Here is a 144179-nt window from a genome sequence, read left to right as displayed (position 1 = left end):
TGAGAAAAAAATTGCAGATGAGATGTCACCCATTGAATAACATTGGTCAGAGTGCAATACGATTTTTTTCTCGGATTGCACTCGTCTGTTTTTCTTGCAGATGAGTATGAGTCCTAAGTATGAAAGTAGCATATGTGCTTGGGGAGGGGGTGGGGCGCCATATTGAATTCTTACCCAGTGCGCTGGAAAAGCTAGATACACCTCTGAATGCCATCGTGTGGTACGGTCTGCTGATCTGTGCATCTGATCGTATCATTTGTAATACGGTCTGCTGAGCCGTGGATCCAATCCCATCAAGTGTGGTATGGTCCACTAGGCCGTGCATCTATCCCATCATGTGTGATACGGTCCGCTGAGTGTTTTATCGAATGTCATCCTGTGTGATAGTTTGTGCATCTAACTCCATTTTGTGTGATACACTCCACTGGCCTCTGTATCTAATCCCATCATGTGATACACTCCGCTGAGGCCTGTATCTAATCGCATCGTGTGTATCTAACCTATTCTGTGTGGTATCTAATCCTAGTGATACACTTTCCATATCTAGTCTCATCCTGTGTGATACACTCCGCTGACCGCGTATCTAATTCCATAATTTGATAGTCTGCTGATTCCTGTACCTAATCCCAGAATGTGGTAGACATTGCTGATGACTTGTATCAAATCCCATCATATGTGATACACTACTTTGAGCCCTTTATCTAATCTCCACTTGGGTGATACAGTCCGTGAATCTGATCCCATCTCGTGTACAGTCTACGTATCTAACCATATCGCATGATACAGTCTGTGTAATGCCATCACATGATATATTCCACATATCTAGCCTCATTGCGTGATGCATCCTGCGTATCTAATCCTAGCAAGTTATACAGTCTGCATCTATACACTCCGCTGAGGCCTGTATCTAATCCCATCGTGTGTATCTAACCTATTCTGTGTGGTATCTAATCCTAGTGATACACTTTTCATATCTAGTCTCAGTGAGTTATACCGTCTGCATCTATGCCAGCCTGTGATGCAGTCCATGTATCTAATCCCAGCGTGTGATACAGTGTGCATACCTGATCCCAGCGCATAATGTTCTCTGTGCCCCTAATCCCAGTGCGCAATATAGTCTGCATATCTAATCTCATCAGAATACAGTCCTCGTATCTAATCCCATTGCGTGATACAGTCCTCGTATCTAATCCCATTGTGTGATACAGTCCTCGTATCTAATCCCATCGAGATATAGTTTGTGTATCTAATCCTATTGCATGATATAGTCCTTGTATATAATCCCATCATATGAAACAGTCCACGTATCTCATCCTATTATGTGATGTGTTCTGTGTTATTTTTTTTATATTAGTTAACAACTACAGTGTTGTTGGTCAATCCAAATGATTAATAAATCTGAATATTTAAGTCAGTAAAAGTGATTTTTTTCTGTGTGCAGAATCATCTAACAACTAAATAAAGAATGTAGATTTTCCCATGTCAATTGTTAATTTTCATCTGTTAAATTGAAAATAATAACCAAACAACTCAAAATGTGCAAAAATAAATTTCTTACATAAAAAAAGATATCAGTGACCAATATAGCCACCCTTCTTTTCAATAACAGTCATAAGCCTTCCATCCATGGAGTCTGTCAATTTCTTCAAGGGAACCTGTCACCAGGTTTGGCCAATATAAGATACGGCCACCGCCTTTCAGGGCTTATCTACAGTATTCTATAATGCTAATAAAAATAATCTTTATTTTTATATAGCGCTAACATATTCAGCAGCGCTTTACAGTTTGCACACATTATCATCGCTGTCCCTGATGGGGCTCACAATCTAAATTCCCTATCAGTATGTCTTTGGAATGCTGAATATCTGCCCCCGATCCAACCTGTAAGACAAGAAAAACAAGTTTTGTTATACTCACTGGGGGGGCGGTCTGGTCTGAGGGCTCTCACTCTTCTTGGTCTGGTGAGTTGCCCGCCAGGGCCGTGGGGTACTCTGTACCGGGTCCAGTCGCGCTTAAAGGGGATGTCACGGTGGCTGCGACCCAGTCCGTGGCTCTGGGTGCCCAATTTAAGGGGAATGTCTTTTAGGGGTTTTATGAATAAAGTTTATTGTTCGTGACACCACCTGTGGTGTTCGGTCAGTGGGGACCGACGCTACTTAAAGGGGTCCTCTGGGGTGATGGTATGCAGCAAGATGGTGACGCTTCCCACAGGTGAAGCTGGGTCCCCAGGGCTTCCCGGGTTCCCATGGCAAAGAACGAGGACACCGGTTTGCAGTCTTTTCCTGGTTTACTGATGATAGCAGTCCTCAGTCCAGGGTACCAAGTGCAGGGTAGCTGTGGTCCGGCAATAGGGGATCCCTCTCCCAGGTGAGGTCCGTAAGCCTTTCCTACTTGCGCTACTTTAGTTGGCGATGTCCCTGCCGCGTGAAGCTTGGTTGCAAAGTCCCCTCTCTCCTGTCCTAAGACAGATGTCTGTACGATAGGCATTGTGAGCCGGTTTATAGGGTCTTTATCACGACCCAAGCTCTCAGGTTACTGCTTCACCTCAGAATTGATGCGGGCAATTGACAAACAGTCCTATGCCCTCCGGTTCTGTCGCGCGTCCTGGAGAATAACACAACCTCGGGCTCCCGGTACTCGATTTCTGCGCTCTGGCTCTTAGGGTGTCCTTCCGCTGTTCCCCTGCTGAGTCTCTTCCTCCTCTGTGCTCCTTTCCTCTAAGCTCCCTCCACTGCAATTCCAACCTTCAGGTTCTCTCTCCTTGCCAGAGGCTGCAGCTCAATCCTGGCTGCCAGCACCGCTGTCTGCTCTCTCAGACTTCCTTCTCTGTTCAATGTCTCTCGGCATGCAACTGCCTAACTCCTCCTCCAGGCCAGAACACATATAGCTGGGGGACGCTCCCCTGGATCCGGGTTCAGAGCTCCCCCTTCTGGCCTGGATTCCGAATGTGGTGCATGTGTGTGCTTACCTGGTAAAGAGAATCCTCTTTGCCTCCACGCATGATAACGCCCTCCCCGAAAGGAAGGCAACATCACAGTAACAACCGGTTACCTGGGGTGTTACACTGGCGTCTCCCATCTTCTTACTTCCCCGTCCTCCTGCTTGCTTCAAGTAGATGACGTGTCCCTTTGTCATCCACACCGGCTCCCTAGAATTGCGCTCCTGCACAGGCGTACTTATCTGTCGTGTTGAAGGCAGAGTAAAGTACTGCAGTGTGCAGGCGATGGGAAAGGTCAGAGAGGCCCAGCACCTGTGCACTGCAGTACTTTACGCTGCCCTCAACAGGACAGGCAAAGTACGTCTGCGCCAGAGCGCGATTCCAGGGAGCCGGTGTGGATGACAAGGGGACACGTCATCTACATGAAGCAAGCAGGAGGGCGGCATCGCAAGAAGATGGGAGGCGTCGGACCAAGAAAAGCGACACCCATCAGACAGGACCACCCCCAGGTGAGTATAATAAAACTTATTTTTCTTGTCTTACAGGTCGGATAGGGGGCTTATCTGCAGCATTATAGAATCCTGTATATAAGCCCTGAAAGGCGGTGGCCGTAACTCGTATCGGCCAAAACTGGTGACAGGTTCCCTTTAAAGAGTTTGTCCATTTAATGCCCCCACCAATTTAAACCTTGTAAAAATGTCTTTTTGTAAATACTGTATGTTACCATATGTGCCTGCGGGCGGAGCCATCACTGACCACTCACTGGGCATCACATGACCCCGGCTACATCAGCTGATGTCACGCCAAGTCTCAGAATCCCTTGCACCACCAAGGCATGACCCAGTCGCACGCACTCCTCTGATTGACTGTCCTCTGGTTGGTGTTTCACCGCACATCACAGCCCAGTATCCAGCGCCTGCTTGTGGCCGATGAAAGCTGAGGACAGAGGTAAAGAGAGCACTGGAAGCTTGGCTGTGACGTGCGGTGAAACACCGCCCAGAGGACAGTCAATCAGGAGGAGTGCGTGCTACTGGGTCTTGCCTTGGTGGTGCAAGGGATTCTGAGACTTGGCGTGATATCAGTGGATATCAGCAGCCGCTGCAGCCAGGGTCACGCGATGCCCAGTGATAGCACCGCTCACAGCCACAGATGGCAACGAGACATGTTTACAAGAATACTTCTTTACAAGGTTTAAATCTGTGGGGGCATTATACATTATGGTGGATGACCTCTTTAATCTGTTGATGATCAACTTTATAGGCAGCACCCACCACAGCCTCCTGGACACTGTGCAGAGGAGACTGTTTTCCTTCACCATAGACGTCCCATTCAAGGCTCGCTCACTTGAGCACATAACACGACCAAGTGCTGGCGGAAGTTTTATAGCACTCGGCCCAATGTTATACTATGGGGCAGTGCAGTTCTGTGTTCGCTAGAAAAAAAATTGCAGTGGCTCTGCAAATCGGATTACGTGCACTCAATGAAAGCTATGGGTACAAGTTAAATATCAGACTGCACTCAGATGTAATCCGAGTGCAGTCCGATTTACGCAAACACAATGGAGAAATGACATTCTCCGTCTGCTTCGCTCCCGTGATACGGTTCTCTCATGAGCACAGTGCACTGACACTGATCAAGGTTGGATCAGAGCTTGAGCCAAGTGTCATTAGCATAATCGTCCCGATTCTCTTGCAAGAGGTAATGAACGCTTGTGTGACACCTTAAAAAGGGCCACAGTCATCCCATCAGTCCGTACAACCTGTGAAAAATCTGTCCAGAGGTTTCTTGGCCCAGTCCTGACGTTTCACCTTCCGTGTCTTGTTCAGGGGTGGTCGGGTTTCAGCCTTCCTTACCTCGGCCGTGTCTCTGAGCATTAAATACAATGTACTTGTGGGCACAGTCATGTTCCCCCAAAAATCTGTTATAAGAAAAATTTTTTTTTAGGGGGGAGGGGGTTCGCCATATTTTGAGACACATCATTCTTTGTATTTCTTCATAGACAGTTGATTGAAGGTTTTGGGGGTATTTTTGGGGTACATATGGCTTTTTGCTATTTTTGTATTTTTTTTGTGAGGCTGGATTATCAGAGTGCAGCAATTTTGGTATTTGTTTTTTGGTCTTTTTTTCTGACAAGCATTCACCACGCGGAGTGAATAATGGGGCAGTTTTATAGTAAGGGTCATTACGGTGGTACCCAATCTATAGAATGGTTTTATGTTTTTACACTTTTGCACAAGAAAATCAATTTTATACAAAAATATATATTTTTTTATTTTGGCTCTTAATCTGAGAGCCATATCTTATTTTTGTTTTTTTGTTTGCAGAGCTGTGGGAAGGTGTGAGCCGACTATGGAGAGGCGTAAAATGTGCGGAGCTGTGACCCAAACCCAGTGAGGTACGTGGGTGCTGTGACCTAGGGACAGGTCGCTGAAGCTCCTCACAGAACACACGAGCCGGCCATAACCTCCCGAAATCGTACTGGGCATGCGCACTGCAGTCTGCCACACTAACTCGGCAATCTGCGCGGAAAGGAAAAGTGACGCATGCGTATTAATAGCCTCTCGTCACCGGATAGGTATTGTTGTTATGGAAACCGGTCTCCAAGCTTTGTCTCGCATTCAGTGGGTGCAACATGGCGCTGCCCGGGCCTGTCCGTCGGCAGTTAGACTCTATGACACGCAGCATTTTTCATGATGTGAGGCGAACGGTGCCAAACAAGAGCGAAGTGACTGGCAGCAGCGGTGAGCATGGGACGGGCGCGGGGCAGGGGGCACTATACGTGACATTAGGACTGCTGCCCAGTGTCGGTGCTGCCCACCCTGGCTCTGCACCCCCTGTATGGCCCTGTAGCTGCCTAGTATACATGTAGACCATGTGTCAGTCCTCTGCGTGGTCCTATAGGGATCGCTACGTCGCCATACACCCACTATATAGGCTGTGATTTCTCCCCCACTGTGTGTGCATGGCACCCTCTCCGAGACCGGCCTTTACATGTTCCTCTGTTACTACAAAAATCAGAGGCTGAAGTGCTTTCAGTATACAAAAGCACTTCCCAAGCCTCTGTCACTCCGGCTCTATTCCTCACCCAGCGCTGTCGCCTCCTCAGTGCAGTCTGATATTTTACTTGTACCCATAGATTTGAATGAGTGCATAATTCGATGGCGCCTTTCTGTGTGACTTCAAGTAAAGGAATTGTGGGCTGGGAATAGACCTTAGGAAGTGCTTCCACACCCCGAAAGCACTTCAGCCTCCTTTTTATATTGAATCAAATAGTGATTTCTCGTTTACCTAGCCAGTAGAAGATGTGGATGGACTTGTCTTTGCAGGAGCTACATGTGCGTATAATGAGCTTCGTTCTGAGTCTCAGACTTGACATTGAGAAATTTCAAAGAGCGACCTCCGCTTCTCACAGCCCGATCTTCCTATGGCAAGCGGCCATGCAAGGCACTGAGTTTGCGGACACCATCAGACTGCACTTACATGCCATCTCAGTGGAGTGTGATTTCCGGGCACTGACAGAATGGAGAAGATGGAGATTTCTTTTTTTTTTCCCATCTTCACGTCCGAGAGAATCGGAGTACACGGTTGATCAGACTGTCATTTGCTTAATCGGATGAGAGAATCTACGTCCGTCAGCACCTGCCCCTTGAATGGATTGGCGGTGCACATGCCAGACCTGTGCCCATTACTTCCCTATGGGGCTGCTGACCGCTGAGTAGGAGACCCATCATCTACGGTGGCTCAGCTTCCAAAACAGACTCAATTGTCTCATGGAATTACCATGGAAATCAGGTTTTACCCAACGTATTACTGAGACGTTAAACCCAATTAATAAAAATCGGCTTCAGTATCATTCTAAGGCGACACTTCATTAGTTATCACAGAGGCTTATGTCTTACCATAGACATTGCTGGCCTATCACTAGCATGGCATATGCCATCAACAGGCCAATTTTACTGTTAAAAGTCGCTCCTGGCGGCGTAGTTCCTAGTTTCCTTGCCTAGGTGGTCCTGAATCACTGGTAATACCACCCTACCCCCATTATCACCACCTGCATGCTACAACATGGACAATTCCCATTGTAGTTCATGAGAAGTAGATGCCGACCGGTTGTGTTGGGTGACGCCGGGAGAGATGATCTGTGCCAGTTTTTGCGATGCATATCATGTTACTGATTATTTTCCTCTCGTCTCTTTTAGAGGTCGACATTGTCTCTAGCTTGCCGCTCCAGATGTCGCTCTATTTCAACACATTTTATTTCCCCTTCTGGTGGATCTGCGATGTTTTAACACTTCAATTAAAGGTACTAATTAAAATGCATGTGTTGATGAAAATGCTAAATAGTGTCAATCTAGCCGATTAGTCAATTAGCCTCCTATGGTTATCATACGTTCCCTTTTCATTAGACATTCGTCATGAATAGCTTACATGTTTTATGAGATGCTTCTTGTCAGTGTCACAGATCATAGTAGGGAAATAATGGCATATGGTACCTTTCTACCATGTTGCTGGTGCAGCTGGCATCTCTGCTGAAAGATTAGATCATATAGACTTACTTTTCAGGCGAGCTGCGCCAAAGCATAATGATGAGAACAAGGCTTATGTTTTTCTGAAATCATAAAGAACTCAGTGCTGAGGATTACAGGGAGTCTTGGGTCTCCCTCTGAAAACCTAGAAACTTATTGTAAGATGCTGAAAAAGGCATATTGATGATCGAGGTTGTAACCCTATTAATATGAAAGGCATCAATCTGCGAGTCAGGCTCATTTCTTCTACTTCAAGAAGCGTTACATGCCCCCATTCGATGAATGACTAGCCACGTAATACTTAGGCCAAGTCAACTAGAGCCAAGGCTGCTCCTTTTTAGCTGCTGTCCCATCTGGACCCATTCAATACGGTAGCTATCAGGGTACAGTGAGTATCCATTGCTATTAAGTCGCACGCACTGTGTCAACCGCAGCTGCCGTGCGGTTAGGTGTCCCCACTACTTAAGGGAATGAATATTCAACCCTCTACACCTATGGGCTGAAAAACTCGGCTTATATTCGAGTATATACAGTATATTGTCAATTTTTTTTTCATTTTAAAAATTACAAAAAGGAAAATGGATCCATGCAAGAGTTTGGACACCCTTGTAGATTTTTTGCTCAGATAACTTTGACCAAGGTTTCAGACCTTAATTAGCCTGTTAGGGTTATGGCTTGTTCATCATTATTTTAAGAAAGGCCAGGTAATGCAAATTTCCCAGCTTTATAAAAAGTCTCCTCTAACCTTGTACCAAAAAGCAGCAGCAATGGTTTTTTTTAAGTAGCTGCCTAGCATTCTGAAAATTTATATGGTGGAGGTCCATAAAGCAGGAGAAGGCTGTAAGAAAATATCAGTGTTTTCAAATTGCCCTTTTCTCAGTTTGAAATGTAATTAAGAAATGGCAGTTAACAGTAACAGTGGAGGTCAAGATAAGGTCTAGAAGATCAAGCAATATTTTAGTGAGAGCTGCTTGTAGGATTGATATAGAGGCAAATCGGAACCCCCCCGCTTAACTGCAAACGTCTTCCAGAAAGATTTAGCAGACTCTGGAGTTGTAGTACACTGTTTTACTGTTCTGAGACGCCTGCTTAAATATGGCCTTCGTGGAAGAGTCATCAGAAGAAAACCTCTCCTGCGTCCTCACCATAAAATTCAGTGTCAGGGTATGTGTAGACAATCAGTAAACGCTGCAGGTTGGACCCTTTGTGTTTGTGCAGTGTCCATGTAAAAGATGACATTTTTTTTAACGCCTAAAATACATAGGAAATGTTTCATTTTTAACTTTAGGTCTTTTAGAGATCAAAAAATCAACATGTACAAAAATAGAGGGGCACCTCATGAACATTCCAACAACCAATCCCATATACGTTCATACAGGACAAGGAAGAGATCCCACAAAAAAAAAAAAATAAAATAAAACCAATAATTTTATTAATCAATATTTAAAAGACAAAATGTAAAAAAGCAGAAATGCTGTTATAAGGGACGCCGAGCATTAATCGAAACAAGGGGGCAGGAAAATAATAGCACCCCAAAGAAGAAAAATGTACTACTGGGGAACAAATCCAATGAAAACCTGCAATAGGTGTACAGACGTAGTGTAAATCAATGTACGAGAGATACAAACTACTAACAAATAAGACCCTCAGTGGAAATCAGTGATAACACAACAGGGTCAGTAAAAAAAAAAGCACCTGAATAGAGATCAGAAATAATGCGACGGGTCAGTTAGATATAAACAGGCTTAAAGGGCCACTGTCACCCCCTCCAGCCGTTATAAACTAAAAGAGCCACCTTGTGCAGCAGTAATGCTGCATTCTGACAAGGTGGCTCTTTTAGTTTTTGGTTCAAGTATTCCCAAAATAAAGCGTTTTGAAACTTATCCAAAATACCTGTCTTTATCCAGGGAGGCAGGTCCTCACTCCCCAGCTTCAACCGCTACTCTGCCGTCACTCAAATCTTCAGGGGCTTTCGGCGCCGCCCCCTCCGCGCTTTTTCGCTTCAAAACCGGCGCCTGCGCTGTGTTTAAGCTCTGGCCGTCTGACGTCCCAGCCAGGCTTGCAGACTGCGCCTGTGCGGGCATTGCGGCCACCCACCTTGGGAATCCCCGCCCCGCAGTGTGTTATGCATTATGCACAGTGCGTGGCTAGGATTCCTGGGCATGCGCACTGCGTGTGTCAGCCTGTCACCCAGGTCTCCCGCCTTACAGCGTCTGTATACTTTATTCAGCTGATCGTGCCTCCTCCTCCTAGCAAACGCCGGGAAAGAACCAACCTTGGAAGCTTTCCTGCTAGCTGGTGCGCATGCCCAGGAATCCTAGCCCCGCACTGTGCATAATGCATAACACACTGCGGGGCTGGGATTCCCAAGGTGGGTGGCCGCAATGCCCGCACAGGCGCAGTCTGCAGGCCAGAGCTTAAACACAGCGCAGGCGCCGGTTTTGAAGCGAAAAAAGCGCGGAGGGGGCGGCGCCGAAAGCCCCTGAAGATTTGAGTGACGGCAGAGTAGCGGTTGAAGCTGGGGAGTGAGGACCCACCTCCCTGGATAAAGACAGGTATTTTGGATAAGTTTCAAAACACTTTATTTTGGGAATACTTGAACCAAAAACTAAAAGAGCCACCTTGTTAGACTGCAGCATTACTGCTGCACAAGGTGGCTCTTTTAGTTTATAACGGCTGGAGGGGGGTGACAGTGGCCCTTTAAATACAACTGCCTAAGTTATGAGGATTAAAGCAATATTAGAGCAAAAATAAAGGTATTCTGCTTCTGAATATGGTAAGACGAGCTGGCCATATATAAAATAAGTAGTAACACAAACCCCTAAAAATCATGGTAGTTATGTCCATCTATAAGCAAGGCAGTTGCGATACATCCAATAAATTACCTATGATCAAGTGCTCCTGGCGTCCCCACACCCCAACGCACGTTTCATCTTTAACTTTAGGCCTTATAGAGATAATTTCATCTTCAACTTGCTTCTGTTCACAATAGCAGTAATTTTGACCAGGGGTGCCCAAACTTTTACATGCCAGTGTACACTGAACGTTAAAGATGAATATAATAGAAGCAGTGTCTTATAATGTTTATAGGTTACAATTCATAATTTCAGGTTGTTTTAACCCCTTAGTGACAGAGCCAATTTTGTACTTAATGACCAAGGCACATTTTACAATTCTTACCACTGTCACTTTATGAGATTATAGCTCTGGAACGCTTCAACGGATCCCACAATTTGCTGGAATCAATGGCGGGCGCTATGTCACGTTTTGAGACCCCCTGATGTACCTAAACAGTGGAATCCCCCCAATTCTAACTCCAACCCTAATCCCAACCCTAACCAAACCCGAACACCAAAACCCTAGCTCTAATCCCAACCCTAGTCCCAACCCTAACCCTATTGGAAAAGTGAAAATAAATACATTTATTTAATTTTATTATTTTTACCTAACTAAGGGGGTGATAAAGGGGGTTTGATTTACTATTTTTTTTTATTTTGTTCACTGTGACATAGTCTATCACAGTGATCAAAATGAACCAATATGTAAAATCTCCTATTGTTGCCGGGTGCTGGCCGGCAGATCTTGGCGGGTTCACTGTGCATGCGCCCAACATTTTCTTCCCGGAAAAGACGCCAAGGGCCGGGGGACAGAGCTGGAGGGAACGGGGGTTGCCGGAGGTACTGGGGAGGGGGCTCGGGGGACCCCATTTCTCTTTCCTGTGGTGTGCTAGATCATATCAGAGGAGAGAGAAATAAATGGGAAATCAACCTTTTTTTATTTGCAGTCACCGTTATTTGGTGAATAACGGCGATCGCAACACTGGGAACGGTAAAAACCGTCCCGAATCATGTTTTCCGAGGTCTCAGCTACCCCCGGTTGCCGAGACTCTGGAGATTTTCCGACACTGGGGGTGCTATACCCTTATTTCTCACACCGTTGAAAGGAGTATCGGCGGTCTTTAAGGGGTTAAGCTGTTTTTTGCATATCCGGTGAGTGAACTCTTAGAACTGCATGCTATAGGTGACCTGCTCCCATGTTTATGTCCATCAAGTCCTACTTCTGTCCTCTCCAGTAAGCTGAGGGAATTGTGTCCTCTATCTTCTCAGTGTGGCTGCTTTAGGGTAAGTTCACACAGGGCGTTTTTGCTGCGTTTTGTTTTTATGCTAATTTTCAGCTGCTTTTTACAGTACCAGCATATCCTATGAGATTTCAGAAATCTCATCACACACATTGGGTTTTTGTGTGATCAGTATTTGTGCTTTGCTGCGCTTTTTGGACATAGAGCATGTTACTTCTTTCAGCGTTTTTTTCAGCGTTTTCCACCCATTGACTTGAATGGATGGTGAAAAAACGCTGCGAATACGCAAGGTTGACTTTTCTTGCAGCGTATTTGCTGCAGAAAAGTCAAGAACAGCCGGCTGGGACGTCACACTCGGCTCTGCTACGTGTAGGTGGCAGGCTCCATGATGCGTCCATGCAGCCTTTCATCCAGCAGAGCGGACCAGATCCCCATTCACTTGAATGGGGGGTCCGACAATACAGTGTTTGACTCGCTGTCATCAGCATGACAGCGCGGCAAACACCGCTTCTGATCGGCGGGGAGATCATCCCCGGTGGTCAGAGCCGCGGTTCCCACGCTATCAGAAGACAGCGGGAGTGCTGAGCTGTGATTGGAGGTATAAACTTCACCTCCGATCACTGGTGTCAGCTGATGGGACTACTGATCCCATCATCCGACACCTACAGCCGCTAATTACCGTGACAGCAGGAGCGGCGGATGGGAGTTTTCATCTGCCTCTCCTGTGCTATTCTATAAATAATTTTAAAAAAACAACAACAAAAAAAGGCATGAGTTCCCCCCTATTTTCTATAACCAGCCAGACAAAACTCACAGCTGGGGGCAGCAACCCCCAGCTGTCAGCTTCAGCAAGGCTAGTTATCAAGAATAGAAGGGTCCTCACGCTTTTTTTTAAATTATTTAAATAAATAATGAAAACAATGGCGTGGGTTCCCCCCTATTTTTGACAGCCAGCCTTGCTAAAGCTCACATCTGGGGGCTGGTTTTCTCAGGCTGGTAAGGGGCCATGGATATAGGCCCCCCAACCTAAAAATAGCAGCCCCAGCTGCCCAGAAAAGGTGCATCTATTAGATGCGCCAATTCTGGCGCTTTGCCCGGTTCTTCCCACTTGCCCTGTAGCGCCAATAAGACACCTATCCATTACTAATCCTATAGCAGTTAAAGGGTTATACAGTTGTGGCCAAAAGTATTGACACCCCTGCAATTCTGTCAGATAATACTCAGTTTCTTCCCGAAAATGATTGCAAACACAAATTCTTTGGTATTATTATCTTCATTTAATTTGTCTTAAATGAAAAAACACAAAAAAATTGTCCTAAAGCCAAATTGGATATAATTCCACACCAAACATTAACAAGGGGGTGGACAAAAGTATTGGCACTGTTCGAAAAATCATGTGATGCTTCCCTAATTTGTGTAATTAACAGCACCTGTAACTTACCTGTGGCACCTAACAGGTGTTGGCAATAACTAAATCACACTTGCAGCCAGTTGACATGGATTAAAGTTGACTCAACCTCTGTCCTCTGTCCTTGTGTGTACCACATTGAGCATGGAGAAAAGAAAGAAGACCAAAGAACTGTCTGAGGACTTGAGAAACCAAATTGTGAGGAAGCATGAGCAATCTCAAGGCTACAAGTCCATCTCCAAAGACCTGAATGTTCCTGTGTCTACCGTGCGCAGTGTCATCAAGAAGTTTAAAGCCTATGGCACTGTGGCTAACCTCCCTAGATGTGGACGGAAAAGAAAAATTGACAAGAGATTTCAACGCAAGATTGTGTGGATGTTGGATAAAGAACCTCGACTAACATCCAAACAAGTTCAAGCTGCCCTGCAGTCCGAGGGTACAACAGTGTCAACCCGTACTATCCGTCGGCGTCTGAATGAAAAGGGACTGTATGGTAGGAGACCCAGGAAGACCCCACTTCTTACCCCGAGACATAAAAAAGCCAGGCTGGAGTTTGCCAAAACGTACCTGAAAAAGCCTTAAAAGTTTTGGAAGAATGTTCTCTGGTCAGATGAGACAAAAGTAGAGCTTTTTGGGCAAAGGCATCAACATAGAGTTTACAGGAGAAAAAAGAGGCATTCAAAGAAAAGAACACGGTCCCTACAGTCAAACATGGCGGAGGTTCCCTGATGTTTTGGGGTTAAATTGCTGCCTCTGGCACTGGACTGCTTGACCGTGTGCATGACATTATGAAATCTGAAGACAACCAACACATTTTGCAGCATAATGTAGGGCCCAGTGTGAGAAAGCTGGATCTCCCTCAAAGGTCATGGGTCTTCCAGCAGGACAATGACCCAAAACACACTTAAAGCACTAGAAAATGGTTTGAGAGAAAGCACTGGAGACTTCTAAGGTGGCCAACAATGAGTCCAGACCTGAATCCCATAGAACACCTGTGGAGAGATCTAAAAATGGCAGTTTGGAGAAGCACCCTTCAAATATCAGGGACCTGGAGCAGTTTACCAAAGAAGAATGGTCTAAAATTCCAGCAGAGCATTGTAAGAAACTCATTGATGGTTAGTGGAAGTGGTTGGTCGCAGTTATTTTGGCTAAAGGTTGTGCAATCAAGTGTTAGGCTGAGGGTGCCAATACTTTCGTCTTGCCCATTTTTGGAGTTTTGTGTGAAATGATCGATGTTTTGCTTTTTGCTTCATTCTCTTTTGTGTTTTTTCATTTAAGACAAATTAAATGAAGATAATAATACCAAAGAATTTTTGTTAGCAATCATTTTCAGGAATAAACTGAGTATTATCTGACAGAATTGCAGGGGTGTCAATACTTTTGGCTACAACTGTAAATAAACACATGCAGAAAAAAGTATTTTAATTAAATAAAACACCACAGAGTTTTGACCATCTTTTTATTGTTCTGCCATTCCAACGCGAAGCCCTCGATCTTCTGTAATAAAAATAAAATAAAAAAGCAAAAGTATACTTCCTGATCCATCATAGTCCAATATACCGAGTGTCCCACGCAGTATCTGGGGGAGATAAAGCTTACATCCGGGAGTGCTGCTAATGCGACCGCTCCCAGCTGTAAGTACTGGGGAATGAATGAGACGGAGCGGGCGCAGGCTCAGTAACGAGCGGTGACGTCACCAAGCCTGCGCTCCCTCACAGTCTGACTGGAGGTAACCTCTACACCGTGGGAAAATGCTGAGGAAGAGGTGTGTAATGTATCTATTCTATCTATTTTATCTATTCATTCTATCCTATCAATCTATGTATTCATTCTATCAATCTATTCATTCTATCAATCTATTCATTCTATCAATCTATTCATTCTATCAATCTATTCTATCAATCTATTCATTCTATCTATTCATTCTGTCTATCTACAGGAAGTAGTTTTTTTTCTCTGTGTGCACTCAACTTTATTGGCATGCACAAAGAGAAAAACAACGCACCTAAACCTGCGTTTTTGGCATAGCTTCTTTCCTGCCAAGATGATCAGGTTTTGCTGCAGAAAAAAATGCCCTGTGTGAACTTACCCTTATACTATTGTTGCAGACTTGTCATTGGTGACGGTGTTTTTGTATTTTTGTAGTACGTTCTCCTTCCCGATCACTACAAATTCATCCTAGTGACTCTTCTGATCCTGATGTCTGTGATTGAAGTAATTCGGCTATACCTTGGATACAGTGGAAACCTGCAAGAAAAGGTACCCTAAAGCATGGTAGAGCTGTGGGGCCGGGGATAGACATTTCTGGAACTGATCTGTTCAAAAAAGGTTTAAGGCTACTTTCAGACATAGCGCATTTTTGAGCGCTATTTTGCGGGCGCTTTTCAAAAATGCGCAATGTCATTTTCGTCTGCCGGCAAAGTGAATGAGAAATTCACTTTGCCGTTCAGACACACCGCAAAAAACGCGGCGCTTTTGTCTGCAAACACGCCGGCGTAAAAAGAATTGACATGTCAATTCTTTACGCAGCGGCGTGTCTGCGTATCCCCCTAGGGCCCCATATTACCTTCCACACACAGCGCCTTTGTCCTGGGTGTCGGCGTCTTTGTACGGAGGGGTTGACACCCAGGACCGGACGTGACGTCGGACAGGAAGAGGGGAAGCCCCCGCCCCCCAGTGAAGCAGCATGGAGTCCGTGTGTGTGTGTGTGTGTGTGTGTGTGTGTGTGTGTGTGTGTGTCCCCATGCGACGCTAGTGCCACCATTGTGCTAAGTCGCCGTATGGGACTACTACTCCCATCCGATATTAGGATGGGAGAGTTGTCCCTGTGTCCGGCGACTTAGCACAATTGTAAAGTTACACAAAACACCTACACACAGTACACATACATGACACACAGTACAGTACATACAACACATAACATAGAGTATATACTCACCAACAGCACACTTGTAGGCGAAGCCCTCGATCCTCCAGGAAAAAATCCAAAAATAATAAACCAAATCCATACTCCCTGTCCGCAGAATCCATAAAACGAGTGTCCCACGCCGATCGGCTGCTCTCCGGCGATACACTGCCAGGAGCGAAGCTCATAGCAGTGTATCGCGTACTGTCCCGGAGTTCAATGGCGCCGGCGTCTCGGTTAACAGCAGTACAGCTGCGTTGAACTTTCCCACGCAGCACTGCCGTTAAGCGAGAGTGCCGGGGTCAATGACCGCCGGTAAACTCGCTCGCGCATGCGCAGTGACACACCGACAGGAACTATGGCTCCTGTCAGTGTGTTGCTGCAGCCGTGGAGAGCAGACATATCTCTGGATGTGTCTGTTCTCCATGGAAAATCTTGATACGTGGCACTTAAATATGTGGCAATTAAATACGTGACACGTGGCACTTATACGTGATACGTGTCACTTAAATACGTGGCACTGAAATACGTGATACGTGGCACTGAAATACGTGGCACGTGTCACTTAAATACGTGGCACGTGGCACTTTGATACGTGGCACGTGGCACTTAGATACGTGGCACGTGGCACTGAAATATGTGGCACTTTGATACGTGGCACGTGGCACTTGATACGTGGCACTGAAATATGTGGCACGTGGCACTTTGATACGTGGCACGTGTCACTTAAATACATGGCACGTGGCACTGAAATATGTGGCACGTGGCACTTTGATACGTGGCACGTGTCACTTAGATACGTGGCACTGAAATATGTGACACGTGGCACTTTGATACGTGGCACGTGGCACTTTGATACGTGGCACGTGGCACTGAAATATGTGGCACGTGGCACTTTGATACGTGATACGTGGCACTGAAATACGTGGCACGTGGCACTGAAATACGTGATACGTGGCACTTAAACACGTGGCACTGAAATACGTGGCACGTGGCACTGAAATACGTGGCACTGAAATATGTGGCACTGAAATACGTGGCACTGAAATACGTGATACGTGGCAAAGAAATACGTGGCACTTAAATACGTGGCACTTAGGCTATGTTCACATTTGCGTTGTGCGCCGCATGCGTCCTTTTTTTGATTGATTTTGGACGCAGCAAAAATGCAACTTGCTGCGTCCTCTGCGGCCGGATGCGTGCGCTGCAGTGACGCATGCGGCGCAAAACGCAAGTGCGACGCATGTCCATGCGCCCCCATGTTAAATATAGGGGCACATGACGCATGCGGCGCCCGACGCTGCGGCGCAGACCGCAAATGTGAACGTAGACTTAAATAGCTGGATAGAGCTGGATCCGCGGGCTGTGATCTGGCCTACGCTCAGCACTCTGCGGAGCGCTGTCATTCAAAACACGTCCACTCATTTTGGTGTTTAGTCCCAAAATGGAGGATGGAAGAAGAAAAGGGTTGGACAAGGAAATGACATAATTTCTTTTTTTTTTTCCCCCACTGCAGTTAAAGCTTTATTTGTGTCAAACACAGACAATCTGCAGAGAAAACTGCATAAAAAAACGCACTAAAAACCGCATCAAAAACGCAAACGCACCTGCGTTTTCTGCCAAGAGCTGCAGTTTTTGTCCTGAAAAAAAGGATTGAAATCAGGATCGTGTGAACATACCCTTACCGTACAGGGTTACGAGGGGGGGCGTCTGACTGACGCCTGCCCTAGTAACCTGGGGTTAGTGACAGTGGGGTTAGTAAACCCCAGCTGATGTCTGTTCCGCTTGCTGAGGTGTCTTTGGCTCAAGGCCATTGCAGCTGGCAGAATCGACATGATGTTAACTCCAGTGTGTATTGTATTCCGAGTCATAAAGACAGGAAATGACCTCAATGACTCTTTTTTTTTCCCCCTTTTTTTTTTTTTCAAACAAACTTTATTTTCAGTACACAATGCTGAAAAAAACGCAGCTGCAAAAAACGCAGCAAAAAACGCAGCAAAAAACGCAGTGTGTGAAAGCAGCTGCGTTTTTTGCCTGCGTAAAAAAACGCAGGTAAAGCAGCAGCAAAATACGCGCGCGTAAAAATACGCAGCAAATATGCTGTGTGTGAAAGTAGCCTAACACTTATGCACATATGGGGAATTCTTGATCCAGTCTGATGGCCACTGTGTGATGAGGAAGTGTCACTTTCCTCTGAGGTTATGTGGACACCACATCTTTTACACTTTTTCTGAATGCTTTTTCATGTGTATTTCAGACGGAAGCCTCCTGAATAAGACATTGTGTTCACATACCCTTAGGACAGATTGACTCAATTTTCTTCCTGACCCATAAAGGTACCTTCACACGAAACGACATTATAACGATATCGCTAGCAATCCGTGACGTTGCAGCGTCCTCGCTAGCGATATCGTTTCGTTTGACACGCAGCAGCGATCAGGATCCTGCTGTGATGTCGCTGGTCGCTGAATAAAGTCCAGAACTTTATTTGGTCGTCCGATCGCTGTGTATCGTTGTGTTTGAAAGCAAAAGCAACGATACCAGCGATATTTTACACTGGTAACCAGGGTAAACATCGGGTTACTAAGCGCAGGGCCGCGCTTAGTTACCCGATGTTTACCCTGGTTACTAGCGTAAAATGTAAAAAAAACAAACAGCACATACTCACATTGCGTCCCCTGCAGTCTGCTTCCTCCTCTGACTCAGCGCCGCAAAGTGAAAGTGAAAGCAGCACAGCGGTGACGTCACCGCTCTGCTCTCACTGTACGGCGCTCAGTCAGTCAGGAAGTGGACGCAGGGGGACGTGAATGTAAGTATGTGCTGTTTGTTTTTTTTAGATTTTACGCTGGTAACCAGGGTAAACATCGGGTTACTAAGCGCGGCCCTGCGCTTAGTTACCCGATGTTTACCCTGGTTACCAGGGGACCTCGGCATAGTTGATCGCTGGAGAGCGGTCTGTGTGACAGCTCTCCAGCGACCAAACAGCGACGCTGCAGCGATCGACATCGTTGTCGCTATCGCTGCAGCGTCGCTTCGTGTGAAGGTACCTTAAGTGATATTTCCTAATTGCTTCTGACTCAAAAGTAGAGAAATTTGCTATTAATACCCACATTGCCACTAGGACAGTAATATTTTAAAATTTACCTGAAAAGATGCAAATTAATCTATTTTCTCATTTAGTAGGTCTGTTTACAAATAATATTGTTCAGGTCAAAAAAAGCAATGGTGGTACAATGCAATAGTAAAATAGTGGCACATTTATAAAAAAAAAAAATGATGTAGTCATTTGGGATGTGCTTGGATGTTGTTACTTTAGATGAACCTTAACCCCTTCATGATATATGATGCATATTTACGTCATATCGTGTCCCTGAATTTGATGCGGGATCCGGTGCTGACCCTGCAGCTTTCCTTCACATGACAGATGACTTTATCAGCTGTCATGTATCTTTTTACAGCTTCGGATGGATCGGAGCTCCACCTGTGGCTTTTAACCAGTTAAATCCCACTGTCAATTTCTGACAACGAGATTTAACATGACCCGACCAGAAGTTTGTCATTCCGGCCACCCATCGGCACCCCTTTCATGTGACCACAGGGTGCTGCTGGGTTGTCATGGCAGCCTGGGGTCTGCAGAAGATCCCTGTGCCTGTCATTACGATACTCCTGTGAACATAGGCTCATGGCCGACGTTCATAGGAAACCGTGATTTTTGCTGTGCATAGCAGAGCTGACAGCCTGCTATGTATAGCACAGATGATTGGGTGATCGCAGCTTCAAGAGTAATTGGACTATTGAAGTCAATAAAAAGTGGGAAAAAAAAGTTTTAAAAAACTGTTAAAAAACACATAGGTTCAAGTCACCCCCTTTTGCCCCATTGAAAATAAAACCATAACCACCATAACCACCCGCCACATATCTGGTATCGCTGCGTTTAGAAATGTCCGATCTTTTAAAAATATAAAATAAATTAATCCGACCGGTAAACTGTGTAACGAGAGAAGAAATCGAAACGCCAGAATTAATTTTTTTTTGGTTACCGCAACATTGCAATAAAAGGCAATCAAAACATCATATAAACCATTAAAATGTCAGCTCAGGGCGCAAAAAATAAGCTCTCAACCAGCCCCAGATCATGAAAAATGGAGGCTCTGCGGGGCTTGGAGAATGGCAACAAATGCAAAAACTTTTTTTTCATTCAAATTTCGGATTTTTTTTCACCACAGTAAAAAGAAAACGCAAAACTATACATATTTGGTATCTGCGTATTTGTACTGACCTGAAGAATCACATTACCCGGTCTGTTTTACCATATAGTGAACATGGTAAATAAAAAAACAAAAATATAATTGTGGAGTTGCACTTTTGTTTTGCAATTTCACCACACTTGGAATTTTTCCCGTTTTCCAGAACACTATATGGTAAAATCAATGGTGTTATTCAAAAGTACAACTCATTCGCAAAAATCAAGCCCCCTTGCGTCTATATTGACAGAAATATATAAAAGTTATGGCCTTTGGAAAAGAGGAGCAAAAAACAGAAAATGGCCGTGACGTGAAGGTGTAAAGGGGTTGTCCAGGATTAGAAAAAATGTCTGCTTTCTTTCAGAAATAGCGTTGCCTCAGACCATGGGTTGTGTGCGTTATTGTGGTTCAGCGCCACTTCACAGGGTTGCAGTACTAGACACAACCCACGGCCATGGATGGCGCTGTTTCTGAAAGAAACAACCCCTTTAAGCGACTAGTTAAGTAGCGTGTTTACCTTTTATGTTTGTTCAGTGCTGTTTTCTATTTTTCCCTAGGTTCCTGAACTAGCTGGATTTTGGCTGCTCAGCATCCTTTTACAGTTGCCACTGCTACTTTTTCTTTTATGTGATCCTGGCGTGGAACCATTGCCACTTGAACGAGCGTCACATGGAATACTCGCAGCATTTTTGGTCTTTCAGATACCTGTATCGTCACTTACTCTACGGAAGACTACCAGACGTCTTGCTGGGAGATTTCACCAGCTCGGAAACTTGGGAGAACTCGCATAAGTGGTTTTAATCACTGTGTAAGAGGTGGTCTCACACCGCAAACAGGACCAAAAGCAGGACCTGCAGCCGTACGTACTGCTACATGTAGTACAGAAGCAGTGGGACTTGGAAATTATTGGATTTTGTATTGTTAATTCAACATCCTTTAAAGATAAGTGCCCTTTATGGGCATCCTGTCACCTATGGAGCAGCCGGGAGCATCTGATGGTGTTTCATGTGCCATTCCCATCCATCTACCATAGTAGACCTGTTCCTAAATGCCAGCTATGGGACGATATACTTTTGATACCACTTTAGATGTCACTGCTGAGCTCCGTGACCTGTATAAATGGACTTGTGTTTTTTTGCACAGTCACAGACTTATGTGTTATATATAGAAATAAAAATATATATATATATATATATATATATCAGTACAGACCAAAAGTTTGGACACACCTTATCATTTAAATATTTCTCTGTATTTTCATGACTATGAAAATTGTAAATTCACACTGAAGGCATCGAAACTATGAATTAACACATGTGGAATTATATACTTAACAAAAAGTGTGAAACAACTGAAATTATGTCTTATATTCTAGGTTCTTCAAAGTAGCCACCTTTTGCTTTGATGACTGCTTTGCACACTCTTGGCATTCTCTTGATGAGCTTCAAGAGGTAGTCACCGGAAATGGTTTTAACTTCACAGGTGTGCCCTGTCAGGTTTAATATGTGGGATTTCTTGCCTTATAAATGGTGTTGGGACCATCGGTTGTGTTGTGCAGAAGTCTGGTGGATACACAGCTGATAGTCCTACTGAATAGACTGTTAGAATTTGTATTATGGCAAGAAAAAAGCAGCTAAGTAAAGAAAAACTAGTAGCCATCATTACTTTAAGAAATGAAGGTCAGTCAGTCTGAAAAATTGGGAAAACTTTGAAAGTGTCCCCAAGTGCAGTGGCAAAAACCATCAAGCGCTACAAAGAAACTAGCTCACATGAGGAGCGTCCCAGGAAAGGAAGACCAAGAGTCACCTCTGCTTCTGAGGATAAGTTTACCCGAGTCACTAGCCTCAGAAATTGCAGGTTAACAGCAGCTCAGATTAGAGACCAGGTCAATGCCATACAGAGTTCTAGCAGCAGATACATCTCTACAACAACTGTTAAGAGGAGACTTTGTGCAGCAGGCCTTCATGGTAAAATAGCTGCTAGGCAACCACTGCTAAGGACAGGCAACAAGCAGAAGAGACTTGTTTGGGCTCAAAAACACAAGGAATGGACATTAGACCAGTGGAAATCTGTGCTTTGGTCTGATGAGTCCAAATTTGAGATCTTTGGTTCCAACCACCGTGTCTTTGTGCGACGCACAAAAGGTGAACGGATGGACTCTACATGTGTTGTGATCCGCTTTTTGGGCTCCCCTAGTGGTGGCTGGTGGTACTGGAGACTTGTGTGTTCTTTTCTGCCTCAGCTCACCTGCTTCCATCAGTTTTGGGAGTTCCCTATTTAGCCTTGCTCTCCAGTCACTTCCTTGCCGGTCATCATTGTAACCTGAGTCTTTCAGTTGCATGTTCCTGCTACCAGTCTGCTGATCAGCTAAGTGGACTCTTGTCCTTTTTGTTTTGTATTTTTTGTCCAGTTTACAGTTTGTCATTTCCTGTTACTAGAAGCTCTTGTGGACTGAAATTGCCACTCCTGTGTCATGAGTTGACACAGGAGTCTTAAAGTAATTTCAGGATGGGTTTTTGAAAGGGTTTTTCAGCTGACCGTGAAGTCCTCTTTTGTATCCTTCCTCTATCTAGTAAGTGGACCTCGCTTTGCTAAATCTACCTTCATACTGTGTATGTCTTTTCCTCTGAACTCACCGTTAATATATGTGGGGGCTACTATCATCTTTCGGGAATTTCACTAGAGGTAAGCCAGGTCTGTTCCTTCCTCTTCCAGGCGTAGTTAGTTCTCCGGCTGGCGCATGGCATCTAGGCAGCCGTAGGAATGCTTCCTGGCTACTGTTAGTTGTGTGGTAGATTTAGGTCACGGTCAGCTTGAGTTTCCATCACCCGAGGGCTAGTCTGTTATTTTGTGTTTCTGATGTTCCCATGCCATTGGGGAATCATGACATACATGCCTGCCTGGTTCCCACCGTGAAGCATGGAGGAGGAGGTGTGATGGTGTAGGGGTGCTTTGCTGGTGACACTGTTGGGGATTTATTCAAAATTGAAGGCTTACTGAATCAGCATGGCTATCACAGCATCTTGCAGCGGCATGCTGTTCCATCCGTTTTGCATTTAGTTGGACCATCATTTATTTTTCAACAGGACAATGACCCCAAACCCACCTCCAGGCTGTGTAAGGGCTATTTGACCAAGAAGGAGAGTGATGGGTGCTACACCAGATGACCTGGCCTCCACAGTCACCAGACCTGAACCCAATAGAGATGGTTTGGGGTAAGCTGGACCGCAGAGTGTAGGCAAAAGGGCCAACAATTGCTAAGCATCTTTGTATTCAAATTGCCTCTTCTGAGAAAAAGAGGACTTAAACTCTATAGCGCAACCTGTTGGAAGTAGCGATCCTACAAGTCACAATCAACCCTTTAACGAGTCATGCAATATGGCAGGATAGCGGTGGAGCCACATATTCATTACTGTAATGAGCGGTACCATGTGACCGCTCACTACAGGAAGAAGCTGCCGGCGCCGGGGAAAAGACTTTCAGGGACCGCGCCAGGAGCAGGGGAGTATAACGCAGTGAGCTATATTCACCTGCTCCCTGTTCCACCGTCGGCGCCGCTGCGTCTTCCCCTTAGGTTAGATGATGGTGATCTTCTGCAGTGACGCTCAGGTCAGAGGGTGCGATGACACGATTAGTGCGCGCCGCCCCCTGCCTGAACGTCAGTGCAGAAGACGCGGAAGACACAGCGGTGGTCGGCAGTGGAACGGGGAGCAGGTGAATATAGCAAGTGCCAGGGGCCTGAGAGGTGAGTATGTGATTTTTTTTTTTATTTATTTTTTTTTTTTTTTTTAATCGCAGCATATGGGGCAAATATCTGTATGGAGCATCTTATGGGGTCATGTGCAGCACTATATGGGGCAATTATCTGTATGGAGCATCTTATGGGGCTATGTGCAGCTTTATATGGGGCAATTATCTGTATGGAGCATCTTATGGGGTCATGTGCAGCACTATATGGGGCAATTATCTGTATGGAGCATCTTATGGGGCTATGTGCAGCTTTATATGGGGCAATTATCTGTATGGAGCATCTTATGGGGTCATGTGCAGCACTATATGGGGCAATTATCTGTATGGAGCATCTTATGGGGCTATGTGCAGCTTTATATGGGGCAATTATCTGTATGGAGCATCTTATGGGGCCATGTGCAGCATTATAATCGGCAATTATCTGTATGGAGTATTTTATGGGGCTATGTGCAGCATTATATGGGGCAATTATCTGTATGGAGCATCTTATGGGGCCATGTGCAGCGTTATATGGGGCAATTATCTGTATGGAGCATCTTATGGGCCATGTGCAGCATTACATGGGGCAATTATCTGTATGGGGAATCTTATGGGGCCATGTGCAGCACTATATGGGGCAATTATCTGTATGGAGCATCTTATGGGGCCATGTGCAGCACTATATGGGGCAATTATCTGTATGGAGCATCTTATGGGGCCATGAGCAGCATTATATGGGGCAATAATCTGTATGGAGCATCTTATGGGCCATGTGCAGCATTACATGGGGCAATTATCTGTATGGAGCATCTTATGGGGCCATGTGCAGTATTATATGGACAATTATCTGTATGGAGCATCTTATGGGGCCATGTGCAGCGTTATATGGGGCAATTATCTGTATGGAGCATCTTATGGGGCCATGTGCAGTATTGTATGGGGCATTTATCTGTATGGAGCATCTTATGGGGCCATGTGCAGCATTATATGGGGCAATTATCTGTATGGAGCATCGTATGGGGCCATGTGCAGCACTATATGGGGCAATTATCTGTATGGAGCATCTTATGGGGCTATTTGCAGCTTTATATGGGGCAATTATCTGTATGGAGCATCTTATGGGGCCATGTGCAGCACTATATGGGGCAATTATCTGTATGGAGCATCTTATGGGGCTATGTGCAGCTTTATATGGGGCAATTATCTGTATGGAGCATCTTATGGGGCCATGTGCAGCATTATAATCGGCAATTATCTGTATGGAGTATTTTATGGGGCTATGTGCAGCATTACATGGGGCAAATATCTGTATGGAGCATCTTATGGGGCCATGTGCAGCATTACTGTATATGGGGCAATTATCTGTATGGAGCATCTTATGGGACTGTGCAGCATTGTATGGGGCAATTATCTGTATGGAGCATCTTATGGGGCCATGTGCAGCATTATATGGGGCAATTATCTGTATGGAGCATCTTATGGGGCCATGTGCAGCACTATATGGGGCAATTATCTGTATGGAGCATCTTATGGGGCTATGTGCAGCATTATATATGGGGCAATTATCTGTATGGAGCATCTTATGGGGCCATGTGCAGCAATATATGGGGCACTTATCTGTATGGAGCATCTTATGGGGCTATGCAGCATTACATGGGGCAAATATCTGTATGGGGCCATGTGCAGCATTATATGGGGCAAATATCTGTATGGAGCATCTTATGGGGCCATGTGCAGCACTATATGGGGCAATTATCTGTATGGAGCATCTTATGGGGCTATGTGCAGCATTATATATGGGGCAATTATCTGTATGGAGCATCTTATGGGGCCATGTGCAGCAATATATGGGGCACTTATCTGTATGGAGCATCTTATGGGGCTATATGCAGCATTATATGGGGCAAATATCTATGGGGCCATGTGCAGCATTATATGGGGCAAATATCTGTATGGGGCAAACAGGGCAAATGTGTCTATGGAGCATCTTATGGGGCCATAATCAGCATTTGTGCAGCATTATATGGGGCATATTTTAAAAATGGAGCATCTTATGGAGCCCATCATAAACTGTATGGAGCATTATATGGGGCGTATTTTGTATGGAGCATCTTATGGGGCCATCATGAACTGTATGGAGCAGTATATGGGGTGTATTTTGTATGGAGCATTATATGGGGCTCCTGATTCAATATGGATATTCAAAAACACTTAAACTACTGATGACTCAATTAATTTTACTTTTATTGGTATCTATTTTTATTTTTGAAATTTACCAGTAGCTGCTGCATTTTCCACCCTAGGCTTATACTTGAGTCATTAAGTTTTCCCAGTTTTTTGTGGCAAAATTAGGGGGGTCGGCTTATACTCGGGTCAGCTTATACTCGAGTATATACGGGTAAGACATATTTTCAGTTGTTTCACACTTTTTTCTTAAGTATATAATTCCACATGTGTTAATTCATAGTTTTGATGCCTTCGGTGTGAATTTATAATTTTCATAGTCATGAAAATACAGAAAAATCTTTGAATGAGAAGGTGTGTCCAAACTTTTGGTCTGTACTGCATTCAAATTCTGGACTATTTTATCCTTTGTGTGGTGGATTGTATATGGACCTTTCGTATTTTTGCCTAATAAAGGTCTTGGAGTTGCTCACTATTATATTGCTCTGTTGTGTGGTATCGGAGAAGGACCCTGTGACAACTGGTGGCAGCAGTGGGATCAACAGAGCGTAACCTAATGGAGAACCACCCACAGAGTGAGTACAGAAATTGGACCGTATCCAGTTTACAGGAGAGAGCCAGAGACCTGGGCCTGAACTACCAGGGACTGACTAAAGAGGCCTTAATTGATCTACTGGTTGGTGCTAGCCCGGCTACCTCCTCCCAGATGTCTGAAGGACAAACCCAGGAGATGAGGACCCCCACCCCAAAAAGCCAGTGGGTGGTGTGGTACGAAGAAGATATGGCGGTTCTGGGTCCAGGTGTATCTCAGGAGGAGGATTTAGAGACACGGGGGCATTCCTGACTATCGCTGACCCCTGTGTGGTTCGGCCCAAGGCAATTCACCAGGGCCTGGGAATTCCCATTGTCCTGGCAGGGGGTGTCCGCAAATATATACAGGGAGCTTTGGTACATTTGGATTATGGTTTTGGAGAAAAACTGTGTTGGATTGGAGTTATGGGAGGACTTCCTGCAGATATCCTCCTTGAAAATGACATTGGGGAGTTACAAAGTCATTTTATGGGAGCAGTCACCCGACTACAGGCTCTTCAAGCACCACGACATCCAGACCTCACCGGGGAGCAATCTGTTTGGCCAGAAGGTCCGTGGGCCTCTCACTCTTCTGAAAGAACAGTTGGAGGGACATATCGCAGATACCGAAACGCCCATCATTCCCTATGTTCTAGAGTTCAGAGACTGTGTCGCCCAGCTAGCTACCTTGGCTAATGAACATCAGCGAACGGCCCAGTCCAGTCAAAAAAACCTGGTTTGACCATAAACCAGGACCCGGGAATTTTTGGACAAGTGCTCATGATTATTGCAACCCCTGCCACTGTACAAGAAACTATAAACTACTGAGCGATGTGGACTAAAGTGAGCAGGCCTGAGGTCTGTGTAGACCTCATAGCGTGCTCACTTATTACGAGGGGGGAGAGATTGTGATGGTGTGATATGCTATGTGGGTATCATTTTGTGTATATTTCTATTTTACTGATTATCATGGTGTTCTCTTGTAGGATGAGATATTTGCTAATTGATGAATGGCTGTGGTTGCCATCTGATATCAGCCCCCACAGTGCTGTATTGTTGTCTTCTCACAGGGTCAGTGAATAATCCTGTTTGCTAATATGCTAATGACATTGACCTAGCTTGTTGAAACAATGAGCCCTGTGACCTCCCCCCTCCTGACTGTGAATGAGGAGGGGGACTTTTAAAGTATCAGTGAGGTGAGACACAGATCAGATCCTGTGTGGAACCATGATGTGAAGACAGCACGTCAGAGAGAAAGAAGAGTATATGGACTATGTTATCCTCTGTCTGCTGGATTGTTGGACTTTTATCTTCTTACTGAACTGCATTCGAATTCTGGACTATTTTATCCTTTGTGTGGTGGATTGTATATGGACCTTTCGTATTTTTGCCTAAATAAAGGTCTTTGAGTTGCTCATTATTCTCTTGCTCTGTTGATTGTGTGGTATCGGGGAAGGACCCCATGACAGAGATGTTAGGCCACGGTGACACTATCAGTATGTGGTCAGTATTTTACATCAGTATTTGTAAGCCAAAATCAGGAGGGGAACAATCAGAGGAAAGTATAATAGAAACACGTCACCACTTCTGTATTTATCACCCACTCCTGGTTTTGGCTTACAAAATACTGACCGAATCCTTAATGTGTGATCATGGCCTTACATTTCCAGCAGAACCAGTAGAAATTACCCTATTTTTCGGACTATAAGACGTACCCCGAGACGCACCCCGGTTTTAGAGGTGGAAAAAAATATTTGAAGCAAAAAATGTGGTAAAATGTTTAATAACATAAATAACATAGTATTATATGTGGTGTTATTATATATAACAGTATGTTATTATGTTGGAAGCAACAGGTAGAAGATGGTGCTGCTGGGCCAGCGTGGTGTCTGTAAAGTACTATATGAAGGGGGGGTGAGTATAAGATGGGGGCACAGGGCTTATATTTAAAGCACCACTCCAGCACTGAAAAATAACACTGGAGTGCTGCTTTAAGATCTCAAGGGAGAACTATAACTGCCAGCATGTCCTTCAGATCCTATGGCATGCTGGGGGTTATAGTTCACCACAGGAGTGTCAGAGTGCTTTTTTATGTGTAGGATTTACTAACCTTTTAATTAATTCTTACTTGTACAGGCTGTGCTCACATCAGTGCAGGTTCTGCGGCCAGCCAGCCACGCTAGAAAACCGAAAGTATCTATCTCTACAGCTTACAGGACCTGTGGTGAGGTAATGAAGGGCTGGAGCATCACATGACCGCACAGAGCCCTCCCTCTTGTTACCTCACCACAGGTCCTGAAAGAGGAAGCTGAATTGTTTCTAGTGCGGTGTCTGCATGTCCTGTTGTGACATAATGAAGAGGGAGGGCTCTGTACTGTCATGTGATGCTCCAGCCCGCCCTCTTCATTACCTCACACAGGTCCTATGTGGGAGCACTCAGTCAGCATCAGCACAGCTCGGGCTGTGCTGTCCGGTATGCAGCGATCTCTCCTCTGGCACCCTGCTCCTGCCGCCTCCTCCACGGGACACAGATCTCCCCAGCCACTGCAGTAATCCGGCACTGGGGAAACGGTGTGGGTCCGCTGTTTAAGTGAAGGAATATTTATTTGCTGCTCCCCGCCTGATAATGAATATTCCCTCACTTTAAGCATCGGGACCACGTGATTTCCCCAGCGCCGGATTCCTGCAACATTTTCCTGCCTCCTGGGAGTGCGATCCCACTCCGCTGCTGCCCCCTCCCCACATGTTACATTTGGACCATAAGACACACCCCACACTTTCCTCCCAAATTTGGAGGGAAAAAAGTGCATCTTATGGTCTGAAAAATACGGTACATACTTACATTCCAGTTGAAGTGGACATATTTCACGTGTCTTCAGAAACTATTACTGATACTAATTTTAAAATTTGATAAATATTTTTAATGTTTTTTTTTTTAAATAAAAATATCACTGTTCCCAATTTTTTATTTGATTATATTTAGAAACCTAATACCACTGTATATGGCATTGTCCACAAAAATGCAATGAAAGTGCAAGGTGTCAACACAGAGATAATGGTCAATGTCCGGTAAAAGTTAATATAATCCCAAGATTAAAATCCAAATTCAGAATAAAACATTTAAAAACCTTTGGACTTTTTGCATAAGCCCAAACCAGAGTTTTGCTTTATGGCTTTGTCAGGGGCATGATGCCAGATCCATAAAGAATAGGTTGGGTTAATTTGATATGGAAAAGCATGAATGGCTCACACAGAGCCCTTGCCTCAGTCCCATAGAACAGCTTTCAAATTAAGTAGAACTGTTATTGCAGGCCTTTCGTCCAACATCTGTCTGACCTCTTAAATGCTTTTCCGGATTAATGGGCAACAATTCCTACAATCACGCTCCAAAATCTTGTAGAAAGTCTTCCCAGCAGAGATGGAGCTGTTATAGCTGCAGAGGAGGGACTTACTCTACACTGATATTTGTGGATATAGAATGTCAGGTTAAATCTTCTGTAGCTGTAATGTGGAGGTTTCTGTCACAACTCTGTTGTGAGAATACCCAGGGCCTTCTTCCCTGTCCCTAACGCTAGGGTCACACAAGCTATCCCTGCTCCCTGGATTTCATCTGATGGTGAAGACGCCAGGGCCACTTGCCTTGCTGAACTCCTGAATCAGTCATATATCTGTCCCCTACCACCACCCAGGGAAGTGGGGAGTAATACTGTATGTATATACACAAACCAGACTAACAAGAGAGGATGTACAGGGATAAACGAAAATACCAAACATACAATTATGCACTCACAGACAGCAGAAAAAAGGAAGGAAAACCAAATAGGAAAGGATAATGAATTGCACACAGCTGAAACACCAAGCAACAGTCACAGATCAACACTCCAAACATCTTTACCAACAATCGACACCTCCACACTAGGCAGTACAAGACTAATACTGGCAATCCAGATTGCTAGAGGCTAGTATATATAGGAGAGAGAAGTGGCCAATACTGAACAGCTGAGAACATCCAAGCAGGGAGGCTTCAGAGATTAATTTGAAGGAGACGTGCTTCTAATCAGTGCAGGAGTACTTAAAATACTTGTCACGGTTTCCTAACACTGTGATCCATATAATTTATGAATATGCCTAATATAGTGCATATTAACACAGTGAAGGTATGTTGACATTGACTGACTTGGAAATTATTATTTTCATTAAAATTTGAATCTCAATAAAAGAGAATTGAGATAAACCAGATGATACTAGTTGGCATGTGATGACCGCAAATGTACAAATCACATACATGCGGTCAGATCATAAGCCACCCACATCGAGTGACTGCAGACTTTTCTTCCTGGATAGAAAAATTTCTTTAAATGTAATCATTATTAGTAGACCATTATTTTATTTTTGTATGCTTTTCTTTGGAGGTTTTTATCCCGACAATTAACATAAACCATGAATTTGAAGTGATTGCAATGCTTTTACCGAACACAAGAGGTCACCAGAACTTGCAGTTAATCAGAGTACTTTTTAACATTGCTATTATAAGTGAACAACGGCAGAAAGGCTAGCCGTATATGTTGGTCAGATAAATCCATTTAGTGACCTAACATCACTATTGCATAGTGTATAAATTATATCATCAAACAGACTAAGGCCACTGTAAAGGAAAAAAGAAAACCCCTCGTTTGTAAAACGATGGGATCAGTAAGGAGTGGTTGATCTTAATTTCATAAAAAACATAATGGCTGTGATGATTGACATAACCCTTTAATTACTTATCTGCCCTACTCATTGAACAATGTAAGGCATACATATATATACTGCTCAGAAAAATAAAAGCATTAAAATACCACATCCTAGATATCACTGAATGAAATATTCCAGACCAGTTACAAATCTTTATTCATTACAAAGTGGGATGTGTTGACAACAATAAAATGTAAAAATGACCAATATAAACCAAAATTAATATCCCACGGAGGTCTGGAATTGGAATGATAAACTCAAATTATAGCCTGATCCAACTTCAGCGGAAATGCCTCAAGACAAGGAAATGACGCTCAGTAGTGTGTGTGGCGTTTACCTACCTGTATAATCTCCCTACAATGCCTGGGCATGCTGCTGATGAGGCGGCGGATGTTCTCCTGCGGGATCTCCTCCCAGACCTCAATTAACCCCTTTACCCCCGAAGGTGGTTTACCCGTTAATAACCAGGCCAATTATTACAATTCTGACCACTGTCACTTCATGTGGTAATAACTGTGGAACGCTTCAATGGATCTTGGTGATTCTGAGACTGTTTTTCCGTGACATATTGTACTTTATAAAAATGGTAAAATTTCTTCAATATGACTTGCGTTTATCTGTGAAAAAAATGGAAATTTGGCCAAAATGTTGCAATTTTCCAACTTTGAATTTTCATGCCCTGTAATCACAGATATGTCACACAAAATACTTAATAAGTAACATTTCCCACATGTCTACTTTACATCAGCACAATTTTGGAACCAATTTTTTTTTTGTTAGGGCGTTATAAGGATTAAAAGTTGACCAGCGATTTCTCATTTTTCCAGCAAAGTTTACAAAACCATTTTTTTAGGGACCACCTCACATTTGAAGTCTATATGACAGAAAGTACCCAAAAGTGACACCATTCTAAAAGATGCACCCCTTGAGGTGCTTAAAACCACATTCAAGAAGTTTATCAACCTTTCAGGTGCTTCACAGGAATTTTTGGAATGTGGAAAAAAAAATGAACATTTAATTTTTTTTCACAAAAAATGTACTTCAGATCCACATTTTTTTTATTTTGACAAGGGTAACAGGAAAAGGGGGACCTCAAAATTTGTTGTGTAATTTCTCCTGAGCATGCCAATACCCTATATGAGGGAGAAAACCACTGTCTGGGCTCTCAGAAGGAAAGGAGCACCACTTAACTTTTTGAATGCAAAATTTGCTGCAACAATTAGCAGACGCCATGTCACATTTGGAGTTCCCCTCATGTGCCTAAACAGTGAAAATTCCCCACAGGTGACACCATTTTGGAAATTAGACCCCTCAGGAAACTGATCTAGATGAGTGGTGAGCACATTGAACCCTCAAGTGCTTCACAGAAGTTTATAACGTTGAGCCGTAAAAAAAAAAAAAAAATCAAATTTTCCCCAGAAATATGTGTTTAGCACAAAATATTGCATTTTCATAAGAGCAACACGAGAAATTGTACCATACAATTTGTTGTGAAATTTCTCCTGGGTACGCCAATACCCCATATGAAGGAGAAAACTACTGTTTGGGCACAGGGCTCAGAAGGGAAGGAGTGTCATTTGACTTTTTTCATGTAAAATTTCCTGGAATTATTGGCAGATGTCATGTCCCATTTGGAGAGCCCCTGATGTGCCCCTGATGTGCCTAAACAGTGGAAACCTTCCTGAAGGGACTCCATTTTGGAAACTATATCTCTCAAGGAATGCATTTATATGCTTTGTGAGCACCTTGAACCCCCAGGTGCTTCACAGAAGTTTATAACGTTAAGCCGTGAAAATAATAAAAATAACACTTTCCTCACAAAAATGTTCTTTTAGTCCTAAGTTCTGAATTTTTCTAAGTGCTAATAGGAAACTGTTTTTATAAAAAACTGAGATCCATTTTGTCCTGAGTGTGCCAATACCCTACATGTAATCAGGAAATATTTTTCAGGCACAGTGCAAAGCTCAGAAGGCAAGGAGCGCCAGAGTTTACTGTTATGGGTTACAGGTGCCATAACCCACTGGGAGAGCCCATGAGGTGCCAGAACAGCAGAACCCCCGATAAGTGACCCCATTTTACAAACTACACCTCAATTAAACTATCTAGGGATGCAGTGATCATATTGACACCACAAGTGTGTCACATAATTTTATATCATTGGGCAGTGAAGACAAAATAACTACATTTTTACCACCAAAATTTAGTTTTAGCCCCAGATTTTACATTTTTACACAAGAAGTGGGTAAAAATGGCACCAAAATTTGTTCCACAATTTCTACTGAACGTGGCAATACCTCATATGTTGCAGTACAGTGCTACTTAGCCAAGCGGAGAGACTCGGGAGGAACAGAGGGCTATTTGCCTCCTGGAGCGCAGATTTTACTAGAACAGTTTGCGGACTACATATACAGAGCCCCTAATTGCAAGAAGAGCAGCACCACCCCTCAAGTGACCCCATCTTGGAAATCATACCCCTTGGGGAATTTATCTCCAAGTGTAGTGACGATTTTGACTCCATGGGGGTTTTCCAGAAAAAAGCAGCAATTATTGTTTCCGAGTGAAGATTGCGACCTGCCGTTATAGTGACCAGTACGTTGTAGTCACCAGTGCTTTATGCCCAACCCATGCTTCTGGAGGTATGCACCCGTAAATTAGGCGGGCTCTCATTTCTTCAGAAATGCCAAACGTGGATGCAATATGTGGGTTAGGTACACTGTGGGGCTCAGAAGGCAGGGGGCATTTGGATTTGGGAGTGGAGAATTTGCTGAATTTCTTTTGGCGGGTGAGGAGCAATTTCGCTTTTCCAGAGCCTTTGTGTTATCAGTAACGTGGAAGCCCCCTATATTTCCGTTAACAGATGGCCGACCTGAGTGAGGACTTGCTTTTTTGTGGATTGAGTTGAAGCTTTTATTGGGAACATTTTACAGAATGTTTGGGATCACATTTATCCAGCGCTCTACGATGACCACTTACTTTGAGGTTTCCATCTAAATGTTTAAGTGACGTGATTCAGATGAAACCCCTGAGGGATCCATTCACTATAAAGAGGCAGCAGAGTAACTCTGGACTCCATCTGGCCTCTGTTCAGTGGTGTCTTTTTCAGAAGTGAACAAAACTGTGGCCGACGGCACTTTTATGCAATCCTTAAAAGATGGACACCACTGGAACACAGGTCCTAGGGTGCCCACAGTGTCTCCATCTGCCTCATTATAGGGAATCTTCCACCTGAGGTTCCATCTGAATCATGTATTTCAGAGATTTACATGGAAACCCCGGTGTAAGCGCTCAGCGCAGAACGCAGGATAAATGTGCGCCAAGCTTTACTGTGATCTTTTGGAGGCAGAATGAAAAAATCAACAGCATGTTAAGAATTGGTTTTATTTATTTTTTACGCCATTCCTCGTGCAGTATCAGTGATTAGGCGACTTTATTCTTCGGGTCGGTGCGATTACAGCGATACCAGATGTATATAGGGTTTTTATGTTTGGCTGCTGTCACACACTAAAAGACACTTTTTATTGCAAAAAAAGTTTTTTGTATCACCATATTTTGAGAGCTATAATTTTTACATTTTTTGGCCCACAGTGTCATGAGTAGGGTTGAGCGACCTTAACTTTTATAGGATCGGGTCGGGTTTCACGAAACCCGACTTTCTCAAAAGTCGGAGCTAGTGAAATCGGCCGATCCTATAAAAAAGTCGGGGTCGGCCGAAACACGAAACCCAATGCACTGCAATGGGATACTATGGTTCCCAGGGTCTGAAGGAGAGGAAACTCTCCTTCAGGCCCTGGGATCCATATTTAAGTGTAAAATAAAGAATTAAAATAAAAAATATTGATATACTCACCTGTCCGGCGGCCCCTGCAACTTACCGAGGGAACCGGCGGCCTGCTTTGGTTAAAATGAGCGCGTCCAGGGCCTTCCGTGACGTCACGGCTTTGTGATTGGTCGCGACGGCCCATGTGACCGCCACGCAACCAATCACAAGCCGCGGACATCATTCTCAGGTCCTAAATTCCTAGAATTCTAAATTCTAGGAATTTAGGACCTGAGAATGACGTCCGCGGCTTGTGACCGCCACGCGACCAATCACAAAGCCGTGACGTCATCTTAAGGTCCTTCACGCGCTGATTCTTAGGAAGGAAGGCTGCCGGAAAGAAGCAGGGTGCGTCCGAGGGTGAGTATATTCCTATTAGGTATATACTCACCCTCGGCTTCTTTCCGGCAGCCTTCCTTCCTAAGAATCAGCGCGTGAAGGACCTTAAGATGACGTCACGGCTTTGTGATTGGTCACGACGGCCCATGTGACCGCCACGCGACCAATCACAAGCCGTGACGTCACCGCAGGCCATTCACGCGCTGATTCTTAGGAAGGAAGGCTGCCGGTTAGTACCAGGGCGCGTCAGAGGGTGAGTATATCAATATTTTTTATTTTGATTCTTTATTTTACACTTAAATATGGATTCCGATACCGATTCCCGATATCGCAAACATATCGGAACTCGGTATCGGAATTCCGATCCCAGATTCAGAAGATCGCCGACCTCATGGCTGACCCCACACAGGGGTCGGGTCGGGTTTCATGAAACCCGACTTTGCCAAAAGTCGGCGACTTCTGAAAATGGCCGACCCATTTCGCTCAACCCTAGTCATGAGGTCTTGTTTTTTGCAGAAAGAGTTGACGTTTTTATTGGTAGCATTTTTGGGCACATGACATTTTTTGATTGCTTTCGATTCTGATTTTTGGAAGGCAGAATGAACAAAAACCAGCAATTCAGGATTTTCTTTTTCGTGGGGGGTATTCCTTCTCTGTGTGGTAAAATTGATAAAGATGTTTTATTCTTCGGGTCAGTACGATTACAGCGATACCTCATTTATATCTTTTTTTATATTTTGGCGCTTTTACTCAATAAAAACTATTTTATAGAAAAAAATATTTTTGCATCGCTTTTTTCTGAGAGCTATAACTTTTTATTTTTTTTCCGCTGATAGAGCTGTATTATTATTATTATTATTATTATTATTATTATTTATTTATATAGCACCATTAATTCCATGGTGCTGTACATGAGAAAGGGGTTACATACAGGGTTATAGATATCATTTACAGTAAACAGGTTTACAGTGACACACTGGTACAGAGGGGAGAGGACCCTGTCCTTGCAGACTTACATTCTATGGCGACTTGTTTTTTGCGGGACAAGATGACTTTCTCAGCGGTACCATGTGTATTTATATCTATCTTTTTGGTTGCGTTTTATTCCACTTTTTGTTCTTCGGTATGATGATAAAGCATTGTTTTTTTTGCTTTGTTTTTTATTTATTTTTTATGGTGTTCGCTAAATGGGTTAACTAGTGGGAATGTTTTATAGATCAGGTCGTTGTGGTCACGGCAATGCCAAATATGTGTACTTTTATTGTTTATATATTTTTTTTCAAACAAATATTTATTTATAGATACAATACAGTGCCTTGCAAAAGTATTTGGCTCCCTGGAACTTTTCAACCTTTTCCCACATATCATGCTTCAAACATAAAGATACCAAATGTAAATTTTTGGTGAAGAATCAACAACAAGTAGAACACAATTGTGAAGTTGAACGAAATTTATTGCTTATTTTAATTTTTTGTGGAAAATCAAAAACTGAAAAGTGGGATGCGCAATATTATTCGGCCCCTTTAACTTAATACTTTGTTGCACCATCTTTTGCTACGACTACAGCTTCAAGTTGCTTGGGGTATGTCTCTAGCAGTTTTGTACATCGAGAGACTGAAATTCTTGCCCATAATTCCTTGGCAAAACAGCTCGAGCTCAGTGAGGTTTGATGGAGGTCGTTTGTGAACAGCAGTTTTCAGCTCTTTCCACAGATTCTCGATTGGATTGAGGTCTGGACTTTGACTTGGCCATTCTAACACCTGGATACGTTTATTTGTGAACCATTCCATTGTACATTTTGCTTTATGTTTGGGATCATTGACTTGTGGGAAGACAAATCTCCGTCCCAGTCTCAGGTCTTTTGCAGACTCCAACAGGTTTTCTTCAAGAATGGTCCTGTATTTGGCTCCATCCATCTTCCCATCAATTTTAACCATCTTCCTTGTCCCTGCTGAAGAAATGCAGGCCCAAACCATGATGCTGCCACCACCATGTTTGACAGTGGGGATGGTGTGTTCAGGTTGATGAGCTGTGTTGCCTTTACTCCAAACATATCGTTTGGCATTATTGCCAAAAAGTTTGATTTTGGTTTCATCTGACCAGAGCACCTTCTTCCACATGTTTGGTGTGTCTCCCAGGTGGCTTGTTGCAAACTTTAAACTACACTTTTTATGGATATCTTTGAGAAATGGCTTTCTTCTTGCCACTCTTCCATAAAGGCCAGATTTGTGCAGTGTACGACTGATTGTTGTCCTATGGACAGACTGTCCCAACTCAGCTGTAGATCTCAGCAGTTCATCCAGAGTGATCATGGGCCTCTTGGCTGCATCTCTGATCAGTCTTCTCCTTGTTTGAGATGAAAGTTTAGAGGGACGGCCGGGTCTTGGTAGATTTGCGGTGGTATGATACTCCTTCCATTTCAATATGATCGCTTGCACAGTGCTCCTTGGGATGCTTCAAGTTTTGGAAATCATTTTGTTTCCAAATCCGGCTTTAAACTTCTCCACAACAGTATCACGGACCTGCCTGTTGTGTTCCTTGGTCTTCTTGATGCTCTCTGTGCTTCAAACAGAACCCTGAGACTATCACAGAGCAGGTGCATTTATATGGAGACTTGATTACACACAGGTGGATTATATTTATCATCATTAGGCATTTAGGACAACATTGGATCATTCAGAGATCCACAATGAACTTCTGGAGTGAGTTTGCTGCACTTAAAGGAAAAGGGGCGAATAATATTGCACGCCCCACTTTTCAGTTTTTGAATTTACACAAAAATTTAAAATAACCAATAAATTTAGTTCAACTTCACAATTGTGTTCCACTTCTTGTTGATTCTTCACCAAAAATGTACATTTGGTATCTTTATATTTGAAGCACGATATGTGGGAAAAGGTTTTTATATTATTATTATTATTATTATTATTATTATTATTATTATTATTATTATTTTTTTTTTACCTTGTTCCACTATGGGTCTGTCATGCAGCAGCATCCTGATGCTGTAGAAACAGTCAGCTCTACACTGACAGAGAAACTTGCTGATCATGCACTGTGCATGATCAGCAAGTTTCCTAGCTCTGGTGATCCGGATGTCGTCATCACGATATCGGGTCACCATGGCAACGATTGGGACCCGTTCACGCCGCGGGCCTCCGATCCAAAGGCAGAGGGGCTGTCAGCACTCTGTCTGCTCCCAGAATGTGGGGGGTTAAAGTGCTGGGATCGGTTTGTGCCAGTTGTCAGCTGTAAGAATTAGCTGACACCTGGCAGCAATGACGTAATAATCCATCCTTGATCAAATAGGCCCACGGCACATGATCAGATTATTACTAGTGATGAGTGAGTACTCGATGCTCATGTTTTCCTGAGCATGCTCGGGGGTCCTCCGAGTATTTGTGACTGCTCGGAGATTTAGTTTTCATCGCCACAGCTGAATGATTTACAGCTACTAGCCAACTTGACTACATGTGAGGATTCCCTATTAACCAGGCAACCCCCACATGTACGCAGGCTGGCTAGTAGCTGTAAATCATTCAGCTGCAGTGATGAAAACTAAATCTCCGAACACTAACAAATACTCGGAGACCACCCGAGCGTGCTCAGGAAAACCCGAGCAATGAGTACACTCGCTCATCACTAATTATTACAACTAATGTCAGAAAGGGGATAAATCATCAGTCAATTCCTGGACAGTCTCCACCACAGTCTGTGGTGCTACGTGGCATTGGTGAATGAAAGGAGACATGATGTCCCAGATGTGCTCGATTGGATTCAGGTCTTGGAAACGGGCGGGCCAGTCCATAGCATCAATGCCCTTCATCATGCAGGAACTGACCAAAAGTGACCAAAACAGCCAAAAAGGATGAGAACAGATAAATCATCTGTGGTTACCCCCTGCAGAACCACTCCTTTATAGGGGTTGTCTTGCTAATTGCCTATCATTTCTACCTGTTGTCTGTTCCATTTGCCCAACAGCAGGAGAAATTGATTCACAATCCGTGTTGCTTCATAACTGGACAGGTTGTTGACTTGGAATTACATTGTGATGTTTAAGTGTTCCCTCTATTTTTTTGAACAGTGTATAAGATATATATAAAATGCTCTACATTGCTCAATGAGTAGGGAAGATACGTGATTAAAGGCATATGTCACACATCACAGCCATTAAGTTTCTATTAAATATATGTCTGTAACTGATAAATCGTTTTCTATATAAAATAATGTCTGACACCTGCTATGGCTGAAAAATAATATTTTAAAGGAGTTTCCCTCTAAATCAGGGATGGGCAATTCATTTTCTTGATGGGCCACATGAGAGACTTTGACTGTTGTGGAGGCTGAGCCAATAGGCTTAAATTAATTTTGCTCAATATTACTATATTAATTATAATTATTTTATATTAATATTGTATCCCTTAATGTTGAGAAGAATTAAGTATGGTGACATCCCTCTATATGCCCACACACAGCCCCCTATATACCATAAGAGCCCATGCACAGCTCCCTATATATAGTATGAGCTCCCACTTGGCCTTCTATATACAGTATAAGGCCCCCACATAGCCTCTCTATATACAGTATAAGGTCCCCACATAGCCTCTGTATATACAATATGAGCCCCCACTTAGCCTTTCTATATACAGTACAATATGAGCCCCCACATAACCTTCTGTATACAGTATGAGCGACTATATACAGTATTAGCCCCTATATGCAGTATAAGCCCCCACATAGCCCTCTATATACAGTATAAGCCCCACATAGCCTCCTGTATACACTATGAGCCCTACATAGCCTTCAATATAAAGTGTGAGCCCGCACATAACCACCTGTGTACAGCATGAGCACCACATAGCCTCCTATGTGCAGTAGTATGAGCCTTACATAGCCTCCTATATACAGTATGAACCCCCACATAGCCTCCTATGTACAGCATGAGTGTAACAGGGACCAGGGCTGTAGTCGTGGCTTTCAGTGGTGGCTGTTCCAGCGCACCTTGGCCCTCTGTCACATACACACAATGTCCCAGCGGTAGCATACCTTTTTGTCCCATTCCTGGCCATCTGGATCCTCTCTGACTCACTGGGGGTTTCTTTCTTTGGATTTCACATAACCAGAGACAGAGTCAAGTTCCAACTTAAAATAAACGATTTTACTCAGTTCCTTTCTCAGCTCGTCCAGTTCATATTCAGATACAGCACAAAATACTTCACATGTAATTTTCTGTCCCTCTGCTGTCCCTCTCTTCTTTAGGAATACCTCCGGGTCGCCCCGTTGTCCCCAGTACCGCAGCATTTGGTCTGACCAGTCTGACTAACTGTAGGAGTTCCCGGTCCATTTCGCCCCAGACACACAGGCATCTTCCTAAGTAGCTGACCGCCATCATGACAAAGCTGCCCTGTATTTCTCTGCTTCTTGGCAATCGTTACTCCTAGGCCCTGGACGAGCTGGGCTCCTTTACTTGAAGAACTTTACGTTGCTCAACTGAATAAAGGCAGGAAGCTCCCTACACCTTACACAGCTGGCCCCTCCTAATTAACTAGTTCCTATCCTACTGATGTCTTATACTATTGTTCCCCCCTCTAGTGGGCCAATCTGAATACTGCACTGTCCCTAGACAATAACATAAATACATGGCATTAGCAATCATGCAGTGCACATAACATTTTACAGTCATATACAAGATAGTAGCATTATATAGTTCACAGCATAACATTTTGAATATACCAGCTTGTCAGGGACGTAAAAATACGGGCGAGGGTGAGTGGGCACAACTAGTCTTTGTACCCCCTTACATGAGCATCACTTAACCTCCTATATGCATGTAACTATATACCTCCTTGTTACATGTAAATATTCCATACCGATGAAAAATACAACACATACCTCGCTCCTGTTCACCCGGTGCTTTGCTTCGATCCCCGATCCATTGATTTTCTGTACATCACTTCTGCTGTGTGACACACTGGTGGAAGAAGGAGCATCCTCTACCAATGTATTAACTGCTGTCTGCATCCTGAAAATGCGGACAGCAGGCGGTGGTGGATGTACGGCAGGTGAGGGCTTGGTGCGACCCGTGGGACACTGTTTCAGCCCTTCGGCTGTCACTGTCCACGGGCTGGACTGGAACAGCCAGAGAGCCGGATGTCCCCATGGGCTGCAGTTTACAACCACTTTTAAAAAGCTGTTGTAAAGTTTCATCCTAGAGAGCATACCACTTCTCAGCCTCCCAAATTCATGTTTGCTGGGGGCAGTGCGTTCTGAATGTGGACAGTTCACACTAGTAGTATGGTTGCCCCTCAGCGTCCAAACTGTGCATTTTCTGATGTTGCAGCTCCAGCAATCTGTCCAGTTTTAGTTCAGTGTTTACAAGTTATATTAAAAAGAGCTTATAAGCACTAAGCTGCTTGGTCATACTTATATTCTGCTTCAGTGGTCGGTAACCTAGACAACAAGGATTAAACATTGAAATTAAAAATCCCTCTGTTCGTGAGAACAGAGTGATTTTTTAGTAAGATTAAAATAGACTTTGCAATTTTAGCCATTTTTTATGTTGAGACAACTCCTTTAAGCAGAACTGGGGTTGTCTAAAGGTTCTATAAGAAGAACCTATCATCAAGGTTTTCTCTATCAAAGCCTTTTTCATCCTGTTGTCCATACTTTTAAAGACGTTATCCAGGATTTCTTTTTTTTTATACACAACGGGCCTAAGAAGTAACAGGCAGGTAGTTGCTAGCTCCCTGCTTTCGTGCCTGGTCATTGATCTCTGCCGGCACAGAGTGGTCACAGACTGCTGCTGCCGGTGATCCAGCAGCCTCCACTGATGTCAGGTTGACAGAGAAGTGGCTTCTCTTCTGCTCTGCTATGTTGAGGTGACGTGATTGCCGATGTCATTCTGATTGACAGCCGGCTCCACGCTGCCTAACTACAGGGAGTTGGCTGTCAATCAGCATGATGTCGGCAATTACACCATCAACAGAGCAGCCTAGAAGAGAAAGAGCTGCTCCGTTGACATGTAGCAGCTGAATCCTTGCCAGGAGAGGTCGGTGATCACAGGTAATTGCCTCTGTTAGCAATTATCTGCCTGTTTAGTTTTTAGGCCCATAGTAAATAAAAAATAAAATAGTCCTAGATAACCCTTTTAATGTATCTAACAAGCTGTTATTAACCTGTCACGGGTGTAGTGCCAGGCTTGGCTTCTTTGTCCAAAGGCTGGCTCCCTCTGTGCTAGTCTGCGCCAGGTTTGCTGTGATACTCTGGAATACACCTATGACATTATCAAGCAAGGCCTTTTTAGGCTGACTTTGTAGCATCTGAATATTCCGAAAGTAGAGCAATCCTGCTTTTCCAGGAGTTTGCCTCATTTTTTATAAGTCTCTGCTCCAACCAGATGTCAAGATACCAGTTTGCCTATACACCTCTGCTATTCATATCTGTAACTGCACTTCTGCACAAAGATACCAGTTGGCTTCACATCTCTGCTGTTCTTGTACAGTCCAGACATCTGACTCTGCTGCATCAAGTGCTTCCAGCTCTGACTGGCTATCTGCTATCCAAGAAACCCAGCAAGAGTACAGTGTGTGTCACTGGCCTTCCAATAATTCTTTCCAATTATTATCTAAATTTTCAGCAGAGTAAGGAACTAGGTAAAATACAGTAGAACTTTTAATTAGTACCATAAAATTAAGGCCAACATACACTCACCGGCCACTTTATTAGGTACACCATGCTAGTAACGGGTTGGACCCCCTTTTGCCTTCAGAACTGCCTCAAATCTTCGTGGCATAGATTCAACAAGGTGCTGGAAGCATTCCTCAGAGATTTTGGTCCATATTGACATGATGGCATCACACAGTTGCCGCAGATTTGTCGGCTGCACATCCCAAAGATGCTCCATACAAGGCAGGATGGATCCATGCTTTCATGTTGTTTACGCCAAATTCTGACCCTACCATCCGAATGTCGCAGCAGAAATCGAGACTCATCAGACCAAGCAACGTTTTTCCAATCTTCTACTGTCCAATTTCGATGAGCTTGTACAAATTGTAGCCTCAGTTTCCTGTTCTTAGCTGAAAGGAGTGGTAAACGGTGTGGTCTTCTGCTGCTGTAGCCCATCTGCCTCAAAGTTCGACACACTGTGCGTTCAGAGATGCTCTTAGGCCTACCTTGGTTGTAACGGGTGGCGATTTGAGTCACTGTTGCCTTTCTATCAGCTCGAACCAGTCTGCCCATTCTCCTCTGACCTCTGGCATCAACAAGGCATTTCCGCCCACAGAACTGCCGCTCACTGGATTTTTTTTCTTTTTCGGACCATTCTCAGTAAACCCCAGAGATGGTTGTGCGTGAAAATCCCAGTAGATCAGCAGTTTCTGAAATACTCAGACCAGCCCTTCTGGCACCAACAACCATGCCACGTTCAAAGGCACTCAAATCACCTTTCTTCCCCATACTGATGCTCGGTTTGAACTGCAGGAGATTGTCTTGACCATGTCTACATGCCTAAATGCACTGAGTTGCCGCCATGTGATTGGCTGATTAGAAATTAAGTGTTAACAAGAAGTTGGACAGGTGTACCTAATAAAGTGGCCAGTGAGTGTATATACATATAACAATCCAGACAAGACATAGTGCTAGTGCTCATCATGATAACCAGTGCTCATATTAAAACATGTTTTGGTTTCACCAAAGTAGTTTTCCATGCTGGATGGACAAAACAGGACAGGAGGGAAACTGGTGGCAGGGGCAGATTAATTTACAGTTCTTTCTCTATAACGACATGTCTTGCCCCTAGAGTGCTCCCACCCTTTTAAGGGCAGTACCTAAGCATAACCCATTCACAAATTACCCATAGAATTTTGTATATCCTCCCTATTTATGAATGCTAATCTGTACAACACCATTCATATACATTTAGCCACTGTATAATGTACCATTCAAAATATAAATTGATAAGCCTCAACTGTGCCCCACTTTAAGTATAATTTAGCCACTTTACCCAGCTTAATAATTATTTAAATTAATTAGCAACTGTACATCTCTCCCCATTTCACCACTGGTCCCTGTCATGCGTCCTTTCTTCCTCTGTCCCATTCGTTAGTAGTCACTTTACTGTGTCCTCTTTCCCTCCCCCCTAATTAATTGCCAATCCCTGTCCTGTGTTCCTGTCTTCTTCTCTCCTCCAAATTCATTACCAGACCGGCCTGTGTCTCTGTATAATTCATTACTAGTCCCTGTCCTGTCTCCCCAATTTATTACAAGTCCCTGCCCTTTGTACTCCCCCCCCCCCCCAATTCATTACTAGTCCCTGTCTTGTATCCTTTCTCCCTTTTTACTCCAATTCATTACTAGTCCGTGTATTGTACCCTCTACTATTTCTTCACCCCTCTTAATTAGTTCCTTTCTTGTGCCTTCTCTTTCTTCACCCCAATTGATTACCAGTCCCTATCCTGTGTCCTCTCTCCCTCCCCTCAATTAATTACAAGTCCAGTTCCTGTGTCCTCTCTCCCTCCAATTAATTATGAGTCCCTATCCTGTGTCCTCTCTCTTTTCTCCCAATTCATTACTAGTCCCTGTCTTGTGCCCTCTCTTTCTTCACCCCAGTTCATTACCAGTCCCTATCCTGTGTCCTCTCTCCCTCCCCTCAATTAATTACAAGTCCAGGTCCTGTGTCCTCTCTCCCTCTAATTAATTATGAGTCCATGTCCTGTGTCCTCTGTTTTCTCCCAATTCATTACTAGTCCCTGTCTTGTGTCCTCTCTTTCTTCACCCCAATTCATTACCAGTCCCTATCCTGTGCCCTCTCTCCCTCCCCTCAATTAATTACAAGTCCAGGTCCTGTGTCCTCTCTCCCTCCAATTAATTATGAGTCCCTATCCTGTGTCCTCTCTTTTCTCCCAATTCATTACTAGTCCCTGTCTTGTGCTCTCTCTTTCTTCATCCCAATTAATTACAGTCTCTTTCCTGTGTCCTCTCTCCCTACCTGCGATTAATTACAAGTCCAGGGTCTGTGTCCTCTCTCTTTTCCCCCCATTCATTACTAATTCCTATCTTGCTGCACTCCCCCAATTAATAGCTAGTCCCTTTTCCTGTGTCCTCTCTCCACCTCAATGCATTACCAATCCCTGTCCTGTGTTCTCTCCTCCATCGTGTAAAAAAAGGAATCACTTACCTCTATAGATGACCCACAGCGGCAAAGCTTTCCACAGCGCTACAGTCCCCTTCTAGCTGGATTTCCGCTTGATTAAGCAGGCATCACGATTACATCATTGCACCACCTACGTCATACGCACTTATCCGCTAGTCTCTATTGCAGGCATCAGAGCTGCAGAAACGCTCACTGATAAGTGAAAGTGGTAAAATAGAATATAATGTAGCTGTAAATTGCATCTGGCAGTATTTTTTTTTTCAATTCTGAGTGAAAAAAATATTTAACTTTATTACCATATAACACCTAGATCAGAAATGGGCCACTTCTGGGACATAAAGCCCTACTGCAATAAGCTTGAGTACGTAGTGACTAACACTGGTTATGGGTTCCTACTGAGCGTCAGACCCCGGTTGGTAGGTGTTGGTAAGTTTAGATTGCCCCCGATATAATCTGTACCTGCTGCTCTTGTGGCAGAGTTGAGAGTTGCATGCCTGATCCCAGTAATTGGGCCCACCGGAGGAGAATTTGCATCAAATATTATGCTTTTGAAATCTCAAGTGTCTGTTTAATTGAGCAGAAATGTAGGAAATACTACAAGTAAGTTTGAAGGAACATCTAGGCTGTTACTATACATAACCTTATAACATAAACCAAAGAGATCTTTCTTGTCTGATGGGTCAGTGTTTACAATTTTAAAGAAATGTCAATGCATTGGCACTATGTAATAGATGCTGAATGCAGTCTTGCGGCTTCTTTAAGTACATGGTGCAAGCAGTCCTCGATTTCGAATGTGACCAGATTGCGAAGTTAATGCAGGAGATGTATACCATGCGCTCCTCTAATTATACCATATTATCACTTCTAATGACTCACATTTGCTGTCTGAACACAGAATGTTAGCTGTTCCTCTCTCATTTACGTTGTATTTCTTCATTTTTTGATATTGCCTTTGTCTTGGATTACTGTTCTGTTTTCTCCATTTATTTTAACTCTTCACAGGGTCTTCTGTCATTATCTCCCATCTTCTTGTTTGTCTCTCCCTACTCCCCACAATTCTGCAGAACCCTTTAAATCTGGCCTTGTTTTCCTGCTTGTTCCTCTTCCCCCGCTCCATCTCATCCTTCACACCATCTGTTGCTTGTTAGCAGAGAAAACGACTTTTCTGAGGCAGATTCTGCACCCCTTCCTGTGCCAAATTTTTACATCCTTCTCTAATTCTTACTCAATTTCTGTCACAAACTGTGTTTATAACCTCAGATGGGAACCATAGTGCCCCTGTCTAGCCTGTGTATGCTAGAGGTGGTGAACGTGCCAAGACATGGCTATCTGCACAGAATAAAAATCAGGGCATGTTTGACACAAAGACGTATTCCCGTATTGTCTTCATCTGGGGATCTAAAGATTATGCTATTAAATTCTTACTAAGACTTAAGATGATACTAGACCCGAGAACATACGAGGCACCACATATTAGTCAATGATGTTTAATGATCAAATGCAAATAAAATATGACCCTAAACCTCCATCTTATCAAAATAGAGTACCATTTATTTTTACCCTAAAGTACCTATATCATCAGACAAAACTTGAACTCGCGGATTTCAGCGACCACATCAGGTATATGCCCAATGGAGTTTAACAGGAGAAATGTTTAGATTTTTTTTTAACTTCTCAATGAAAAATATATTTACGGTAACCCTTTTTACCATATAACCTCTAGCTCAGAAATAGGCCACCTCAGGGACATGAAGATCTACTACAGTAAGCTTGTGTACGTAGTGACTAGCACTGCAAAAGGATTTCTAGAGGATCCCTCTAAGGTCACAATATGACTGCAACTGGTGATATTAAGGGTTATTCTCAAGCTCGAAAGTTATCCATGTACATGGGATAGGTTATAAACTCCCAATCGTTTGGGGTTCAACCACTGAGACCCCCACCGATCCCGCGTACCGGAGCTCCACACCACTTTACAGACTGAAACTGGAGTAGCTCGGGAGACCAAACAAACGCCTCATACATTTTGTCCTTGGTGGGATTTGAATCCAGGACCCCAGCTGCAAGGCTGCAGTGCTAACCACTGAGCCATTGTGCTGCCCATGCCCATATTCATGAGCTACTTATAACACCGCCGCCATCACTGATTGGCAGCTTTCTGCCTATGCACAGTATAAACAGAAACCTGCCAATCAGTGCTGTGGGTGAGGTTATGCAGAGCTCAGCATTTAGAGAACTGGTAGATCTGCAGCTGAGAAAACACTGATTTTATCAAAACTGCAGCGCCCAGTTAAGTTAAGTAAGTGATACATGGTTGCAATCAGAGTCTCTGCCCCTACATAATGCTGCACCAAGATGGGGTAGAAAGTACCTGGTTACAAATTCCCTTTACATATCAAAACCTTGACTCCTTAGTATCCGATCCTGCAGCTGCATCATCTCTCAGATGTCACACCACAGATTGCAGTGACTAAGAAGAAGCAACCTTGCAGTAGCAGGTAAAAGTGGAAAATTTATGAGATATTACAAACTAGATTGGTAAAACAGATAGATAAATTGGCATAAGATGTGGAAGGCATAAAATAAATAAATAAGAGGAACAATATAGATTAAGGCAGACCTGGGCAAACTATGTAACGAGGGCCACATCTAGACCTCTGTCTGTTCCAGTCCGGCCTCCTGACCAAGACAGCCAGAGGGCTGAAACAGCGGACCACGGGCGGAACCATGCCCTCATCCATCCGCCATTCATCTGCCGCCTCCAGTTGTCACTGCTATCTGCATCCTCAGAATGCAGACAGCGGTAAATGCATTGGTGAACGACGGGGCCGCCGATTCCATCTTCCACCAAACAGCATGTGAGACAGCAGACGTGATGATGTCATTTCATCGCACTGCTGCTGAGACTCAGTCTACACGAGCAGAGCGCCAGAGGAACAGGAGCCAGGTGTGTACATGTTGTTTTTTTTTTCTTATGTGTATGGGATATTTGTATGTAGTGAGGCTATGTGGGGGGCTAACGCTGTACATAGGGAGGCTATGTAGGGGCTCACGCTGTGTATAGGGAGGTTATGTGGGGCTTATACTGTGTATAGAAGGCTATGTGGAGCTTACAATGTATTTAGGAGGCAACGGGGGGCTCATACTATTTTTATAAGGAGCTCACGTTGCATATTGGAGTCTATGTGGGGGCTCATGCTGTATATATACTGACGAGTAAAAGGGTAAGAATGTTTGGAAATTTTGACTTTCAGGCTCCATATCTCACCATCCACTACTGCTTGTAACGTGAGACTACCATCATTTTATAGACAATTGTCAATCACACTCGCTTAGGCTACGTTCACATTTGTGTTGTGCGCCGCAGCGTCGGCGCCGCAGCGCACAACGCAAACAAAAACGCGGCAAAACGCACGCTAAAACGCTGCATTTTGCGCCACATGCGTCCTTTTTGGCCGAAAGTTGGACGCAAAAAAAATGCAACTTGAAGCGTTTCTTGCGTCCAACGCTTGCGGCCATGCGGCGCAAAACGCAGCACAACGCATGTCCATGCGCCCCCATGTTAAATATAGGGGCGCATGACGCATGCGGCGCCCGACGCTGCGGCGCTGACCGCAAATGTGAACGTAGCCTTAGCGGCCTGAGATCAGCGCATGTAAATACAGCAGAACTGCTTTGCAGGGAGACCAGGCAAGGATGATGACAGTTGTAGTTAGCACCCGACGCCTGGGAATAGCGCTAACTCTACTGCTTTTCCCAGCCGCCAAAGCATTTAATTCTGGTATGTGTAATGATTTTTAGGATTGATGTCAGCTGCGTAATGTCAGCTGCTATCAATCCCTGGTGTAAGTAATGGAGAGGTGTCTATCAGACACCCCCACTACTAGCCTAGACCTGGCGAGACCCAGCAACTCTGAAGAGCGGTGACGGTAGTAACAGTACTGCTCTTCACAGTTGCCGAGCTCAGCGCAAGACCCAGAATATCTGAAGAGCGGTGACGGTAGTAACAGTACTGCTCTTCACAGTCGCCGAGCTCAGCGCAAGACCCAGAATATCTGAAGAGCGGTGACGTTACTGATGTCACCGCTCTTCAGAGTCACCGGGTCTCGTGCTGCGCAGCGGAACCTAAAGTGGCTGTAGGCAAAGTTTATGGAGCATCAGAATGAGGTTCTATAGCCTTTGGTCATCTCAATCCCTTCATTATCTACGAGATCCAGTTATGTAGCTAAAGTAGAGGCTTTTCTTGGTACTGCAACTAAAAGCAATAAATAGGACCGAACTGTAATGCTGGATACAGCTATAATTATATGTTATATAGTCGTGTTACACTCCCCTCACTTCTTGTAACCTGCAAGTGTACAAAGATATTATACAGTCACCATGTGACAAGTGGGCTGTGTAACTTCAAATGCCAGGGCTTAATTTTAGTCCCAGTCCAGCCCTGCTGGCGTCATTAGGGGGTTGAGGCTAAAAAGAGTTTGGAGCACCAGCATTATACCCAGTTCACCTATGTAAGTCCTTTTATATTCTCTTGATGTACTGTACATGCTCGCTACTTAGCAGCACTTTACACTTCATGCACTTTTCCTGCATCTGACAAATCAAGTTCAATATATATATATATATTGTAGGGATCTGTACTCTCTCAGCTGCCATTGAGGTGGGCACAGGAAGTGGTATCCTTGCAATGTCCATGCTAGTTTATTCAAATGGCATAAACTGCTCTGATTAGAAAAACAAAATGAACAGCCTTTTCTGGCACAAAGTAACAAAAAAAAATACACAGTCCATGTAGTACAGTGGATCCGCCCGCACAGGTCAGTGTCTTTAGAACACACACAATGGAGGTCTCCACACCTCCAGCCACAGACACTGAACGAGGCAATTGGCCTCCATTTTATTCACCAAACCACGCCCCTGGGGTGGGGATGTGTGAGCGGTCATTCCCACCAATCTCTTATGACCACTCGTAAAACCCGGCCCTGGAGCGGCCCAAAAAATTTTCTCAGTACTATATCCTGGAAGATACTTCCGAGCTCACATCACCACAGCTAATAGCCACGATGACACACATCTCCCCTCAAGGACTTTTTCCAGCGGCCATCTTAAAAAATATAAAAATGTGTGTATATATATATATATATATATATTCAGTATATACAGTATATATATATACAGTGGGGCAAAAAAGTATTTAGTCATTCAGCAATAGTGCAAGTTCCACCACTTAAAAAGATGAGAGGCGTCTGTAATTTACATCATAGGTAGACCTCAACTATGGGAGACAAACTGAGACAAAAAAATCCAGAAAATCACATTGTCTGTTTTCTTATCATTTTATTTGCATATTATGGTGGAAAATAAGTATTTGGTCAGAAACAAAATTTCATCTCAATACTTTGTAATATATCCTTTGTTGGCAATGACAGAGGTCAAACGTTTTCTGTAAGTCTTCACAAGGTTGCCACACACTGTTGTTGGTATGTTGGCCCATTCCTCCATGCAGATCTCCTCTAGAGCAGTGATGCTTTTGGCTTTTCGCTTGGCAACACGGACTTTCAACTCCCTCCAAAGGTTTTCTATAGGGTTGAGATCTGGAGACTGGCTAGGCCACTCCAGGACCTTGAAATGCTTCTTACGAAGCCACTCCTTCGTTGCCCTGGCGGTGTGCTTTGGATCATTGTCATGTTGAAAGACCCAGCCACGTTTCATCTTCAATGCCCTTGCTGATGGAAGGAGGTTTGCACTCAAAATCTCACGATACATGGCCCCATTCATTCTTTCATGTACCCGGATCAGTCGTCCTGGCCCCTTTGCAGAGAAACAGCCCCAATGCATGATGTTTCCACCACCATGCTTTACAGTAGGTATGGTGTTTGATGGATGCAACTCAGTATTATTTTTCCTCCAAACACGACAAGTTGTGTTTCTACCAAACAGTTCCAGTTTGGTTTCATCAGACCATAGGACATTCTCCCAAAACTCCTCTGGATCATCCAAATGCTCTCTAGCAAACTTCAGACGGGCCCGGACATGTACTGGCTTAAGCAGTGGGACACGTCTGGCACTGCAGGATCTGAGTCCATGGTGGCGTAGTGTGTTACTTATGGTAGGCCTTGTTACATTGGTCCCAGCTCTCTGCAGTTCATTCACTAGGTCCCCCCGCGTGGTTCTGGGATTTTTGCTCACCGTTCTTGTAATCATTCTGACCCCACGGGGTGGGATTTTGCGTGGAGCCCCAGATCGAGGGAGATTATCAGTGGTCTTGAATGTCTTCCATTTTCTAATTATTGCTCCCACTGTTGATTTCTTCACTCCAAGCTGGTTGGCTATTGCAGATTCAGTCTTCCCAGCCTGGTGCAGGGCTACAATTTTGTTTCTGGTGTCCTTTGACAGCTCTTTGGTCTTCACCATAGTGGAGTTTGGAGTCAGACTGTTTGAGGGTGTGCACAGGTGTCTTTTTATACTGATAACAAGTTTAAACAGGTGCCATTACTACAGGTAATGAGTGGAGGAAAGAGGAGACTCTTAAAGAAGAAGTTACAGGTCTGTGAGAGCCAGAAATCTTGATTGTTTGTTTCTGACCAAATACTTATTTTCCACCATAATATGCAAATAAAATGATAAAAAAACAGACAATGTGATTTTCTGGATTTTTTTTTCTCAGTTTGTCTCCCATAGTTGAGGTCTACCTATGATGTAAATTACAGACGCCTCTCATCTTTTTAAGTGGTGGAACTTGCACTATTGCTGACTGACTAAATACTTTTTTGCCCCACTGTATGTATATATATATATATATATATATATATATATATATAATATTATTTTTTTTTTGTCTATTGGACATGTTGTAGGTTTTACCAAGGTATAATGTGTGGCATGGTCTCCTGTGACTAACACATGGCATTGCAGCCTCTGAAATTATCTATGCAAATTTTATACAGTTTTTACATAACATACTAAATAAAGATCTGATTTTTTTATGGCACATATACTCTGTTTCCTATTGTGAGTTTCTAAATATGTGCACCGAATAGCCTCTGATATACAGCATGTGTACCACATAGACTCTGATATACAGTATGTGCCCCACATAGCCTTTGATATACAGCATGTGCCCCACATAGTCTCTGATACACAGCGTGAGGCACCACCTAGCCTCCTATATGCAGCATGAGCCCCACATATACCCCTATATAGAGTGTGAGGCCCCACACTGACTCCTACATTCCGCTCACCGATGCTGATATCTAATGAGTGCTCAGGCACCGCAGCATCGCCCCACCCCCGATGCTGGCCTCCTGAAGCAGCGATCCTTCCTCCTGTGACCCCACTCCACTGCCTCCGACAGCCCAGTAAGCTACTTGTAAAACTGACTATAAGATGCACCACTTTTTTATTTAAGAAAAAATGTTTTTCCTATTTTCCACCCCAATTTGGGGTACGTCTTATATTCCGGTGCGTCTTATAGTACGCAAAATATAGTCATGTTAATATTGAGCAGAATTAATTTCAGCCTATTGGTTTGGTCCTTATCAACAGTCACGATCTTTTATGTGGTCCCTCAGGAAAATTAATTGCCCTCCCCGGGATTAAGGGAATGTATGTAGCATGAACATTTAGACATGAGTTGCAACAAATAAAAATGACAGCTACTTTGAGAATAATCTATAACTTCTTATTCAGTTTTTTTTAACACAACTTGCTTTGGGACTTTTTTCTCCCGTCATGTCAGTCTCTTTATCCTTCCAACCTTATTTGCTAAATTACTGCCATCATCTGTAGATCAACAAATACTTAATTCAATTTTGTGCTCATCCTTTTCCCACCCAACCTACAAAAATTTACGTGAAATATTAACTTAAACAAAAACCTAAATTTTGTGTGTTTTAATTAATATGGAAATGTTATGGAAAATTTGAGAACTTGACCAAAAGCATATTGACCTTGAAGCAAAACATGGAGATGTGCTCACATCTGTACTTAATTTCTACCGAACTTCAGAGCTAGAGGAGCACATGAGAATGATCACCACAAAGATGACCAGATAAGTTGTAGTAAAATAAACCATCACATACACTTAGATAAATATATATAATTTATTTGTCAGAAAGTGTTTACAGAAGATGAAGTAATGATCGTTGAGAGGATTCTCTTTACACAGGTCAAAGGTCTATTTCAATTTTCCCAATGAGCAAAGCCAACAGAAGCAAAAGGCTTAGACCACCTCTATCTCCTCCTGCATTCAACCTTTCGTCACCAATATTTTCTCCCTCTTCCTCTATCCTACCTTCCCATTGATTGATATTCTCACTTGGGCCGGCTTGACCTCTATAGAAAGAGGATGGTTTAGGTGGGAAGGATAATCCTGACAGATTTCCTGTTGGGATAGGGTTATGAGAGCTACAGAACCGTAGATCCCGCTCCTCAAGAGAGCGCAGGTCTCTTCCTCGAAAAGCTGGTGGGGATGAACAGGTCACTGGGGAGCTCGAGATTCCTGGGGAAGATCGAAACCAACCCCACAGTGATCGGCAGCTGCAGTCACAATGCCATGGGTTTCCATTCAAACGCAAAAACTGCAAAGAGGGTAGGGCGCGCAAACAATCTCCGGAGAGGGACGGCAGGCTGTTATTGAAGAGGAAGAGAATGGTGAGGCTGCTCAAGCCACTAAAAGCTGCAGGGGAGATAGTCACAAGACGGTTACTATGGAGCAACAGACGATCCAGGCTTGAGAGACCAAAAAAAGTACTGGCTGGGAGGGACTGCAACTGGTTTCCATACAAAAACAACTGGGTGAGGTTTGACAGGTCACGAAATAAGCCATCCTAAAGAGAGAGAAACAATGTGATGATTAGTATCTGGAAAGTCTTTCGAAGCTATGGTGGAAATTAATAAGCTCAACTGAAAAATAGAAAAGGAATAACAGGTGGTGGAAGGAGTATTGTAGGAGTATATCACACTGGTAAAGTAAGCAGTTTATATATAGTGTATGACAGCATCAGTGCCATACTTAAAGATATATGTGAATGTTTAATTGACAGTCTGCAGTACATATAGGATCTGTCTCCTGCGTTCACGGACTTGCAAAGCAGCTGGCAGTGTGATTACTCAAATGCAAGCACTTAAAGGAACACTTGAGGAAAATCGAAATCATGGAGAATGACTAAAGGAGTGATGCACGATACATCTGTAGTGCTCTTTATACCTGTGTAATACTCCCTCTCAATGATATGCCTGGTGCAGACCCTGCAGGGGTGGAGCATGACACAGATTCACAAAACAGTGCCCCTGTAGGTCCTTCACTAGGTAAATTACAGTTTATCAGTTTTTCCTGGCGTGTTCCTTTAAAACATCCCTAAAATAAACATTTTTGGGCTTTATTGTACAGAATATTACTCTTTAATGGAAATCGATGCCACAACAGTTCACAATATTTAATACAATATTAGAGCATATGTTAAAAGAGTAACTGTCATTTTAATTTTATAAATCAATAGTACGCATGAAAACAATCAATATTGCAATAAATCTTATCAGAGAAACTTCGTGGACTCATCCTGCAATATCAATTCATGGGTGAAATTTGTATTTACTGAAGACAGATTATCACATTACCGATATAGGAGCTGGTAGTTGGTGCTTTTAAAATTGTATGGGGAGGAGAAGGGAGGAGCTAGTGTTAGGCAGACGTCATAGAACTTTATGAGCACCAACTGTCATCTCCTATCTCAGTAATGGAAAGATCTTCATTCACTGAAAACAGATAGTACTTGTGAATTGAGAATTTTGAAAATCAATTATCAGTCCAGGAGGAGAAAGAAGCTGATTTTTCTCATAAGATTTATTGCAAAGTTTCTTAATTTAATGTGTTCTAGTGATATATGGAAAAAGAACATCAAAATAAAAGTTTACTCTTTAATTAACTCCGTGCAATGCTTTGCTTTTTATTTTATTAACAATGTATTCTCCTATTGTAAAACACAGCCTCAGTAAAACATTTAGAAGACCAGAATATACCGTACCGTACATGAAATAGTGCTACTTGTCAGAAAATCTGGCATCATAAACATCAAGTTCGTATTCAGTGCCCACTTTATGTCAAAGATAAATGTGCTCACACTACAGTGCAAATTAATTGCTGCCTACTTATTCTTTAGCAATGTAATTCTGGTAAAACAGTTCCAATCAAAAACGTTCCCAAAACAGAACCAGTTCAATCCAGCAGCCTGCAAGGCCCATAGCAAATACCATCTCCATAATGGTGCTTATATATCACTGTCCATACGGCTAAATTCACATGAATTTTTTCATCCAGAAAAAAACTATTTTCATCCATATTGCCATCTGCATGTCCTTTTTTATCATCCGTATGGCATCTGTGTGACATCTGCTTTAATACATTAATAACTAAAAAATTATACAAAGCCAAATACAGTTTCCTTTGTTAATAATTACATTTTATCTGTTAAAAGTGGATGCCATACGAATGTCGTCCATACAGTATCAGTTTCTTTTTGCTTTCCCAGTGAAAAATATAGGTAAGTTTCATCCAAAAATGGATCAGCAATTTCTTTTCACAGTCTGGGTATAAAATCGTTCATGTGAATGTAGCCATTCAACATTAGTCTGTGTGAGGTCTGTGTGCTGTCTGCATGAGGTCTGTGTGCTGTCTGTATGCGATCTGTGTGCTGTCTGTGTGCTGTGTGCATGAGGTCTGTGTGCTGTCTATGTGCTGTGTGCGGTCTGTGTGAGGTCTGTGTGCTGTCTGCATGAGGTCTGTGTGCTGTCCGTGTGCTGAATGTGTGCGGTCTGTGTGCTATCTGTGTGAGGTCTATGTGCTGTCTGTGTGCTGTCTCTATGCGATCTGTGTGCTGTCTGTGTGCTGTCTGCATGAGGTCTGTGTGCTGTCTATGTGCTGTGTGCGATCTGTGTGCTGTCTGCATGAGGTCTGTGTGCTGTCTATGTGCTGTGTGCGGTCTGTGTGCGGTCTGTGTGCGGTCTGTGTGCGGTCTGTGTGCTGTCTGTGTGCTGTCTCTATGCGATCTGTGTGCTGTCTGCATGAGGTCTGTGTGCTGTCTATGTGCTGTGTGCGGTCTGTGTGCGGTCTGTGTGCGGTCTGTGTGAGGTCTGTGTGAGGTGTATGTGCTGTCTGTGTGAGGTCTGTGTGCTGTCTGCATGAGGTCTGTGTGCTGTCTATGTGCTGTGTGCGGTCTGTGTGTGGTCTGTCTGAGGTCTGTGTGAGGTCTGTGCGGTCTGTGTGCGGTCTGTGTGAGGTCTGTATGAGGTGTATGTGCTGTCTGTGTGAGGTGTATGTGCTGTCTGCGTGAGGTCTGTGTGCTGTCTGCATGAGGTCTGTGTGCTGTCTGCATGAGGTCTGTGTGCTGTCTATGTGCTGTGTGCTGTCTGTGTGCTGTCTGCATGAGGTCTGTGTGCTGTCTGTGTGCTGTCTGCATGAGGTCTGTGTGCTGTCTGTGTGCTGTCTGCATGAGGTCTGTGTGCTGTCCTTGTGCCGAATGCGTGCGGTCTGTGTGCAATTTGTGTGCTGTCTATGTGCTGTCTGTGTGAGGTCTATGTGCTGTCTGTGTGCTGTGTGCTGTCTCTGCTGACTGTGTGCTGTCTGTGAGGTCTGTGTGCTGTCTGTATGCTGACTGTGTGAGGTCTGTGTGCTGACTGTGTGAGGTCTGTGTGCTGACTGTGTGAGGTATGTGTGAGGTCTGTGTGAGTTCTGTCTTTTGTACGGACAGCAGTCAGACTGAAAATACGTTCATGTGAACGTAACCTGTAAGTGACAAATAATATGCCTCCTCACCTGATATTAGGCTTCATTTTTCACATACGTGTTCAATACATGATTTTTACAGATAGAACACGTTTCTATTTGGTCTATGAAGCTGATCACATGCCCATGTTTTTGTGCATACAGTGTGCAAAAAATCACAGTGACTTACAGTACAGACCAAAAGTTTGGATACACCTTCTCATTTAAGATTTTTCTGTATTTTCATGACTATGAAAATTGTACATTCACACTGAAGGCATCAAAACTATGAATTAATACATGTGGAATTATATACTTAACAACTGAAAATATGTCTTATATTCTAGGTTCTTCAAAGTAGCCACCTTTTGCTTTGATGACTGCTTTGCACACTTGGCATTCTCTTGATGAGCTTCAAGATGTAGTCACCGGGAATGGTCTTCCAACAATCTTGAAGGAGTTCCCAGAGATGCTTAGCACTTGTTGGCCCTTTTGCCTTCACTCTGCAGTCCAGCTCACCCCAAACTATCTCGATTGGGTTCAGGTCTGGTGACTGTGGAGGCCAGGTCATCTGGCATAGCACCCAATCACTCTCCTTCTTTGTCAAATAGCCCTTACACAGCCTGGAGGTGTGTTTGAGGTCATTGTCCTATTGAAAAATAAATGATGGTCCAACTAAACGCAAACCGGATGGAATAGCATGCCACTGCAAGACGCTGTGGTAGCCATGCTGGTTCAGTATGCCTTCAATTTTGAATAAATCCCCAACAGTGTCACCACCAAAGCACCCCCACACCATCACAGCTCCTCCTCCATGCTTCACGGTGGGAACCAGGCATGTAGAGTCCATCCCTTCACCTTTTCTGCGTCGCACAAAGACACGATGGTTGGAACCAAAGATCTCAAATTTGGACTCATCAGACCAAAGCAGATTTCCACTGGTCTAATGTCCATTCCTTGTGTTCTTTAGCCCAAACAGGTCTCTTCTGCTTGTTGCCTGTCCTTAGCAGTGGTTTCCTTTCCTAGCAGCTATTTTACCATGAAGGCCTGCTGCACAAAGTCTCCTCTTAACAGTTGTTGTAGAGATGTGTCTGCTGCTAGACCTGGTCTCTAATCTGAGCTGCTGTTAACCTGCAATTTCTGAGGCTGGTGACTCGGATAAACTTATCCTCAGAAGCAGAGGTGACTCTTGCTCTTCCTTTCCTGGGGCGGTCCTCATGTGAGCCAGTTTCTTTGTAGCGCTTGATGGTTTTTGCCACTGCACTTGGGGACACTTTCAAAGTTTTCCAAATTTTTCAGACTGACTGACCTTCATTTCTTAAAGTAATGATGGCCACTTGTTTTTCTTTACTTAGCTGCTTTTTTCTTGCCATAATACAAATTCTAACAGTCTATTCAGTAGGACTCTCAGCTGTGTATCCACCAGACTTCTGCACAACCCAACTGATGGTCCCAACCCCATTTATAAGGCAAGAAATCCCACTTATTAAACCTGACAGGGCACACCTGTGAAGTGAAAACCATTCCCGGTGACTACCTCTTGAAGCTTATCAAGAGAATGCCAAGAGTGTGCAAAGCCGTCATCAAAACAAAAGGTGGTTACTTTGAAGTACCTAGAATACAAGACATAATTTCAGTTGTTTCACACTTTTTTGTTAAGTATATAATTCCACATGTGTTAATTTATAGTTTTGATGCCTTCAGTGTGAATGTACAATTTTCATAGTCATGAAAATACAGAAAAATCTTTAAATGAGAAGGTGTGTCCAAACTTTTGGTCTGTACTATATCTGTTTTTGTAGCTGCGTAAGTTACATCAATGGTACATCCGCCCCTGGGAATGGGTAACCACTAACCAGACTTGCACAGAGGATCTTCACTGACAGTGTCCACCCCCTCTTTAAAGGGAACTTGCCATGTCTTTTTTAGCATGAAAACTATCCCCAGTGCATTGTTAGTGTTGCAATGAGCATCACTAACACTTTTTTCAATATAAATGGCGCTGTAATCACGTGCAAAAAGCACTTTATATAATTATATCATACCTGCTCATTTAGTCATGGGGGTGTGCTTTATTGAATTCAGTCATGGTTGTCGCCGCTCACGTAATTTGAATGATGTTCCTGGGGTTGTGCCGATGTCACTCAAATCAGATTTGAAAATCCCACGCTTGCGCAGTGCCGATCTGGGAGCCGCGCATACGCAGTGTCGATCGGAAGCCTCGCATACGCTGTGTCGATCGGGGAGCCGCGCATATGCAGTGTCGATTGGGGAGCCGCGCATACGCAGTGTCGATCGGGGAGCTACGCATACACAGTGTTGATTGGGGAGCCATGCATGCGCAGTGAAGCTAGGTACTACACACAGCTTCAGTGCGCATGTGTGGGGAGCCGTTTGTTAAGGAGCATGTGTGGCTCCCCGATCGACACTGTGAAGGAAGATGGACCAGAATAGTAGTCTCTCTTGTGTGTCCAGGCCGGAACTGTAGGGACTGTCACCATTGCTGCCGGGGGAAGCACTTTCTGACCGGAATAGACCTTTGCACCTGACTGCTGGGGGCGGGTGTGATATAAAGGGGACTGTGCTCGTGGAAACAGGGATTTTCGCAGGGACCCAGCGTGTGCGACAGGAGAAGGTTTACTCCCTCGCTGCAGACCGACAGCAACTGACAGGCCCGCTTTGCAGCGTTCCATCCCCCGCGCATACAGACTGTGCAGTGCCAGAGAATAACTCCCGGTTAATCCCCAATCCTAACAGCACTAACCGGGCGGTGCATCGTACACCTGCTGACTCTTTTCGTAACACTGATCCGGCATCACATGCGGTTCGCAGCTTTGAGACCGCGGCCTTCACTCCAGGACTTTGTACTTCTTTGGTTGTGCAGTTCACCTTTCCCCGTTCTGCACCTTGTTCCAGGATCACAAGACCACATGTAAGAAGATCAGGATACTTCGCCACCTTACAGAGACAGTGCTTCACCCTTCTGCAGGATCGGCTCAAAGACGTCACTCGCCACCTACGGCGCCATCATGGGATTTTCCAGCCACCATCATCCAGGAACAAGAGACTTGATAAGTTAATCTGTTACTTCACTCGTTGTCGTTACCTAATTGCTATATCCACATTGTGGGGCTGTATGTTTACACCCCCTTACTCCCTTCGTGGAGTATTTACTGTTGAGACATATTGAGATATATTCCTATATAAAATCTGTTAACTCTTGCTCTGCCTCCTGCTCGTCACTGCATCCCGCGTTCCTGCTAGCACCTTACAACTGCGCAATCAGATTTGATTGAAGTCGGCGCAACCCCGGGAACATCATTCAAATTGCGTGGGCGGCGATAACCATGACTGAACTCAGTGAAGCACACCTCTATGACTAAATAAGCGGGTACATTGTAACTATATAAAGTGCTTTTTGCACATGATTGCAGCACTGTTTATAATGAAAAAAACGTGTTAGTGATGCACATTGCAGCTCTAACAACACACTGGGGACAGTTTACATGCTAGAAAGGACATGACAGGTTCCCTTTAACTCCAAGTTTATGTGGACTTCGGTGACATATTAAACAAGTGGCATGCTAAGACTATACATTCTTTAGGCTGTGCTTGGATCTTTTACCTGGTACCAGTCCCTCAAGGGTCAAGTGTATCTTTTTTTTCTCTACAAGAAAAAGATGCCATGGCACAATACATCAAAGAAAATTACTTCTTCCATTACTCCACTGAGTTCATTAACAACTTACCAAATTTTTTTAAGTCGCACGGTCGTATGGTTGGTTGTCAGACAGTTTTCCAAAATGTCAAATTTTATATGACCCTGCACGTGAACCAATTCATGACCAGTCAATTTTGCCTTTGTGCACATTTGTTTTTCCTCCCCTCTTCCAAGAGCCATAGCATTTTTTTTCTATTGACAGCCATATGACGAACATTTTTTTGCGAGATAAGTTATACTTTTGAATTACACCACTTATTTAACTATACAAGTAGTAGAAAAGTGGAGTGAAATGGTAAAAAAGTACTATTTTGCCACTTTTTTATGGCATTCATTGTGCAGTTAAAATGATTCTCTTATGCAGCAAAACCAAACATGTATCTAACCACAAGACTTGGAATAAAATAAATCCCAGAAAATGAGTGAAAAGCAAAATCCACAATTTAAAAAAATATATTTATTAAACTTAAATATAAAATACACAGACACATTAAAAGATATAAAGACGAATAGATGAGTGCCTTAAAAAATGGACCATGGGGAATGTCGATGAAGAATAGATACATTGACAAGTGTAGCGTTTCACCCACTATGTGTCTTGGGAGACACTCGCTTGGCAGCAGAATAATCATAGACAGGCACGGTTTTTCAGATAAACAGTCCATGTGGTTTATTATACTCTCAGCATAAACCACTGTAGGCCATGTTACGTATCACAGACCTCACATAGTCCTTCATCATATATGGCTTGACAAATCATTCATTATTCAAGCCTGTATCTCTCCAGTCACCGGGTGACTGCATAGTTCAGCAACTGTCCTATGTGCACACAGTTCTTTTCCCCATACCAGGGGTTACCTCTCAGGAGCTCCTGCTCCACAGGTTGACTCCACGTCAGTCCCAGGTCCTCAACACGGTCGACGGTCTCACAATGCTTCCAGGACGTCTCCACTCCCAGGAGCCTCCAACACTGACCATCCAGGTCCACGGTCTCTAGGTGCTTCCAGGACGTCTCCACTCCCAGGAGACTCCAACACTGACCATGCAGGACCTACAGCACACAGGCCACTCAGTGCCAAAGCCCAACCATGTGCTATTCAGGAATTCCCAGGATTTCCAACACAGGCTTCCAGGGCCTTGCACTTTGACCATTCAGATCCAAACACAGGAACCATGTGACCCACACCCTGGTCACATTACATACCCGTAACCACTCCCTTGGGTGGGAGTGTGGGTGTGTGTGGCTAGTTTGACCCTTCCATCTCTCATAACTAGCCCTGCTTGTCTCCCATTAGAACTAAACATTTACATGTGGGACAACAGGTCCCAGACCACAACACAACTTCAGACTGACAGCGCAGAGTGTCCTCCTCTGCGACACACGTACCGGCCATCTACAATTCTGCCGGACTTTGTATCAACACAATTAAGCCTCCAAGTGCATCTTGAAGTGCACACGCAGCGCCCCCTGGCTGTAACATTGGTCACTGCACCACACAAGCAAAAGAGTCAAAAGAGTAACAATGTTTAGAACTTTTGACTTTCAGGCTGCATAAATTGGACTTGCAAATATTAGCATATGATTAGTTATGCACATTCTTGTCATGTCACTGCGTTACCCTTTTGCTCCTAAAAATTAAATGTTTAATTTTATTGTTTTGTTAGTATTTTGTAAATCCATCCTTGACTTTCAGCAATGCCTGAATCTGGGCATGCTCTTGATCAGATTCAAGCATGTCTCGGACCGAAATCTGATCCCAGGTCTCTTCTACACATACCCAAAGTTGGTGCATACTGGTTGACTTTTTTCGTTAGGAAGTTCTAAAGGTTAAAAGTTGACCATCGATTTCTAATTTTTACAACAAAATTTGCAAAACTATTTTTTAGGGATGACCTCACATTTGAAGTGACTTTGAGAGGCCTATATGACAGAAAATACCAAAAAGTTACATCATTCTAAAAACTGCACCCCTCACGGTACTCAAAACCACATTCAAGAAGTTTATTAACCCTTCAGGTGCTGCACATGAATTTTTAGAGTGTCGAAGGAAAAAAATAATCATTTACTTTTCTTTCACAAAAATTTTCCTTTAATTTCTTTTACTTTCGCAAGGACAACAGGAGAAAATGGACCATACAATTTGTTGTGCAATTTATCCTGAGCATGCTGATATAGCTAGTAATTTTATATTTTACTCCAAAAAAAGGTAGGCAGTGTTTACAGAGGCATAAAAAGGTATTGTAAAGAAGACAAGTCTCGTATGTACAATACAATTACAAATAAAATGGGATTAAGGTTGAAAAACACTTTCATTTCATTATGTCATATCGTCTTATGGCTGACTGTGTGCTGTGGGGAAGGCCGAGCATATATCCAGATGCATCACCCCTGTATAGCAGCTAGACCCCAGACAAAGACACGTGAAGACTGCTGCTTCACTCAGTTATTTCCTAGCCTAAAACCCAGGCACTCCCCCTGTGGTGACCTCACTTAGAGGCTAAAACCTCCCCTCTACTTAGAGTTATGGTAAATATTTTTATGCCTAGCTCGCTGTATGAATCTCGTATATGAAAGATACAATGATCACGATGTGCCCCACATCAGGGGGATTATTTTAAGTGTAAACACGGTGTAATTACATGACCTGCTTACAGAGAAACCCACCCTTTGCACTCATTGGGTTTAGCTTTTAGCGATTTCAGGGAGTTATAGATCCCTCGATGGATATCCGGAATATATAATTCTTATATCTCTAGCCCTGGTCAGTGCCAATAGACATATACCCTTAAAAGAACAATAGAATCTCATGCTTTCTGTACCAGTTCTATCCAGTACCAGTTGGGAGGGGGGAATGAGGCATGTAGGGAGACCTGCTTGTAGCTCAAAGCCATAAAAATTCTTCAGCGGAGTTGGCAGCTAGTCTCACATTACCACCTTATAGCAGGGGAGAAGGGGAAAGAGTGGCTTAGAATTACACACACAGGCAGAGAAAAGAAAGGGAGGGTCGAATCTGCAGTGGGTGTCTGTCCTCTCCTCTTGGATGTAACAGAGCTCAGTGTGCGCGATAATATACAATCAAATACCTCATGTTCCTGACACCCTATATTTCCATTAACAGATGACCAACCTGAGTGGGGACTTGTTTTTTTGTGGATTAGGTTGAAGCTTTTATCGGGAACATTTTACATAACATTTATGATCACATTTTAAATGTGCCTCTCTACTCTTCCTCCAGACTTTGGGTCCGTGATCTCCAAATATAATGCAAACTTTTCTTTCATCTCTATATAATCTATGAGTTTCACTTTTTGTATTGAAGAACTGAAATAAATTAACTCTTTTGATGATATTCTAATTTAGTGAGAAGCACTTGTGTGTGTGTGTGTGTGTGTGTGTGTGTGTGTGTGTGTGTGTGTGTGTGTGTGTGTGTGTGTGTGTGTGTGTGTGTGTGTGTATGTATGTATGTATGTATGTATATATATATATATATATATATATATATATATATATATATACAGTATGCAATTTATATTGCGGTCTCATGCTGACTAAATGTACCTGGCTTCTCTCAATGCACTTTCATCGAGAGAAGTCGTGCACGTCTAGATGGCACATGACTGTAAGTATGTACATCACATGCAGCCACGTGAACCCCTGTTGCTCTGGAGAATCCTGACAGCTTGCACACCACATGTTGTCATTATTTTACAATCTACAATCTCATAGAATGATTGCAGATTTTTGTGTTAAGCCTGCGCCCGACGTCATTACATTATACTAAATATACAGGTGCTTCTCACTATAAATCAGAATATCATCAAAAAGTTAATTTATTTCAGTTCTTCAATACAAATAGTTAAACTCATATATTGTATAGAGTAATTACAAACAGAGTGATCTATTTAAAGTGTTTATTTATGTTAATGTTGATGATTATGGCTTACAGTAAATTAGAATACTTTATAACACCAGCTTGAAAAATGATTTTAAAATCCGAACTTTTGGCCTACTGAAATGTATGTTCAGTAAATGCACTCAATACTTAGTCGGGGCTCCTTTTGCATGAATTACTATATCAATGCGGCATGGCATGGAGGCAATCAGCCTGTGGCACTGTTGAGGTGTTATGGAAGCCCAGGTTGCTTTGATAGCAGCCTTCAGTTTGTGTGCATTGTTGGGTCTGGTGTCTCTCATCTTCCTCTTGACAAGAATCTATGGGGTAAAGGTCAGGTGAGTTTGCTGGCCAATCAAGCACAGTGATACTGTTGTTTTTAAACCAGGTATTGGTACATTTGGCAGTGTGGACAGGTGCCAAGTCCTGTTGGAGAATTAAATTTTAATCTTCAAAAAACTTGTCAGCAGAGGGAAGCATGAAGTGCTCTAAAATTTCTTGGTAGACGGCTGCACTGACTTTGGTTTTGATAAAACATAGTGAACCTACACCAGCAGATGACATGACTCCCCAAACCATCACTGACTGTAGAAACTTCACACTAGACCCCAGGCAGCTTGGACTGTGTGCCTCTCCACTCTTCCTCCAGACTCTGCGACCTTGATTTCCAGATGAAATGCAATATTTACTTTCATGTGAAAACAACACCTTGGACCATTGAGCAACAGTCTTTTCCTCCTTGGCTCCGGTAAGAAGCTTCTGGTGTTGTCTATTGGACATGAGTGGCTTGACACAAGAAATGCGACACTTGTAGCCCATGAACTGGATACATCTGTGAGTGGTGGCTCTTGAAGCAATGACTCAAGCAGCAGTCCACTCCTTGTAAATCTCCCCCAAGTTTTTGAATGGCCTTTTCTTAACAATCTTTTCAAGGCTGCGGTTACCTCGGTTGCTTGTGTTGCTTTTTCTACTACACTTTTTCCTTCCAGGAAGACTGCTGACTTAACAGATGTCCAGAAGGCAGTCATTAAAAAAGGAAAGATGCGCACTCTAGCGTGGGAGGTGCTGACTGAACGTGAAAATATTCCACTGACCGTAATCCAGAGGATAAACAGTCGCACTCAGAGTCTCATATAATTTGCAAAAGAAGGATTTATTTCAATCACCAGATAAAGAAAATTGCTTACCTTATGGAATAGTTTGCATTTCTCTACTGCGGTGAAGCAATTTTCTTTATCTGGTGATTGAAATAAATTGCTTCAAGAGACACCACACACAGACGTATCCAGGACATGGGCTACAAATGGTGCATTCCTTGTGTCAAGCCACTTATGACCAATAGACAATGCCAGAAACGTCTTACCTGGGCCAAGGAGAAAACTGGACTGTTGCTTAGTGGTCCAAGGTGTTGTTTTCAGATGAAAGTACATTTTGCATTTTCATTTGGAAATCAGGGTCCCAGAGTCTGGAGGAAGAGTGGAGAGGCACACAATCCAAGCTGCTTGAGGTCTAGTGTTAAGTTTCCATAGTCAGTGATGGTTTGCGTAGCCATGTCATCTGCTGGTGTAAAGGTACCTTCACACGAAGCGACGCTGCAGCGATAGCGACAACGATGCCGATCGCTGCAGCGTCGCTGTTTGGTCGCTGGAGAGCTGTCACACAGACAGCTCTCCAGCGACCAACGATGCCGAGGTCCCCGGGTAACCAGGGTAAACATCGGGTTACTAAGCGCAGGGCCGCGCTTAGTAACCCGATGTTTACCCTGGTTACCAGCGTAAAAGTAAAAAAAACAAACAGTACATGCTCACCTGCGCGTCCCCCGGCGTCCGCTTCCTGATACTGACTGAGCTCCGGCCCTAACAGCAGAGCGGTGACGTCACCGCTGTGCTTTCACTTTCACTTTAGGGCCGGCGCTCAGTAATGTCAGGAAGCAGACGGCAGGGGACGCGCAGGTGAGTATGTACTGTTTGTTTTTTTTACTTTTACGCTGGTAACCAGGGTAAACATCGGGTTACTAAGCGCGGCCCTGCGCTTAGTAACCCGATGTTTACCCTGGTTACCAGTGTAAAACATCTCTGGTATCGTTGCTTTTGCTGTCAAACACAACGATACACGGCGATCGGATGACCAAATAAAGTTCTGGACTTTATTCAGCGACCAGCGACATCACAGCAGGATCCTGATCGCTGCTGCGTGTCAAACTAAACGATATCGCTAGCCAGGACGCTGCAACATCACGGATCGCTAGCGATATCGTTACAAAGTCGTTTCGTGTGAAGGTACCTTAAGTCCACTGTGTTTTATCAAGACCAAAGTCAGCGCAGCCGCCTACCAGGAAATTTTAGAGCACTTCATGCTTCCCTCTGTCGACAAGCTTTTTGGAGAAGGAAATGTCATTCTCCAGCAGGACTTGGTACCGATCCACATTGCCAATAGTACCAATACCTGGTTTAAAAACAACAGTATCACTGTGCTTGATTGGCCAGCAAACTCGTCTGATCTTAACCCCATAGAGAATCCATGGGGTATTGTCAAGAGGAAGATGAAGGACACCAGACCCAACAATGCAGACAACCTGAAGGCTGCTATCAAAGCAACTTGGGCTTCCATAATACTTTTTGTATTGAAGAAGTGAAATAAATTAAATTTTTTATGATATTCTAATTTTGCGAGAAGCACCTGTATATATATAGTTGCATGTACGCCACTCAGTATATGAAGGCGATACAAAGGAAACATGAGTTCTTTTTGGAATCCTGGGGAAATTTTACTCAGGTGACCATTAATTATAATTCTTCACAGTAGAGGGGAGGTAACGGTTTACAGGCACACAACTATGACACAGTTTGAAGCTGAAGTTGATCACAGGGATTTTATTCAAGCTTCCTTTCGTCACACAGAATCACTTCTTTTCATACAATGCTTCACCAACACATAAGAAAGTCTGTTCACAGATAACTTCTCTTCACACGCACTGTCTCAACCTAAGCAGAACTGTACATTGCTCATGCAGTGAAGGGGAGGGGGCGGGTGAGTCTGGTGCTGTTGCTCTCTTAGGCTACTTTAACATTAGCGTCATTCGACACACGTCGCAATGCGTCGTTATGTAGAAAAAACGCATCCTGCAAAGTTGCCCGCAGGATGCGTTTTTTCTCCATAGACTTTCATTAGTGACGCATTGCGACAGAGTGCCACACGTCGCAACCGTCGTGCGACGGTTGCGTCGTGTTTTGGCGGACCGTCGGCACAAAAAAAGTTGCATGCAACATGCGCATGCGTGGCCGAAACTCCGCCCCCTCCTCCCTGGACATTACAATGGGGCAGCAGAAGCGTTGTAAAACTGCTTCCGCTGCCCACATCGGTCATTACTTTCACAACGCGCGTCGGCACGTCGGGCCGATGCTAGTGTGAAAGAAGCCTAACTTGTATCTTGAGGTAATAAAGATGCTCCCGGCTGTCCTGACTGCTTCTATGATTGCAGCAATTGCTTCTCAGGAAGAACTGGTCTATACAGCTTGTCTGATTTCAGTATGCCTGGAAACTCTCTAGCACACATCATACTCTTGGATGTCCCAGACACGGTACCAACTTTCCTAGTATCCCCTGGGGCTGAGCTGACCTCTCGCTGTCTGCTATAACCATTTTAACCCCTAGAGTTGCTGGATGATTCTAAATCAACAGTGAAGCTTCTATCTGTCACACTATATATATATATATATATATATATATATATATATATATATGTGTATATATACAGTTGAGGCCAGAAATTTACATACACTATATAAAAAGACTCATGCATGTTTTTCTCAATATCCGACATGAAATCAGAATAAACTTTTCCCATTTTAGGTCAATTAAGATTACCATAATTATTAATATTTGCCAAGTGCCAGAATAATGAGAGAGAGAGAATGTTTTAAGGCATTTTTATTGCTTACTGCAAAGTCAAAAGTTTACATACATTTCAGGTTAAGGGCTATTGCCCTTAAACGGAATTACTTGGGTTAAATATTTGGGATATCCTTCCACAAGCTTCTCACAATAGTTGGTCAGAATTTGGGCCCATTCCTCCTGACAAAAGTAGTGTAACTGATCCAGGTTTGTAGGTAGCCTTGCTCGCACCTACCTTTTCAGCTTTGCCCATAAATTTTCAATAGGATTGAGATCAGGGCTTTGTGATGGCCACTCCAAATCTTTGACTGTGTTATCCTTAAGCCACTTTGTTACCATTTTGGCAGTATGCTTCGGGTCATTGTCCATTTGGAAGACCCATTTCTGCTCAAGTTTTAACTTCCTGGCTGATGTCTTGAGATGCTGCTTCAGTATTGTCACATAATCTTGTTTTCTCATTATGCCATCTATTTTCTAAAGTGCAGTAGTCCCTCCTGCAGTAAAACAACTCCACAACATGATGCTGCCATCCCCGTGTTTCACAGTTGGGATGGTGTTCTTAGGCTTCCAAGCTTCTCCCTTTTCCCTCCAAACATAACGATGGTCATTATGCCCAAAAAGTTCAATTTTAGACATGGCTCCAAAAATTAAGGTCTTTGTTCCTGTGTACATTTGCAAAGATTAATCTGGTGTTCTTATGTTTCTTTTGGAGTAATAGCTTCTTCCTGGCAGAGTGGCCTTTCAACCCATGTTAATACAGTACTCATTTCACTCTGGATATTGACACAATCTTAACAGCTTCTGCCATCATCTTTACAATGTCTTTTTCTTTTGTCCTTGAGTTGATATTCACATGTTGGACCAAAGCACGTTCATCTCTGGGACACAGAAACCATCTCTTTCCTGAGCAGTATGATGTGCGACTACAACAGCTACAACAAATCAACATCCGCCTGCAAATAAGTCACATACAAAAAGAAACACATGTCCTTCAACTACAAGCAAAAAATGTAACCCATGATGAAAACACAATTCACGAACACAGCTGTCGTCTCATGAACCATGAACTCTGCAAAGCCTGCCCCGTCGTGACACTACCGCCCTCCCGATGCGATGTGCCTCCATCTGGTGTATATATATATATATATATATATATATATATATATATATATATATACACCGCTCAAAAAAATAAAGGGAACACTAAAATACCACATCCTAGATATCACTGAATGAAATGTTTCAGTTGCAAATCTTTATTCATTACATAGTGGAATGTGTTGAGAACAATAAAACATAAAAATTATCAATGTAAGTCAAAATGAATATCCCATGAAGGTCTGGATTTGGAATGATACTCAAAATCAAAGTGGAATATCAAATTACAGGCTGATCCAACTTCAGTGGAAATGCCTCAAGACAAGGAAATGATGCTCAGTAGTTTGTGTGGCCTCCACTTGCCTGTATGACCTCCCTACGATGCCTGTGCATGCTCCTGATGAGGCGGCGGATGGTCTCCTGAGGGATCTCCTCCCAGACCTGGACTAAAGCATCTGTCAACTCCTGGACAGTCTGTGGTGCAACGTGACATTGGTGGATGGTGCGAGACTGATGTCCCAGATGTGTTCAATCGGATTCAGGTCTGGGGAATGCGCAGGCCAGTCCATAGCTACAATGCCTTCATCTTGCAGGAACTGCTGACACACTCCAACCACATGAGGTCTGGCATTGTCCTGCATTAGGAGGAACCTAGGGCCAACCACACCAGCATATGGTCTTACAAGGGGTCTGAGGATCTCATCTTGGTACCTAATGGCAGTCAGGCTACCTCTGGCTAGCACATGGAGGGCTGTTCGGCCCTCCAAAGAAATGCCACCCCACACCATTACTGACCCACTGCCAAACCGGCCATGCTGAAGGATGTTGCAGGCAGCAGATTGCTCTTCACGGCATCTCCAAACTCTGTCACGTCTGTCACATGTGCTCAGTGTGAGCCTGCTTTCATCTGTGAAGAGCACAGGGCGCCAGTGGCGAATTTGCCAATTCTGGTGTTCTGTGAGAAATGCCAAACGTCCTGCACAGTGTTGGGCTGTGAGCACAACCCCCATCTGTGGCCGTTGGGCACTCAGACCACCCTCATGGAGTCGGTTTCTAACCGTTTGTGCAGACCCATGCACATTTGTGGCCTGCTGAAGGTAATTTTGCAAGGCTTTGGCAGTATTCTGCCTGTTCCTCCTTGCACAAAGGCTGAGGTAGCTGTCCTGCTGCTGGGTTGTTGCCCTTCTATGGCCCCCTCTAGTCTCCTGGTGTACTGGCCTGTCTTCTGGTTGTGCCTCCAGCCTCTGGACACTACGCTGACAGACCCAGCAAACCTTCTTGCCACAGCTCTAATTGATGTGCCATCCTGGATGAGCTGCACTACCTGAGCCACTTGTGTGGGTTATAGAGTCCATCTCATGCTACCATGAGAGTGTGATAGCACAACCAACATTCAAAAGTGACCAAAACATCAATCAGAAAGCATTGGTGCTGAGATGTGATCTGTGGTCCCCACCTGAAAAACCACTCCTTTATTGAGTGTGTCTTGATAGTTGGCAATAATTTCTATCTGTTGTCTATTCCATTTGCACAACAGCATGTGAATTTGATTGTCAAACAGTATTGCTTCCTAAGTGGCAGTTTGTTTTCACAAAAGTTTGATTTACTTGGGAGTTACCATATTTTTCGGACTATAAGACGCACTGGACCATAAGATGCACCCCAAATTTGGGGTGAAAATTGCAGAAAAAAAGATTTTTTATAAGATGGGGATCCGTCTTATTGTCCAAATTTACAGTATCTTACCTGAGGGCTGGTAGTGGCAGAGCAGGGTCACAGGAGGCATGGTGTCGGCAGAGGTGCGGTGATGCGGTGGGCGATATGGCGTGCACCTGAGCAGGGTCCCTTCCTGTTTAGGTGGGCGATGCCATGACCTGGTGTCCATGGGGGGTTGCAGCAGTGCTGTGGCGGCGGCAGAGGTGCAGGGATGATGAGGCGCAGTGAGTGATATGGCGTGAGCAGGGTCCCTTCCAAAGGTGAGGTGACGCAGCGGCCCGGTATCCAAGGTAAGCAGCAGAGCCGGGTAAAACATGGCTTTATCGGTGGCAGCAGCCATCTTCCTGAGGCCGCGCGTGTGCAGATGAAGTGCTTTGCTTCCCAGGGCTTCAGGAAAATGGCCGCTGGAGGCCGCGCGTGCGCAGATGGAGATCACCGCGGTCATTTTCATGAAACCAAGTTTGCAGATTTAGATCTCGGCTTCAGGAAAATGGCTGCCGCGATTTGCATCCTGAAATAGATAGACAGACAGATATGGCATAGAGAGAGAAACAGTTATATCAATAATAGTTCAAGAAATGGATAAATAGATATTGTGAGGCAGTGACTCGTGTCAAAGGTAGGGGTCACTGTGTGTTCTACCCAGATTGTGCATGGAAATGGATGAAGTACATAGGTGTGCATTGCAGTCACGGATTTCCGGTCCGGGTTTTCCATGTGGCTGTTAAAAACCCTGCAGTAAGGGGTATGGTGTCACGTGTCATGTGCAATGTCAGTGTCAGTCTGGTGTGTGCTGGTGTGCAGAGCAGAGGCCTGCAGAGCGCTGGCTGTGTGTATGAAGCAGCACAGGCCAGCGAAGCCAGCAGCTATGGCAGCTGAATAGCCTGGCACCCACAGCGTACACAGCAATGCAAGTCTTACATGGTAACTGGTCTCGGATGTGGACAGTCCTGTGCCCGGAGGTGAACTGGAGGTGGATGTCCTGTGCCCGAAAGAGTCAGATGTAGACAGTCCTGTGCCCAGAGGTGTCGGAGGTGGATGTCCTGTGCCCGAAAGAGTCGGATATGGACAGTCCTGTGCCCGGAGGTGGATGTCATGTGCCCGAAAGAAGACTGGCATGTGTAGCAATTGCAAACAGGTGGATATGGTGCCCGGCTGCTATCCGGAGGATATCCTGGGCTGTGTACGGCTGTGTGAGTAAAGAGACTGTGATACAGTGGCGCAGGACACCCACAGGAACTAGTCAGAGGAGGACTGGCATGTGTAGAGTCTGCAACATATGAAGCTGTGTTTGGAGACTGTAATATGATGTGTGATCTCTCAGGGAAACTGGACAAAGAGAAGTCCAGCCTGTTTAGGGACTTTAATCTAAAGCCGTATGATGTGTAGTGCTATGAAGTGGGCACTGAATTTGTAGTGCTATGAAATGGGCACTGAGACGAGATGCAACTGTGTGTATTTAACTTTGGTATCGTGTACTATAAAATGCTATGCACCTTTATGTGTGAAGTAACACATTAAAGAAATGTTTGTGTTTGAACTTTGTGGGTTACTGCCTCTTCACTGCATACGACATCTGGTGGAAAGAATGCGGGCAGTGTGAACTGACGCATAACCCAAAGTGTACTGCATAGCGTTAAATAAAAAAATTTTCAAGACAGCTTGCTGTGGCTCGGTGGGGCCACGAAGATTGAAGGCTTCTGGCTGTAACTCAGTGGGGTTACGAAGAGGTTCTGCAGAAGGAGCTGCAGTTGCAGCAAGAGGTTCTGCAGCAGCAGAGAATGTGCTTGTGTGCTGTGTCGGGCGTAGAACCCGAAAATGTTGAGATACCTGCCATAGGAGTCACCAGATTAGGGTCAGAGTGTAATCCCGATAGGCTCCCCCTAGTGGTATTGGCAGGAGAGACTGAAAATGTTGTTTTGGGCAGGGATGTCACAGGGTCATACTGATGCCCGGTCTTGCTCCCAAACGGGGTGACAATTGTTCAACCCCACAGGTATGAACAGGGGGGAGGATATGTGAGGCAGTGACTCATGTCACAGGTAGGGGTCGCTGTGAGTTCTCCCCATGGTGTGCATGGAGACGGATGAAGTCCATAGGTGTGCATGGCAGTCACGGATTTCCGGTCCTGGTTTTCCATGTGGCTGAAAGCCACAGGTTTATTTGTTAAAAAACTTGCAATAAGGGGTATGGGTGTGTCAGGTGTCATGTGCAATGTCAGTGTCAGTCTGGTGTGTGCTGGTGTGCAGATCAGAGGCCTGCAGAGCACTGGCTCTGTGTGTGAAGCAGCACAGGCCAGCGGAGCCAGCAGCTATGGCAGCTGAATACCCTGGCAGCATACACAGCGATGCAAGTCATCCATGGTAACTGGTCTCGGATGTGGACAGTCCTGTGCCCATAGGTGAACCGGAAGTGGATGTCCTGTGCTCAAAAGAGTCAGATGTGGACAGTCCTGTGTCCGGAGGTGGATGTCCTGTGCCCGAAAGAGGTGGATGTGGACATTCCTGTGTCCGGAGGTGTACCAGAGGTGGATGTCCTGTGCCCGAAAGAGGACTGGCATGTGTAACGATTGCAAACAAGTGGACATGGTGCCCGGCTGCTATCCGGAGGGTATCCTGGGCTGTGTACAGCTGTGTGAGTAAAGAGACTGTGATACAGTGGTGCAGGACACCCATGGGAACTAGTTAGAGGAGGACTGGCATGTGTAGTGTCTGCAACATATGAAGCTGTGTTTGGAGACTGTAATATGGCATGCGGTCGCCCAGGGAAACTGGACAGAGGGAAGTCTGGCCTGTTTAGGGATGGCAATCTAAAGCCGTATGATATGTAGTGCTATAAAACAGGCACTGAATGTGTAGTGCTATGAAACGGGCACTGAGACAAGATGCAACTGTGTGTATTGAACTTTGATATTGTGTACTATAAAGTGCTATGCACCTTTATGTGTGAAGTGACGCACAGTGCTACCGCAGTATTACAATATATATAGATAGATAAATAGTTGTAAGTAATGACAGATGAATTGATGCATAGATAGATATACCTGGCACTGTATGTGGGGGAAGATATATATCATGGAGACTGCTTTCTTCCGTGATCTAGAAAGAAACCCAAAAGTTTCTCTCCAGCATTCTATTTGCTGAAGGAATTAATCAGTCATGATAAGGGACGGGTTTGTAGGTGAGTAGATCAGAGTTGCGACGCCTACTCACCATATCTCCACCTCAAAGGTGTGGCTGGGATGTTAAATATACAGCCATTGTTTTTTTTTCTCTGTTGTGGTTTTGGAGAGGAAAGTCTCCAGATGTGGCTCCGGGGGAGCTGAGGACTTTTAGTATTCCCTGCGGGTGAAGCCTGTGGGGGGAGGACTCTATCTTTATTTTGGTTTCCCATTAGGCCAAAAAAGCCACGTTTACTTTGATCAACTCTGCTATGGCTTATGCTGTTATATCATAAACCAGCAGGTGATTTACCACATGAGGCGTTCCTTTGTTTACCTCATCAAGTAGCCGAGTGAGTCAACTCCTCACAATAGATAATAGACAGATAAATCTCCAGTCTTTGCTGAGAAAGAACGGTGGAGAAAGGAGCTTTCAGCATCTTGTTCCACATTCAATTTCTCTGTCCCTGCTAACAGCTAATTGAACTGGTTAGTCCAATCAGCTGAATCCTGCCACTGCTGGCTTACACTGTGTCCCTGCACATGGAGGCTAAAGCAGGAGGCAGGGGGGAGGGTATGTCAGGGACAAGGGGTGTGGTGTCTGGTGTGACATTATGTTCAGTCTCTGCCAGACAGGAAAACTCTAGACGGGGTTTGACCAGCTCCTCCAGAATCAGGAGAGAGCTGGTTACTTGACCAAGTGTGGTATCTAGGCAACAGTACAGAATGCTGACAGAGGTTATATTACAAACTCTCCATTCTGCAGCCTAGATACAGTTGTGCTCAAAAGTTTACATACCCCAGCAGAATTTTTGTTTTCTTGGCCTTTTTCAGAGAACATGAATGATAACACCAAAACTTTGTCTTCACTCATGATTACTGGTTGCGTGAAGCTATTTATTGTCAAACTACTGTGTTTTCTCTTTTTAAATCATAATGGCAACCCAAAACATCCAAATGACCCTGTTCAAAAGTTCACATACCCTGGTGATTTTGTCCTGATAACATGCACAGAAGTTGACACAAAATGGGTTTGAATGCTTACTAAAGGTAACATCCTCACCTGTGACCTGTTTGCTTGTAATCATTGTGTGTGCATAAAAGCTGAGTGAGTTTCTGGGATCCAGACAGACTCTTGCATCTTTTATCCAGCCACTGATGTTTCTGGATTATGAGTCATGGGGAACGCAAAAGAATTTTCAACGGATCTACAGGAAAAGGTAATTGAACTGTATAAAACAAGAAAGGGATACAAAAAGATATCCAAGAAATTGATAATGCCAGTCAGCAGCGTTCAAACTGTGATTAACAAATGGAAAATCGGGGGCTCTGTAAAAACAAAACCACGGTCAGGTAGACTAACAAAAATGCCATCCACAACTGCCAGGAAAATTGTTCAGGATGCAAAGAAAAACCCACAAATAACATCAGCTAAAATACAGGACTCTCTGAAAACTAGTGGTGTGGCTGTTTCAAGATGCACAATAAGGAGACACTTAAAGAAAAATGGGCTGCATGGTCGAGTCACCAGAAGAAATCCATTACTGCGCAAATGCCACAAAGTATCTCACCGACAATATGCAAAACAGCACAGAGACAAGCCTCCAAACTTCTGGAACAAGGTAATTTGGAGTGATGAGACCAAAATTGAATATTTTGGCCACAACCATAAACATTACATTTCGAGAGAGTTCAACAAGGCCTATGATGAAAGGAACACTATTCCTGCTGTAAAGCATGGAGTTGGATCTCTGATGTTTTGGGGATGTGTGAGCTACAAAGGCACAGGAAACTTGGTGAAAGTTGAAGGAAAGATGAATGCTGCACGTTATCAGCAAATACTGGAGGCAAATTTGCACTCATCAGCCCAGAAGCTGCGCATGGGACATACTTGGACGTTCCAACATGACAATGATCCAAAACACAAGGCCAAGTAGACCTGTCATCGGCTACAGCAGAACAAAGTGAAAGTTCTGGAGTGGCCATCTCAGTCTCCTGACCTCAATATCATTGAGCCACTCTGCAAGTGCACAGTTCATGCTAGACAGCCCAGGAATTTGCTAGAACTGGTGGCTTCTTGCCAAGAAGAGTGGGCATCTGAGCAAATAAAAAAACATCATCCACAACTACAACAAAAGACTTCAAGCTGTCATTGATGTTAAAGGGGGCAATACACGGTATTAAGAAATGGAGTATGTGAACTTTTGATCAAGGTCATTTGGATGTTTTGGGTTGCCATGATTTAAAAAGAGAAAACGCAGTAGTTTGACAGTAAATGACTTCACCCAACCACTAACCATGAGTGGAGAAAAAGTTATGATGTTATGATTCATATTCACTGAAAAAAGGCCAAGAAAGCAAAAATTCTGCCAGGGTATGTAAACTTTTGAGCACAACTTTGTATATTACGTCTAGGACACATGATATATAAAGAGATGTAATAAATATATACAGTGGCATGTAAAGGTTTGGCCACCCATAGTCAATATTACTGTTATTGTGAACAGGCAAGTTGAAGATGAAATTATCTCTTAAAGGCATAAAGTTAAAGATGGCACATTTCCTATATATTTTAGGCAAAAAAATATTTCTATTCTAATTTTTTACATTTTAAAAACTACAAAAAGGAAAATGGACCAATGTAAAAGGTTTCAAACCTTAATTAGCCTTTTAGGTTTATAGCTTGTTCACTATCATCGTTAGGAAAGGCCAGTTGATGCAAATTTCCCAGCTTTATAAAGAAAACCTAGCCACCTCTAACCTTGTGCCCAAAACAGCAACTATGTGTTCTTCTAAGCAGCTGCCGAGCACTCTGAAAATGAATATAGTGGAGGCCCACAAAGCAGGAAAAGGCTATAAGACGATAGCTAAGTATTTTCAAGTTACCCTTTCCTAAATTTGAAATATAATTAAGAAATAGCAGTTAACAGGAACAGTGGAGGTCAAGATAAGCGAGATTTCAGTGAGAACTGCTCGTAGGATTGCTAGAGAGGCAAATCTGAACTCTGCTTGACTGCAAAAGATCTTCAGAAACATTTAGCAGGCTCTGGAGTTGTGGTACATTGTTCTACTGATTGGAGACACCTGCACAAATATGGTCTTCATGGAAGAGTCATCAGAAAAAAATCTCTCCTGTGTCCTCACCATAAAATTCAGCGTCAGAAGTATGCAAAAGAACATCTAAACAAGCCTGATGCATTTTGGAAACAAGTCTTCTGGAACGATGATTAAAATATAACTCTTTGGTTAAATGATCAAAGGTATATGTGGAGAAAAAGGCCACAGAATTTCAGGAAAAGAACATCTCTCCAACCATTAAGCATGGGTATAGATCAATCATGCTTTGGAGTTGTGTTGCCGCCAATAGCATGTGGAACATTTCACGGTAGAGGAAAGAATGGATGCAATTAAATTTCAACAAATTCTTGATGCAAACATAACACCATCTGTAAAAATGCTAAAGTTGAAAAAAGGATGGCTTCTACAAATGGATAATGTAAATCCCTCAAACAAGAATTGAAAGACTCTTGGCTGGCTACAAAAAACATTTACAAGCTGGGATGCTTTCAAAAGGGGGTACTACTAGGTACAAACCGTGCAGGGTGCCCAAACTTTTTCATCAACGCATTTTCCTTTTTGTAATTTTTAAAATGTAAAAGATAAATATATATATATATATATATCTTTTTTTTTCCTAGAATACAAAGGAAATGTGTCATCTTTAACTTTAGGTTTTTTAGAGATCATTTCATCTTTAACTTGCTTAACTGTACACAATAATAGTAATTTTGACCAGGGGTGTTACATGCCACAGTACAGTATAAAAAATTATATATAGATTTGTATATATAATTTCACAATAGGTTTAGGGTATACTTCATGTAGCCGCACTCAAATTGTTATGATCACATAAGGATATTTCTCGCTCATTAAATCATTAAATATAAATCCGTGAAAGACTTTGTTTCTTACATGTACCTGAAACTGGAGCACTCTTTCCACTTAATTTATTTAATACATGTAACATTAGCCTTTTCAGTACTGGAACTAAACTGTCTGGATTGGGCTGGAATACAGAAGGGTTCTTCCTTTGTTCTTTGTACCGTGTCTTTTCCACAGAGGACATTATTATATGCTAATTGCATCTATTATATACTATATGTCAACAGGTATCTTTTGCTTTGTATATCGGGTGGTGCATGCATATCGTAGTACAGGCATTAAAGGGGTTTTACCACAGTAATAAATCCATTCTGAGTAAAAGATCATGGAAAAACAATAAAATGTTCAAATACAGTTACATTTCAAAATTGCAATATTTTAGTATTACAGCCAGCTTATGATATATCTCATCCTCCAGTGTGGTTCTCCTGCTCTAGTTGAGCATATAAAGATGTTTGTTCTGTAGTAAATGATTAAGTATGAGTAGAAATCCAATGTGAGCAGCTCTCATAATACTCAGCAGAGAGCAAATTGAAGAATAGAATTTATATGAGTGAGTGTCATGCACAGTGTGTGAAGACTAAGTGCAAGATGAAGGGATGAGGGGAAGGAAGTCCAAACACTAGAGAAAGGGTGAGTGGAGACCCCTAGGCAGATCTGATAACACCCTACCTGCCCTACCGTCCTGAAATTGGTTCCTCACCAAACACCGAGCAGGAACCTAAGCCCTGCATCTCCCTAGAGCTAGGCCTGGATTGAGAGGGGGAGGAGATGTTCACTGGTCAATCCCCACTGTAAACTAAAGATAAAAAGGTAGACAGACAAGGGGAATGAACTAACCTTGAGCAGACTCATAGAGGTAACACCAAACATCCTCAAACAGCTCCAGAGAGGAAGTTAGCCAACTGCTTTAGCTCCAAGCATTCACAAGTGAAATATATGAATATCACTAGCGACTCTCTGCAGTAGACTGGGGATTTATAAACTCCCAGATCCAGGTGTGTCAACTAGAGCCGGAGGGAGGTTGCCGCTGGGTCCAAGAGTCAGAAGGATCAAGGAGGCATCTGTAATGCGAAATGCAGAGACCTTCTGCAGCCAAATGCAGAGGGACAGTCTGTTGCATCTGACACACCCATGACAGTACCTCCCTTCCACGAGTGGCCTCCGGACACTCAGGACCAGGTTTCTCAGGATAAGATGTGTGGAATGAACGAACCAGCCTGGGGGAATTCACCTCTGATGCTGAAACCCACATCCTCTCCTCTGAACCACAACACTTCCAAAGCATCAAGAACTGTAGGGAACGACGTTGGAGATGAGAATCTACAATCCTCGAAATCTGAAAATCCAGATTACCATCAACCATTATTGAGGGTGACAGTAGGGGTGAGGATTCAAGAGATTTCAGATATTTCTTGAGCAGAGACCTGTGAAAGACATTGTGGATCTTAAGGGCTTGATATAACTTAAGACGAAACGCTGCTGGGTTAATGACAGCGGTTATTTAATAGGGACCAATAAATCTAGGTCCCAACTTCCAGGATGAACCTTCAACCTGATATTCCTGGTAGACAATCACACAAAATCATTCATATTCAGGTCTGGACCTGGCAAGCGCTCTCTGTCAGCCGTATTGTACCTGTCTCCCATAATCTTCAAATTACTCAGAATCCCCGCCACACTGAGGAAAGCGACAAAGCAAAACGTTCCTTTTCAGGAACTCCTGAAGTCCCCCCCACTATGTAACCGCATGCACCAAAAAACAGTGACCTGCTGGTAGACTCTTGACGATGATTATTTATAGCAAATTCTGCCAGCTGTTTGTAGGATGCCCAATCCTACTGATTTTCAGAGACAAAACACCTGAGGTAAATCTCCAAATTCTGATTAATGCGCTCAGTCTGTCCATTCAACTAGGGATGGAAGGCAGATTAAAAGGACAGCTGCACCCCCAGTCAAGAACAGAATGCCATCCAGAACTTGGAAACAAACTGGGTCTCCCAATCTGACACCACATCGGAGGGATCTCCAAGAAGCTTCACGATCTCATTTATAAACACCTGAGCAAGAGTCTTGGCATTCGGAAGTGAAGGTAATGCGACGAATTGAACCATTTTACTGAACCTATCTACATCCACCAAAACAACAGTCTTGCCTGCAGATACCAGTAGATCAGTAATAAAATCCATGGATAAGTGTGTCCATGGTCTGTTAGGAATAGGTAGTGGAAGAAGAGTACCTGACAGACGGGTATGTGATACTTTAGAACGCGTGTAAGGAGGAAGACCGGGCTGCGGGTACCTACATCATGCCAGGTCCGGAACTGTTGAGGCTGCATCCAGAGTTGCAAGGGGGAAAGAATGGGGGGCCGAACAGGTCCCATGACCCGGGTAGAGGGGGCATGGCTAAGCTGGGCAGTAAGCAGGAAGTGTGGGAAAGTGCTCTCAGTTTCATGCCGGCTGTGAGATCAGAGAGAGGTGTGTGGGGTGCTCCGAAGTTACAGAGGCAGTGCAGAGATGTGCCCCAGCAGAGCTTAGGTGAACGCTCCAGTGAGTCAGCGAGGGTTCTGAGCGCTATGCGCCTGGCCAAGCAGAGTGCAGTGTTTGTGCGGAATAGCAGGTGTCAGTAGCAGGACCCTGAGGTGCGTACCCCATTGCTGATATATGCGCAGTAGCGCACATGTGTAACAGACTACTGCAGTGCTGACTACTTTGGCTGCACAGATTTATGGACTAGGGGCTCAGTGGGCAAAACTGGTGACCTCCCATTGCCACCAGAACCTGGACCGTGATTTGTTGGGATTCTTCTGAGGACACCAGTACTCCAACTCCCATCAGACTGTATGTGGATGAGGATCAGAGAAGACTACGATAAGTGCTGTTTAACTATCAGACTGTTGCGTTAACTGTTTATTGCCCTTGATTCCTGTTTATTAACTAACTGCGAGGAGATCATTTTCAGCTTTTTGTTAAAAATTAAATAATATTGCTATACAGCATTGTTCTGCAATCTCTGCTTTACTGCATTTCCGAACCTGCTTTCACACGTGCAAATACTACAAGCGGATACGTGTTCAACCGCATCCTGATGCAACCTCGGTCACCAAAAGTGGTGACAAATGAGGTCCGCAATTGCCTTACCACTTGGATGACCAGCAGAGACAGAGTTTTGATGTTCTTTAATTACTTGCGACACAGATTGGATGGTACAAATAGCCTTCTTGAAGGGCAGGAGGCAGGGGAGTCCCCCTGGGCCTCCACCACCTCATCCTCCAGCTCAGGGTACAATGCCAAAATAACTACCCCCTTCTGCAAAACCGGGGCAGAGTTTTCATGGTCATCACCACTAGAGAAGGTCTGGGACAAAGCATCAGCTTTGACATTTTTGACCCCTGGTCAGAAAGTGACAACAAAATTGAACCTAGTAAAAAACAGAGACCATCTAGCTTGCGTAGGTTTGAGATGTTTAGCCGATTGAAGATATGAGAGGTTCTTATGGTCAGTGATAACAGTAATCGGATGGAAAGCCCCCTCCAACCAATGTTGCCATTCTTCAAATGCCAAATTAATCACCAAAAGCTCCCTATTACCCACGTCATAGTTTTTCAGCTGAAATTTAGAAAAGAAAGCGCATGGACGCCATTTACCAGGGTACGGACCCTGAGACAACACAGCCCCAACCCCCACCCCCGATGCATCATCCTCCACAACAAAGGGTTGGGAAACATCGAGTTGACTGAGTATAGGGGCCGTGGCGAAACAGCTCTTTATGTAGGAGAAAGCCTGAAGGGCGGCATCTGACCATTTGGAAAAGACAGACTCCTTCCTTGTCATGTCAGTAATAGGTTTCACAATTACTGAATAATTTTGAATACATTTCCAGTAAAAATTAGTAAAGCCCAGAAAACGTTGTAGAGCCTTCAGGTTCTCGGGACGATCCCAATCAGTGACAGCACAGACCTTCTCAGGATCCATCCGAAAACCCATAGATAACAACAGATACCCCAAAAACTGCATCTCCTGGATGGCAAAAACACATTTTTCCAGTTTGGCATATCCTTTAATATTTGCAACACCTGTTTAACATTCCCCCAACGTGTCTCAAAATCAGGTGAGTAAACCAAAATATCGTCCAGATAGACTACCACAAACCTGCCAACCAAATGATGGAAAATATTATTAATAAAATCTTGGAATACCACAGTTTCATTGGTTAGACGGAAAGGCATGACCAGACCCTCGAAAGGACCCTCAGGGGTATTGAACGCCATTTTCCATTCATCCCCTTCTCTGATTCTAACCAGGTTGTAGGCCCCCCTTAAATCCAACTTGGAGAACACCTTAACTTCCACAACCTGTCTGAACAGATCCGGAATCAGAGGACAAGGGTGTGGATCTCGGATGGTGATCTGATTTAATTCCCGGAAATCTAAACAGGGATGTAAACCACCATTTTTCTTCTTCACAAAGAAGAACCCCGTCGCCACGGGTGAAGATGAGGGTCAGATATGTCCCTTCTCCAGACTTTCCGCAATGAAATCCTTAAAAAGTTCTCATGGCAGTAATCTCGTCACTCAACAATCTCCCTGGCTTTCCAATCCACCAACGAATTATGTTTCAACAACCAGTGAAGACCCAATACAATTGGGGTGGGAAGACCGTCCAGGACATAGCAAGGGATTATCTCACAATGAATCGACCTCACCCTCAGTCTTACATTATGTACAACCTGAGTTAGAGCTTTCTGTGCAAGTGGCGCTTATTTGATGGCGAAGATGACAGCAGCCTCCAAGGACTCCAAGTGGTTTCATACACTGCCAAAGCATCCTTCAACCTTCTGTAAAAAATTGGCTTCTGAGAGCCAGGTCATTCCATTTAATATAAGTTGCCCATCTGTGGAATTCAGAGCAATACGTCTCCACTGACCGATTCTCTTGCAGAAGGCAACGCAACCTGGACACAGCCAAGGCGACTCATTCAGGGTCATCATAGATAAGATCTAACCATAGAAAACAAACGATCAAACACCCAACATCAATTAGATGCAAAAAAATACTTTATTGATAAAAAATACAAAATACAATATACATATTCAGGATATTTAGGGAAAAACCAGGGAGGGAAAAGATGAAAAACCTCAAGTCACTAGTGCAACAAGAAACGGCTAGGGGTGCAGGCATGTGGACCATGCAGTAGTGTAACTAATCATCAACTAGGTTCCACAAATGGATTCCTATAAAGTGCCATAGCAGGAAAGTAGAGTGAAAACAGTTTCTTTGAAAAATATATATGGAAGCTAAAATATAAATATACTATACAAAATGTACCACATTAAATAGCCACCATATAGGACAAAAGAACGTATATATTACCTGCAGAGGCACAAAAGTAATCACGGTCCACCGCGTGCACCCACCCCAACGCACGTTTCGGCGTATGAGCCTTTTTCAAGGGGTGATGGGTAAGGGGAAGTGGGGGCATTAAAATAGCAGACACCCTCCAATCCACGCTCAGAGCCTCAGCTGCATTTTATCATAACAATCAAGGAGATGCCGGAAAAAAAAAAAAAAAAAAAAAAAAAAAACTAGTGAGAGCACACATTAAGAACACAGTGACCACTCACAATTAACTGCGCCGCCATTCGCACATGCTAAAATCTCACCGCTGCAGTCTGATCACATCATCAACCAGGCTTAGATAGTACACGCCCACCCTCAATGACGCGGCCGTAGTCATGGAGATCATATACAACGTCGCATACTGTCAACGTGCTGCGTGCGAAGGAGGAAGCCTGAAGATCTACCAATCACTGTCAGTGTCCGCCCACCTTTGATGACGCGTACGTCACCGAGGCAACCGAGGACGCCGAACGGCGCCGGCGTCAACAAGCCGGGAGGGGAAACCTCCACAACAAACACGACGCCGGAGGCCGAACACCGGACAGGGTGCTGCAGCGCGCACGCGTCAAGGTGGCAGACAATGGAAACAAGGGTATAGCAGCGGCCGTGTGAAGCTACTATACAAGAGAAAATAAATCATAAATAGATAAATAACAGCACTATAGAATGTCATAACAATTCCATTGTGATAGCATATAAATAAGATGGTATGTTATAGATATTGCTGTCAGCATATACAAAACCAAACAACATAATGATAACACAATAAATACAAAAAATAATAGCGGATCAGTCCAGATAATCTTGTGGTCACATATGTTCAATCGACGTGATATCACATCCTTCCAGCATGAACTGGTATCTCCAGATATTTACAGCAGCATCTGTCAAAAAAACCGGGACACGGGTGCTTGCTAAATAAAAAAGTAAAATTACAAAGTTAAAACCAACGAAAACCGCCTAGATGTGCACATTACAGGGAAAGAAGGTATACATAATAGACACAGGCCCGGAGAGAGAGGACTACTTCATAAAAAAGAAACAAAACTGATGGTTTCATTTAACCCCTTGGGCTGGACTGTGTCCAAAGCCCAGATCCACCTTGTCTCACAGCGAGCCAATTTTTGGCTCAGATTACCTCCACGAATTCCAGGGATGATAGCATCAATGCCCCTAACTCTGAGCAGAGAGCTGTCACAGTTGTGGTGAAGTTTAAAATGGCGTGGTATTGTCCTGAGCGTGGCTATGTCATCATCATGGCCGGCCGCCTCCCGAATCCCCAACACATGCTCACGCACCCGCACCTTAAACTGACGGGTGGTCATACCGACATAAATGAGATTACAGGGGCACGTAGCAAAATAAACTACATATCGTGTAATACAAGATATGCGTTTCCTGATCTCATATGTCCTAGTGCCAGCAGAGTCAAAAAATACAAGAATACAACATAGATCACCTGATGGGAAAAAGGACAATAATCAGGTAATCAATCTTAGTTCCCATTTACTTACCAATACTGACTTGACTTTATTGGGTAGGGGTCTTACCTTCTCGCCAAAATCGAGATTTGATATGTTCACAGCGGTTAAGGACTTACATCTGTTCGCTAGAACATTAATATTCAAAAAACATTTTTTTGATCCTCAACTGCAATCTTTGTTTCCTACAGAGGAGGAACAAATAGCACTACAAGATCTTGAGGAATTGGCTTTGGAACATCAGACTGGGGAAGGAGGTAAGATCCCGTCATCCATTAGAGTCAAGTCTAAGAAATTTCCCCCTCTATCTACGTGCACAGCAATAGATCTATTTGTGCAGGTTGTTACTAGGGAATTTGAAAAAATTCCCAGGGGGATTGGCAGAGACAACCTTACTCGTACTGAACGTGAGAGATTGGAGGCCTTGCGGGAGCTTCCTGATATAGTGCTAAAGCCAGCTGATAAAGGTGGTAACATCGTTATTTGGCCTAAAGCCTCTTATGAAATGGAGGCTTTGCGTCAATTGGGTAATAAGACATGCTACAAGCGGTTGACATTCAACCCTTTGTCGTCCTTTTCAGAGCAGCTTAAGAAAATTCTTAAAACTGCGGTCAATAATGAGGTTATTACAAAGGAGCTGGCTTTGGCACTATTGGTGGATGAACCCATGATTTCCACCATGTATCTGTTACCAAAGATACACAAGAACTGTGAGGCTCCCCCAGGGCGTCCGATCATCTCAGGTTCAGGGAACTATCTTGAGAAGGTTAATTTATGGTTGGACTCCAAACTCCAACCTCTTGTTGGGAGTCTTCCCTCATTTCTATTAGATACTGGGGAGTTCCTTAAGAGGGTGGATGGTCTCCATATTGGACCAGAAACCTTACTTGTAACAGGTGATGTTGAATCCCTGTACACAAATATCAAGCATGATGATGGTCTGGCCGCAACTAAATTCTTTTTGGACATGTCCAACTTAAATATGGGGATCATCCACCTGGTTATGGAACTCCTCCAGTTTGCTCTTACTCATAATTTTTTCACTTTCAAGGGGTCCTTCTTCCTACAGGTCCAGGGCACTGCCATGGGTGCGGCTTTTGCCCCGGCATATGCCAATTTGTTCCTGGGCCTGTGGGAGAGGGACCTCCCCCTGTCAGATCAGGGGATGTGGATGGACCGTATCCCATTTTGGGTACGGTACATCGACGACATCTTCCTGATCTGGCAGGGCAATCAGATTCAATTATCTGAATTTATGGAGGCAATTAACCATAATGATAGGAATATCCATATTACCTATCATTGTAATGGTAATAGTGTGGATTTCCTTGATGTTAAGGTATGGAGGGATGTGGAAGACATCCTACAAACTACCATCTTTAGAAAGGAAACCTCATCAAATATGTTACTGCATGCCTCTTCTGCCCACCCGAAGCCTCTAATAAATTCCATACCGGTCGGACAATTCCTGCGTCTTCGCAGGATCTGTTCGGATGAGAGTGATTTTAAGTGCAAGGCCCACGAATTGAGCATGAGATTTCGTGAAAGGGGATATAGTGCACGCTCTATAAAAAGAGCATATAATAGAGCTTTACATTCGACTAGACAATCGTTGCTTTATAAGAAACAAACCCCTAAGTGTAACCAAAAAATCAGGTTCATCACGAATTATCATGCTCAGTTTGCGCGGATGCGAAATTGTCTCCAAAAGGCTTGGCCGATCTTGCAAACTGATCCAGTATTAAACCAACTATTGCCGCCTGTTCCTAGTATTACAGTGAGACGGTCACGTAACCTTAAAGATCACCTTGTTCACAGCCATTATCAGGGTGAGACTAAAACTACGTTTCTTGATGGTGGTCGTCCTGGGTGTGGCTGTGCCCCTTGTGGTCGCTGCGTTGCCTGCCCCAATGTCGAACGCACCCGCACCTTTTTTGACTCTGCTGGCACTAGGACATATGAGATCAGGAAACGCATATCTTGTATTACACGATATGTAGTTTATTTTGCTACGTGCCCCTGTAATCTCATTTATGTCGGTATGACCACCCGTCAGTTTAAGGTGCGGGTGCGTGAGCATGTGTTGGGGATTCGGGAGGCGGCCGGCCATGATGGTGACATAGCCACGCTCAGGACAATACCACGCCATTTTAAACTTCACCACAACTGTGACAGCTCTCTGCTCAGAGTTAGGGGCATTGATGCTATCATCCCTGGAATTCGTGGAGGTAATCTGAGCCAAAAATTGGCTCGCTGTGAGACAAGGTGGATCTGGGCTTTGGACACAGTCCAGCCCAAGGGGTTAAATGAAACCATCAGTTTTGTTTCTTTTTTATGAAGTAGTCCTCTCTCTCCGGGCCTGTGTCTATTATGTATACCTTCTTTCCCTGTAATGTGCACATCTAGGCGGTTTTCGTTGGTTTTAACTTTGTAATTTTACTTTTTTATTTAGCAAGCACCCGTGTCCCGGTTTTTTTGACAGATGCTGCTGTAAATATCTGGAGATACCAGTTCATGCTGGAAGGATGTGATATCACGTCGATTGAACATATGTGACCACAAGATTATCTGGACTGATCCGCTATTATTTTTTGTATTTATTGTGTTATCATTATGTTGTTTGGTTTTGTATATGCTGACAGCAATATCTATAACATACCATCTTATTTATATGCTATCACAATGGAATTGTTATGACATTCTATAGTGCTGTTATTTATCTATTTATGATTTATTTTCTCTTGTATAGTAGCTTCACACGGCCGCTGCTATACCCTTGTTTCCATTGTCTGCCACCTTGACGCGTGCGCGCTGCAGCACCCTGTCCGGTGTTCGGCCTCCGGCGTCTTGTTTGTTGTGGAGGTTTCCCCTCCCGGCTTGTTGACGCCGGCGCCGTTCGGCGTCCTCGGTTGCCTCGGTGACGTACGCGTCATCAAAGGTGGGCGGACACTGACAGTGATTGGTAGATCTTCAGGCTTCCTCCTTCGCACGCAGCACGTTGACAGTATGCGACGTTGTATATGATCTCCATGACTACGGCCGCGTCATTGAGGGTGGGCGTGTACTATCTAAGCCTGGTTGATGATGTGATCAGACTGCAGCGGTGAGATTTTAGCATGTGCGAATGGCGGCGCAGTTAATTGTGAGTGGTCACTGTGTTCTTAATGTGTGCTCTCACTAGTTTTTTTTTTTTTTTTTTTTTTTTTTTTTTTTTTTTCCGGCATCTCCTTGATTGTTATGATAAAATGCAGCTGAGGCTCTGAGCGTGGATTGGAGGGTGTCTGCTATTTTAATGCCCCCACTTCCCCTTACCCATCACCCCTTGAAAAAGGCTCATACGCCGAAACGTGCGTTGGGGTGGGTGCACGCGGTGGACCGTGATTACTTTTGTGCCTCTGCAGGTAATATATACGTTCTTTTGTCCTATATGGTGGCTATTTAATGTGGTACATTTTGTATAGTATATTTATATTTTAGCTTCCATATATATTTTTCAAAGAAACTGTTTTCACTCTACTTTCCTGCTATGGCACTTTATAGGAATCCATTTGTGGAACCTAGTTGATGATTAGTTACACTACTGCATGGTCCACATGCCTGCACCCCTAGCCGTTTCTTGTTGCACTAGTGACTTGAGGTTTTTCATCTTTTCCCTCCCTGGTTTTTCCCTAAATATCCTGAATATGTATATTGTATTTTGTATTTTTTATCAATAAAGTATTTTTTTGCATCTAATTGATGTTGGGTGTTTGATCGTTTGTTTTCTATGGTTAGATATTTTCGGTTAGCGATTATCCCATAGCATATCCATTATGGCCCATTATCTAATTTTGATTTAACTAATATTTATAATTATTGTTATATGGGCATGGTTCTCATGAAGTTGTGGTCTTTATATCATCATAGATAAGGGCTAGAGCCCCAAAAAATCCTTCCACACAGTGGAGACAAACCGAATCCTGCGGCAAAGAGAAAGCCCAGGATTGAGGATCTCCTTGTAGCAGACAGATCACAATACCAACTCATTGCTCCTCATTTACGGAGAAGTGAGGGCAAAGTTTAAAATAAAGTTTGCAAACTTCCTTGAAAACAAAAAACTTGTCTCTACCTCTGGAAAACCTGTCCGGGAGGGCAACCTTGGGTTCCAGCTGGACCGGCCACTGTTGCTGCTGCAGAACCTCATGGGGGAGGTAAGTCATCTCCAGAGACAGACAGGGTAGCTGCTCTGCCAGCCCTGCAACCGAATCCATAACCAAGGTAGAAAAAGAAAAAAAAAACACGTGCAAGGGAAAAAAACATACACAAATAAAGCCACGTGTCAGTTTTTTTCCAAAATGTGCACAGACACTAGAGAAAGGGTGAGTAGAGACCCCCAAGCACATCTGAGAACACCCTACCTTCCCTACCATCCCTAAATTGGTTCCTCACCAATCGCCGAGCAGGAAACTAAGCCCTGTATCTCCCTAGCGCTAGGCCCTGGATTGGGAGGGGAGGGGATAATCACTGGTCAATCAACACTGTAAACTATAGACAAAAAGGTAGACAGACGAGGGGAATGAACTTACCTTGAGCAGACTGAGAGCGGTAACACCAAACGTCCTCAAACAGCTCCAGAGAGGAAGGTACCTGACTGCTATGACTTCAAACCTTCACAAGGGAGAATGTGAATATCATCACAGACTGGGGATTTATAATCCCCCAGGTCCAGGTGTGTCAACTAGAGCTGGAGGTAGGTTACCTCTGGGTCCAAAAGTCAGAAGGATCAAGGAGGCGTCTGTAATGTCAAATGCAGAGACCTTCTGCAGCCAGATGCAGAGCGACAGTCTGTTGCATCTGACACACCCGTGACAGTGAGACAGTGAGTGTTGTTCTATGCTGCTGTCTGTCTCTACTATCACCGAGAACCCACAGGAAAAGCTTCTTCTTCTATGACAGACTGCTTACAAAAATGATTTATTATCATGATAAAACCCCTTTGTAGCATCACTGCTGGCATCCGTGCATGAGTCCCCATCCCCCACCATGCAGGGACACTGACTTGGCCTTGACAGTGAGTTCTCTGTCCTCTGCTTGCTGTGTGCTGTAACCTTTGTGTCCTCTGCTGGCTGTGCATACTTCCTGTCTGCATGCTTATGGCGGCCACGCCTGCATTTCCTGATTGTTAAAGAAAACAGTGCGCACATTCCTTATGTGTCCCCAGCCTATTGCTGAGAGGCACTTGCTACTTAAAGCCCCTCACCTGTTTTGAGGAGTCTGAGCAACATGCTATTTCAGTGTGTTTGCAACTGCTGAGTTGCCAGGACCTTTCTTGTTCCTGTTGCCATGGGGGCTGAATACCCAGGCCTGAACCCTAATCTGTACCTGTATCTGATATTTCCTGTGTCAGGCACCCTGGGGGCTGAATACCCAAGCCCGAACCCTGAACCTGTGTCTGTCCTTGTCTGAATTAGGACCTATCCCTGTACCTGTTTGTATCCAAGTATGGATCTTTTCCTAAACCTGCTGTTTTTGTACTTGCACCTATCCCTAAAACCTGCAGTCTCTAAATCTGTTCCTATATGCTCCTATCATTAAAAACCCTGCAGTGTCTGATCCTGTTCCTATCCTGAAAACCTGCAGTGTCTGAACCTGTTCCTATCCCTATAACCTGCAGCGTCTGAACCTGTACCTATGCCTAAAACCTTCAGTGTTTGAACGAATCAGTATATCTAATCTGTTGTTGCTGTGCACCATTAGTGTTTAGCGAGTACACTTGCTACTTCATTGTAAGTACCCTGTGTGAACTTGTCCCAGTCTGTCTTATCCATACCTATCCTTGTATACATCCTGTGTGGACCTAACCCTATCCACTCATTGTGGACACAGTCCTGTCTTGCCTGTTGGCGTCTGTGGTTCCTTGTCTGTCTGCACTTGTGGTCCAGTACCCCCATGCCAGAGACCCATTTCTCCCTGAAGCCGCCCTTCTGTCCTGTCTGAACTTTGTCCTATACCTGCCTGCCTGTATAGGAGTCATGTCCTCCAGCACATTTATATCTCATTGAGGGCTCAGCTGCCATGTGACCGTGGTCAGTCCTGGTGTAGCACCAGGTCACCCCTCCCCAGGCGCTCCTTTGATTGCAGCACCATCAGTTGCCGTGTATCCAGGGTTAGTCTTGGGGAGGCACTTAGTCACGCCCCTCCAAGGTCTCCTCGGTCCGTGGCACAATTTGACCACAATCCACACTCTCGCTAACCAGTCTGAGCGTGAGTGTTACACCCTTTATATTGTACAGTGTGCACAATTATTAGGTGTATTACGAGTATTTTGACGATATCATCTTTTTTGTTTAGATTTTCCAACTCCAAGCAGTATAAACATGAAGCAGATCAAGAGATCTGTATTAGTGTAATGAGGGAGGGTGAATTCTAAGGATAGAGCACCCTTTTATTAAGGTGCGCAGCATTATTATTCAGCTTGTTTTCCTTAGGAAAAAAGGGACAAAAATATATTTAATTGACTCTAAAAAGTCAGAAATTGTTACAAGTCTTACAGAGGGATAGAGCGCTCTTAATATTGAGGTGTGATCCCACAACCATCAAAAGTTTTGTTGCAAATTGTCAACAGGGTCGCAAAAAAGTGTTGAGAAAAAAAGCCTCACGTTAACTGCTAAAGATTTGAGAAGAATCAAATGTGGAGCAAAGAGGAAGCCATTATCCTCCAGTGCTTTCGTATTCCAGAACTATAACCTTCCTGGAGTACCCAGAAGTACAATATGTTCTGTGCTCAGAGACATGGGCAAGGTAGGGAGGCTGACACCCGACCACCACTGAACAAGACACAAAAGATGACACGTCAAACTGGGGTAAAAAAATATGCAAAGACAGATTTTTTTAAAGGTTTTATGAACTGATGAGATGAGAGTAACTCATGATGGAACTGATGGATGGGCCCATGGCTGAATTAATAATGGACATGTGACGCCCCAGGGTCCTGGCCGTCACAGTGGCATTGCTTTCCCCATGGGGAGAGTGATGTCACGCTTGGAGGCGATGAAGGATAACTTTCACCAGGTAAATCTCACATACAACACGTTCACACTCCAGGAAAGAAGGGGGAGCTCTGAAACCGGATTAAGGGGAGCTGCCCTTATATATTCTGGCTAGAGGGGAAGTTAGAAAGGAGTTGGTCCAGAGAGACCAAGGGAGCGGAGAGTGCCTGACAGCAGACTGGAGCACTCTGGGGATAGGAACGTGTTTTGAGCTGTGCAGCCGGAGGTGCTGCAGCTCAAGCATTGAAAGGATTAAGAAAGATGAACAGATTGTGGAAGAGATTGCAGGAGGAAGAAGCTCAGGAGAATAGAGCCAGTGGAACAGAGCTGAGAAGTGGCTACCTCCCTGGCTAGTGCAGATTCCTGTAGCCGGAAGAACGTGGCCGTGCTGAACTATATAGTGGCATAGCAGAAACTGGCAGGACAGCTGGATTGTAGATCACCTGTCTGCATTGATACCCAGGAGACAGTGATATTTATAGGGTCCGGGTCATGATAGAGACCCTGTAAAACAGCCCAGTTCACCTGTCATATGGGTTGTGTCCTAACCTTTATGGGGGACAGAGAAGAACTGTGAGGACCTTATTTGAAGCCTTAGGCAGTTAGGAACCACATCACTACCGCACTTTTAGGAAGGCTGTGATCTCCACCTGGTGAGAGGACCTGGAGTCGCCTCCAAGCCGGCTGGACTCTGCCTGTACCTGTTGTCCGGTGCCCTGGACTGCGGTTGCCTGAAGCTACAGTTAATCAGGTAAAGACATTGCAAACCTGTGTCCTCTTTCTTCATGACACCATTCACCATCTTCACCTATACACCGGGAGCCCTGGGGACCTACTTCGCCTGTGGGAAGGTACACCATCTAGCTGCCATGCCATCACCCCAGAGGACCCCTTTAAGCAGCATTGGTCCCTACTAACCGAGAACCACAGGTAGCGTCACGAACATAAACTTTAATCAATATCCCTTTTACATGGGCGCTTAGGGCCATGGACCGGGTCGCCGCCGTGATACGTTCCCTTAAGTACTGGACCCAGACCGAGTGCCCCACGGCCCTGGCAGGCTTTCCAGACACAGACCACCATTTCGATTCCCATACCAGCAAGGTGGAGGTGCATTAGTGCTATGGGCTGGTATTATTAAAGGTGAACTAATAAGACCTTTTCCGGTTGACAATGGACTTTAACTAAACTCCCAAACTTACTACCATATTTTAGAAGACACTTTCTTCAAGCAGTGGTACAGAAAAAAGCTTGCATCTTTCAAGAAAACGTTGATTTTTTATGTATGACCATGTTCCTCGCAGCATTGAAGTCTCCACTGCTTGGCTTCCAGTAAAGGCCTTTTCATCATCAGTGTTTCCTGAGTTTTTCTCAGATACCACAGAGATAGATGAAGGTTTCTCAAGCTTTTCCTAGCAAACAGTTAATAAAAAATGGACAGTTCTCAGATGCAGCTAGGATACCAAAGGTGTACAGTCTGCTTTTTTACTGACGTGTTGACTTGAAAGTTAAGTTTGATACACAAGTCAGATCAAAATCAGACTTATCTCCATTTATTTTTTCATACACTCAATCCACAAAAAGAAAAAACGGACATGTGAACACTCCCATAGGCTATGTCTGTGTGCTATTCATTTTTTCAAATGGATGTCTGGATGATAATTTATGTTAACATACCTTGGGAACTCTAAAACAAATGAGCATTTTATATATCCAGAAAATTATGTATTTGAATATACAGATATAAAATAATAGGATTTAAACTATTTCATAAGTAATCCAAAATTATTACAACACCACTTGTCCTGTAAAAACAAGACTTAATGGGTTGTCCACTAATTGACATTGCCTTTAAACATTGCTGGACAGACCATATGATGATGTCATGTGTTTGGAAGCTTCTGATAGATTTGTTGACAACATCTGAGTTAATTAGAGACACACCTGTGGATGTATTTTAATGCACACGTGAAACACACCGCTTCTTTGTGTAGCATCATGGGAAAGTCTTAAGAAATCAGCCAAGATATCAGGAAGAGAATTGTGGACTTGCACAAGTCTGGCTCATCCTTGGGCACAATTTCAAGATACCTTAAGGTGACTCTTTCATCTGTACAAACAATTATTCATAAAAAGAAAAAAGATGGGAATGTCCAGCCATTATACCGCTCAGGAAGGAGATGGACTATGTGTCCCAGAGATGAACATGCTTTGGTCCGACATGTGCATATCAACCCAAGGACAAAAGCAAAAGGCCTTGCAAAGATGATGGTGGAAGCTTGTAAAGATTGTATCAATATCCACCGTGAAACCAGTAGTGTATCAACATGGGCTGAAAGGCCACTGTGACAGGAAAAAGCTATTACTCCAAAAGAAACATAAAAAGGCCAGTTTAATTTTTGCAAATGTTCACAGGAACAAAGACCTTAATTTTTGGAGACATGTCCTGTGGTCTGATGAAACTAAAATTGTAGCTTACTGAAAATGTATGGGCAACGCTGAAAAGGTAGATGCGAGCAAGGTGACCTACAAACCTGAATCAGTTACACCAGTTTTGTCAGGAGGAATGGGCCCAAATTCTGACCAATTATTGTGAGAAGCTTGTGGAAGGAAATCCCAAACGTTTGACCCAAGTCATTCAGTTTAAGGGCAATGGTACCAAATACTATTGAAATGTACAGTATGTAAACTATTGACTTTGCAGTAAGTAATAAAAATGCCTTAAAACATTCTCTCTCTCTATCTCTCTGTCATTATTCTGGCATTTGGCAAATAATAATAATTATGGTAAACCTAATTGACCTAAAATGGGAAAGTAGAAAAAGTATATGCAGCAAAGCTATTTCCCAATCAAAATATATAGAAATGTATGTAAAAATGTATATATATGTATTCAATAAATTGTAATATAAATAAAATTAGTAAAGGAAAAAAGTAACTACTGCACAACAAAATGAATGGCAAACCATTGGAGACGCTAGCAAAACAAAAAACCAGAAATGGAAATCAAAGGAAAATATATACATATATCATATAAATAAAGAAATTAAGGCCAAAACATATAGATATATATATATATATATATATATATATATATATATATATATATACACACCGTATTTTCCGGCGTATAAGATGACTGGGCGTATAAGACGACCCCCCAACTTTACCAGTTAAAAAATAAAATCTTCTTAAAAGTCGGGGGTCTTCTTATACACCCTATGTCATCTTATAGGGCCGGTGAATATGTGCCTTTTGGGGGGGGGAGTGATCCTGATGACGACGAGGGGGCGTCTCACAGGAAAGTGAGTATCCCCCATTACCTTATCATAGCGCTGCAGCGTGGGGTCTCTGTGCTGGGAGCGGCGGCTGCTGTGCTGTGGTGCGGCGGCTCCTCTTCTGCAGTGTGGGGCCTCTGGTGCTGTGGGGCGGTGGCGGCGGCGTATCTTCATGCAGTCGGGGCTCCTCCGGCATCTCAAAGCCTGGAAGCCCCGCCGGCAACTCCATCGGTACAATGCGGTGGCCTCCGGGAAAATGGCCGCTGCTCAGATTCAGATCTCGTCCCGAGATCTCGGGAGACGAGATCTGAATCTGAGCAGCGGCCATTTTCCCGGAGGCAGCTCAATAGGTGCGATGCGGTGGCCCGGCCGCTGGGGGCTGCGCATGCTCAGATTCAGATCTCGTCCCGAAATCTCGGGACACGAGATCTGAATCTAAGCAGCGGCCATTTTCCCGGAGGCCACCGCATTGTACCGATGGAGTTGCCGGCGGGGCTTCCAGGCTTTGAGATGCCGGAGGAGCCCCGACTGCATGAAGATACGCCGCCGCCACCGCCCCACAGCACCAGAGGCCCCACACTGCAGAAGAGGAGCCGCCGCACCACAGCACAGCAGCCGCCGCTCCCAGCACAGAGACCCCACGCTGCAGCGCTATGATAAGGTAATGGGGGATACTCACTTTCCTGTGAGACGCCACCTCGTCGTCATCAGGACCACTCCCCCCCCCCCACCCACCATATACACCCGGCGTACAAGGCGATTCCCGGCGTACAAGACGACCCCCGACTTTTAAGAAGATTTTCAGGGGTTAAAAAGTCGTCTTGTACGCCGGAAAATACGGTATATATATATATGGCAAATGGCACTTCATAATGTGCCTGTACTTACAAAAATTCTTACATACATACAAAAATAAAATATATATACTGGACGGACCACAATAGAAATACATGTGAGACTTGGACCATGGTAAGCACAATACCCTCTTAAAGATATATCTACATGTATAAGTATATAGCCATGTGCAAAAAAGCAATGTCCAAAAGTGCAAAAAAGTATAAACATAAAAAAGATATGAGTCAATATAGACAATGTGCAATTGTAATGCTAAAAAAATAATTAATAAATGTAAAGTGAATAAATGCAAAAAAAAGAATATATGATCAAGCTGAGAGCTATCCAATTGAAGTAGAATAATGCAGATATATATGCAGTGCCCCAGAGTCCTGGTCGTTGCAGTACTGTTGCTCCGCCGCTAAGGGGGGCTATGGTACGTCTGATGGCACTGAAGGAGTTCATCTGACCAGGTATCACAGACACCAATACACTTCACAGTCTGGCCTCCAGGGGGAGCTAAGGGTTCTATGTATTAGGCCACTCCTCACAAGCTGGTAAAACTGGGGGTTAGGCAGGAAGTTGGAAGAGAAAGCTGACTGGGTTGGAACCAGGCAACACCTTGTGGCAGAGGGTGTTGTAGGGGAAGATTCGGAGGGGTCCCTGTCAGGGGTGGGATCCTGACAGAGGCCTAGCAACCAGAGAGAACGTTACGGGACCGCGCCTGCCCGATATAGCGGCGGTACCCCAAGAAAGGACAAGAAGCGAGGTTTATTGTGCTGAGTGAGAAACGAGATCAACGCAACAAGGAGAATACCAGTAGGAGTCGTGCTGTAAGACGAGGCAACATCCTACTGAGGCGCATAACCGGTGGCCGGAACGCCGAGGAAGTATAGAGCTCCAGGCCAAACTTCAAACCTACGGCAGGACAGTCAGTTATAGGCGGGCTGTCTCACCCAATTGACCTAGGAAGACACAGGGGGGTAACAACAGGAGTGGGGCGACGCTAGAGTCCCGGAAGAGCTCTGAGCCTCCCCGTCATACGGGTGCGTCCTAACCATAAGATCTGGGGGACGTGGAAGAACATCAGAATCGAGTTGTGAGGGAACACGAGAAACAGACACAACAGTTGTGAGGACTATCCCGTGGTGCTTAGCAGGGAAGGACTACAACACACAAGTGCTAGAAGGTAGGCACAGATTTCCACCTGCAAAGGGAGCTCTGGATGTGCCATCGGACCGGCCAGGCTTGCGCAGCCCGGTTAACCATATTCCGGATTGAGGATCCTGAAGCCTTCAGTAAAGAGGTAAAGAGACTGCAACCTGGTGTCCTCGTTATTTACCGCGACCGGCACTTCACCACACCATAACGACATCCCATACCAACACCTTCATTGTACGCCCCTCAGCAGGGTCACGGACCGGGTCTAGCCACCGTGACAATCCCAGAGCAGAGACTCAGAGGCCCGGTACCGGGTACCCCTCGGCCCTGCGGCAGTGGGGGCGCTACAACTTGGCGTCACGAACAGGATCTACTTAAGCCTGAAGAATCAGGTCATGTGTGCCTTGGAACTGTGATTTATTATACTTGGACTGTGATTTATTGCAAAGACTGTGGATTGCCATTTGCCGCCAAAAACCGCCGCCATTGCAGCGCTGAGGAGAGCGCAGGAGAAGAGGGGCGTGGAGTGGGCGTAGACAAGCTGGAGAGCGCGAAGGACAATGGCCGCCCAGTCTAAATATTTCTGCACCGTGAGGACGTGTCCGTCAGCGGCCGAGATCCGCCTCCTGATTCTCAATGGTGGGCGGAGACAGAGAAAACGAAACCGCCCACGAAGGAGAGAGCGGGAAAAGAACCAGGAAGCGACCCATGCGGAGGACGCCATGATGAGTCGCTCAGACCAGGAATGCGGGGTTGAAGCCGAAGACTTCCCCAGCCACCCGGACGAGCCCAGTGGCCAGCTCTCTGCGACTGGGACCGGCCTCCTGCAAATGGAGATGGAGGGCCTGATTGAACAACTCCTCCAGCTGCGGACGGAGACGCCAGCGGAGGATCTTCTAACATCGGACCCTGCGTTGCTGCCGGAACCTCAGCCGATGCTCCCATTGACCATACCGCTGGCGGAGCCGACCGAGGAGGAGGGACACGCGCCGACCGGTGAGTCCGCCGACCCTGCCCCGCTGGCTGAGGGTCTGTTGATAGGCCCCGTCGCGGCACCCCCTCTCCCTGGGACCCATAGACTCCAGCGCTTGTTACCGTGGGAGGAGACAACGGGCATGGAACACCTCTTGAAAGCCCCGATTCCACCAATTACCCCGCTGAGTGAGGTCCATGCGGAGCGTACAGTATGCTGCTTGGTGAACCTAGGACCCGACCTCATGGGGTTCCCCGGGGTGAAGACACAGAAGGGGGAGATGGTACAGGCCCTGAGCTGGGAGGAATACCAGGTCCAGCTGGAACAGCAGTGGGAGGAAGGAGAAAGGGCGTACCAGGTTGGGCTAGAGGCCTACCACCAAAAGGACTTGGCGGTCAAGGACCGGGCCCGCAAGGACCCCATCGCTCACCAGGCCCCGCGCAGGCAGGGCACCGTTGTCGCCTTCAAGCTCCGCGGAGGCTGGGGCTTTATCAAAGAGCCGGGCCTGTACACCGAAGTCTTTGTTAACCGACGGGATGTGGAGTCTCATCTCAGAGAGGGCCACCCAGACCGGGATCTCTACCCGGGGGACGAAGTTATCTACACCAGGCACTTTGGGGAAAAGGGGTGGTTCGTCCTGAATGTCCACAAGAAGCAGAGCCCCGTGACACCCCCGGCTAAGGTGCCAGTGAAGCTGACCCCCGAGGCAAAGGTGCCCCCTCGTGGTCAGTCCATGATCGTCACCAAGACCACCGAGGTAACTCCGACGTACACCGTCATTAAAACCACGACCTGCAACATTGTCACCTCAACCACTGTCGTGACCAAGGGGGCATCCTCCCAGGTGGTCGGTGCTCCAGCTGCCCCAGAACGGAAGACAGTGGGTACGCAGACCCCCAGATGGGACAGTACTCCCCCTTACGCAGTACCAGGCGGCGGGCAATATCCAAAGGGGTTGCCTCCACCGGTGCTGCCCCCTGATTGGTTCAAGTAAATGTCCTGATCTTCTGAATATGTATATAGTTAACTGTTTGTCCTTCTGATGTTTTGCTACAACCCATACGGGGTTAGTCAGTGAGTCCTCCTAGGAGCCATACAGAGATGGCTCAGTAATCCGAACTGAAAGATGGATGATAAGTTCTATTCCGTGTATAGTAGTGGAAAGGCAGTAGGCCCGGGCGGAAAGGGGCGGTCCTGTAACAGAAAGGAGAGGCAGTAGGCCTGGAGCAGTTAGGACAGGCGGTCCTGCAGATGTAAAGAAGGAGAATGCAGAAAAGTTGATTAGCCTTATAATGTTTTATAAGAAGGTCTTTAGTGGATTCAGCGAGTACATCCTTAAAGGCAATGTTAAATTATTGTTCAAAAATTTTGCACTTAGTAGAATACCCAGTTGGGTAAGAAAAGTATTTATAGTATGTAAAGTATTTAACCATGTTTGTAACGTTCAAGTGTCCTCACCTCCCATAAAGGGAAGCTCTGTTAAAAAGTTTACTTGTACTTGCATTTTCAAAATTGTATGTCTTTTTGCTGACATGTATTGTTGTTTTCTTCCCAGTCCAGGAGTACTGGATTTAACCGGGGGGGAGTGCAGCGCCCCAGAGTCCTGGTCGTTGCAGTCCTGTTGCTCCACCGCTAAGGGGGGCTATGGTACGTCTGATGGCACTGAAGGAGTTCATCTGACCAGGTATCACAGACACCAATACACTTCACAGTCTGGCCTCCAGGGGGAGCTATGGGTTCTATGTATTAGGCCACTCCTCACAAGCTGGTAAAACTGGGGGTTAGGCAGGAAGTTGGAAGAGAAAGCTGACTGGGTTGGAACCAGGCAACACCTTGTGGCAGAGGGTGTTGTAGGGGAAGATTCGGAGGGGTCCCTGTCAGGGGTGGGATTCTGACAGAGGCCTAGCAACCAGAGAGAACGTTACTGGACCGCGCCTGCCTGATATTGCGGCGGTACCCCAAGAAAGGACAAGAAGCGAGGTTTATTGTGCTGAGTGAGAAACAAGATCAACGCAACAAGGAGAATACCAGTAGGAGTCGTGCTGTAAGACGAGGCAACATCCTACTGAGGCGCATAACCGGTGGCCGGAACGCCGAGGAAGTATAGAGCTCCAGGCCAAACTTCAAACCTACGGCAGGACAGTCAGTTATAGGCGGGCTGTCTCACCCAATTGACCTAGGAAGACACAGGGGGTAACAACAGGAGTGGGGCGACGCTAGAGTCCCGGAAGAGCTCCGAGCCTCCCCGTCATACAGGTGCGTCCTAACCATAAGATCTGGGGGACGTGGAAGAACATCAGAATCGAGTTGTGAGGGAACACGAGAAACAGACACAACAGTTGTGAGGACTATCCCGTGGTGCTTAGCAGGGAAGGACTACAACACACAAGCGCTAGAAGGTAGGCACAGATTTCCACCTGCAAAGGGAGCTCTGGATGTGCCATCGGACCGGCCAGGCTTGCGCAGCCCGGTTAACCGTATTCCGGATTGAGGATCCTGAAGCCTTCAGTAAAGAGGTAAAGAGACTGCAACCTGGTGTCCTCGTTATTTACCGCGACCGGCACTTCACCACACCATAACGACATCCCATACCAACACCTTCATTGTACGCCCCTCAGCAGGGTCACGGACCGGGTCTAGCCACCGTGACAATCCCAGAGCAGAGACTCAGAGGCCCGGTACCGGGTACCCCTCGGCCCTGCGGCAGTGGGGGCGCTACATATATATCTACATGCTACATATAAAATGCGCCACGGAGCAAGATAAAAAAAAAAGTGATATGTACCTGCGCTGTACTTGGAGGTGGTGACACATAAGGTATATATTACCGTTTTTTCTAGATCTTGTTCTGTGGTGCATTTTATATGTAGGACACTGGCACATATTTATACTATTTTTACCCTAAATTGGATTTTACCCTCAATAGTATAAGGTACATATCACTGTTTTTTTTATCTTGCTCCGTGGCGCATTTTATATGTAGCATGTAGATATATATATCTACAGTATTCTACTTCAATTGGATAGCTCTCAGCTTGATCATATATATTTTTTTTGCATTTATTAACTTTACATTTATTATTAATTTTTTTAGCATTACAATTTCACATTGTCTATATTGACTCATATCTTTTGCATATTTACACTTTTTTGCACTTTTGCACGTTGCTTTTTTGCACATGGCTGTATACTTATACATGTAGATATATCTTTTAAGAGGGTATTGTGCTTATGCAGCACCCCAGAGTCCTGGTTGTTGCAGTACTGTGGCTCCGCCACTATGGGGAGCTATGGTACGTCTGATTGCACTAAAGGAGTTTCTCTGACCAGGTACACTCACACCACACTTCACACTCCGGCCACCAGGGGGGGTGGTCCTATCTAGTAGGCCACTCCTCACAACTCTGGTAAAACGGGGGGTTGGACAGGAAGACAAGGAGAAGTAGCTGGGAAGAGCTAGTGAGAGGACCTGTCAGGGATGGGATCCTGGCAGACTCCTCAGAGCAGAACAAACCAGTGAACAACGGGAATACAGTAAAGAGGAATTAGAACCAGAAGGAGTCGTGCTGTTAGACCGAGGCAACATCCTTCTGAGGCGCAAACAGTCGGTGGCCGGAACGCCGAGCAAGTAAGAGACTTTAAGTACTACTGCAAACCACGGCCGTACAGCTAATTACAGGTTGGCTGTCTCACTTAACACCTAAGCAGACAACGGAGGCAGCTGTGGGAGAGGGGCGACTCTAGGGTCCCGGAAGAACTCCAGGCCTACCCCGTCATACGGGTGCGTCCTACCATATCATCTCGGGGACGGAGAAAGCGAACATCAGAGACAGACAGAAACAGTTGTGAGGACTATCCCGGGAACTCAGCAGGGAAGAACTACAACACATAGCGCTAGAAGGTAGACACTGATTCCCACCTGTAAAGAGAACTCCTGATGTGCCTTTGGACCGGCCGGTCTCTGACAACCCAGTTAACAGCGCTCTGGACTGAGGTCTCCAAAACCTTCAGTAAAGAGGTAAAGAGACTGCAACCTGGTGTCCTCATTATTTACCACGACCTGCACCCCACAACTGCACCGTTACAACACCACTTATTGCACCGGACGTCCCCCACTGACAGACAGGGCCACGGACCGGGTCTAGCCACCGTGACAACCCCAGAACTGAGACTCAGAGGCCCGGCTCCGGGTACCCCTCGGCCCTGCGGCGGTGTGGGGGCGCTCCAACTTGGCGTCATGAACAGGATCTACTTAAGCCTGAAGAATCAGGTCATGTGTGCCTTGGAACTGTGATTTATTGCGCTTGAATTGTACTTTATTGAAAAGACTGTGTATTGCCATTTACCGCCAAAATTCGCCATTGCCGCGCACGGAGGGAGGAGCCTTAGCTACGTGGGCGGAATCAGCCAAAAGATGCGCGGAACGGAAAGCGCGGTAAGGCGCCAATCCCGGAAGAGGAACTCCGACCTCCAGCAGGTTCGTGGGAGGAAGGGACAGCCATGTCTGAGTCGGGAGGAGAGGAGGTGGCGGTCGCAGCCGCGGACGCAGGGGCAGCTCCGGTCCCCGCAGCGGACGGAGCCGCGGCCCTAATACCACCACCGGTAGCCGCAGAACCCGCTGTTCCTCCCAACCAGCCGGACGCTGCCGCTAACACAAAAGCCATAATGCCCTTCTCTATGCCGTACCTGCCCGGAGCGGCTTGGCTTCCGCGATACTCTGGGGAGTCGCATACGTTCACTGACTTTAAAGAGGGGCTCTGCAGCCTGCTCGAGTTCTATCCCCTAACCGAGCCTCAGAAGGTCCATATGATAACCGGCCAACTCTTTGGGGCGGCTCTGAGAGAATTGAAATCCTGGCCCGCTGAGGATAAAGAAACTGCACAACAGATTTTTGCCAAGCTTAAAGCCACCTTTGATACTCGCACTGCTACAGAAATTAAACTGACTTTTTATGGATGCAAACAAAGGCCACAGGATAGCTTACGGGACTATGCCCTTAATCTCCAGAAAGCGATGCGGGCCATTAAGCAGAGTGACCCCGGCAGCATGCAGGATGAGGATAAAATCCTGAAGGAGCGGTTCATTGAGGGGCTCCTGTGCAGTCACCAGCGGGGCCAATTGCACTTCCTGGCCATGCAAAATCCAGACTTGACTTTTGCGCAGTTTAAAGATAAAGCTATCCAGGCATTGCAGGAGCGACAGCCCAGCCGCGCAGTACCACCCAGGCGCCCCGCTCTCACATACCACCAGGAGGTGGCATCGGATACCCCAGTTGCCGCGGAGGCCGACGCCCAGAGCTTCGAGGACGACTCCCCTGCAGGACTCCGTCTTCAGATGCAGGAGCTGACCAAGAACGTTGCTGCCCTAGCCCGGACGGTGCAGTCCCTACAGGAGGCCCCCAAGAAAAAGATCCAGCTAGCCTCCGGACCAGAGGATGTTCCCTGGACGCGACATAAGAGGACCCCACCGACCAGAGGCCGGGACAGCGATCGTTTCCATCAGGACGGACGACCCATCTGCCGCCGATGTCACCAGGTGGGCCATCTTGCAAGGTACTGTCCTTTAAACGAGCAACCCCTGGGGCAAAGGGCCAACCCCCAGGAGTAGGATGGTCAGGCCCGCAGCATTGGAGAACCAAGTATATTGGAGGACGACCAGTTCTCCCTGTAGTGATTGATGGAATCCCCTTGAATGCTTTGCTGGACACCGGTTCTCAGGTGACGACTATACCTTACGTGCTCTACAAACGGTATTGGGAGGACGCTGATATTACTCGTGGCCCTGACGATGATTTCACCATAATCGCCAGTAATGGTCAGCCGTTGCCACAAGTGGGGTATAAGGAGGTCACCATCAAAGTGGGGCGGGTGGAATTGAAAGCCCAAGGGATTGTGATTGTAGATATTGATCGTCGAGAATGTAATCCCATGATGACTCTTGGTACTAATGTTATAGAAAATTGTCTTGCAGAAGTGATTGTTTTGTTGCAACAGGTGGCAGAAACCGCTGGCCACAGTGAGCAACGTGCCCTGCAGAAGGAAATCAGAGCTCTGATGCAGAGACAGCAGGTAGAGCTGACTGGTGGTGAGATTGGTCGTGTCACTGTGAGTGATTCAAACCCCATCGCGATACCCCCCAAGAGTGAAATGTTAATATGGTGTCGAGCAGCCATAGGCCTCAGGGGTAAGGACTACCAGGCCTTGGTAGAACCCGTATATTCAGACAATAGGCCTACTGTTCTGACAGCCCGGGGGGTGGTCGACGTCCGACAGGGGAGAGTGCCCGTACGTGTCCTCAATTGTGGAGAGGAAGAGGTCCACCTAACCAAGTATACCACGCTCGCCAAACTGTTCACTGTCAATAATAGTGTAATACAGACACCTGAACCCTTGGTCCCGTCAAACGTGGCGGAGAACAAAGGTTCTGCAGAGCACTCGAAAGACTGGTGTCGGGAATTGCATGTGGGCACTGACTCTACCCCATCTCATCAAATACAGGGGGCTTACAGGGTGGTACACGAGTACGAGCAGATATTCAGCAAACACCCCTCAGATTTTGGGCAGGTGAAAGGGATCCAACATCACATCCCCACGGGAGATCACCGACCCATAAAAGAGAGATATCGCCCTGTACCCCCAGCTCATTACCAGTGTGCCAAGGACATGTTGCGGGAAATGAAGGAGGCTGGGGTGGTGAGAGACAGCTGTAGCCCCTGGGCAGCTCCGTTAGTCCTTGTTAAAAAGAAAGATGGTACAATGAGGATGTGTGTTGATTACAGGCAGTTGAATCGCATTACACATAAGGACGCATACCCACTGCCTAGGATAGAGGAGTCTCTGGCTGCCTTAAAATCTGCTAACTACTTCTCTACCTTAGATCTCACCAGTGGGTACTGGCAGGTTCCTGTAGCAGAGGCGGACAAAGAGAAGACGGCCTTCACGACGCCAATGGGTCTCTGTGAGTTCAACTACATGCCCTTCGGATTGTGCAATGCTCCCGGAACGTTCCAGAGGATGATGGAGTGCTGCCTGGGACACCTGAACTTTGAAACCGTGCTGCTATATTTGGATGATGTCATTGTCTTCTCTAAGACCTACGAAGACCACCTGAAGCACCTGGCCGAGGTGTTTGAAGCCCTATCCAACTTTGGCTTAAAGGTGAAACCGTCCAAGTGTCATCTGCTGAAACCTAAAGTGCAGTACCTGGGCCATGTGGTGAGCGCTGAAGGAGTGGCCCCAGACCCCGACAAGGTCACAGTGATTAAGGACTGGCCAAAGCCCAGTGACCTCCACGAAGTCCGGCAGTTCCTCGGGCTGGTAGGCTATTACCGGAGGTTCATTAAGGACTTCACCAAGAAGGCCGCACCCTTGCAAAACCTGTTGGTGGGCCAACCAAAGAAGACCAAGGGGAGGAACACCCCCTTTGATTGGAACGAAGAGCTGGAGGAATCCTTCACCTGTTTGAAGTCGGCACTGACGGGAGAAGAGGTACTGGCTTACCCCGAATACGACCAACCGTTTGTGCTGTACACAGATGCCAGTAATGTGGGACTAGGAGCCGTGCTGTCTCAAGTCCAGAAAGGCAAGGAAAGAGTGATCGCTTACGCCAGCAGGAAACTCCGTCCCACGGAAAGGAACCCTGACAACTACAGTTCCTTCAAACTGGAATTCCTTGCCCTTGTCTGGGCAGTGACAGAGAGGTTTAAGCACTACCTGGCCTCCGCGAAATTCACCGTCTTCACGGACAACAATCCGCTAACGCATCTGGGTACTGCCAAACTCGGGGCTTTGGAACAGCGGTGGATGGCCCGGCTGTCCAACTATGATTTCACCATCAAATATCGGGCAGGACACCAGAATGCCAATGCCGATGCTCTGTCCCGAATGCCCAATTTACCAGAAGTGGGAGAAGACCCGGAGGCACTTGAAGAGGTGGAGCTGCCTGCCTTCCATCGCCCCAAAGCCACTCAGAACTCTCACCATGTGAAGAACAGGCACAAGAACCAACCGGATGCCACGCTGAATCCCCTGCCCCACCACGGATGGGCAGAAACCCAGGATAGTGACCCCGCGGTCCGTCAGGTGAAGGAACTCTTGACGCAGGCTGGGTTGCACCCTGGCCCAGATGATCCACAAGAAACCCAACAGCTGTGGAAGGGGAGAAGCAAGCTGTTTATCCATGATGGCAAGCTGTGCAGGAGGAGCATCGACCCACATACTCATGAATTGGTGTGGCAGATAGTGGTGCCAAGGCGAGATGCGCCCATGGTTCTGGGAGCCTACCATGATGGAGCCGGACACTTCGGATGGAGGAAGCTGGAGAAGCTACTCCGAGGGAGGTTCTATTGGATTGGCATGAAGAGAACCATTGAGAAGTGGTGTCGGGAGTGTGGTCCATGTAGTCTGCGCAGAAAGGACCGTGACAGTCAACGGGCCCCCCTGCGGCCTATCATCACCAAACGGCCGCTTGAACTGGTCGCGCTGGATCATGTGAAGCTGACACCTAGCCGGTCGGGCTATATCTACGCCCTTACCATCGTGGACCACTACTCCAGGTTTTTGGTGGTTGTGCCTGTTAAAGATCTAACGGCCAGGACTGCCGCCAGGGCCTTCCAGCAGCACTTTTGTAGGCCCCATGGCTACCCAGAGAAGGTACTGACCGACCAGGGACCTGCCTTTGAAGCAGAAGTGTTCCAGGAATTCTGCCAACTGTACGGGTGTAAGAAGATCAGAACCACACCATACCACCCTCAAACCAACGGGGTGCGAGAAGATGAACCAGGTGGTGATCGATTTATTGAAGACCCTACCTGTGGAGGAACGGAGCCTGTGGCCGATAAAGTTACCTGACTTGGTGGATATGTACAACCACATCCCAGTGAGCTCCACCAACTGTACTCCAGCGTACCTGATGCGAGGAAGATCTAGTCGGTTACCCGTTGATCTAGACATGGGGGTCCTAGTACCCGAAGATACCTCGCCGGAGGCAGATTGGGATACAGAGAGGCAGCGAAGATACCGCGAAGTACAGGAGTGTGTAGAGAGAAGTCTCGCCCAGGCTAGGCAGAAACAGGAAAGGGACTACAACCAACACGCTCCTGCGATCCCCTTGTCACCTGGTGAGCAAGTACTTAAACGAAAGAGAAGATTACACAAACTCGATGACCAATGGGAAGCGGAACCGTATACCATCCTGCCGTCCGACTTCGACAACACGAAGGTCTGTCTCATCAGCAAGGACCGAGGGGAGACCTCAACAGCGGTATCCAGGGATCACCTTAAGGTCTGCCCCGATAAGTTGAAAGAGAGAGAGACGGCCCCAGAGATCTCCCCGCCGGTAGAAAAGGAGAAGATGTTCCATACCGTCCTTGGTGACTTTCCCCAGTCCTGGACTCAGATAAATCAAGCCCTCGTGGTGCCTGTTCTAATGTTTCAGCAGCCAGACCCACCAGAAGCAATTGTGGTACCAGATCATCCGGTCCCGCTACCTCACCAAGCCTTACCTGAAGATGCCATGCCAACCGTTGAACCGACAAATCCTCCCTCTGCTGTCGGTGAATCTGCTGTACCCACTGTTGATAGCAGCAGCTTTGAGAGCCCTAACCTGCCAGTGCTACCCCGACTCACTAGAAGTGTAGCTAGAAGACAGTGCACTACACCAGCGGTAGCAAGCATAGCGGGCCCTGTTAGGCCAATAGCAACCCCTGTGCTGCGAAGGTCCACACGCAGCACTCAAAACCAAACTCCCCTCCGCTACAAACCTTGGAGGTATTAATAAGGGCTGCTCTTTAGTTAAGAATGTTTTTGTGTGTATTTTTGTTACAGGTTTTAAATGGACAATAGGGTAATGGACGGTGAATTGCTCAAAAACTTTCATAAGGGGGGACCCCTTTGTTTACCCGGGGTCCCCGCTGTTTCAACCACTGAACTGAGAGTCATAAACTGTGCATGACCTAACTTTTGCAACGTTCAAGAATCCTCACCTCCCGTAAAGGGAAGCATTGTTATGTTCAATTGTTATGCTATTTCAAAAATTTGTGTGTTTTCTGTTAACATGTATTATTGTTCTTGTTTTCCCAGTCCTGGAGTACTGGATTTAACCGGGGGGGAGTGCAGCACCCCAGAGTCCTGGTTGTTGCAGTACTGTGGCTCCGCCACTATGGGGAGCTATGGTACGTCTGATTGCACTAAAGGAGTTTCTCTGACCAGGTACACTCACACCACACTTCACACTCCGGCCACCAGGGGGGGTGGTCCTATCTAGTAGGCCACTCCTCACAACTCTGGTAAAACTGGGGGTTGGACAGGAAGACAAGGAGAAGTAGCTGGGAAGAGCTAGTGAGAGGACCTGTCAGGGATGGGATCCTGGCAGACTCCTCAGAGCAGAACAAACCAGTGAACAACGGGAATACAGTAAAGAGGAATTAGAACCAGAAGGAGTCGTGCTGTTAGACCGAGGCAACATCCTTCTGAGGCGCAAACAGTCGGTGGCCGGAACGCCGAGCAAGTAAGAGACTTTAAGTACTACTGCAAACCACGGCCGGACAGCTAATTACAGGTTGGCTGTCTCACTTAACACCTAAGCAGACAACGGAGGCAGCTGTGGGAGAGGGGCGACTCTAGGGTCCCGGAAGAACTCCAGGCCTACCCCGTCATACGGGTGCGTCCTACCATATCATCTGGGGGACGGAGAAAGCGAACATCAGAGACAGACAGAAACAGTTGTGAGGACTATCCCGGGAGCTCAGCAGGGAAGAACTACAACACATAGCGCTAGAAGGTAGACACTGATTCCCACCTGTAAAGAGAACTCCTGATGTGCCTTTGGACCGGCCGGTCTCTGACAACCCAGTTAACAGCGCTCTGGACTGAGGTCTCCAAAACCTTCAGTAAAGAGGTAAAGAGACTGCAACCTGGTGTCCTCATTATTTACCGCGACCTCCACCCCACAACTGCACCGTTACAACACCACTTATTGCACCGGACGTCCCCCACTGACAGACAGGGCCACGGACCGGGTCTAGCCACCCCAGAACTGAGACTCAGAGGCCCGGCTCCGGGTACCCCTCGGCCCTGCGGCGGTGTGGGGGCACTCCACTTACCATGGTCCAAGTCTCACACGTATTTTTATTGTGGTCCGTCCAGTATATATATTTTATTTTTGTATGTATGTAAGAATTTTTCCAAGTACAGGCACATTATGAAGTGCCATTTGCCAAAAAATAAATAAAGGCATTTTTTTTATATATATATCTATATGATTTGGCCTTAATGTCTTAATTTATATGATATCTACTATATAATTGTCTAAGGCAGTGATGGCGAACCTATGACACGCGTGTCAGTGCTGACACGCGTAGTCATTTTCAGTGACACGCCGGCCGCCGGCCGCGGCCCCATAGAAATTGCTTCTTTCCCAGGGTCTGAAGGAGAGGAAACTCTCCTTCAGGCCCTGGGAACCATATTAATGTGTAAAATAAAGAATTAAAATAAAAAATATTGCTATACTCACCTCTCCGACGCAGCCTGGACTTCAGCGAGGGAACTGGCAGCGTTGTTTGCTTAAAAATCACGGTTTTCCTTCCTTACTTGAAGTCCCGGCTTGTGATTGGTCGCGTGCCGCCCATGTGACCGCGACGCGACCAATCACAGCAAGCCGTGACGTAATTTTAGGTCCTTCAGGATTTTAAAATTACGTTCCGGCGTTGTGATTGGTTGCGTCGCCCATGTGACCGCGACGCAACCAATCACAACGCCGGAACGTAATTTTAAAATCCTGAAGGACCTAAAATTACGTCACGGCTTGCTGTGATTGGTCGCGTGCCGCCCATGTGACCGCGACGCGACCAATCACAAGCCGGGACTTCAAGTAAGGAAGGAAAACCACGATTTTTAAGCAAACAACGCTGCCGGTTCCCTCGCTGAAGTCCAGGCTGCGTCGGAGAGGTGAGTATAGCAATATTTTTTATTTTAATTCTTTATTTTACACATTAATGTTGTTTCGATACCGATACCCGATACCACAAAAGTATCGGATCTCGGTATCGGAATTCCGATACAGCAAATATCGGCCGATACCCGATACTTGCGGTATCGGAATGCTAAACAATGGCATCCGATCCGATTTTTTATCGGATCGGATGCCATGCAGGAGGTCTGTGGGTCCAAACAACAGAGCTCCGGTGCAGAGCGTCTAGGCCTGGGACTTCCGGTAGGCCAGGCGCAGCTCCCGGAAGTCCCAGGCCTCTGCGTCGGATCTGTGTTGTTTGGGTGACATTGCGCTGCTCCCTGCTGCGCCGACCAGAAGTCCCAGGCTGCACCAACCAGAAGTCCCAGGCTGCACTTCTGAGGCCTGAGGAGATAGCTGTCTGGAGGCCCTGTGATAGCTGTCTGGAGGCCCTGTGATAGCTGTCTGGAGGCCCTGTGATAGCTGTCTGGAGGCCCTGTGATTGCTGTCTGGAGGCCCTGTGATTGCTGTCTGGAGGCCCTGTGATTGCTGTCTGGAGGCCCTGTGATAGCTGTCTGGAGGCCCTGTGATAGCTGTCTGGAGGCCCTGTGATAGCTGTCTGGAGGCCCTGTGATAGCTGTCTGGAGGCCCTGTGATAGCTGTCTGGAGGCCCTGTGATTGCTGTCTGGAGGCCCTGTGACTACTACAGCAACCATCATCCAGTGAACTGTGGGGTGTCATTGGCCATTACTGAGATAAGTGAGAGGGAGTGATGGCGAACCTGTGGCAGTCCAGCTGTTGCAAAACTACAATTCCCATCATGGCTGGCCATTCAAAGCAAAGGCTTTGGCTGTGAAGACATGATGGGAATTGTAGTTTTGCAACAGCTGGAGTGCCACAGGTTCGCCATCACTGGAAGAATTCCCCCTCCCCCTCACTTATCTTAGTTCACGGCACCCCACACAAGTTAAATAATAGCAAGACCAACAAAAGAAACCAACTGACAGATGAACAAAGAAGTCACTAAGCAGGTAAGTTAATTCTAATTATACATATTTGTTATTTAAACTATACATGTCGCAAAATTATGGTTTTTTATCAAGGTGACACACCACCCAAGTTATGCTCGGTTTTTTGGCGAATTTTGACACACCGAGCTCAAAAGGTTGCCCATCACTGGTCTAAGGGGTACTTCCATCTTTCTGTCTGTCCTTCTGTCTGTCTGTAACAGAAATCCTGTGTCGCTGATTGGTCTCGCCAGCCGCCTGTCCTGGCTGCCGCGACCAATCAGCGACGGGCACAGTCATGCCGAGAATTAGTCCCTCCCTACTTCCGTCCAGTCAGTGCCCGGCGCCCGCTCCATACTCCCGTCCAGTCACCGCTCACACAGGGTTAATGTCAGCGTTAACGGACCGCATTATGCCACGGGTAACGCGCTCCGTTAATGCTGCTATTAACCTTGTGTGTCCCCAACTTTTTACTATTGACGCTGCCTATGCAGCATCAATAGTAAAAAGATCTAATGTTAAAAATAATAAAAAAACAAACCTGCTATTCTCACCGAGGTCTTGCGAGACCGCTAAGTCATCTGGGTAATTTCGCAATGCATCCTGGGAACGAAAGATGGCGTCAGCCGAGCGCGCATCGGCACAGCTTCGCTGGACCCTGGCGGGTGAGTATAGAACTATTTTTTATTTTAATTACACGGTGAGTGGCTGGGCCCGGGCGTAGTGATCTATGTGTACGGTGGCCCCAGCTGTGTGGAGTAGTCGTGTATCATATGAAGCTGTATGGGACTATTTACTTCTATGGCCAGTGTTAGATACTATGTGGGCTGTGCTATATATTACGTGGCCAGTGTTATATACTACGTGGCCTGGATGTACTGCGTGGCTGCTATATACTGCATGGACTGTGTTATATACTATGTGGGCAGTGTTATTTACTGCGTGGCCTGTATTAACGCATCGGGTATTCCACAATATGTATGTATCTATATAGCAGCCACATAGTATATAGCACAGGCCACGTAGTACTCCTATATACTACGTGGCCTGTGCTATATACTATATGGCTGCTGTATACATACATACATACATATTCTAGAATACCCGATGCATTAGAATCGGGCCACCATCTAGTATGTATACATTTTCCTTTGATCCCCATTTTTGTTTTTTTGTTTTGCTAAAATGGGAAAGGTTTATTATGATTTCATGTCAGATATTGAGAAAAACATACACATGTGTCTTTTTATATAGTGTATGCAAACTTCTGGTTTCAACTGCATATTTATATTTATACAGTGTATATATATATATATATATATATATATATATATATACTGCTCAAAAAAATAAAGGGAACACTTAAAAAAACAGAATATAACTCCAAGTAAATCAAACTTCTGTGAAATCAAACTGTCCACTTAGGAAGCAGCACTGTTTGACAATCAATTTCACATGCTGTTGTGCAAATGGAATAGACAACAGATGGAAATTATTGGCAATTGTCAAGACACACTCAATAAAGGAGTGGTTCTGCAGGTGGGAACCACAGACCACATCTCAGTACCAATGCTTTCTGGCTGATGTTTTGGTCACTTTTGAATGTTGGTTGTGCTTTCACACTCATGGTAGCATGAGACGGACTCTAGAACCCACACAAGTGGCTCAGGTAGTGCAGCTCATCCTGGATGGCACATCAATGCGAGCTGTGGCAAGAAGGTTTGCTGTGTCTGTCAGCGTAGTGTCCAGAGGCTGGAGGTGCTACTAGCAGACAGGTCAGTACACCAAGAGATGTGGAGGGGGCTGTAGGAGGGCAACAACCCAGCAGCGGGACTGCTACTTCAGCCTTTGTGCAAGGAGGAACAGGAGGAGCACTGCCAGAGACCTGCAAAATGACCTCCAGCAGGCCACAAATGTGCATGTGTTTGCACAAATGGTTAGAAACCGACTCCATGAGGATGGTCTGAGAGCCCGACGTCCACAGATGGGGTTTGTGCTCACAGCCCAACACCATGCAGGACACTTGGCATTTGCCACAGAACACCAGGATTGGCAAATTCACCACTGTCGCCCTGTGCTCTTCACAGATGTAAGCAGGTTCACACTGAGCACATGTGACAGATGTGACACGCTGTGGAGAGCAATCTGGTGCCTGCAACATATTTCAGCATGACTAGTTTGGCAGTGGGTCAGCAATGGTGTGGGGTGGCATTTCTTTGGAGGGCCACACCACCCTTCATGTGCTCGTCAGAGGTAGCCTGACTGCCACTAGGTCATTAGGTACTGAGACGAAATTCTCAGACCCCTTGTGAGACCATATGCTGGTGCGGTTGGCCCTGGGTTCCTCCTAATGGAGAACAATGCCAGACCTCATGTGGCTGGAGTGTGTCAGCAGTTCCTGCAAGATGAAGGCATTGAAGCTATGGACTGTCCCGCCCGTTCCATAGACCTGAATCCGATTGAACACATCTGGGACATCATGTCTTGCACCATCCACCAACTTCACGTTGCACCACAGACTGTCCAGGAGTTGGCGGATGCTTTAGTCCAGGTCTGGGAGGAGATCCCTCAGGAGACCATCCACCGCTTCATCAGGAGAATACCCAGGCATTGTAGGGAGGTCATACAGACACGTGGAGGCCACACATACTAATGAGCATGATTTCCTTGTCTTGAGGCATTTCCACTGAAGTTGGATCAGGCTGTAACTTCATTTTCCACTTTGATTTTGAGCATCATTTCAACTCCAGACCTCCGTTGGATATTAATTATGATTTATGTTGATCATTTTTAGGTTTTATTGTTCTCAACACATTCCAACCACCGTGTCTTTGTGCGACGCAGAAAAGGTGAACGGATGGACTCTACATGCCTAGTTCCCACCGTGAAGCATGGAGGAGAATGTGTGATGGTGTTGGGGTGCTTTGCTGGTGACACTGTTGGGGATTTATTCAGAATTAAAGGCATACTGAACCAGCATGGCTACCACAGCATCTTGCAGCGGCATGCTATTCCATCCAGTTTGCATTTAGTTGGACCATCATTTATTTTTCAACAGGACAATGACCCCAAACACACCTCCAGGCTGTGTAAGGGCTATTTGACCAAGAAGGAGAGTGATGGGGTGCTACGCCAGATGGCCTGGCCTCCACAGTCACCAGATCTGAACCCAATCGAGATGGTTTGGGGTGAGCTGGACCGCAGAGTGAAGGCAAAAGGGCCAACAAGTGCTAAGCATCTCTGGGAACTCCTTCAAGATTGTTGGAAGTCCATTCCTGGTGACTACCTCTTGAAGCTCATTAAGAGAATGCCAAGAGTGTGCAAAGCAGTTATCAAAGCAAAAGGTGGCTACTTTGAAGAACCGAGAATATAAGACATAATTTCAGTTGTTTCACACTTTTTTGTTAAGCATATAATTCCACATGTGTTAATTCATATTTTTGATGCCTTCAGTGTGAATGTACAATTTTCATAGTCATTAAAATACAAAAAAATCTTTAAATGAGAAGGTGTGTCCAAACTTTTGGTCTGTACTCTATATATTTATATTTGTATTTTTTTGTTTTTATTTTATACTGGAGAAAATAAAAAAAGAAGAGTGTGTTGTGCAAATACTTAGGTTTTAGGAATACAGAGTGACAATTATAAATGTTTCCGGTTTAGACCTGAAGCGATATTGCCCCTGAACCGATGGGCTCCAAACTTACCATGCTGTGTGTCGATTCTTTACACTGGTTTGGGCATAGAAATCCTCCGTTGACTTGTTTTACTTTTTGTTTTTACCCATTGCACACCTTGTCCCAATGAATCATACCCTCTTGTTTCATAGAACATTATTGATTTACAATTCAGATGGCAGGATAAAATGAAGCGTGTTGTTCGGATGATTCTCCATTTTCCTATGGCATCTGGAGTGTTTTGTTCATACCAAAATAGTTATTCTGCCAACCTCTTTCATTTGGCATCCATGTACTCCAAAGTACATCAGAAGCAGTTTTATCTCCAAACTCCCCATTGCCCTCTCTTCAAGATCTTAAAAAAAACCTCCTTTTCCCTGAGCCTATAGTCTTATGAATTTTTTTTGTGTTTTTTTCTAATTTTTTATTTTTCTCTACATATTTATTGTTTAAGAATTCCTGTCCCGATTTGTAAGATTCAATATCTAAAGGACAATTTCCAATTGTCCAACGAAGTGTCTTTTTGATCCCTGCGATAATACTCAGATGAGGAATGAGATAATAATGTATAGAGCATGGTTGTCTGATTATTTTTGATAACACAATAGTAAACTGTACACTTGACTAAAACCTAAAAAAATAGCAACACATGAAGACTAGAACATAGGTACATGAGAAGTATGAATGTTAAATGGAACACATGCATATTGGCAGAGTAGCTTGCAGTCAGAACGGAATTATGTTTTTGCAAGAAGAATCATAGTGTGATCTCATCTAGTGGAAATGATAAGTAGGTGGTATGGGGGAAGGGAATTTTTTAAATGAACACAAGATTTTAACCTGTTAAAAGAAGCTCAAATTCATAAGGTTTAGAGCTTAGGGGCAGTAGGATTGAGAATTTAGTAAATAATTAAATCCGTGCAGAAAACCCAATATGAATATAAATATTTATGTTTTTACTAGAAAAAAATATATATATAGAGTACATAACACTGAATGATACTCAGCACATACGAAGAAACAATAAAATTATACACCAGTATATATATTATAAACAATGGAACAGACCTATTCACTTATCTAAATGAGATGTCCACATAAGTAAATAGGGGTGACTATATATCCACTCTGTGTGCGCCAATGATCCCTGACGAAGGAAAGCGTTCTTTCTGAAACGCGTAGGACTGTGGCCCATGCGGCGACCCGTATCCTCTGAACGTTCAGCTTGCAAAGTTTTCCTCTTTTCAAGTGATTTGTGACGTCACGGCAGGTCCTGCTCCGGAGAGGGTTACCACCAGGAAGCAGAGAACGCTACAGAAGCCGTGACCACATCACTCACTCAGGATCTGGGAAATCCTCCACCGAGGGTACAGCGAGGAAAGGACAGCGACAACACACGAGCTCCATCCAAGGTAACAGGTGGCACGTACAGCGGGTTTCCGACCCGGCTAATCCGGCTGTCATACGTTGCTATACCTGGTTCATTGAAGCTTTGCTACCGGCCGGGGCAGCTTCTCAGAGCATTTTGGGTTTCACAACCCTCCCTGTGCGTATTGCATTTTACCGTTTTGTTTTTCTTTTTTTGTTCTACATTTTTTGCGGTCATTTGCCGTTTTTTAGTACGTTTTTCTGAGAGATCTCTCCATGTTTTACAAGGACATTTATTCAATATGAAGTGTGAGGCAGGAATCCATTGGCGCACACAGAGTGGATATATAGTCACCCCTATTTACTTATGTGGACATCTCATTTAGATAAGTGAATAGGTCTGTTCCATTGTTTATAATATATATACTGGTGTATAATTTTATTGTTTCTTCGTTTGTGCTGAGTATCATTCAGTGTTGTGTACTCAATATTTTTCTTTTTTCTAGTAAAAACATAAATATTTATATTCATATTGGGTTTTCTGCGCGGATTTAATTATTTACTAGATTGTATATAGGATTTTGTCCTTCAATCACATTGTGGTGGTGGTTTAAATCTGCAGCATTACATCCTAGCTGGTCTCTAAGCGCTACTATATAATCTATTATCAACACAATCATGAAGCACCCAAGTAGGTTGTAACCAAGAGCAAGAGACCTCTGCTCTCCCAAATTGCCCAAAGGGCACCAAATCTCCAGGACTACTCCAGATATAAATCAACACAAGAAAAGGGAGTAAAAGAGTCCACATAGGCATAATTATATTAAAAATATATTTATAACACTTTATTACAATAAATCCAACAATATATCAACAAGATAATACATCAAACAAACTGCAAAAACGTGCTGTAAGCACTATGCAGGTAAGAAGGTACAACAAGAAGTGAACATGACGGAAACTGAGTAAAGGAGGGAGTACTTCAATACATCCTTTTGGCAACAGGCATAAGCCAGAGATAAAGATTTCACAGGTATCCCATATCCATAAATAGCAACAATTAAATGCGGTATATTGCAGGCTTACCCATTGTGGTCATCAGGGAAAGTACCCCCACCTTCTCAGCACCCCCGAACGTACGTTTCGCTGAATAGCTTTCTCAACAGGGTTCACTTATAATCCATCTTGTGCTGTTTAAATAATACCCAAACCGGAAGCAGCGCCGGCCAAAACGGCGCATGCGCGGTGGCGTCCAGGGCGCTGTCATGGTTCCCAATGGCAAGGGAACGTAAGAAACATATAAGTAACGAACGAGCTCTCGGGTGATGGAAACTCGAGTTGACCGTGAGCTAAATCTACCACACAACTAACAGTAGCCAGGGAGCATACCTACGGCTTCCTATATGCCACGCGCCAGCCGGAGGACTAACTACGCCTGGTAGAGGAAGAAACAGACCTGGCTTACCTCTAGGGAAATACCCCAAAAGATGATAGCAGCCCCCCACATGTAATAACGGTGAATTAAGAGGAAAAGACATACACAGTATGAAAGTAGATTTAGCAAAGAGAGGTCCACTTACTAGATAGCAGAAGGATACAAAAGAGGACTTCACGGTCAACTGAAAACCCTTTCAAAAACCATCCTGAAATTACTTTAAGACTCCTGTGTCAACTCATGACACAGGAGTGGCAATTTCAGCCCGCAAGAGCTTCCAGCTACAGAGAATTACAAAAACTGCAAACTGGACAAAAGGTACAAAACAAAAAGGACAAAGTCCACTTAGCTGATCAGCAGACTAGTAGCAGGAACATGCAACCGAAGGCTCTGGTTACAATGATGACCGGCAAGGAAATGACTGGAGAGCAAGGCTAAATAGGAAACTCCCAAACACTGATGGAAGCAGGTGAACAGAAGAAGCAAAGTGCAAACAAGTCACCAGTACCACCAGCAACCACCAGGGGAGCCCAAAAAGCGGATACACAACAGTACCCTCCCCTTAAGGAGGGGGCACCGAACCCTCACAAGAACCGCCAGGGCGATCTGGATGAGCCCTATGAAAGGCACGAACCAAATCCGAGGCATGAACATCAGAGGCAGTTACCCAAGAATTATCTTCCTGACCATAGCCTTTACATTTAACCAGATATTGAAGTCTCTGTCTGGAAATACGGGAGTCCAAGATCTTCTCTACGACGTACTCCAATTCACCCTCCACCAGCACAGGAGCAGGAGGTTCAGTAGAAGGAACCACCGGTACCTCATATCTCCGCAACAACGACCGATGGAACACATTATGGATAGCGAAAGATGCCGGGAGGTCCAAACGAAAGGAAACAGGGTTAAGAATCTCCAAAATCCTATAAGGACCGATGAACCGAGGCTTAAATTTGGGAGAAGAAACCCTCATAGGGACAAAACGGGAAGACAACCACACCAAGTCCCCAACGCGAAGGTGGGGACCAACACGACGACGACGGTTAGCAAACTGCTGAGTCCTCTCCTGGGACAATTCCAAATTATCCACCACTTGTCCCCAAATCCGATGCAACCGATCCACCACCGCATCCACTCCAGGACAATCCGAAGATTCAACCTGACCAGATGAAAAACGCGGATGAAACCCTGAATTGCAAAAGAAAGGAGAAACCAAAGTGGCAGAACTAGCCCGATTATTAAGAGCAAACTCCGCCAACGGCAGAAAGGCAACCCAATCATCCTGATCCGCAGACACAAAACACCTCAAATAAGTCTCCAAAGTTTGATTAGTTCGCTCCGTCTGGCCATTGGTCTGAGGATGGAATGCAGACGAAAAGGACAAATCAATGCCCAACCTGGCACAGACTGCCCGCCAAAATCTAGACACGAACTGGGTACCCCTGTCAGAAACGATGTTTTCCGGAATACCATGCAAGCGAACCACATTTTGAAAAAACAGAGGGACCAACTCAGATGAGGAAGGCAACTTAGACAATGGCACCAAATGAACCATTTTAGAAAAACGGTCACACACCACCCAGATGACAGACATCTTCTGAGAAACAGGGAGATCCGAGATAAAGTCCATAGAGATGTGCGTCCAAGGCCTCTTCGGAATAGGCAAGGGCAACAACAACCCACTAGCCCTAGAACAACAAGGCTTGGCCCGAGCACACACATCGCAAGACTGCACAAAAACACGCACATCTCGAGACAGGGAAGGCCACCAGAAGGATCTAGCCACCAAATCTCTGGTGCCAAAAATTCCCGGATGACCTGCCAGAGTAGAAGAATGAACTTCCGAGATGACTCTAGTGGTCCACTCGTCGGGAACAAACAGTCTACCAGACGGACAACGATCAGGTCTATCCGCCTGAAATTCTTGCAAAGCACGTCGCAAATCTGGAGAGACAGCAGACAAAACCACTCCATCCTTAAGGACACCAGCAGGTTCAGAATTCCCAGGAGAGTCAGGCTCAAAACTCCTAGAAAGAGCATCTGCTTTCACATTCCTAGAACCCGGTAAGTACGAGACCACAAAATTAAACCGGGAAAAGAACAACGACCAACGTGCCTGTCTAGGATTCAGGCGCCTGGCAGACTCCAAATAAATTAAATTCTTGTGATCAGTCAAAACTACCACCTGATGTCTGGCACCCTCAAGCCAATGACGCCACTCCTCAAATGCCCACTTCATGGCCAAAAGCTCCCGATTACCAACATCATAGTTTCGCTCGGCGGCCGAAAATTTTCGCGAAAAGAACGCACAAGGTCTCATCACTGAGCAGTCGGAACTTTTCTGCGACAAAACCGCCCCCGCTCCGATCTCGGAAGCATCGACCTCAACCTGAAAGGGAAGAGAAACATCAGGCTGGCGCAACACAGGGGCAGACAAAAAGCGGCGCTTAAGCTCCCGAAAGGCCTCCACGGCAGCAGGGGACCAATTGGCAACATCAGCACCCTTTTTAGTCAAATCCGTCAGAGGTTTAGCAACGCCAGAAAAACCAGCTATAAATCGACGATAAAAATTAGCAAAGCCCAAGAATTTCTGGAAACTCTTCAGAGAAGTAGGCTGCGTCCAGTCGTAAATAGCCCGAACCTTGACAGGGTCCATCTCAATAGAAGAAGGGGAAAAAATATACCCCAAAAATGAAATTTTTTTGAACCCCAAAAACACACTTTGAACCCTTTACACACAAAGAATTCTCCCGCAAAACCTGAAAAACCCTCCTGACCTGCTGAACATGAGACTCCCAGTCATCAGAAAAAATCAAAATATCATCCAAGTACACAATCATAAATTTATCCAAATATTCACGGAAAATATCATGCATTAAGGACTGAAAGACAGAAGGTGCATTAGAAAGGCCGAAAGGCATTACCAAATACTCAAAATGGCCCTCAGGCATATTAAATGCGGTCTTCCACTCATCCCCCTGCTTAATTCGCACCAAATTATACGCCCCACGAAGATCAATCTTAGAGAACCACTTAGCCCCCCTTATGCGAGCAAACAAATCAGTCAGCAAAGGCAACGGATACTGATATTTGACTGTAATTTTATTCAGGAGACGATAATCAATACAAGGCCTCAGAGAGCCATCCTTTTTAGAGACAAAGAAAAAACCGGCTCCTAAAGGTGATGAAGAAGGACGAATATGTCCCTTTTCCAGGGACTCCTTAATATACTCGCGCATAGCAGCATGTTCAGGTACAGATAGGTTAAACAAACGACCCTTTGGAAATTTACTGCCAGGAATCAGATCTATGGCGCAATCACAATCCCTGTGAGGAGGGAGTGAATCAATCTTAGGCTCTTCAAAAATATCACGATAATCAGACAAAAATGCCGGAATCTCAGATGGAATAGATGACGAAATGGACACCATAGGAGTGTCCTCATGAGCCCCCCGACATCCCCAGCTTAACACAGACATAGCCTTCCAGTCAAGGACTGGGTTATGAGACTGTAACCATGGTAATCCAAGCACCAAAACATCATGTAAATTGTACAACACAAGGAAGCGAATCACCTCCTGATGGTCTGGAGTCATACGCATAGTCACTTGCGTCCAGAACTGTGGTTTATTACAAGCCAAAGGTGTAGAATCAATACCCTTCAGAGGTATAGGGACTTCCAGAGGCTCTAAATCAAACCCACAGCGCCTGGCAAAGGACCAGTCCATAAGACTCAGAGCGGCGCCAGAGTCCACATAGGCATCCACGGTAATAACTGATAATGAACAAATCAAGGTTACAGACAAAATAAATTTGGACTGTAAAGTGCCAATTGAAATGGACTTGTCAACCTTCCTAGTACGCTTAGAGCATGCTGATATAACATGAGCAGAATCACCACAATAGAAGCATAACCCATTTTTACGCCTATAATTCTGCCGCTCGCTTCTGGACATAACTCTGTCACATTGCATTTTCTCTGGCGTCTCTTCAGAAGATACCGCCAAATGGTGCACGGGTTTGCGCTCCCGCAAACGCCGATCAATCTGAATTGCCATTGTCATGGACTCATTCAGACCTGTAGGCGCAGGGAACCCGACCATAACATCTTTAACGGCATCAGAAAGGCCCTCTCTGAAATTTGCCGCTAAGGCGCACTCATTCCACTGAGTAAGCACAGACCACCTACGAAATTTTTGGCAGTATATCTCCGCTTCATCTTGCCCTTGAGATAGGGCTATCAAAGCTTTTTCAGCTTGAATCTCCAAATTAGGTTCCTCATAAAGCAACCCTAAAGCCAGGAAAAACGCATCCACATTGAGCAATGCAGGATCCCCTGGTGCCAATGAAAATGCCCAATTTTGAGGGTCACCTCGCAGCAAAGAGATTACAATCTTAACCTGCTGGACAGGATCTCCTGAGGAGTGAGGTCTGAGAGAAAGGAATAATTTACAATTATATTTGAAATTCAAAAACCGAGATCTATCTCCTGAAAACACCTCTGGTGTAGGGATTTTAGGTTCAGAAATAGGAGCATGTATAACAAAATCTTGTAAATTTTGAACCTTCGTAGCAAGATTATTTAAACCTGCAGCCAAACTCTGAGGATCCATCTTTAAACAGGTGAGCTCAAAGCCATTCAAGGATTATAAGGAGAGAAAGGCAAAGGCTGTAATTAAAGCTGAAATACAACAGATCCAACTATGGAACAAGCATAGAGGAAAAAGGGAGAAAAAAAAAATAAAATTTACAGACTTCTTTTTTCTCTCCTTTCTTCTGCCAATAAGTTTAACACTGGCCGGTCATACTGTCATGGTTCCCAATGGCAAGGGAACGTAAGAAACATATAAGTAACGAACGAGCTCTCGGGTGATGGAAACTCGAGTTGACCGTGAGCTAAATCTACCACACAACTAACAGTAGCCAGGGAGCATACCTACGGCTTCCTATATGCCACGCGCCAGCCGGAGGACTAACTACGCCTGGTAGAGGAAGAAACAGACCTGGCTTACCTCTAGGGAAATACCCCAAAAGATGATAGCAGCCCCCCACATGTAATAACGGTGAATTAAGAGGAAAAGACATACACAGTATGAAAGTAGATTTAGCAAAGAGAGGTCCACTTACTAGATAGCAGAAGGATACAAAAGAGGACTTCACGGTCAACTGAAAACCCTTTCAAAAACCATCCTGAAATTACTTTAAGACTCCTGTGTCAACTCATGACACAGGAGTGGCAATTTCAGCCCGCAAGAGCTTCCAGCTACAGAGAATTACAAAAACTGCAAACTGGACAAAAGGTACAAAACAAAAAGGACAAAGTCCACTTAGCTGATCAGCAGACTAGTAGCAGGAACATGCAACCGAAGGCTCTGGTTACAATGATGACCGGCAAGGAAATGACTGGAGAGCAAGGCTAAATAGGAAACTCCCAAACACTGATGGAAGCAGGTGAACAGAAGAAGCAAAGTGCAAACAAGTCACCAGTACCACCAGCAACCACCAGGGGAGCCCAAAAAGCGGATACACAACAGGGCGCGTCATCGCCGGGGCCGTCATAGCTGTGTGCGTGTGTAGGTGGAACTCCACCGTATGGCGCCAGTGACACACGCGTCCAGCAAACAATGACAGCCGCAGCCATAGATGAACACTCCGGGCGGCAGCCGGCATGCGCACTACCGGCAGGCATTTTTAAGAAGACCACGGTGGCGGCCATCTTTAAAGGGATAAAAAGCGCTAAACGGGCCCATAATGTGCATACATGAAGGTGAATCAGTGCATATATGTATGTAAGAGGGAGGATATATAAACCCACCCATAATACTAGCTGCCTATAATAAAGTACCCTATTTCAGAGGGAAATATATACAGATAAAGTGATAAGTGCAATACATATCATATAACAATTGATGCAATAAGTGTACATATAAAATGTAAACTGAAAAAAATAAATAATAAATCACGAAGGCGCAAGCTTCATATTTCTTAGTGGCATCCACTTGTGAAAAAAGAGAGTCCGTTGTAGCCTATACAGTATCCAGAGCCGTGGTCGATATAGTAGAATAAACTAAAAATTAAAAACACACAAAACAGTTAAAAACAACATGGAATAAAAAGAATGGTGGTGAACTCTATTTAGAGAGAGAAAAAAGGGGAATAAATCTACCCAATAATACTTATATTACACAGGCGTGGTGAGGCAAATATGATGGTGTTCAATATGATATATAAAGCCAAATTAATCAGAGAAACGGAGCGAAGCTCAGCTTCTCATTCAATCCTTTAGGAGCCATGGTATCGAGGGTGACAATCCACCTGCACTCACGTTGTGCCAGTGTCTTAACCATATTGCCACCCCTGATCCCTCCATGTATCCTATCTATGCCTCTTACTTTCAAACCTCGAGGATCAGATCCATGGAAGGTCCGGAAGAGTCTTGGTAGAGTCTTGAGACTTTCTATATCCTCCACTTCTTTGGCGGTCAGAATATCTCGCACATGCTCGCACGTCTGAACTTTTAGTTCCCTAGATGTGAGACCAACATAGATTAAGGAGCAGGGGCATGTAGCATAGTATATTACACATGTTGTGCTACATGAAATAAATTCTCGTATCTTAAACTCCCTGCTCCCATCCGAAGTCCTGAAGGTCCCACATCTAAGAGTGTTCGGACACGCGACGCATGAGCCGCATGGAAAATACCCCTGTCTTGGACCAATCGCACCAAGGAAATTTTTAATATCATTTCTCACCACATAATGGCTCCTCACCAAAGTATCTTTTAAATTCTTTCCCCTCCGTTATGTCATTAGGGGGAGCTCCGTTAAATGTGAGGCCAAAACTCCATCAGTCTGCAACACAGGCCAATGTCTATTGAATATCTCCCGGATGCGATTCCATTGACAATTAGAAGTTGAAATGAATCTCACTCCAGATCCATCATCCAATTTGGGCTTTTTTGATTGTAAGAGTAAATCTTCCCTTCGTGTGGATTTAGCCCTGCCCTGATGCACCGGTGGCTGTACCCCCATGCTTTGAAATGCTCCGTGAGTATGGCGGACTGTCTCTCGAAGCGGGCCTCTGTGGAGCATACCCGCCTATTCCTCAGAAATTGTCCAACTGGGATGGCTTTAATGACAGAATAATTATGTGCCGAGGAGGCATGTAACAACGAGTTGACAGATGATTCTTTACGGTAGAGGTCAGTCTCGATGGAGCCATCCTCGGCCACATACAGAGTGACGTCCAGAAAATCAATTCTATTTGCATGCCAGGTATATGTGAATTTCAAATTAAAGATGTTGTTATTCAGTTCCTGCATAAATTTGGATAGGCTGGTCTCGCCACCATTCCAGATCATCAGAACCTCATCAATGTAGCGAAACCAGCCTACCACAGGGTCCGCGGCGTGTGCTCCGTCTCCCTGGAAGATAAGTATTTCCCAGTACCCCAAAAAAAGATTTGCATATGACGGAGCACACGCCGCGCCCATCGCAGTACCCTGTAATTGTAAATAAAACCTATCCTTAAAGACAAAATAATTGTGATTTAAAATAAACTCCAGTAGCTCCAAAATAAATTCAGAAAAGTGTCCATCCCAGTTGGCAGACTCGAGGAAGAAGCGGGCAGCCCTCAATCCATCTCCATGTCTAATTGATGTATATAAGGATTCAATGTCAATAGTGACAAGAATCATGCCCGCCTCAAGAGACAGCCCATCAACCCTCCTCAGCACGTCTGTAGTGTCTCTGACATAGGAGGGGAGTGTTTCCACCAAAGGTTTTAGATAGAAGTCTACAAATTTACAAATATTCTCACACAACCCTCCTATGCCAGAGACAATAGGTCGCCCCGGCGGGTTAACAGCGTCCTTGTGCACCTTAGGCAGGGCATAGAAGGTAGCAATCCTAGGGAATTTGGGCATCAGCCCATCAAGCACCTTTTTGGGGACAACACCCGACTCGCTAGCCAGATCCAGTATACGTGCCAGTTTATTGGAGAAATTTTGGGTGGGGTTCTGAGGCAATATGCGATACGTATCTTTATTTCTTAATTGCCGCAAAATTTCCCTTTCATATTTGTCAGCTGGCCAGATCACCACATTCCCCCCCTTGTCTGCTGGTTTAATAACCACTGTGTCTAATGCTTGTAGTTCTCTCAATGCACTTCTTTGATTTGGTGTCAGATTGTCATTGTATACCCCTCGCGGTAACCTCATAAGGTCCTCAATGACCAATCTGCAAAAAATGTCCACCTGAGGGCAGAGAGACAAAGGGGGGAATGTGGATGACCTGGGCATGAGTGCAGAAGGAAATTTACCTATAGAGTCTGGTTGCTGCTCCCTGAGTAAGTCCTCCAAGGCCGATAGGGCAGTGGCCTCCGCCTCGTTTAAAGAGTTCTCACCAAGATTTTTTTGACCATGCAATTTCTTAAGGAGCAATTTGCGACAAAACAAGTGGGTGTCCTTTACGGCTGTGAAGAAATTAAACTCATTAGATGGAACAAAATTTAAACCAAGTTTTAAAACCTCAATTTGTGTTTCGGATAGAGAAATCGGGGATAGGTTAATCACCTCTAGATTAGTGCTCTTTGCCTTCCGATCATAGGATGGTGGGGAGGTGAATTTTCTTTTCTTTGTGTTGTATTTTCCCTTTGCAGCCCTGTTTGGCTGTATCTTCCTTCCTCTATCTCCATTTGTTGTCCTAGATTGGTCGGAGGCCACACTAGACTCGTCTACTGATGTTACAGACGATACCGACCCCGATCTTATTTGTGGTACTGGGCGGGTTCTAATTCTCCCCATCCTCCAACGATAAACACGGTTATCGTGGTAATCTGCATTGTCTCTTTGTAGCTTTTTCGTTTTTATAGCACTAATCTCCTGCTCCCATTTCACGAAATCACTATCCAAATCATTGTTCAGTTTCTCCAGTGCCTCTGCAGTTAATTCATCTTTTATTGTTAGCTGAATGGTATCAATTTCCTTCTCCAACTCACACAACTTAGTTTCAACCAATTTCATAAGGAGTTCAATGAATCCTCTTGAACATTTCGTAGCAATATTTTCCCATTCTGCTCTAAACGATTCGTCATCAATAGGGAAGGATGGAAAAATCTGGACACGCAAACCTCTCGGGATCAGGCTGCGAGCCAGGTATTGTCCCAGAGTTGCCCTATTCCACCACAGCTTTGTCCGCCTGTGCAATAAAGACTTAAGTCTAATAATTCTCTCTCTAGAGTCACCACCATTCGTAATAAAAGAACCGTCAGTACCCTCTTTAAAGACCTCCCTCTGAAATAGGGTACTTTATTATAGGCAGCTAGTATTATGGGTGGGTTTATATATCCTCCCTCTTACATACATATATGCACTGATTCACCTTCATGTATGCACATTATGGGCCCGTTTAGCGCTTTTTATCCCTTTAAAGATGGCCGCCACCGTGGTCTTCTTAAAAATGGCTGCCGGTAGTGCGCATGCCCGCTGCCGCCCGGAGTGTTCGTCTATGGCTGCGGTTGTCATTGTTTGCTGGACGCGTGTGTCACTGGCGCCATATGGTGGAGTTCCACCTACACACGCGCACAGCTATGACGGCCCCGGCGATGACGCGCCCTGGACGCCACCGCGCATGCGCCGTTTTGGCCGGCGCTACTTCCGGTTTGGGTATTATTTAAACAGCACAAGACGGATTATAAGTGAACCCTGTTGAGAAAGCTATTCAGCGAAACGTACGTTCGGGGGTGCTGAGAAGGTGGGGGTACTTTCCCTGATGACCACAATGGGTAAGCCTGCAATATACCGCATTTAATTGTTGCTATTTATGGATATGGGATACCTGTGAAATCTTTATCTCTGGCTTATGCCTGTTGCCAAAAGGATGTATTGAAGTACTCCCTCCTTTACTCAGTTTCCGTCATGTTCCCTTCTTTTTGTACCTTCTTACCTGCATAGTGCTTACAGCACGTTTTTGCAGTTTGTTTGATGTATTCTCTTGTTGATATATTGTTGGATTTATTGTAATAAAGTGTTATAAATATATTTTTAATATAATTATGCCTATATAATCTATATATCAGGATTGAGAATTTGCCATTAGGATTTATAGTCTAGGAATTTTAGGGTTAACAGTTTAGGAGCTCTAAGCTTTATATGTTTATCTAGGGTTTGATAGAACCTCTAGGGTTTAGACTTTTAAGGGAATCTGTCAGCTCAAACCGATGACATACAGTACGTGTGTTGGTAATAAGATTACAAGTGAGTCCATACCTTTATTAAGCAAAATTGCTACTCAGTTATAGAGAAATCCACTTTAGGGTATGTGATCACGATGTCTTGTAAACTCAGGCGATTCCGACAATTTTTCCAAAAGGAAGACGCTTCGGGATAAGTCTACATTTTTTTAAATCCTGAATCGTCTGTTCTTGCTTTTTTTGGTTATTCCGGAGTTCTTGCTTTTGATCTCCAGCATTTCCCATCCTTTTTGGATGGTCTAAATTATTGACATTTTCCGGTAGTTTTTTTCCTCCACTAAACAATGAAGAAACTACTTGCGTTTTCTAAAGCAAAAATGCTGGTAAATTGCTGAAAATGATGTGTAGGGGTCTTCCGAATGTCTTTTGAGCCTTCCAATTGTCTTATATTGTAAATTATACAGCTTCTTCCGAGCAGAAAACAGCTGAAGTATGGTCAGGTTAGTTCTTTTAGCCACTTGTTGTCATTTGAAACCTGAACCGGTAAAACGATGCTCAAGAGTATGTGCACACATAAGTATTTTTACTTACTTTTTGTAGTTTTATCCATATTTTTACAGAATTTGTCCCACAAAACTTCTCTGATCAACATTTTATTTTATTGATATTTTTCCCACTGTAATGGGGCATCCATTGGAGCCCCAGTTACATGGATAAACCACTGCAGACTATGTAATCACTAAAGTCCAACAGATGCTTCTGCTCGATGCATAGTGCTTACTATGTGCTGTGTAGCCAGCAAAGTAGAAGACAGAAGTGGTAATAAACCACTTCTTTCTTGTAGACAGAGTTTCTACAGGAGCTTTAACCCCTTCACGACATGATGTAAACTTACATCATATATTGTGTCCCTGTCTTTGATGCAGGCTCGCACTCCGAGCTCACATCTTTCCTGGTGTACATCAACACGTTACATGATCATGGGGTGCTGATGGGTTGCCATGACATCCAGGGGGGCCTGCTGAAAACCCCGTTGTTTTTCATTATGTTTCGCCTGTGAAATCTAGCGTTTAGCTGATGTTCATAGGAGACCATGATTTTAGCTATACATAGCAGTGCTGATGCACTGCTATGTATAGTCCAAGTGATCGGATGATCACATCTTCCAGTCCCTTAAGGAGACTAACAAATACAGTATATAATGGGAAAAAAATGTTTTTAGCAATATGAAAAAATATAAATATATTTTTTATAAAATATAAATATATTTTTTTCATCACTTAAATAAAAAAAATATATATATGTTTTCCAGCTGAGTACTCATACTGACCAGGAGAATCATATTACCAGATCGGTTTTACCAAATAGTGAACATGATAAATAAAAAATACAAAAAACAACTGTGGAATCGCACTTTTTTGCAATTTCAACACACTTGAAATTGTTTCCTGTTTTTCAGTACACTATATGGTAAAATGAATGGTGTCATTTAAAAGTACAACTTGTACCACAAAAAAACAAGCCCTCATATGGCTATGTGGAAGGGAAAATAAAAAATGTTATGGCTCTTGAAAGAAGGGAAGAAAAAACAAAATCGAAACCCACCCCAAAAAAACAAAAAATAGCCATGCCTTGAAGGGGTTAACCCCACAATATAAATGGGATGGGGTTAAAGCTCAGAACAAAGAGCCATACATTTACTGTACTTGGTCATTATCTAGTTAAGAGATCAAGGGTCTACAGTTTAGGGGCTTTAGATTTCAAAGTTTAGAAGCTGTAGGGTTTAGAGTTCATGGGTTCCAGATTTTAGAGTTTAGTGGGTATAGAGTTTAAAGGCTCTTTTAAAGGCTCTAGAATGTAGAAGTTCTAGGGTTTAGATTTTATGTCCAATAAAATGGACATTTAAAATCTTGGTAGAATATAATGGAATGTGAATAAAGCTGTATTAACAATTGTATGACAACCTATAATAAAATTTTAAAGGGAACCTGTCTGCAGGGTTGTGCACAGTAACCTACAGACAGTGTCAGGCACTGTTATACTGATTACAATGATACCTTGGTTGATGAAATCTGTCTTGTGGTTGTTTAATCTTTATTTTCAGTTTTGAGTTAATGATATGCTCGTGCTCCGGGGCGGCCCGTGGGAGGTCTTCATATGGTGATCTGATTAGGTATTCATGTGTATAGCTTCTAACAGGTCAGTGATCCCTGACCTGAGCTGCAGCCTGATCGCATGTGTAATGTGCATTTATTTATTTTTTTCACGGTATACATTAATTCATAAAAATAAAAAAAATCAGTGTGAAAATGAGGCTGGCCATGCCAGCAAAGTAGCAGCTATCGTTGCTATCTTGCTAGAGAAAAAAATAAATTGCCTCCCCCAAGATGGCGCCACCGGCGCCTGCACAGTAGCATCTATCGGATCGCCGATAGCTGCCACTGTGCAAGTGTTGGGGGTCACTATCTTGCTAGAGAAGATAAAAATTGTCTCCACTAAGATGGTGCTGGCGCCCGTGGCGCCACCTTGTAAGAGGAAATTTTTTTCCCTAGCAAGATGGCGTCGCCAGAGCCTGCGCAGTAGCAGCTATCGGATCACTGATAGCTGCTACTGCGCAGGCACGGCCTGTGCCATTTTTAAGCTGATCTTTTTTTTAATGAATTTATGGATACTATGAAAAAGAATTAAATGCACATTGGTGCTTGGTGCAGCGTGGGATTTTTAAAAATTTTAAAAATATATATAATATTTATTATGTAAATTAGGGGGCAGGTCACTGAGGGATCACTGACCTGTCAGAAGCCATACTGATGAATACCTAATCAAAGCACCACATGAAGACCCCTCCCCCCATAGGCCGCCCCAGAGCACGAGCATATCAGTAACTCAAAACTAAAAATAAGGATTAAACAACAACCACAAGACGGATTTCATCAACCATGGTATCATTGTAATAGTATAACGGCACCGACCTGACACTGTGTGTATGTTACTGAGCACAATCCTGCTAACAGGGTCCCTTTAATATAAATTTCTTTACCACCATTCATTTTTGAGCTGTTGATTTTCGAATCAGCACGCTATGTTATAGCTTCCACACTTAGTAATTTGTTTTTAAATATATTCTGAGACAAAAGGCAGTCTTTGCTTGTTTACATTGTTCATTTATTAACTAAAAGAGTGTATAGTACATTTTTTTTCTAACATTGAAATTACAACACCAAAAGGAAAATTCATGAAATTATGGTAATTGATAGACATGTTAATGATATGCAAATAATGAAAAATAGAAACAATATTTCCAAATCATCTTGAAGTATTCAGTATGGAATATGAGTGCCATGTGCAGAAGTACACTCACATAAGCGCCATGGCATGCTATCAATTAGGTTACTAATGGTCATCTGAAGAATGTTTTGCAAGGCTGAATGCATTCCCTCATGTGCTCAAATATCCATCATGTCTGGAGATGCTCCAGGCCATTGTAGCACATTCAGGCCACGCAGGCTTCTCACAGCAGCATGTACAATGCATATGGCCTGATATTGTCGTGTTGAAAAATGTCTGCTGGGACACTTTGGAAAAATGGCCGTACTACTGGTTCCATGATAAAATCAAATGGTAAGGGGGCCCATTTCCACCTCCAAAACATGTGGAACTGTGCATTATGATGAGCTATTGGACTGCAAAGGACCCTTGTACAGTTCTTACTCAGGGTTATCAGTGACTGAGAGGTTAGTGGACCTGAAATGAAAACTTGAAAGGTCCAGCAACTGTACATTATGCCATCCCAAACTATAATTCCTGGAGTACGACCGGTGTGGCATTCCCTTTTGTTGCCCACATGGTCTCTAGACCAATCTTCATATATTAATTCATCCAAGACAAAAGGGGGACTCATCACTGAAGAGGATGGACCTCTACTCCAGCCTCCATTGTAGTCTCGCTTTGCAGTATGATAGGATTTGAGAGTGGTGGTATAAGGTTAATAGAACACCTGTAGCTGGACATCTGGCTTTTAGCTCAATGTTGTGCAAACACCTTATGATGGTTTGTGTACACACTGTTTGACATCAAAGTTCATTTGTACTACAGAATGGATCAATCTCGAAACCATTGGTATGGCCATATCTCCAAAGAGCCCTATAAGGCGTTTTTCACAATAACAATGCCAGGCTATGTTAGTTGTACTATTGTGAGCATCTTTTGTGGCTTAGACTTTCAACCATGGTATGCAGCATCTCCGGACTTGTCTGGCATCAAGAACAACTGGGATGTCATTGATCTGCAATTGCAAAGGGAGCTGCCAGCAGCAGATATTGATGATTTGTGTGCCCAAGTGCATTCAGCTTGGCAGAACATTTCTCAGACAACCATTAATAACCTAGTTGATGTGTGTGGCGCTCATACTGAATAAATTGAGATGTATTGAAAATTTGGTTTCCATTTTTTTTTATAATTCACATATCATTAATGTGTCTATCGATCCTGTGATTTCATGCTTCCATAACTTTATCTTCTTGGTGTTGCAATTTCATTTTGAGAGATGTGTTATATATTCATAGAGGCTATAAAAAATATACTCACCTCTAAAAGCTATGAAATGATTCTTATTGGTATGATCTTTTTACATTACAAAAACCTCACATTTTAACTGAGGTGTGTAGACTTTTTATTGCCACTGTATATATTTATACGTATACTTATTTAATGCATACAATACTGGGCAAAAGCGTGGACACACCTGATCAGACATCAAAACCACTAAGGCCTCTTTCACACTTCCGTCTTTTTGTTTCCGTCAAAATCCGTCGTTTCGTGAAAAAAAACGGATCAAGCAAATGTTTCTGCTGGATCCGTTTTTTTTCTCATAGACTTGTATCAGCGACGGATTGTGACGGATGGCCTTCCGTTTCATCCATCGTGCCCTGGATCCATCGTAAAATCGCTGTCTGTCGGGCGGAGACAACGCACATAGAAACGTTTTTTGTGTATGTCGGAAAATCGCTCAGCTCACTGGCCATCGTTGGCTATAATGGAAGCCTATGGACGCAGGATCCGTCGCTGACTGTGAAAAGCAGGAATCCAGCGACGGATGCGTCTTTTGAAACTGTGCATGTGCGGAAGAATTTCCCGTCAGGGAAATTCTCTCTCGCTCTCTCTCTCTTTTTTTTTTTTTTATACTATTGATGCTGCCTATGCATTACAGCATACATTCACAGCAAAACTTCCTGTGTACAAATAAGCTGTCCAGCTCTCATATTGCAAACAAAACTGTAAGAAAAATAGACTTTTTTGTATGTGTCCTGGGAGACCATTCATCTCCTCCCCACTGTGACTCTTGACCACTACATTACTCGCATAATGTATCGGAATAGTAAGCCTCTTTAGCAAAATCTTCATCTCTAAACCGCCAACCTGATAAAATGGTAGGGATCAGATTGATTCCTTTCCTTATTTCTACAAGTTGAGAAGTGGAGAGTAAGTACAACCGCGACGCAAGAACATTTAAAGTGTAACCATCGTGTTCATTTTTATATTATAAAAATGTGGTTACTCTTTAAAAGCTACCGTATTTACAAGTTTTCTTTAAAGCATCTCAAATAAAAGAACATAATCCAAACAATCTCCAACTGTTTCATACATGTATTTCCTCTTGAAAAGACAATATCTATGCAAAACAATAGATTTGAAAAACCAGATTACTTTTCTGTAGTTTGCTAATAGGTTGTCAGCTGAAAACTGGAGAATGTAGAGGCTTAAGCCCGTCATACAGATTAGATTAGACAGTCATCTCGGCCAGCTCTTCCATGTGCAGGAACACTTGTTCCATTGTGTTTTCTATGAGGGAGCTTACTTATCTCTTGGAGAGCAAAAGGATTGGCAGTCCAATCGGACATGCCGGATTCTTAACTCCCTTGACAATTAATTGTCCAACGCCCAATATACATTAGATTGTCGGCCAAACCTATCGATATTGGCGTGTTTGGCTGAGAGTAGCCTAATGTGTATGAAGGGCTTTAGGGTAGACTGACAACATAAAATTAGTAGATAAACAGAACAGTAGATAAACATGCATCTCACCGGCAGGCCTGTCAGGCGGTTGTGTTGAAGGTAGAGGTAGCGCAGTGAGAAGAGGCCTCGGAACAGCTCAGAAGGTAGCCTGTGGATACTACACTGATACAGGTGCAGGGACAGCAAAGAGCTGAGACCACTGAAGGTGTCTGGCTGAAGAGGTGGTAAATTGGGATTCTTGCCTAGATCTAGCTCTTCTAGATGCTCCAAACCTTGGAAAGTCCCAGGACGTAACACAGAGATGCGATTTGAAAAAAGCCATAGAACAGATGTGAAGGGAGAAAATAACCCAGGGCCCAGAGCTGAGATCTGGTTGTTTTGCAGGAAAACTCTTCGTGCCTGACTGGGCAGAGGTGAGGGAACACGGGAAAGGTTATGAGATTGGCAGCTCGCTGTTGGGGGTGAGGGATAACACGTACACAGTGAGGGACAAGGGGAGAGGGAAAAAGGGTAAGAAAGTGAAAGGGGAAGGAGGAGGAGAAAACCAAGGAGGTACTGGAGGGAGCCTATGACAAAGGGCAAGGAAAAGCAGAGAAATGCAGATTGAGAGGAAAAGGGAGCAGGAGAAAAACAGAATAAATAAAGCATTAATTAGTTAACATTAATGTGTCTATAGCAAGCATTTGTACTGTACAACTGAGACTATTACTACAGCTTGGTAAATAGCAGAATACAGTAAATGTGCCAGGGCTGATTTTATTTTTAGATGTTGACAGGACAGTCAATAGCTGGCACCAGTGCAGAATTGGGTTTTGGCACCCATCATTGGGCTGTGGTTCCTGAGTTTTCAAAATCAAATTATTTTAAGGGCTCACCTCCATTTATTCAAAACATGTGAATGACATTATTATTATTATTATTATTATTATTATTATTATTATTATCATTTACTCAGAGAACAGATCCCCAGTAAGGTCTAATAAGCTGCTCTTAAATCATTAAATTAGAAATAAACCCTAGTGGCAAGAGATTGGCTCCAAAATCAGCCTCTTATTGGGCTGTACTCTGCTGGACAATTGTGCCTCATTGTTGTGTCAGAATCTGGGATCCTTGAAGGATCCTCTAATACAATAATAAAACCCTGCTTCCACCTAGCAGTCGAACATATTCAAAAAGGACTTAAAAAGATCCATAAATACCAATGGACACTTCATGCACAGTCAAAATTGTACCAAATAGTACCAAAGAGTAAAACAATAGATCATCTTCACATTCAAAAAAATAATTTCAGAGCAAGAAAATGAGCTTTCCAACATCCACAAAGAAATTGATCAATATTCTCTCCATGTTACATAGGCACCAGTCCAGGACTGCGTATTTGAGAACTCTGTGAGAACTTGGCTCACCTTCCACCCAGACAAAGAAACAAACAATGTCCAAGTGTCCAAGGCACCAGATATAGAGCAGATGACTGACTTGCTAGCCTATCAGACTGGTATTACCCTGTGTAGGTATAGAGCCATTATACAACTGTCTGTTGGATTACCGCCGCTGTTGTCACTGGAAGCTCAGTTAAAACTATTTTTCCTAAATGGCCATCAAGAATCAGAAACTCTTTTCCAAGGGGTTTCATGTAGTTTGTTTCCTTATTAGTTGAGATGAATAGTTACCAGGGATCTATTCCAGTGCCACAAAAAGAGAGTTTACGCCTCATAGGATTTACCAGACTCAATTGTTACTCCATCTATCAGAGGTGGACACTGTGTATATCACTTAGTATTAGAATCATTGACTGAATAATACTGTCCACAAGGTGGCCAGTGTCAAGTTTTCCAAAAAGTACCATGAATGAAATGTAACAATGTGTAAATATAAGTGAACTCTTACCATTGCCAATTCCTATCAGGAGCACATTCACCAAGAGTCCTAAAGAAGTCGTAGTACATAAGTGATTGTTTTCTTTGCCAAGCCATCAAAAGTAGCATTGATGTAATGAGAAAGAACATGCATGAAGAGCCACCAATATGAGAGAGACCCAGGTCTAAAAGTAATATGAAAGAAACCAGGTATTCAATATGAAATACCCAGATGATCTAAGACCTTGTTTTTCAGGTCTCCTGCATGTGGCTTCCTAACTCTTGGTAGTTGCAGTCCACAAATGGTACCAAAGAGATCAAAGACTTTGTACTAGCGTGAGTACTAAAAAACAATATCTCTGCTAGCTACTAAGTCATAAGTCAACTTAATTTGTTGTTAGTTTAGTTGGCTAGTTGGCTAGTGGAAGGATGGTGGCATTAAGATATATTAGTCTTAGGATACTACAAGGTTAATTGTTTTCAAAATAATGAGTTGAAAAATGTGGTAAAGAAACATGATATGGACATCTTTCAGCCACATCTTAGCCTACAATGGAGCCGTCAAGTATACTAATTTGTGTCATTCAAATGTATAGCCATACTGGAGATCTGCAGTTCTTGTCATCATTGCAATCTAATTGATTTCCAGAAGAGAGCCATAAGAATAACTCATATGTATGGAAAACTATGAGTCAACTCAAATGGGCACAGTCTTCTTACTCGACCCAGAATTCTGGCTATCACAATTGCCTCCATAGAGCACTGGATAGCCAAGATTGGAAAAGATTCGTAATTTTTGGGCTAGTAGCTTTGTGACCACGTAGTCCTCACATGTAATGACTAAATAACCTACTCAGGTTTCATACATGTGTTGTCTAGTTGTCTTTTCATTTCCTGGAAAGTATTATTATGCTGTTGACGCACCTGTGGATTATCAACCCAACACTTCTATTTAACACTGATTTCCCCAGTACTGAAGTTGCTGCTTGTGTATTTATTTATTTTTTTAAAATAAGGAAACCAGTGTAATAATTGGTGATGTCAGAAGGATTCCTTGGGCTTTACTGAGCTGGGGAGCATGCATGTCATCTGTGTCTTCACTCCATGCTCCGACATAGGGATCATTGGTAACAATAATCTCCTAGACATTACCCTTATATCACTATTATCAGCGATCTATATATGAAGACTTTGGGGAACACCTTGATAACATGATCCCCAAGAGTGTAAAAAAATTATAAAAATAATTAAACAATGACAAAAGTAATTAAAATGGTCCCCCCAACTACATAAAATGCACCAATATTAAATAACCTAAGTAACAAGAACCTATTTTGCATGAGCAAAGAGTATATTATAATGATAACAAAGATATGATATTCTAGACATATATAGTACATCAGATACCAATTTGTGTATGTTCCACTTCAGGCTCATTAGACATTTAGACCTGGATGATCAACTCCTGTGATGGGATATTTTATACACAGTATCGCAATATTAAATTATACAATGTACACATATTTTTCATTAATATTCTTTAATAAAATTCTAAAAAATAGAACAGTACAAAGCTACTATGTGTCCTTCCAAAAATGAAATAAATAAATAAATATTTGTCAGGATGGAATGTTCAAAGTCCCAAAAAATCATAGTGTTAAAAGGTTACCTTTATTTTTACTTTACGGAATCTGTTGTCGTCAAGGGGTTAATTATATAGATGAATGATATGACATTCAGAAAGTTTTGTGTTATGAGGATTTGATGATCACCTGGGTTATTTATTACAGTCCGCACCTCCTTTCCTAAAGTATTATGCTCATATAGGTTCACTACCATTCCATATACATATAAGTATGGCTTTAAGAATGATCACACACCCCTCACCTCACACATCTAATGATCCTTTACTTGTATGATGTTGTCTCTTTTAGAATTTCTGAAATTGTCCACAATAATTTGGCAATTGGGTCATTGATTCCGTTATCTCTTAGAATTGTTTGTCTCTTTTTTGAATTTCTGAAATTGTTCCCAATAATTTGGCAATTGGGTCATTGATTCCGTTATTTCCGAGGAAGTGACAACATTTCATGTCCCAACTTTGAACTTTCTTCTTGTTTTGTATTTTATACACTAAGGAAACTGAATCCAATGCTATTAAATATTCAACAGGCAGCAGCTCTCCACAATGTTCTACTCGTGTAACTCACCTGTTTACTTCTTCACACTGAGATAATTCATGGGAACTCATACTTTTTCTATACTCTATCTGCACCCCCATATCTACGAGAAGAACCACTGCAACTTCACAGTTTAAATTGATGGATCTAATCCTCATGCATGATCAAGTTTTGTAACCTAAATATGTTAACCTAAATCTCGTTTTGCATCTTCTAAGCCCACCGGTCACCCACCAACAGTAAACTTTGATCTTGAGATCACATTATTAACCATCTCTACTATGTATTGCTGTTGGACCACCACTTAGTTACTTACTAACTGTGTCACAATTCTATAAAGCGTCAGCTGTAAGTATCCCTTACCTCGCAGGGGGATCTTGCAGTCTCTTCGCATCCTTGTCTCTGGTTTGACTAGAGCATCCACAGAACTGAGGAGGATGTGACAAGGCAGGAGGGAGTGAGGGTGGAGGGAGCAGTGCTACACACAAAGCTGTGCACCAGTCGTGTAAAAGTATGTAGAGGAGAGAACAGTCAGTGACAACGCGGAGTTGGTTTCTTATTCGATTCCATATTCATGCAAAGACTAAAACATATTGAAAATATGCAATAGCTAATGTTTCTCTAGGATCAGATCGAGCTCAATTGATTGGGTCCTTATGCAAAGCAAAACATGGGCCTAACTTTCTTATTTGGAAAAATGAAAAGGGTGAGTAGCTCAGAAACAAAATAGAAAAAAGTTATATATAGCAAATAAAATAAACAAATAAATGAAACAAAATAATTAAAACATTATCATAATAATAATATTTGAATTAGAACTATACATTTTACAAATAAGAATACTATGCAGGGTCTGAAAATAACACCCATGATACTACCTTACAACTCTTAAACTGACCACCTCAGATAACAATAATGTTGAGAATATATGTTATCTACCCAGAGATTTCATTTAGATTCTTTAGGGTTTATTGGTCGGAGGGTGTTAGCACCTCGCCGGAGCCCTGCTCTGACTGGCAGGGTTTCCGGCGTGTCCCTTCACTCACACATGCTCTGCATGCTTCCAGCAGAACTTCCAGCCGAGCCTCTAGCCATGTCCTTAGAGTACGCGCTCGCCTCTGCCCTCTTAAAGGACCAGTGCATGCACTTGCTATTTCCTCTCCAGCAAATTGCTATGGAGAAGTATATATTGCTCCCTCCCCACTGGGGAGGTGCTTGAGCAACCTTCCTGTTTTGCAGTCTATATTGTGTAAGGTTGCATACCAGTCCCTGCTGCACTCTGGTGCAAATCCCGCCTGCTGCACTCTGGTGCAAATCCCGCCTGCTGCACTATGGCGCAAATCCTGCCTGCTGCACTCTGGTGCAATCCTGCCTGCTGCACTCTGGTGCAAATCCTGCCTGCTGCACTCTGATGCAGACCCTGCCTGCTGCACTCTGATACAAACTCTGCCTGCTGCACTCTGATACAAATTCTGCCTGCTGTACTCTGGTGCGAACTCTGCTGCACTCTGATGTGAACTCTGTCTGCTGCACTCTGATATGAACTCTGCCTATTGTACTCAGATACAAACTCGGCCTGCTGCTCCATCCAGTCTGTCCTCTGAGTCAAGTTGCTTCGCGTCCATTGGTCTGTCCAGGAGTGGCATCCGGTGTTCATCGGGAGCCAAGTCTAACCTCACCATCAGAGGCTCTAGGGAACAGTCAGGTGTTCGCTTAGTCACGCCCCTCCAGGCTCTCCGCAGTCCGTGGCACAGTGGTTCCACAAACCACATCCGTGACTGTTTGCTCAGGCCATGGACCCCGCTGGATCCCGGATCCTGCCTGATCAGACCATGTAGGAAGATCTCTGCCGACAGAAAGACGCGCAGGAGGTGCTGTCCATGCAATTGCAGTCCCTGACTTGGAGGCCTTAAACATCTCTCCAAAGTTCCCGCATGTTGAAGCAGCCATGTCTGTTATGACCTGGTGGTTACGGAGAAGCACTGATATGACCTGGTGGGTAAAATGAGTCATGGGACAAGCTCTGAGGAGGTGGTAACTTTACTGACCGCAAACCCTACTCCTAACACCAACACTAGAAATAGCCGTGGGACGTTCCTAACTCTCCCTAGACGCCTCGTCACGGCCTAAGAACTAACTACCCCTTAAGAAGGAAACAGAAAACTATCTTGCCTCAGAGAAATTCTCAAAAGGAAAGATAGCCTCCCACATGTATTGCTGTGAGTAGAGAGGGAAATGACATACACAGAAATGAAATCAGATTTTAGCAAAGGAGGCCAATTCTAATCTAGATAGACAGAAAATAGGAAAGGATACTGTGCGTTCAGTATTAAAAACTAAAAATCCACGCAGAGTTTACAAAAATGATCTCCACACCGACTCACGGTGTGGAGGGGCAAATCTGCTTCCCCAGAGCTTCCAGCTAGCCTGAATATTTCATAATGACAAGCTGGACAAAAGAAACATAACTTAACTGAGCAGTAAGGTCCAAAGCAAATGGACAACCAAAGAACTAGCAAGAACTTATCTTATGCTGAAATGGACAGGCCATCAGAGAAATCCAAGTAAAGATCTGAATCCAACCCAGAGAACATTGACAGCTGGCATGGACTACAGACCAGAGCCAAGTTAAATAGCAAGGCCAGTGGAGCCGATTAGTGAAAGCAGCTGCTGCAGAACCTCAAGGAGCAGCAGTTCCACTCGAAACCACCAGAGGGAGCCCAAGGGCAGAACTCACAAAAGTACCATTCATAACCACAGGAGGGAGCCCAAGAACGGAATTCACAACACATGTCTTCTCCTGACACTTCACAGACTGTCTGCTTAGCTCGAGATCCAGGCCCCCGACTCGCAGCTCCACCAGGCTTTGATGGCAATCCGAAGCTCTGCTGCAGGTTCATCAATCAGTACCAGCTACATTTTGAACGGCTTCCTCACCACTTCCCGTTGGACCGAGTAAAGGTGGCATTCCTTATGTCGCACCTTGGAGAGGTCCTGGCGTGGTTGAACCCATTATGGGAGAGAGAGGATCCGATAATCTCCAATTTGCCTGCATTCTTGGAGGCTTTTCACAAAGTATTCGATGAACCTGGGCGATCCACCTCTTCAGCTTCCGCTCTTCTCCATTTATGTCAGTCCAATTCATCTGTGGGACAATATGTAGAACGCTTGTGCACTCTGGCGTCCGAACTCGGATGGAATAACGAAGCTTTGGTGGTGACATTCTGGGTGGGGCTTTCCAGAGACATTAAGGATGAGCTAGCCGGTCGAGACCTACCAACTACCCTCGATGACCTGATCTCCCTTGCCATCCGTACAGACCTTCGTTTCCGAGAACGTGCCTGTGAGGTGGTACGTGAAAGAGGATCGCGACGCCTGGCTTGGTCTTTTCAAAGGCTGCTTGTTCCCTCGCCCTCTCCTGTTGAGGTTTCACCTGAACCCATGCAGGATGACAGCTTTGTCCTTGCCAGTCAGCGACAGAGGGATCACTGCGCTAGTGCTACGGCCAGTGCCTGTATTGTGGAGACATAGGACACTCCATTTGAGCCTGTCCAGTGAAGCCAGACAAACTCCAGCTCTAGGGTCGGTAGGAGAGGCCTCCCTAAATGGAAAAGACATCTCTCTACCCCTGACACTTACTGTGGCCGTGACAACCGGTGAATCTCAGTATATTGAGTCTGCATACTTGGATTCTAGGGCAGCAGGAAATTTTATCCTCCAGGCTGTAGTGGATCGGTTCCAAATCCCAGTTCGTTTGCTCCAAAACCCTCTAGCAATAACATCCATTGATGGGAGACCTCTTCAGGAGACGGTCCGTCTGGCTACTGAGCTGCTTGAGGTCTGTATTAGGATGCTTTATGCTAAGAGGATAGTCTTTTATCATCTTTACCACATGTCTCATGCTTTTCTCTTAAGCCTACCATGGCTACGACAGCAAGAACCTGTGTTGAACTGGAGAACTGGAGGTACTCCGCTGGGGACATTCCTGTCATGAGAAATGTCTGGCTCCAGTACGTCCGGTAAGGCCCCGTCATCTCCAGCATCGCTGCCCAGTTTGCCATCTGCCTATTGGTCCTTTGCTGATGTATTTGACAAAAAGGAAGCAGATCAAGAAAAACACATCCAGCCCATGAATGGCAGCGCTTCCCAGGATTCACATTCAAAGATGATATTTCATATTTTTTTATTTCATAACTTAAAATAGAAGAGATACAACGCGTTTCGGATACAGTATATATCCTTCTTCAGGTATCATAAAAACACAGTACAGGATTTGTACTGTGTTTTTATGATACCTGAAGAAGGATATATACTGTATCCGAAACGCGTTGTATCTCTTCTATTTTAAGTTATGAAATAAAAAAATATGAAATATCATCTTTGAATGTGAGTCCTGGGAAGCGCTGCCATTCATGGGCTGGATGTGCTTTTCTTGAATTACTCATCCTGTGTGAGCCTTACTCTGGCTCTTTCACTTGGATCCACCCGAGGCAAGCTGCAAGCCCTGTATATTGAAAAGTATCTCAGAGGGAATTTTGAGGATACATAATCCAAAGCCATTTCAGTCTTTTATCAGGTGAGTGCATAGAATTGTGCACCCTTTAAAGACTATAATATTGTGTTTACGCACTTAGGGCGCCACGATTTGTCTGTTCTTCTTTCCCAAACAGGGTTTTTTTGTAAAAAGGAAGCAGAGACTTTGCTGCCCCACAGGCCGTATGATTGCCCTATTAACTTGATTCCCGGATCTACACCCCTTAGAGGCTGAATTTACCCTCTGTCCCTGGCTGAGATTCGAGCTATGTTGGACTACATTCTGGAGAATTTGGTCAGGGGGTTCATTCAGAAGTCCTCCTCCCCTGCTGGGGCCGGGTTTTTGTTCGTTATAAAGAAAGATGGATCACTCCGATCCTGTATAGATTATTGGGGTATCAACCAGATCAAGGTGAAAAATAAATGTCCTATCCCACTGATAGTTGTCTACAAACTAATCTGTATTCACGGGGAGACAAATGGAAGATGGCTTTCAACACCAGGGACGGACATTATGAAAACCGAGTGATGCCCTACTGTCTCAGTAATGCACCGGTAGTTTTTCAAGAGTTCATCAATGATATCTTCCAGGACCTGCTTTATTCCTGCTTTGTTGTGTATATCGATGTTATTTTGATATTTTCCCTGGATCTGGCCTCCCACAGATAAGCAGTTCGGCAAGTTCTTCAGCGTCTTAGGGAGAATCGACTCTACGCCAAGTATGAGGTGTGTTTTTGAACAGTACGCTCTTCCCTTTTTGGGTTATATTATCGCAGATACCAGACTCAGGATGGATCCTGAGAAAGTCTCTTCCATCCTTAAATGACTGCTGCCCATTGGAGTCAAAGCAATACAGAGATGCCTTGGCTTTGTCCATATGTAGTCAGAAAAGTGGCAGCACTCACCATCCCTTTAAAAGCAATCCTTTATTCTGGAGTCACATAAAACATCAGAGGCAGGAGGGAACGGTGTGGATAGAACATCAAGACGAAGGCTGTTTCGCGCAGATGT

At 44.5% G+C, this 144179-nt stretch overlaps 2 protein-coding genes across 2 annotated transcripts; one reads left to right on the top strand and one right to left on the bottom strand.

The window, feature by feature from the left end:
* The first annotated feature begins 5492 nt into the window (after positions 1-5492).
* Positions 5493-28002, top strand: TMEM17 (transmembrane protein 17). Its single transcript, XM_077251179.1, has 4 exons — positions 5493-5679; positions 7138-7241; positions 15096-15209; positions 20657-28002. The coding sequence occupies exons 1-4, from the start codon at positions 5571-5573 to the stop codon at positions 20888-20890; spliced, it is 561 nt and encodes a 186-aa protein (XP_077107294.1). The 5' UTR covers positions 5493-5570; the 3' UTR covers positions 20891-28002.
* Positions 28003-53710: 25708 nt separating this feature from the next.
* RTN4RL2 (reticulon 4 receptor like 2) lies at positions 53711-139355 on the bottom strand. Its single transcript, XM_077251180.1, has 3 exons — positions 138999-139355; positions 134669-135165; positions 53711-54450 (listed from the first exon to the last, which is right to left on the bottom strand). The coding sequence occupies exons 1-3, from the start codon at positions 139027-139029 to the stop codon at positions 53791-53793; spliced, it is 1188 nt and encodes a 395-aa protein (XP_077107295.1). The 5' UTR covers positions 139030-139355; the 3' UTR covers positions 53711-53790.
* Positions 139356-144179: the final 4824 nt, after the last annotated feature.

Source organism: Ranitomeya variabilis, chromosome 4 (assembly GCF_051348905.1).
Source record: "Ranitomeya variabilis isolate aRanVar5 chromosome 4, aRanVar5.hap1, whole genome shotgun sequence".
NCBI classification, from domain to species: Eukaryota; Metazoa; Chordata; class Amphibia; order Anura; family Dendrobatidae; genus Ranitomeya; species Ranitomeya variabilis.
Note: the sequence above shows the minus strand (reverse complement) of the source record. Positions and strands in the feature narration are given on the sequence as shown.

What these genes read in the sequence shown, in the direction of transcription:
- TMEM17 (XM_077251179.1), top strand. Translation starts at nt 5,571, where the DNA reads ATGGCGCTGCCCGGGCCTGTCCGTCGGCAGTTAGACTCTATGACACGC. An exon ending in TTTTAACACTTCAATTAAAG is followed by an intron (nt 7,242 to 15,095) that starts GTACTAATTAAA and finishes GTATTTTTGTAG; the next exon opens with TACGTTCTCCTTCCCGATCA. An exon ending in GTGGAAACCTGCAAGAAAAG is followed by an intron (nt 15,210 to 20,656) that starts GTACCCTAAAGC and finishes ATTTTTCCCTAG; the next exon opens with GTTCCTGAACTAGCTGGATT.
- RTN4RL2 (XM_077251180.1), bottom strand. Translation starts at nt 139,029, where the DNA reads ATGCGAAGAGACTGCAAGATCCCCCTGCGAG. An exon ending in CTGCAAGATCCCCCTGCGAG is followed by an intron (nt 135,166 to 138,998) that starts GTAAGGGATACT and finishes CCTTTGTCATAG; the next exon opens with GCTCCCTCCAGTACCTCCTT. An exon ending in ACCGCCTGACAGGCCTGCCG is followed by an intron (nt 54,451 to 134,668) that starts GTGAGATGCATG and finishes CTCTCTCTTTAG; the next exon opens with GATGGCTTATTTCGTGACCT.